The sequence below is a fragment of the Ammodytes marinus genome, assembly GCF_949987685.1.
Source record: "Ammodytes marinus genome assembly, chromosome: 7".
NCBI classification, from domain to species: domain Eukaryota; kingdom Metazoa; phylum Chordata; class Actinopteri; order Uranoscopiformes; family Ammodytidae; genus Ammodytes; species Ammodytes marinus.
This window is the reverse complement of record NC_137211.1, coordinates 16,477,020-16,598,915: the sequence shown is the minus strand read 5'-3', so window position 1 is coordinate 16,598,915 and position 121,896 is coordinate 16,477,020. Positions and strand designations below refer to the sequence as shown.

The window sequence follows — 121,896 nt, the reverse complement described above, 5'->3', positions numbered from 1 at the left end:
TGTGGAGGGTGCCTTGCTCTCGTTTCCTCCCTTTGATGTTTTCCCCTTTTGATTCTCCCAGGAAACAGCTGCCTACGGAACAGGTGTATACTGAGCAGGTGGGCCCTTACGTAGCAGCCTTTGGAGAGTTTGGGATCTGCAGTAAGTCATAATTGGAAAAAAAACAAAAAACATTCCTGAACTTGCCATGTTTCAAATTCTTTTTTTCTCTCTTTTTTTTGCATATTAAAGAACAAGTCTCTTGAAGATTTCGCTTTGTGTCAAGATCCAAAATGCCATTGCTTGAACGGTTTAGTGTTTCTTTTGTTTCTGCTGAGCTGCAAATCTAAACTCTGTACAGCCCCTACTGATTACTTCCACGCAGACACTGACACAGGCAATTAATTTGGTGGGGGGAGAGGCTAGTCTTAATTGGGCATAAGTGGGATTTTTCTTGGCTACGCGCAACAGAAAAATGACAGACTGTGCGTATGAGAAGTAAAGACCATCTGGTCCCACAGGAGCGGAGAGAGATGCCAGACAAACCGAAAGAGAAACAACAGAAAACCTGTGTGGGTAAGGATCTCATTCTGTCTCCATTTCCCCCTCTCCTCCTCTGTCTGTCACACACACCCACACATCAACAAAAAAAGGAATCAGTATGTCTTGGTCATATATCTTTTCCCCATGTAACTGCCTAAGGAGAGATGCTTACTGTTGGTGAAACAGAAGTCATTCATGCGTGGCCTATTCATGTTTTTATATGATAATCAATATTGAAAATAGTTACATTATGCCTGCAGGCAGGCCCAGGAATAAAGAGTGGTTAGCCCGTAAAGGCGCGGTCATCAGCAGGACAAATTGATCTGACAGGTTATATTATTCATGTAGGGCTGGGGGATCAGTGGCAACCCTTGGAAGGAGCAGCAGCGAGAGAGCGAGGAGAAGCAGCGGATGAGACAGAAAAAGGCAAAGGGTTGTTACAGGAGTGAGCTAGTGGACAACCTCTCCTCTCGCACGGTCTCATCTCTCTCCACTGCATGACAGCGCCTCAGTGAGCTCGCTAATGTGCCCCGTCATGGGGGGTGAGGTAGTAAAATGGGCACATGACATTTCCGTCAGTTTGCAGAAACCCGTGAACACCACAGCGATTAATTGTGCTTGAACTTGCCAGTATAACTCACACACATGCACGCACATTCGACAAAAATAACTATGATATGCTGACTGGTTTTGTTGTATAAAAGATAACAAAATGATTTTATTACATGTTCATAATTTGACATACATCACAACATACTTGCATGAATGCTCTGATATTAATGCTTCTCACACCATTATTAGGCATACTATACCCAGTACGAAACTATATAAAACAAACATGCTTGCAGATACGGGCAGGAGGGGGGTGGGCTCAATGGTCAATCCAACAACAGATTAAAGCCATATTCTGTCATTCAATGTAGTTCAGTTTTGCTAAAGGATAAACAAAGCGCAGAAGGATGCTGAAGTTCATTATCATTTTCAGAATTTATTTCTCTTTTTTGTTTTGTTTACATCAAATAGAACAGACATACATTGGCACATGCAAAGTGAACACTTTGTGGTGCTTTCCATTACCATTCAAATCCAACTGAACAAAGACTGGATATCTATTTTTTTTTTTGCTTTTTTTGTACTCCAAACATGAAAATACTCTCAAATATTTACAAAAAAATATATACTTACAATGCCCATCACCCTAACATAATAATCATCTTGGAGCGATTTGAGTTGGTTTGAGTCAAACAAAATACTGGATGTGGCAGAGCTTGCTGTTCAAGGTATTTAAATCAACTGCAAGAGAAAAAGAGGCACAGAAGAACAATCACTCATTGACAATACAAAACAGAAATCGGATAATGGGAACCCCAAGAGAATATGGCTTTAATGACATTTCAAATGAAAATATCTTGAAAGCAGATCCACTGTCTTTTTTTTTCTACACGGTGGTCGTCTTTCGTAGCAAACCCCTTTTAGCAGGCAAGTTGTTCTTCGTCAGAGAGAAGGGGGAGGGGAGTGGTGGGGGGGCACGACTCAAGTTTAAAACCTACAGTTCAGTGCGGGAGGCAGACCCAGCTTTGTCGGCCTACAGCTGTGCTTGTCTCTTGTCAGGACTGGTGTATCGTGTCTGGATGAAGGTTTGGATGCTATCCACAGTCCTGGAGTGCGCATATGTGCTGCTGTGATGCCTGTCTGTCTTTGTCTGTTTCTCTAAAGCTCCCTTACCTTTTCAATCACAGATAAAGGACAAACAGCATTCATTTTTTCAAGCAGATCAGATCCTGAGGTTGTTGTAACTCACGTATGTTTTCTTGGTTGCTTGACCTGGAAACAGAATTTAAAAAGAAGACGAAGAGAAAAAAAGATTAGTGTTTACTTTGAGTGTACACAGAACAAGAGCAGAAGAAAAAAGAAAGATCATCCACTTTTTAAAGAATAAAAACTCTTTCTACTGTTCTGTGCATTTTCTTTTTTTACTTTTATTTTAATGATTTTACAATTTTTCCACATACGGACAAAAAACAGAATAAGTAAACAAATACAATGCATACACAACCCCCACCCACCTCCCCCTCCCTCACATAAACAGACAAAAAAAATAAAAAATTATTAAGAAAATAGTTATGTGGATTCTTATCGACCAGTTGTGTACAATCAGAAACAATATTTTCTGGGTATATCTTTTCAAATCGCAATGCCCCTGTGCAAAACCTTTCTATTTTCAGATGTGTGATGTAGTGATAAAAAAACACAAACACCACACAAGTGAGCCTGGCAAAAAATGCTGGGGCATGCAATGTGATCCCAGTCGGTATTGCCATGGAAACATCAGAATGTGGCCAAGTGCCTAGGTGCTGCGTGTGTTTGTTTGTGTGTGTATACAGTATATATACAGGTATATATATATTTGGGAGTGAAGGCATTTTGTATGCACCTAGAGGTCATTCTGGCTTGTTTTTAGGGAAAAAAATGAAGTCTCAAGTTTCGGTAAGTATTTGCAATAGGGCGATGTGAGGGTATGCGTTGATGTTGCGGTGGTTAAGGGGTGAAGTGAATATGAATGTAGTCAGTGGAGCAACATCAAGTAAGTGTGAATCTGCAGGAGCGCTGTCCTTTATGTATCATAGAGAATGTCAATGTGAATTGTCTTAATCACCGATATTGCTTTACATTTTTATTCTCCTGCTTTAATGTTGCTATGGCAACCGACTCCCATGTGCTACGCAATTAAAGTCGCACCATTTCTTTACAGCTGCATTTTGTAGTCTTGGCCAGCAAGTACGATGAATAAAACATAAGGAAATCTACAACAGATTCTTGCTGTGAACCATAAACAGTCTTTAGGAGGATCTTCCTTTTTTTCTTTTAGCTATACTGTATGTAGGCTACACATTAGTGTTTACTTTTCTGGGATTGAGACCTCCACAATATCAATAGCTGATTTTTTAAATCTGATTCCATAACCTTTATTTCCCTTGCAAAGCAGTTTTTATTTAGGTTCTGGTTTCTTCCCATCTTATTAATTCTTCATGAAAATTGAACAGAAAAAAAGTCATCCAAACATCCCTGTTTTGGTTGATCTAACAGTAAAGCAGTGTAAAGCATTTTCACATCTACAATTTTTAGGGAAAATTCCCCCTGTCAGAGGTGTAATCATTAAGATATTATACCGTATCAATACTAATGTAATTCTGTAGAACTGCTAATGTCCTTGATCCTATAAATTACTTTGAGTCCTCTCATACGGGGTTGATGGGTCCCTGGAAGGGAGGTATTTGACGCTCTGATGGTTACAGGAATTGATGGACAGTCTCCAGGGATGGTCGAGGCAGAGTTCAGGTTTCGGGGCGGTCATGCACATAAATTCGCCATTAATAAATGTCACTTCTTCTGCCGCTAAAAAAGAAGGGCAAGAGTTGGAGAGGGTGTGTAGGAGGGGGAGATGAGGCGAGAAGACATTGATGTAGGAGAGACAGAAGGTGAGAGACACCCAGAGCAGATGACATGGTGCACTTTTGGGAGGGCCTATCAGAGGCCGCATGCCCTGCTTGGGGACTTCTGATGTGCTGCTATGACAGATGTTAAGGTTTCACCCTCAATGCAGAGTATTTGCTCGTCGAGCCACATGTGTGACTGGCAAATATATGCTCCCCATCCCATGGTGCACATGCATCAGCTCTCTGACTTAATATGTGCGTAACTCACACATTCACAGTCACACACCGATACACACAGTGAAAGCAGAACGCACAGATGCTCGCTCAAAGTTGTACGACTACACTCGTGCACAAGTTTATTCAGTTCATGACAGATGAGTGTGACAACAGATGGGTGTTTGGAGAAATTCCCAGGGAAATCTGTCATCTCATAGGCGTAATTCAAAGAGGGGCTGAGGGGCTGTTGCACCTGTGGGTGCCATGGTCGCTCTCGGTGATTAGACGCGTTGCGGGAGAGGAGGCCTTTGGAGGCTGTGAAGTGTGATTTGCATTAGCTGTCAATCATCCTGGCTTCATCCTGACGACGAGAGAGGTGCAAAGAGCTTCCATGGCAACGTTGGTCTAAAAATCCAATCAGTTTGCAGTTTCCTTTTTTAGGGCCATTCTTGTGTTTCTCAGCCAAACAAACACCTTATCACCTAACTAAGGAGGCATGCAGGCTTCCCCACTCACAAACTAATACCCAGTATTATCTTTGCTAACAGGATCATGCTTACTGTTTCAAATGAAGGGTGGTATGAGTAACACACAGCCACAGAGACAGATTATCTTCCTCCAAAGCCCTGCTTCTTCAAATCTCTTCACAGAGCAAGTCCCCCATCTTCTTTTATGCTCGCTGCCATTGACTCAGTTCTAAAGGTCTAACCAGTTATCAAGAAACAAGATGAGTGGGTCCTTTCAATCGGACATTATACACACGTTTTACCCAAGTAGCCATCCAGTTAAATGCAATGGGAGTTTCTAGTTCAAGAAAGGAAATATATGAAAGATATGAAGAAGAATAAAAATACATCTCTTTCGCTCTTCTTGGGAAAATAAGATTATAATTCAAGTGACGTAGAATATATATAGATTTTAACTCATAGATTTTTTGGGTCTGTATAACATCTTGATCTCTATAAGCTGTTTTAACTCATTGTAAACTAAATGGACAGTCACTGTGCATAATGTAACTCATAAATAATTGATATGAAATCCATGTGCGTGCATAATTAGGCTGTATTACTGCACAATGTACAGTGATAAATTTAGACTATGCGTGACCACACATTCATGTTTCGTTCTACAGACATCCTGAGATTAAAAGCAGTAGTCTACATATTGTGATAACCTGTGAAATTTGGTGCTTAAATGGTAAAAACCTAATACTAATAATATGAGGCTCAGAGGCTTCTTTCATTACTTACTCATGGGGTCAGCAGCAGGGTTCTCACACAGCTCTGTCTTAGCCTCTCCGTTGGGCCTCTCGTTGGGCTTCTGGGACAGACGGGATGACATTGTGGCAGCAGTGACCACGGCCTTGAAGCTACGTTTCCTCTTCTGTACGTTCATCTCAGGGTGGAAGATAATGATGTACACCTTGGGCATGTAGAGCATGCCCAGTGCTACTGAGGCACTGAGGTTCATGGAGATGGTCAAGGTGGTTGTCTGAATGTACAGCTGGAAGGAAGACAGAAAAAAAGGGTTTTAATACATTCTGGAATGGAAGCAAACACTTAAGTGAATGGACACTTCCTTCATATGAGGTATAAACTTTGATTTGGCAGCTCTGTGGGGGCGGACAAATAAGACGGAAGAAGCATTTAAACCCACACCCAGAGAAATGACAGAGAAGATGGCCAAACATCTTTTTCCAATTACAGAATTGTCACACTGTTGAGCACAGGGATCAGGCCAAACCTAATAATAACCACCCCCCTGATAACAAAATAGGAGCACCCAGCCAAAAAAAAAAAGTTCATTGGTTGTTGTCCTACTTTCAGTTGTCGAGTGTAGAGAAATCTCTTGACCACAGGACCTACTGTAGAGGACAATGTTTTTTTTGCATGCTCAAATAACACAAAACCCTCCTGACAAAAAACGATAATCCCATTCAGTGATAAAAAGGAAAGTCTAACATTATTATTATCAGATAATATGTGGGTGGTTTGGATATTTGCTGTATAAAGCTGTGGGGATCAGGAGCGGCCATGCGAAAGATAACATAATCCAGCAGCGCTTATTAGCAAGTCTGACCTGCAGCTACTCTAGTCCAGTCAAAGGCCACTCAAGCGTATTAATGACAATAGAGGAAGCATCTCCATGACTTTATCGGAATGTCCCTGCGTGGCCTCCTTCCCTTTCGAGCAGTCTGATGGACCCTTGACTAAATTTATAGACTTACACTTACGTTGAGTGAGCCTCTCTCCATGACATGTTGCAGTCACCTTTCCTTTCCATTCATGCCAGATTTATCAGACCACTCAAGCATTCTTCAGACCCGTGTAGTACAGCCTCTCGGAACCAATTCTTCTCCTTAGAGGTAATTTCTTCCAAGAGTACAATCAAAGACCCAACTCTGACTGGGAACACCGCATTTTGCAGCACACGGCAGGTCTACTCTTGTTTTCCTGCCATCATGCACGCAGTGAAGTGCAGCCCGTGAAAGGCTCTCGCTGCGTTAAGTGGTCAGAGCATTCATAAGCTTGCCATTCATCTGAGCCACACAGAGGTACTTTCTCTTCAACGCTTCCTTCCTTCCTTTTCAGTGGTTACATAATGCCTTTCACATTGTCAGGCTGTAATTTGCCAATTTACATAACCCCGGATCACGTTACAATTTAATGTATTGTATAAAGTGTCTTCATTAAATGGTAGTGTTAAGTGAGAGGTAGGGAAGTCAGTAATTTAGCAGACACGCAAGAGCCTCTTTTTTCATTTATAGGGGCTGGGAGAAGAAAGAATCACTGTCGAGAAGGGTCTGGGGAGCAGATCACCAAAGCCTCCTCACTAATCTACTGCACTTGAAAGCATCAGATGTCACTTATATGCTGCCTTCCAGTCAGCCACTGGTGATGTAGCTCGGAAGAGAATACAATTGTAAACACATTAGCCACCACCACAGTGTATCTGCAGAGCAGGGAAAGGCTCTTTCATTCAGCGGGAGGCAGAAATGTCAACATTTGCATACCGTTTTCTTGGCAAATAGCACGACTAATGGCAATTTCTTTCATACAAGAGACTCATTTACATGCCAGTCACACCTTTGTCTTTCAGTCTCCACCAATATTAATTCAGATGCCTGATATCATCAACATGCCAACACATTCAACTGCTTCTTTTTTTCGCTCTCCATCCCCTCCTTGTTTTCTCTGTGGAGCAGCATCAGAGGCAGTGATCTGGCTGGTGCACAATCCATGCATTAATGACTGTAAGAGTATTGCAATGCTACTCTGTCCTGCGTCAGCAGAAGCTGCTGGAGAACAGAAATGAAGCGTTTTCTCTTGCGTGAATCAGCAACGTGAATCAGCAGCGTTTAAGATTAGATATTTGGGCGGCCAATCAAAGTGGTGCATGGAGTACATATGGCGTCGAAAATATAATCACTGGAGAATCTCAGCCCTGTGCTTCCATGTTTTGTAGTTGGCTAACCCGTCTGGTATCCATAGCAACACTACTGGGTTCCGTGCAACTAAACACGGCGGGAATAAGCTTCTAATGAGATTCTGATACCTCAGACGCGGCAATGCTGACCCTATCAGGACTGATTTATTGGCCATACTGGAAGTTGATTCGGGAGCAGGCGCGCAACCAGCATTAGGTGCTTAGTCATACTCATCACACACAAGAAATCAAAAACACACAAACACACACACACACACACACACACATAATAAAAAAAACATGTGTAGGCCTCCACTCCCTCTAATACAGCTACACAAACATTAACACACTAAAACAAATCCTGTTTCCTACTGTCTCTAATCACTGAGACAGTTTTTTTTTATTGTGCCTCTCTGTGAGCTTGACCCAAATTCGTAGCCCCCTCTCACCCACCACTCGAATGTTTAGCTTGTCAAAGAACATTCATTATTAATTTTCTGTTGCTTTAACATAATAAATACATGAAGTCATTTCACAACTGCTTGGCAACTCTCTATTTATAGCAGCGGTAATGATTTATTAACGTCCTCATCAGGAATCAAACGGTTGCCTCTGAATTCTAAATCTCATTGACAAGCCAATAGCCAATACCCAGTCACTACAAACGGCTTCTCTTCCAGTTAGAAAAAAGATGCAGAGGGTAATACTCATAATTATACCCACCAGGGATATACTTACAGGAAAAGGCAATTTACTTGGCTATGGTTGAGTACTAAAGATCCACACAGCGATAAGGACTTGATTCAGTAAGTGACAATTGGAATGCTCTCTGCCACGTAAGAGAATGCTTTCGATAATGGATCCAGGGGATTTGCCGTCTCCTCTCAACTACCTGGGATGTCTCTTGTTGTTTCGGGTGGCCTACTTTCTCGCCCGGCTCTCTGTGATGAATAACTGGCTTTGCAAAGCCCTTTTGGAGAAGCCGCTTTCTCTGTTGATGGGTCTCCCTTTCATTTTGACTCTGTTCAGGGAGGTTCCCATTACTGGTAGACAAAGAACTTGTGAGACATATAACCTGCTCTTCATGCATTAGAGCAGGTCAAAGCAATCTGAGAAAGTCACTCTTGATTTTTCTTGGACAAAATTAGCTGGAATAAATGATTTACTCCGGTCTTTATGGTGATGATTGTTGCTCTAATCACGACCATATGTGTATCAACTAACTGTCTCTTGATTGGAAATCAGTACAAATACGCATGCATTCTAGGGGTGGTACCTTTTTGGTCCAAGCATAAGCGCTAGGAATGGAAGACTTTTTTTCTTAACTTGGGAAATGACACCTATCTTGGCCATTATTAGGGAGACGTCCAGAGGTGACCTAACTTTACCGCCTTTATTTTTTCCAGCTTTGCAGCAGTAATGATTCTGTCAGAAACAGTTATTTTGGCACATATGAATCAAACTTTGATGAGACTATCCTTCATCAGGAGAGATCATAAAGATGCAATAAAACTTGCACTTGAACACAATTATATTCCCCCTTTGATGCTTAATTGTCATGATGGAAATCTCAACGGATCTCGTGAATTATTTATAACTTTTATGTCTAAACTTATGGCAGAGCTACCGTTCTTGAGAGATGGGTTCATATTCTTACAGAGTAATTTCTGAGAAAGAGTCCTATGTGAAGATAGAAGAGTAGAAGATATCATGTCATATAATCCGTGAAGAGGAATGCCAAAGCCCACGTCATGTTTGCATTGTGCAATACCGATTAATTTATGCAAAAGGAGGCGTGCTTTGTAAAACTATCTGGTGTGATGGGGATTAAATGATAATTTTACAGCGCTACAGTAAGTCTAATTAACGACTATATTAATTTGCATATATTATACATATATTCAGGCAGGACAAGTGGCTTGCCAGTATAAACTTGCAATGGCGTATGGGTAAATATCATTATAATATTTAGGCTATTTATTACTCTTGGCATCATATTTTTGCATATATTACATTGGTAACTGGAGGTATTTGTTCATACTCATAAGAAAAGATTATCTGCATTTTTATTTTTACTCCCGTCTAATTCTCAAAACCACAACTGTCAGGAAAAGTACGATATGTCATCATAATTTCTACGGTGTGCCTCCAGCCTGGATCTTGGTATCCTGTCCATCCTGTGGAAGGTAAATTATCTATGATCAAAATAGAAGTTTAAACCTTGCCTTTTTTGCGCTACACTTGATGAGGGGACGCCCTACCAACTGAGCTAAGGGCGCCCCCATAATTACTGATGTTCACTGTATTTTACACATTCTTTTCAAAAGACATGTCTGCAATAAGTGCTGTTGTTAGCAGAGAAAAAGGAGGAGTGGAAGATTCAATTTTCATTTTACCTGCTCAAAGCTGGTGGGGAATTTGTTTTGCCAAGTACATCTAGTCGTTGCTAATGGCACTTGGCAGCACAGTATCCCTTTTAAGAGTGCTTGTGGGTGCAGGAGACATCTTACAAGCACCTAAGTGGTTTCAAGACATCTATTGAGGTATGTAAGTTTTTGACATCAAGTTCTCCTTTAAGCGTGCCGTGGCTGAATCCTGTGGGTGTTTAACAAGAAAGATCCTGTGCCTCAGGGTTTCATTATTCCATCATCCCACTCTTCTAAAATGTAAGAAAGAATCTGTTTCGTGACCAAAGCTCTCTATTTCAAGGACAGCATTCCTTAAATCTATGCCAGTTCTTCCATATCTGCCCGTTCCTTTACTCAAAAAGTAATCCGTTGCTTTCATGAAAAATACTGTTTTTTCAGGCCTGGAGTTTGTTTAAAAAAATATGTGGGCCTGGGGACAGCTGTATTTAGGTTCTGGAGACTCTCACAGTAATTAGATTGAGAGTGCTGAGTCGTTGACTGAGGACAGGCAGGTGCATGGGGGGCGGGGCAAAAGGGGAGGGGGTGTCGATGCTCTGTGATCTTTTGTTACTGTTTTCGCATGGCTTCACCCAACATGAGTTTGAATGGGCTAAACAGAGGGAGGGGGAGGGAGTCGCAGGTGTGGAAAATAAGGGCATTTAAATGGTGTTGAGCTGAAGAAAATCTACTCAGAGCAGTCACAATCCAGTACAACAATAAGTTAAACAATCATCAGAATTTTGTTGATTATCAACAGCAGTTGTCGTCATATGTTTCAGTGTTTTCATAAATCTTTTGATATTGTACACTGTAAGTAAGTAAGTCAATTTAGTAAATTTTACACTGGGCACGTAGAACATTTGTCTTTCTTTTCGCATATCCCCTCTCAAGTTTTCCACTTTGTAGGGGGTCATAGCGCAGGGTCACATACACACATGCAGGGCAATGTACTTATAAAACGAGGATATATTCAAACCCACCACATTGGATCACATTTAGACTCCTCATTCACATGCGGATCCACACACAAACAGATGCACATCAAGCTCATCTTTCACCTAATGTCACTATTTTAGTATTTTATACCAATATTTTTTGTTAAGTATTCATAACAGGCTCTTAGCAAAAGCAGATGAGGAAAGTGTGTTGATACTAGGAATAAGTGCACTGAAATGATGGATGGGATGGCATACTTCACCCTAGCAACATCACAGCTTTTGCAAAATATGTTATTAGGACGACATGCAAAGGCACTTCTCACTAGCAGTGGCTAGGGAGTAGGCGCCAGCACAGGCCATTACACCAGGACACTGTGGTGTGAACGGGAGGTGAGTGTGAGGCAGGAGCAGCTGTGAAGAAAGAGTTAACTGCATAAATGGGAACGATAAACACATTACTGCCTCACTAGTCGCCGCGAGTAGCATAATGAACTCCTAATCGCTGCTGAGGGTGTAATTCATCTATGAAATCAGTGGCAAATTGAGATGAGGAAAATCAGTTTCTGATCCATCTCATGTGGTAGCTTAGCAGGACGGATATTGAACAGCGCGCCTCTCAAAAGGTTAGGAGTAACACTTTCCTGTCTGCGTCGATATTCTGTCAGTGGAAAACTTCCACCCCGCCCGCTTTCATACACGCAGCCTGCCAAGCAGCACGCGCGGCTCGTGAGTCCATGCCGATGATGACTGCATCTGTATTCTGCCTAGCGTTGGCCAGATAAGCAATGAAGAGTGCATCAGGTCAAAATGTCAGGTTCTCAATCAACTCTGGTAGCACACAATGTCAAATGCTTTGTTGAGTAGAGCGTAGCTGTCAAGAGATGGAATGTGTTGAATCAAATGTCTTCCCCCCCATTTTTCCCTGCCTTCCTCCTCCTCTAGCTTTTCATCATCCCCCTCTTCACCCTGCTTGTCTGCCTCTCCAGAATAGAGAATAATAGTAGTGTATGTGGAGTTTCAGGCATGAGAGCTCAGATAATGGCATCTGGAGCAACTGGGACCCCCGTCCATATTACTCCTCGCTCATTGCAGGATTCTGGTGCTAAACACCAACCCTTGCTCCACCATTATGTGTCTATTTCTGTGTGCGGTTGGTAGTTACAGTGTGAATTTCCATGCACATCTGAGCTATGTGAATACGAAATCAACAAGAAATTGAACCCATAACTTACACTGTTGCTTAATGTTCGTGTATGTGCACTCCCTTTGTGTATTGTTTTGTATTTTCATTTTTGTGTTTGCACAAATATGCATGTGTGCATGTGTTTGGACAAGATAAAAACACGGCGGAATGAATCAAAGGGAAATTTGTGAGAGGAGGGAGCCAGACAGACAAGGGAAAAGGCGGTGAAAGACGGAGAGAGAGAGAGAGAGAGAGAGAGAGAGAGAGAGAGAAGGCAAAAGAGAAAGAAATTACTCACCTTCTCTGCCGACTGGGCTGTGCCAAAGAATATCGGGATGAAGGCCAGCCAGACTATGCAAGTGGTGTACATAGTGAAGCCAATGGGCTTGGCTTCGTTGAAGTCTTCTGGTACGTCTCTGGTCTTGATGGCGTAGATGGTGCAGGTAACCATCAACAGGATGCTGTAGCCCAGCGAGCAGATGATCTGGAGGTCTGTGATGTCACACTTCAGCACGCCCCGGGCCAGCATGGGGTTCATGGTCTTCTGCTCGTCGTAGTCCACGATGGTGTTGGGAGGGTCCACTGCGAACCACACCAGCACGCCCAGCAGCTGCATGCAGATCAGACTGGAGGTGATGGCGATCTGCGAGGTGGGACTGATGAAGCGCGGGGCCGTGACCGTCTGCTTGCCCTGCTCAAAGATCCGGTAGATGCGGTTGGTCTTGGTGAGTAGCGCGGCGTAGCTGATGCACATGCCCAGGCCAAGGAAGATCCTCCTGAAGGCGCACACGGCCACGTCGGGCTTGGCGATCATGAGGAAGGTGATGATGTAACACAGAAAGATGCCGGTCAGTAGCACGTAGCTCAGCTCTCGGCCGCACGCTCGCACGATGGGCGTGTCGTTGTACCGCACGAAGGTCGCCATGACGAAGCTGGTGGCGATGATACCGAGCATGGCCAGGAAGACGGGGAAGATGGCCCACGGGGAGTGCCACTCCAGCTTGACGATGGGGATGGGCTGGCAGGCGGTTCTGTTGGGGTTGGGCCTCATGTTGTAGGCACACAGTCTGCAGGAGGTCTCATCGTGCTGGTACTGGTAGCCATCGCACAGCTCACAGTGCCAGCAGCACGGCATGCCCTTTACCCTCTTCTTCCTCTCTCCAGTTTTGCAGGGCAGACTACACACAGAGATCGGCACCTCCTGTTCCCCATCTGGCCACTGAAGCTCTTCCAGCTGGGAGAGAGAGAGAGATGGTACACAGCACAGAAAGAAAAGGGTTAGCAACGGAGCGAAAAGCCTCTTTCCTCAACCTATTAATGGGCCACTAATTACTTGTTTACAGTATTATGATCCTTATTAAGTTACATTCTTCACAAGAATAAAGCACAATGCAATCTTAGCAAACAGCCCCAACGTTGTGAGAAAGAAAGATTAACCTTATACAGAAACATCTTTCTTGACAATTTCTTAGAGGGATTGCCTTTATTAATACTTGAAAGTAATTGAAATCACCATGGCAACAGATCGTGTCTTTGTTCAGTGAAATAAAAATATTGAAATGTGAAATGCAAAACACATTATGTTTTAATACAGGATCTAGTGGGGGATGACATATGTGGTGATAAGAAAGGAGAATGGGATTTGGGATTGCAAAATGCCTCTTTTAGACCTTGCAGAGCTATTTCTATTTATGATCTTGTCATCAAAATGAAAAGTGCAGGATACCAATCCAAAAAGTCCGGGAGGTGTTTCATGATTTAGGCTCGAACTATAGTCTCAACATATAGGCCTGCCTTAAGAAAGCCATGAAGAAATTGAATTTTTTAGGACTCTTACATATTTTGGTAGGGCGTTAAAAAAAGCTCTCACAATACTCTGAGCAGAGCTTTTGATTTATTATGAAAGTGGACTGATCCATGGCTTGGAAAGCTTCAGAAGATTAAAGATAGTGCAACCGGATTTAGGCAGTTTTACAGCAATATAGTCCAACAAAAAAAGAATGAACCCACAGAAATCTACACATTCCAGTGGCATGATTATTAAACTGATTTTTATTGTCTTATAAAACTGCTCGGATATGACAGATTTAAAAGGTGCTTTGAGACGATGAGTGTATAACAGGCCTCATTAAAACCAGAATGGCATAGCGTAAAACTATATTGGAAATGAACGTGAATTATTTTTAGTGCATTATGCCTTCATGTGAAGTGAATTCATGGCTCAAAGCCCTGTGCAGTTTTTGACCTCTAATAGCACTTTGAATCAGTTTTTTTATGAGTGTCTCATGTATGTTCACACGTACGCATTTGCACGCGTGTGACGTGACACAAAGTCTCGACAATGGTTTACACTATTCCACTGATTTACAGGTGGCAGTCGTCATGCACCAAGAAACACAGCAATGTGCAAGAAAAGGCAGGAAAAACGAAGACAGCAAGCTGGAAAGCACTGATCTAAAAAATACTTGCAATTAAAGAAAATCACAATGTGTGAATCACACTTAATGTGGAACACACATTTTGCCACAGGGCCACTTTAAAGAAATAGTTTGGCATTTTGGGAAATACACTTAATAATTTTTTGTGCATATTAAGCAAGATATTGTATACTAATAAAATTGCTTTAGAGGTGGTGGTTGGTTGTGTTTTTGTTAAGCTAAGCTAACAATATTGTGATTTAGTTTCATATTTTGCATTAAGTGCATGTGGGTGATATCAATCTAGCTCTTGGCAAGAAAGGGAATAAGGGATAATAGAAATACACACACACACACACACATATATATATATATATATATATATATATATATATATATATATACTGTATATATATATATATATATATATATATATAGAAGTATACAAACTAAATTCTTCCCTGCTCATCTTTCCATTTCTGTAGTGTGAAATGGAATTCCAACCAATGTAAGATTACATTAAACCGAGATGGAACATCTTAAAGAAGAATCACTGTCTCACCACTGGCTAGCTCAGAAAACTCTACAATATAAATATCAGCAGATAAAGAAAAAACTCCACCAAGCACACATATCATCACATACAACATGAGTCCAGCTGAGGTTACAAATGGCATCACCTTAAAGCACACAGTCACATCTACCATTTGTGTGTTTTGTGTGTGTGCACCTGTATGACAAATGTGTTGTTTCTGCGGTGTCTGGGTAGATTATCATCTGCCATTTATCTGGGGGCATGAAGGTGCCATTTGTTATTTGGACAATGAATGGTGCTCTCTGGAAAACCTCCGATTACACACAGTGTGGAAACAGTAATGAGACCAACTGCTCTGTTGCCATGGAGACCAGAAGCAAGATTTTTGACACCTAGCCTTGGACTCGTATGGCTGCAATAGTTTCCTCTTGGGTGTTTGCTGTAGTTGTTAATTTTACAGTTAATTTGAGCCGGAACAGCGTTACATTGTACTCTATCGATAATCGCAGAGTGTATCAGGATACTCATTAAAGGGAAACGTTTAGAATGTGATTGCTCTTTATGTGTTTCTGAACAAAGTAATAGCTAGTGCATCGAACTATAATTGCACTGTAACAGCATTTGGTTTGTAATTACACTAAAAAAACAGAGTGAAGCACAAATCTCCGGCAACGGACATTGTCCCACCTGTGCTATCAAATCCACTGGGTTGAGTTTAATTCTTGTGATCCAGAGAGTCATTATGCAAATGTTAACTCATCTGTATGTAAATCTCACGTATTTATTTTGTAATCTGAGTTACACAGAAATACCTAGGATTTTCAGTTCAGTTTTCCACCTCTCATACAGTATGGGCTATTTCAAACCATGTTTGCCTTGGGAAAAAAAGAAGAAGAAAAAATCAGTTTCTTTATTGTTCACATTAATCACCCTGGCCCATTCTTGTGTCGTGACAGTGAGATCTATTACAGTGGCTACAAACCAACACCTTGCACTTAAAGAAGCAGCACTATAGCTGTATCCAGCAGCTCTACCACCAAACACTGATATTAGACTATATTTTTTATTTGTTTCTTTTTTATTATTTTCTTAGGTGAATTAAAGTTATTCAAAGCTCCCATAAAATTGAAAAACGCCTTATCTATGTTGTCATCCCGCGGGTTCTACTATCTTATAGAAATGTCAAGTAAATGACCATCTCACATTTTTTAAACATTAAAATCTTTCAGTTTTCCTGCAAAGCACCAAGAGATTTCATAGGATTGATCTTGCACTCTCGGATGCACCTTGAATTAAACAAGGTGTGCATAGATTTAGGGTTTAATATCATGTACAATAAAACCTGCAGGAAAGCCAGCGAGGCACCGGGAGCCACATGGGAGGGGTGTGTATGTATGGTGTCGGTTTCCTACAACATCAACATCTTCAGCCGCTTTCTGCTGCCAACCGCTGAATATATGTGGCGTGACACCTGGGTTAAAAACATGTTCTCCCTCTTTCCTCCCACTCTCTTTCACCGTCAGTGCTCTATACTCTATGCAGTAAGAGGGAAATTATACAGCAACCATGTAACGGCATTGTCTGCCGTCTTCCTACTTTCTCCTTTTTTTAATAACCAACTCTAACCTACATAACGCCTCCTTAATTCGCATACAAAATGTGAAAATTACCATATTTTATTCCCTCGCTGTCACACACTGATTTTAAAATCCTGTTGATTGAATGTTTTTTTAATGTGTGTTTGTTTTCTCTTTTTAAAAGCAGTCGTTGGAAGATCTGATGAAACCATGTTTCAATTATGAATACTTAAATCTGACTTGAATTAAATACAGTCTAATGCCTAGAATATGTTTCACATTAGGCAAAACACATCAGCTGAAATGTGTGTTTGTGTGTGAAACTGTTATAGGAAAATATATTATGTGCATTTAGTTTCTGTGTGAAGGGTAACAATTCCTTGTTCTTGTTAAATTGCACAAACATTCTGTTTGCACTTAAAATACATCAATTAGCCTTAAAGTAAGACACCTCTGCACCTGAGCTCTCCACAGATTTTAGATGCCAATAAGGTTTGCCCATTTTTTTTTTGCACATATGAATTTCCAATTTTTTAAAACACAGAAAGTCTTCTGGCTTGTACATTTTAATCAACACCTCACCTAACCTAGACATGCTGTTTTTTCGATATAAGCACTTAAACAATATTTGACATTGTGTGTCTGTCGTCCGCGTTGCCGGTATGAGTAAATGGTCATACCCTGAGCTGGAGGGACTCCACCCACTGTCCTACGACTTTGTACTCTGGGGTTGAGGAATTGGTCATCTGGAACTGGAACAGGTCGTAGCGTCCTGGAGCATCACCATTCTTGTTAAACACAACAGAGGTGCCGGCACTGCCTGTATGGAGCGAGACAAAATGAAGCAAACGGACAGCAGAATAGAAAAGTGTTAGACGCTGGTGTGACAGGGTACAACACCTACTCCATTAAGAGGAAAGCATTCAAAATTAACCCCTTGCCTCTTGCTGAGTGGCGCCCTACATGGACCACATAGTGTTGGACTCTATTCATTCCAGTTAAAACCTCCTGTAAAACACTATGACATATCGGAAACATTTACGAAGCTCACGGACAGGCAAAGCAAACTCCCTGCTGACCAGTATAACATTTTCTCACCTGCTTCATATGCATCATTTCAGCTGCACAGCAGCCACTGGAGCAATACATTTTCACATTCTCAAAACACAGTTAGATATGTGCACTCTCAGCAGTGTAGCTCTAATATTACAAATGCCCTGCCATTTCAAATGAACGCAAACCTCCTCAGGTAGAAAGTAATGCATTTCGGTCACACAGTGGACAACAACGGGAGATATGGGGAGGACGTGCAGGTCAGCCAAAGCATCATATGGTCCCCATCTGCTCTCAGTGTGTAGCAAGCAGAGCCCTGAAGATTTCACTAATGAGCTCATACAAGACTGTGGACACATGTAACGTCACGCATGACGCAGTTCTTTTTATATATATTTTTTAAATGTACATGTCTTCAAGCTCTCAATACAGTCATTTGTGGCTGCACTAGTATAACTGAGCATATCGCTCAAATGTACAAGCCTCAAGACTGCAGAGTGCGTGCAAGGTATCGTGCTAATGCCGATGTCAGTCAACATCAGATCTCCCGCTCAGTAGTGAATGCTGAATGGCATTAATGGGGAAAAAAGGTTGTACTTTATTTTTTTTACACGAGGTCTGCATGGTAGATGAGGTCATTTCTGCCATCCCACAATCCCAAGACAAAATGAATAACTGCTGCATTTTACAAGTCTTTTCACCTTGGCATTACATACAGTAGCTCCAAAGCACAATCGGAGATGCCATTTTTGATATGGGACGGGGGGAGTCTGGTGACACTTGGCATGGGAATTAGTACTTTAATAGCTCTGGCTATTAAAAAAGTGTAAAAAAAAGGACCAAGAGCATGTGTCCCAAACACTTCTGGGAAAATGTTGTCTTTTGTATCTGGAACAGTGCTTGGGGCTTCTGGATTGGAGGCCGCTGCACCTTTCCCTTATTTTCCAGCCAGAAGGGAATTTCATCTTCCTCCAGTTTTTTTTCCAAGGACATTTGTCATTGAACATTCTACAAAGGTTTCGGGCCAAAACACTCTTGTAATAGGAGAATTAAAGGCAGAGGTAGCAAGAGAAAATGCCCATTTTCGGTGACCAGGCGGTAAAAGGGGGGTGACTTGTAAAATACTGTGAAAAAAGCTACTAACATCTGATTTGCGACACCATTGTGCATTACAAATGCCAGTTTATAAAGACATTAAGTGGCCATTTCTATGTTGATGGCGAGCAAGTGACAGCACATATATTCTAAATTGACACCACAGAAATGGCTCTGGAGTCAATCGAGCGAGGGGTTGTTTTATTCAAAAGCAGAACATTAATTCATAGGTAAGACATGTGTCGGCAGAGAAAATGAAGCAGGGTGAGCATTCGGAATAAATTAAACTACTTCTGAAGTCCAAAGTGAAATCCTTCTTTGTGACAAACATGTAATAACTGGGTGGGAGGCAGTCACCGTCCTGTCACTTCTGCCGCCACCAAACAGACTGAAGAATTGTTGACACATTGTATACAAGGTGTTGACAGAGTATTGACTCCTGTGAGCAAAAGCTGTGACAAGGCTACCATTCCTACTCCACTCCACACAAATAAACAAACATGCAAAGTTGTTTGGTAAAGCGACATGAGTGATTGGGCACTTGGCGCTCCACAGCTTTAGAGCAAATAATTAAGTGGTGTTTATGTATCTGCAGAGAAAAAGGCATTAGAAATTCACTTGTATTTTCCATTGCCTGATATTTTTTCAAGGGAACAAAATGGTCCGTGTGTAGAATCCTTAGTGAGAGCGCTGTCTAAGATGAAAGATTTATGCATTTGCATGTGGCTCTGAACTAAGACATGACAAAAGTGCAGTGCTACTTTGCGCTGCAGAGCAGTGTGGGTGGACTGGGGATCCACTGCTGTGTTTCTCTCGCATCATTATTCTTTCTCTCTTTCTTTTCTGCCTCTCACTCCTCAGCTCAGTGACTCCAGCAGCGCAGTGGGGAGATCAACAAAGGAGGCTTACACTCCTTCACTCTCAAACATACATTAGCAGTGGCACATACACAGGATAAATGCAATAAGGGGCAGTGAGATATGCCTGAGCCCACAACAGAACAACCTTTGCTTGGCAGCAAAAAGGTTTGAGAATATAATAGCCAGAGAGGGAGAGCTAGAGGAGATAGGGAAGGGGCAGATCGTATTTTTGGCTTAGGCGAAATAAACCTCTTTCTTTGTCAGTGCCATATGAGGTGAATGTTTCTTCGGAAGCTCAAAATTCAGAAGAGTCAGCGCAGGCGCAAATGGTTCTTGAGATTGGACGGCAAGATTCTCAATCCCATGCATGAATCTTCACTTCATTAAGGTCCCCTTGATATTTTAGCACTGCTCAGGCAATTGCTTTTTCATGTTCCACCTTAAAACCTGAGGGCTCATCGTCTGCTGAAACTCTGCACTGCTGCCATAGCGACAGTGTTAGAGAAAGCCAGGCAGCTTCTTTATTCACTGACAGAAGTTTGCTTTTGCAGGTTTTTGGGAATAAGTAATTATAAAGAGTCACCCTGTGAAACATGATCAATGTATTGCTTCCACTGACCATGAAAATACACAGGAACAACCTTTCCCTGGATTGATGTGATTTTTGAGCATCATGTTGCCCAGTATATTTACAATCTGTTAAAGATTAATTCTGATGATATTGTCCTTTTTTGTCATTTAGTCATTATGTCAACAAATGCCCCAAAAAGACCAACACCAGCAATTAATTGATCGTCACTATTCTCTGTGGAGCCAAAGCTTGATATTCCTCTATGGCGCAGACCTCTGTTGTAGTCCAGAAACTAATAAAAAACATACAAATTCACCTCAGTGCACTGGGTGGCCTGTTCCTTCATTATGATAAACAAAGTCTCTGTTGTTTAATTAGAATTGATCCCGCATACACTGACTATTCTGCTGCTGAAATACTCACTAGCCCACCAAATGTGTATCTATCCACAGCTAAAAATAGTGGCAAACAAATGCAAAATGTGCTCTTCTTTGAGTAATGTCTGCTAAAAACTAGAGTGCCATGCTGTTTTTCTAGAAAATTACTGAGCCTTGCAAAAAAAGTAAACCATACATTTGTGACCTGCTTCTAGAGATTTATGTCTTCAGTGGGAAGGAATGGGCTTGGGGAAGAGGGAGGAAAGTCACAATATATATATATATATATATACACATATACATATATATACACACACAGCCTCGGTAAAAATGGCATGGGCTGGTTTCAGACCTCTGAATCACTGGCCCACATCAAGCGATTCAAATAGGTCTGTGTTGTTGGTTGAAAAATAACTGAGCCACTCAGAGGTTTACGTGCAGGATGACTACTGAGTCATCCAGTGTGCCAGAGCCAGACGAATAGCTACAGCCACAAAGGAAAACAAGTGGAAAGACGATGCAAGTGTTGTAAAGTCGCCTTAGGGAAATAAAAGCTCTTAAATCTGTAAATGTTTTTAGATTGCTCGGAAAAACTATTTCACTCGCCTAAGATTAGTTTCGACTTAACACAACAAAACAAAACAAAAAACAAAACAACCATGCTTACCAAACTAAATCTGGGCTAACTTGACGGAATAACAATGTGAAATGAAAAGGCAATACTTATTGTATGGATACAAATTCAAATCCCTCTATACTGACACTAGAGATGTGCTGCAGTGGCATACAAAAATGATTTGAAAGGCTAAACAAAAGACAGCTTTTAAGACAGTGTTCATATTTTGTAGCAAAAGGGATTTTTAAGTATTAACAGACTATCAATTGTATGTCTATGTTATGTTTTCATTCATTAATTTAACCGGACAAGGAAGCAATATTTCCCCGCTGCCTGTTTCTTGCTTTCAGTCAAGAAATCTGTACAGGTTTTTTCAACTACTGAAACATTGTGAAATATATTGAAATTAATCAAAATATAATGAATGAAATGCAATAAAAAACTCTGTTAAGTATGTCTATCCCAGTGAAGTGCGTACATGTATATTGTTCCCCGCTGTATAAAACATCACAGTGAAGTGTTATTTTAATGAAAATGAGCTGGGTCCACCTCTAAAAGTGGGGCAGTTTTGTGAGAAGACGACGCTGATTCCTTACTGTAAACAGCCAAATCTTATCTAGTACATTCTGTGAGGACACATCATACTTCAGAAGAGCCTCTAATGATCACTGGGCTGACACACATACCAGCACATTTGTAATGACAAAGGTTTCTCTTGTTTTAACTCATCTCCCATTTGGCCCTCCTCCTCCAGTCACTGCATTTCAGAGCGGCTGTCATTAAAAGCTGTTTGCCATTAATTGTTAAGTATCTTCCACATTACTTTCTGCACAGTCCTGAATAATGTAGAAGTTCAAGTATAGGCAGATCCATAATATATACATACTTGCTAAAAAAAATATTTCACAAATCTAGAAATATTGTGGTGTTCTAAGCTATGAATGAAAGAGAATATAAATTCAAATTGTAGCCGAACCACAAGCACACGTACATGACGATGATTAAAATGGAGGATGTGGTTTCTGTTCATTATCTCTTTGACAAGTTTTTATAGTAAAACTGAGATGACACTGGCTCTTACTCTATAGCTTTGTTATTCTCTAAATTACATTTTAAATTGACACCACAGACTGCTGATGACAGCAGCTTTGAGTAAAATATTGGAGAATAAAGTAGTGGTCAAATGGAACCATTTGACATTCAAAGAAATACACTCTGTATGCCTGCAAATGTTTCAATATTTTTTGGGGAAAATGCACAATTAATTTATTGCCACATCCAGATGAGAAGACTGATACTATGCACAGGAAATACTGTATGCAGCTGTTGCCAGGAGACAGTAAACTTATCTTAGCATAAAGACTGGAAAAAGCTAGTCGGCACAGCCCTAGGATTTAAAAAATCCATCTCACAGCACTTATCAAGATAATGTATTAACACACAGTGTCTCCTTTGTTTAATCCATTCAAATACTAAATTGTGGAAATGACACTTCGCCATTTTAATGGGGGGTTAGGTCCGTATGCAATTGTGCAGGGCGAATGTAAATGCAGTAGGGTCGTTCACCTCAGTTAAACTAATATGCAGAGAGAAAATAGGAAGTCAGTTTTACCTCCTTAAATTTAAATTCAATTTAAATAGAAATGCATTAGTGATTAGGTTTAATTCATTATCACATTTAGCTCTAATCCACATTTTATTCTAAAATCTCATAGTGGACAAAATACATTTCTTGGTCCAAAGAAACAGAACAATTGAGTAAAGTTAATCATCTAATTTTAGCCTGCCTAACAAAGTCAGAACAGTGAAAGATGTCTGACTATAGTAATGACTAAACCAATCTGATTTTGCCTATGGACGCGATCTGATGCAGACCTCTACTGCTGCGTCACTCACCGTTGAAGCTGGTTTCACGTATGTACTTCAGCAGAGTCTTTCCTTCAGCAGACTCCATGATTGGACAAACGCCAGGATGATCAGGACATAGGTCCCTCTGCATGTTGTGGAGAGCGTGGGCCATGGTGTACACTGCGTCAATCACAAACTGCACCTTCCCCTCCTGCTCGTACTTGGAGTCGATCCCTATGCGCTCCTGGCCTGAGGGAACAGAAAAAAGGAGAAGGGGACTTACAGGCAAATAAACCATGAGCCATTAGACATTACATCCTCTCAGCACTGCCTACCATCACCGGCCTAGTTTTTTATTCCTCCATTTACCATTTGCTGTTTGTTTGGATTTTGTGGGAATTACACCCGAAGGGACAATGTGGCATAGGAAATAAGAAGACACATTTTAAGTCCCAAGTGGAAAGTATCCCGCTGAGCTATGAGACAACGTGACAAATACAGCAGCAGACTCAGATTGAATTACTGTGTTGTAATACAGAGTAATAGGCTGCTTAGATCAGACCGCGGTTGTGCCATCTGCAAGGTGATGAAGATCGCCATAAACTTTAGTAACACACTCTTGTACAGCGGCTTCCTTCTCCTTTATAACATCCTCCCAGTGTACTGCCCTTTTACTATGGGCTGCGGTGAAGGTTTTGCCTCATGCTGCGGTTATACTACTTGAATACGTAATGCTCAACCCCTGCTGGATTTAGTTTTTTGTTAAATTTAGTTTTTTTACACTCTTGGTGGATGAAAGCAAAACAAAAATGCTAAATTTACTTTGAATAAAAAAAAATTTCATCATCATCATCATCATCATCATAAAATATATTCGATTTAAATATTGAAACTCCCAGTAAACAAAAATGCAGAGAGTTTTTAACCCTCAGTGATAGGTGATCATAGTTCACACAGAGAGCCTGGTGGAGGAGCAGATGATGTTAATAGGACACATTTGAGAATGTGGGAGACTTGCACAAGCTGAAGCAGGTCAGAAGCAATCTTTGCTGACATGTCAGCCCATTTCTCAGGACTTAACATACATTTCTGCCCACACATAACCTTTTTGCTTTTTTGCTTCTTCGGAGCTGTGCACAGGGTGCCAAATGAACTCCCTCGGAATGCAAAAGCCTCCCGTTTGTATTCAACATTCATAAATATCAGCTAAGCTTGTGCTATAAAATAAAAAAAGAGAATGTAGAGACAGCTGTACAGCCATTCTTGTTAAAAAAAATAAAAGACATTTACAGCCATTATACAGAGGGTTTACGGGGCTCACTAAATGGAAGAGCATCCTCTGTCTTTGACGCGTGATAAATGACTCCCAATAGAAGATTATAAAGAAAACAAAATCCTTGAGCAAACAGTCATTTCTGTCACACTGCCGTTACCGTCATCATGTGCAAGCAAGATTAATACAGCATCCTGCATCACAGGCATGCTCCTCTTAGACAATAAAGCCGGTGCGATGCCTGTCTCACTGTTAGCAGGCAGACTTTGGATAACACCAGCATGCACCACTGCAAGCAACAACACTATCATTAATGCTAGCACAAAGATGGTAGTAGAGCAGAATGGGGGCACGAGAAGTATCTCCAACCTAATTAAGGTGTGCTCTGTCTCGGCGCCGTTAGTACACACGGCACGACTTGTGCTGAGCTGTCAAGGTGACTGGGTTAAGGAAGGAGTAGAGGGAATATAGGATTCAGGAGTTACAGGACATTAGCCACAGGAGCAGACGGCCTGTAACTGTAGTATGACTAAGTAAGACACGTGCTGCATTATTATTCTATTAATAAACTCTCTGCATGTCCTGCACCTGCTGGGTAGAAACACCTGGTGTTAGAATTTCAGGCTGCGCCGCAGACAAGGGAGGGGCGCGGGTTGTATCAGAACCCCCGACAGTCCATCTGCAGCTTCTAATTTGAACAAAAGGTCAAGTTCACATCAACCTGACAGGAGGATGAAAATATGTACTAGTGTATTATGGAAACGTGTCCACTTTGTTCATGTCAAAACCTCATGTTACCTGTGCATTTACGGCTGGTGTCCTCTCTCTTGGAGGCACTGAGGAGCCTGCAGTCAAAGTTTTCCTCCCAGAACTCGGCAAACCACACGTTCCTGCGATTGTTCTCCAGGGTGAGCGCAATAAAGTATTCATCAAACCCTGAGAATAGAGGAAAGGGGAGAATGGTTTAGTTCCGGACCAATTATCAAGCAATTCAAACCTAGAGGAAAGTAAGCGAAATGTGTGCTGCGGTGTTGTGGAGGTGTGGTGCTGGCCGCTAGCTAGCACACCAGCAAGCACTGCTTCATCAAAATTTGACCACGGTGGTTCCTCTTCCTCTCAAACCCCATGGAACTTTAATCACTTTCTTTCATCTAGGAAATAACATTAATTAAAAAACAGGATGCATAATAAATAACTCAGTGACTGTAAGTGGTGGCGCAGCCTGGTGCCTTAGGCTGTGAGGTCCTCCTGTAGGTAACAGGCAGGTTTTTTTTTTTATCAGAACATAGAATCCATTACAATGGCGATGGATGGAAATCATGATGCATTGATTAGCCTAACACTAATTTCAACAGGGCTTAGGACCCTGTATGAAGCATTGTGCTTGAGGAGAGATAACTTGCTGCAACAAAGGACAACGAAAGCATGCATGCTGAAATATGTTCTCCTGCTTGTGCAACTTCACCACCCAATGTGGGTCAGGAAAGTGAGCTGGGGCAAAGCTTGAGCTTCACTGTAAGACTTATGGCGCATGCAGTGTTTTTTCTTTGTACTTTTGTTGAGAGAAAAACACAATTTTCTGTCATGAAAATAATTTGAAATTCACTCTGTCTGTGTCTCCGCTCTTTGTTACTGAGTTATATCAGTTGAGCTGTGGGTAGAGGTGATAATGGCTAATTAGAGCTGAATGACTCACATGATTTTCTTTTCATGAGACCATCCATGATACATGGGGGATTAATAATAGTCTTGTGGCCTCCTGAGTGTACATTTGTCCTGGCTAGACCCTCCTAATTAAAGAAAGCTTCATACAACTCAGACTTTTAAATGACCGCGATTGTTATGATGAGTAGTAAGGTTGTACATATACAGAATCTAAAATATACGGTACATAAGCCACATATTCTACTCCTTTGGCAAATTTGTACATACAGTATTATTTCCTCGATTGCCTCTGCTTTTCTTGTGGGCGGACTTATTAAAGCCACAGCTTTGAAAAGAAATCCACCCTTAAGCACATAATGTGGAATCTGTTTTGGGTTTAATCACAGAAAATGTCTTAAATTATTAAAAAGAGTAAAATACCCATACTTTTGTGCCAATTTCTACAATGATACAGCAGGGACCAGCGATAACAATGTCTCTACAGCAGAAATTGGGCTGAAATTGATGATTTTTGCACGTTTTAAGCATATGAGTAAAACCACACTTTTTTAAAAATGATGTGATGATGGCAAACGACAACGTTTAAATGAAATGGCTTTAAGATAAAAAAATTAAATCTACAAAGTAGTCAATTTGTCCAAACTGACTTCAGTCTGGTCATGAACAACCCACGGCCAAACACAACAACAAGGTCATGCTTGTTCTCTGAGGATTGTGGAAAGTCTTTCTGAGAAATGACGCAAATTGCCACCTGAGGTAGAAAAAGATGAGGTAAGTGGGTTCAAGCTGCTTTATCCAACTTAACATTATCTACCAACAACAAACAGCAGACAATAAACATAATACAGCATTTAACATTAGCAGCAGGAGCTAACAATATTTATTTATAGATTTATTTTTCTTGGTATTGACCAAGAGAATGAATATTGAAAAAACATTTGCCATGTGGTCAGAAACATAATCCTAAATGTAATGCTAACATTATAGGACACTGTGTGCTAACGCATTCACAATATCAACTCTAAATCAATGTCCTATTGTTGTCTAGCCCCCAATAATCCAAGAAAAACTGTTGTAATTAATGCTGATGAAAAAAGACATTGGACTTACATTAGCCTGGTAGCAAAAAGAATGCCAATGTGCTCCACAACTGCTGGAAGACAATTGCTTTGAAGCAATTATTTGCTTATACATTCACCATATCAATTAGAAATATGATAATTTGTCAGTGTTGTGTTCACAGTTTTTAAATAGCCTACATAATTACATGTTTATTTATCTATTGTAAGTAATTACACATGCAATTAGGAAAATATCATAAAAGGCTATTTCTCCCCACAGTGCAGTGGAAAATTATACAATACAGTAACACAGCATGTGGTGAAGCATGCAGTGTGTGAATTATAGTGTGTGCATACCTTGAATGGAGGAGCGTTTGGGCAGAATAGTGACTGCTCCCACTGCTACATCTTCAAACTGGTGGATTGGACTGCTCTTGGCCCCCCAGCTGTCGGATCCAATCCACAGGAAATGGCCAACCTGATTGGCCCTCTTGGTGGCATTGAGAACTCCCCTGCAAGGACAGCAATATGTGAATTAGGAGAGGTGTGTGCAATCTAATATGTAGTACACAAAGGCATTGCTTGCTAGCTTTAAAGAGTAGTTTGATCAACAGTGTATACAGTGTTTCAGATAGAAAGAAGTGAAAATATTCTGTTCTGTTGTGTGCACTACTATATGTGTTTGATGTTGATCAAAGATGGTATTTTAATAATTTATTTAAGTAAATTCTCCATGTCCCTGCACTTCTTCACTAGCATATCCATATTCTATTCCGAAAATGCAGGTACTAAATGTTTGATTCTGTGTTCCTGTTCAACATTTCCCATTGGGGCATTGTGAATGTAACAATATCTTGCTTTGTTGAGATCTGTATTCCCACTTCTCCTTCGAGGCACGCTTGTGTGTGTGTTGTTTCGAGGTATGTTTGTGTAGCATGTATGGTAATCTGTGCCTTTAACCTGTCTTCAGGGGGTGCTATTCATGGCAAGTAATCCGCGCGCCTTAAGAACATGGATGTAGCCAGAATGTGCTGCGCTCCTCACCGTATGTCTTCTTCACTGGCAAAGATGATGACTGCCCGCGAGTGCTGAGTCTCCAGCAGCTGTTGGATGGCTTTGTCATAATCGTCCATCTTGGGGTTGTGGGGTATTTTCAAAGACTGGGCGATGCAGATTCCACCTTTTAATGGGAAAGGAGTAAAAAAAAACGATGAACGATGTGGAATAATATCACCCATTCACTCTGTCTCTCACACGCACGCACGCATGCACGCACGCACACACACACACACTCATGCACACACACACACACACACACACACACACACACACACACACACACACACACACACACACACACACACACACACACACACACACACACACACACACACACACACACACACACACACACACACACACACACACACACACACACACACGCCTGGGGTAGCTATATAGCTGAATTGTACCTTTGGAAATGGAAGAAATATGTTCACAATAGTGACACTTTGATGGTAATGTCATTCTTCCTATAAAGTCAAAATGATAATCTTACAGTGCATACATTTACATTTACATTTTGGCAACGATCTGAAAACCACAGCACAAAGCAATATAACACTCAAACTGACACTGAGCACCAGAATCATTTCACAGAGTTATAAACACATCTTCTAAAACAAATTCAGCGGCCCACTGCATATGAATTCATATAATGGATTTGGGAAAAATCCAACAGCTTGCCATTGACTTTTCATTTAAAGTCATTATCAAACATCGTTTGTTGGACTCTGAACCAATCAGATAGCAGAGCCAGCAATAACAAACAAAGAGGATATAAAATTAACAATAAATCATTCTCAGACAGGTCGCCACTAATGAGTTTGTACAGGAAGAAGGGTACTGATTGCTTCCGTGCGTTGCTAAATTGCTAGATATTTGGCATGGTATATAAGTACAATTGGCTCACGGCAGTTTGCTAGAAATTGTTGTTTTCTGGGATTATATTCACTAGTTCTCGGGTAGAGGAGCAAAATTCTATTTTTCATTAAAACAAAATTATTTAGAAAATACAGTGCTTCACTTTGCTTCACTTTGCATGGGTAATTATAGGTATGGAGGACAAGCTAACCTCTGAGGCACTAATAAGGAAGATAATATGATCACCTGTTAGAAGATCATTACTACTGTGGGCCTGGAATTGAGGCAGCAGCCTGTGTCCTGAGTCAACAGCCAGGTTCTACCCAGACCAATTAAAATGTTTTCCCACTCAAACATTTTAATAGCCTACCCAATAACCTTTCAGTTTGAGTTTCCCTGAGTAGACATAGAAATGGAAGGAATCTCTTAATTGCCGGTCTCCTCAGGCTCATTAATTTGATATACACAGTTTTTAGCTGCCAGATCACACATCTCCAGTAGCAGTTTACTGTGGCACTAAAGTCAGAAGACAACAAAATGACAACTGTTAAGCCTCTTCTTAGCTATCAATTTTTCAAGTATCAACGGGCAAAATTAGGAATATTTCTCCATGCGAGAAAACATCCTGCAATGAAGGCAAAAGACCTCTGGGATGGCTGCTCTTATCCTCCCAGAGTGGACCAAACATGAGAATGGAGATCCCGCAAATGGCCTCGCTGTTGCTTAAGGCTTCTTGGAATCCTGTTGAAGTGAAATGTGCTTGGTGGCATCTGTGCAGAGCAGCCAGCCTTGTATAGGTCTCAAAGGAATGACAGTAAGGCTCTGTTTCAGCGCAGAGATTTCAGCCAGAAAGTCACTGCACTTCCAGGTTTCTGCTTTAAGGAACTTATAATAATGTACAGTATAATATCTGTTTCTGGCATATTAGCAGCACCTTTCCGTTTAATGAGGAGCACTATGACTGCAGGTAAAGGAGGTATAGCACTTACAAAAAAAGTCTCATGAAAATGCATTAACTCCTTTGTGACAAAAAGACTGAAGAATTATGTTATATATCTTGAACAGAGATATATTATGGGTCACGACAGTCAATAATACAGACAGAGACCACAGGAGCCACTGAGCCAAGAGAGAGAGAGAGAGAGAGAGAGAGAGAGAGAGAGAGAGAGAGAGAGAGAGAGAGAGAGAGAGAGAGAGAGAGAGAGAGAGAGAGAGAGAGGGAGGGAGAGAGAGAGAGCATCAGAGAAGAACATGCTGCAGACTTAAGACTGCCCTAAAGGCTGCTGGCCAGCGGTGTGGCAGAGGTGGCTAAATTATTGAATGCCTGCAGAAAAACTCATGTGTCAGTCAGTCATGTGGTCAGTGAGTCCGGTAGTCGTGGATGCAGGCTTGCATTGTATCTGTGCGGCCAGAGCTCTGTGCATTGGGACGCATCGCCATCACCTGTCACTGGAAAGTACTGTGCGGACATGAAAGACCATCGATTCAGACAGTGAGTTTTAAGAGGAGCCCCGTTTATGTCTTGGCTGGAGAAGGGTGATGTGAGACAAATGCATGTCAGGCTTCGGGAGAAGAGAGTGTTTCACCTCAACTTGTTCTTTACGAGTTAGCTTTTCATATACCTAAATACCAAAAATTTTACATTTCTGCTCTCATTTGTAGTGAGATGTGCTGTTTGTGGCACTGAAATGTTTTCCAACGCACTTTATTCGTTTACCTATGATCCCACTCTATGATATCAAAACCAAACACACCATGAACTCCTAGCTTCTGCTGTGCACTTGATTAATATATAAAAGACAGCTTAATGATCATAATGGCCGAATTCATCAGGCTCTTGGAAGTTCCCCGCTTATCTGTCTGAGTGCCATAGGTCATGCACTGCATTAACTGCTTCAATTATTCATCCTCGATGCCCTCGAACTGAAAATGCACTCCGGGGCGAGGAATCCAGCTTCGCCATTTTGCTTAGTGAAATACAAATCCCTTTAAATTAGAGGCTCTTGATGGATTCAACCCCCCGCCTGCCAACTCAACATCCTCCAAACCCAAACCTCCAGGGGACCCATAATGCTGCAATTATATTTATCACCTCGACAGTCACAAGGCAGACCTGCTCCCTCTAGTCTCCCCGCATGAACACGCACATCAAAATTGGCTGACATGCGGCTGACATTCATATTCTTCATCTGTGTGCCCTTCCATATCTCGTGTGCTTTTTTCACCACCGCTCTGAGACTCGGCAATGTCAAAAGGGTTCATGAACAAGTGTTGTGGTCTATTTATGTTGTTTGCATATGCATCGGGCTTCCTCCACCAGCTCCTCTCCTACAGCTAAATATGAGGGCTTTTACTGGCAGACTTTCCCCCCTCACAGCTCAGACTAGATCTAAGAACGCATCCAGTTGGCAACTTGCTGCAATCAATTCCACAGTGATATCTTGTGGGTGGTTTTCCTCAAATGCTAGTCTTTTTTTCTTTTCCTTTTTTTTTAAATGGGAGAATTGAACTCAATCGCTCTGGCCTGAGTCCAGACAGACACAGAATAATACAAACAAGATTCCTCTCTGCCAGCAGCTTCACCTGGAGCCAGGAATAAGGTGAACAATGGAACAGAGCATAAACAGAAAAAGCTAAAAAAAAAAAAACCCAAAAGAGATCAATACGGGCTGACCATCAGTCCAGTCTGCGCCTGGTGTAATGGGCAGCCATATTGCATTAGTCGGCTAGATGGTTCTCCTTGAAGTGGCGGAGCGAGAATCCTACTAATGCATTTGACATTTCACTGCAACCAAACAGGGCAGCCACAGAAAACGTCTCATGGCCTCCGAGATCAACTCCCAGGGATGTTGCTACAACATTCGCCTTGCAATATTGTTGTTTCTCTGCAGTTTACCGGCCTGTGTTTGATGTATCTATTAACATCACACCATCATTTCCCATATTGTTTTCTTCTCATATTCTCATAGTAAGAGGTTTTCTTCTTATTCAATTCAATATAGATTCCAGTCATTGCTGGTGTGGAACCTTCGAATGAATCCTGTGAATGTACAATATGCTATTGCACAATAATGTGTTTTAAAAAAAGATAAGAAAATGCCTTGGGTACTGGATGCTTCTCCTTTGAGGAAGTAATTCCCATTTGTATATGAATACAACATATTGCAAAGCCACTGCAGCTCAGTTGCAACCGGATGAGTCAACAACCACAATGGGTTATAATTTCATACTCCTTGTGTAGCTGTTCAAGACTCATAATAATATCGAGGTGTGCTACTAATCTTTGCATAAGAAACATCAGTTGAAAATACATTTGAGGAAACCAGCAGTAAGAAACTGTGTTTATGGCAGGGTATATACTGTATAAGATCAATTGGAACCACTAAAGGAAGCCTTCAATCAGGAAGTTTTCTTACTGGTTCCTACACAGGCTGCTTTCTCTATCTGTCCCTGCATATTAGACGGCCACAAACAGCCTCTTAAAGTTTTAATGAGTGATCACACTGGACATGAATGCACACAGATAAAATATTCATGCACGCTGGACTTCTGATCGGTGCCTGTGGGATATCATTAGCTTTGCTCATTTCAGAGGTTTCCACACATTAGTCTATTGGAAGAGACAGAGATCACTCCCCGCGGATTTACAGGAAGTGGATGCGATCTGTAAAGCTTGAGATGAGAGGCAGCAAGAAAACTTGCTCCTGTTGGCGTTAGTTGCATGGATGTGCTATCGTGGTATTCGTGGATCACTGCGGGGGTAATTTGTCCAGCCCAGGTGACATTCTTCTTAAAGAGATTCTTTCACAAGATTGAAAAGGGATTGATTTACTTCATACAGCTATTGCCACCTTCTGCGCATCAAAAGCAGCCTTGCGATCGATCTCGGTTGGTTAAAACTGACTGTATTGTATGGTAAAAATCTATCCTTGTCCCGATCCTGCAGAAATACTGCAGCAGCGGGCTGTTGAAAGTGGCTGCAGACTTCCTAAAGCAGAGCACAGTAAAACAACATGATTTGACAAAGATAGCCAGTCTCATGTACCGTTTAGCAACTGAGCATCTCCAGGCTACAGCGATGACTGCTGATTCACATGTACCACCACATGCCAACATCAGCATCAGTGTGGAAAGAGCAGGTGAGTCAAGCATGTGCACAATTTTCAGCCCAGTTACAGGAAAAAACAACAACTCCTTGTCTGAATGCAAATTTATGTTGTACTCTCCAAATACAAATTAAATCTTAACTTAACGCTTAAAACGGAAAAAGGATCATTGCCACTTTAAACATTCACCATTAAAGTAACAAGAAAATAGCCTGGAAATCCAGGCCCACATCTAGAACGATGTAGGGTCTGGCGATAAGCAACAGACCTTCCCATATCCAGGGGCGGCACCAACGCATGCAAATACCATTGCACGCAATTGGATAGCACTACGACCAATCAGAGCAATGAACAAGGTGACGTATTCAGCCCTGTAAGAGATAAGCTGAGCTAACTGGTATATTAAACCTTTGCCGTGGTCGGTCGGAAAAATTGAGAATTCATCTTTCTTGCTAATGGAAGATTTGAGTGCTGTCTTCCAAATCGTTAAGTGTCGAGGCCAAAGCTGTTTCAAACAACTTATCCGCATCCATCTTTGTTGTTTACTATCACAACTTCGACGGCACATAAGCAGCACTTTCGTCATCCGGTTACGCCCGCCCATATCATATAGTACGATTTGATTGGTAGCTCAGAATTTTCCGACATTAATGAGCTCCAAAGGTTTGTGCCCAGACCAGTATGCTGAGCAAATATAACTTTGCCAGAGGCAAATCTGGATTTCCCGGGGAACAAGAACATCCAATGTGAGAACAAACAAGACTGATCTAATAGCTTCCTTTCTAGATGATTCAGTGGGTGGACACTTTGTTTAATCCTATGGTTTCTGAGAGAAATTCTAGAGGCTTTTCACAATTAGGGCAGGCTTCTATTCTAAAACAAGACTAAATATGCAAACCCCTACAGCTACACACAACCAGACCAGGGTCAATTGACTGACCACAAAGCTGGCTGACCATCATTACTATCCTCAGAGCTCGGCGCTCTCACTGCCAGGGATAAAGAATGAGGGTGAGTGAAACAGAAAAGGCAGAATGTAAAACAAAACTCATGTCTCCCAAAAGACCAGTTGCCAGACCGTTCTCTTTCCTCTCTGTTGGCTAAAGAGAACACATTAGACATTCTCTTCTGAATCTGCACGCAGCAAAAAGCTGAAACGGTTGCATTTAAAAATATGTGACATAGATACAGTACATGCTCATCGTCATGACGTGGTGTCATCTCTACAAGCCGAGTCTCTGTCTACATTTCCAGTAACACTCCACAACTCACTAAGGGGAGGGGGTGTGGTGGGACTAAAGCAGAAGTTTCCAAACAGATCAATAATGCATGCGCCCAAAACAGATTTTTAGACATAATTTGAAATGCAAAACGGATCTTCCTCTTTCTGAAAAATGCAAGGGATACAAGGGATAATAATGACAGAAATGCATTTTTGAAAATGTGATTATAATGCAGTTAGGTCCCTATCGTCACCTTTCCTTACCTGCTTCTTTGGAGAGTTGAGTGAAGGCCTCCACTCCCTTCTCACCGTAGCTGCCCTCTGAGGCGATGGTGGAGACGTAGGACCATCCCAGGGCTCGGATGATGTCCACCATGGCCTGGGCCTGGAAGGAGTCTGGAGGAACCACCCGCGAGAAGAAGTCGTAGCGCCTGTCGTCACTCAACTCCGGGGCTGTTGACGCATAGCTGATCTGTGGGATCTTTAAGAGAAGAAGTGGGTTTTGGGGAAGGGAAGGGAAAGTTTACTCCTGTGTTGGCAATATTCTGGTGCATCAGTATAGGTGGTTGCTATGGTGACTGCATTAGAGTAAAAGAAAAATCTATTTTTTTGGAATTTGCGTGTCAAAAATCATAATATGCCCTCAGATCAGTGCCCACAATGGATCAAAAAAATATGTATACCCCCCCGGGCCGGGCCCAGCAGCAGACCCGGGTTTGATTCCCGCCCGCGGTTGTACTCTGCATGTCACTCCCCTCTCTGCCCCATTTCACCTCTGTCTCTTCAAATCAATAAAGCATGAAAATTGCCAAAACAATATCTTTAAAAAAAAATATATATATAGGGGAGAACAGGGGAATCTGAGGCATCGGGTAATGTGAGCAACCCCCTGTATCTAGGCAACGGAAAACATTTGTGGTCATGTGAGATATATGTTTTCAAGCCCCTCTCATTTCCCCATGGCCCTGAAAGAGAGGACCTCATGGTGCTGTGCTAAGCATGTTTTTTTTCACCAAAATAGGTATTTTGCATGTAAAAGTAAAATTGTGGTGGTGGGGGAAAGTGAGCCAAATGCTGTGGGGGAAAGTGAGCCACTATCTCACTTTCCCCCACCATGAGGCACAAGTTAAGTTTAGTCTTAAACATATTTTAATGTAATATTACATAACATATGTTTTATTTTAATGTCATACACATTGTAGAAAAGCCATCATGCCAAGGAAATACACCAGGAAGACGACCTGGGGCAACCACACGGAAAGAGCACCTTCTCATCTTTCCCTGTAACCTTCAGGGCTGGAATGTAGAGTAGGCCTAGTTGTAGAGTATGACAGGCTGATGTTATAATCCAGTTGGGTCTTCTCATGTGTTCTGAGTCCCAGGCTGTTCTCGCTGGTTCTGATTTTCCTACGCTTTGACCCCCAGACACTAGCTGGCTCTAAGGGTCCTGTGTTCTGACCCCCAGACTGTGTTCTAATCTAACTGGTTCTATCTTTCATTTGAATCTTATTAAAACCTTTTGAATTATAATATGTTGTATTTGATTTTGTTCAGAGTTACTTTCAAGTGTTTAGAAAATTTGCTTTGCTTAATTGACCAAACTCCATCATTATTTTACTAGTCCGACATTAGTTCTGGAATGTGTGGCTAGCTTGCAGGATTCTAACTGTTACAATATGTGTTGTTATGGTAGTTTCAGAGTGGAAAAAGTAAGTGGATCAGTTTACCCCCTTGATTTTTCTGGTATGTCTCAGTTTACCCCACAGCTGGGGTAAAGTGAGCCACATGACAACTTTTTTTAAAACAATCATATTTTCACTGCCCTTTGTCTTGAAAAAATTCTGCTAATGCCCATTTCTAGGAAACATCCTGAATTAATGGGAAATGTGTAAATTTGAGTGATAAATCATTTTAGCTCGCTTAGAGTGGGGCACATGTAAAAAGTGGCTCAGATTACCCCGTTCTCCCCTACTGTATATGCATACATGCCATTTGAACAATGTTATTGCCATCAATCCAACAATGACCACAGATACAGTATATGATAGGTTTTGATATAAAGCTGGATAAGTTTACTATACAATATAAGTTTACAAAGGTTCAAATGCAGAAGGTGACGTAATTGTGTAAGATATGGGAGAGGGAATATTATTTGTCATTTACAGAAATATCCCATCACAAAGAGTTACAATGTAAGTAGATAATAGCAATTTCCCATATGGGTCTCACCCATAAAAACAATCATAACACATCCAATGATAATTGAAAGTTAGACAGTAAACACAAGCAGAGGCTGCACATCACTTTCATTCTCCTGCGCTAACACAGACAGGCTGACACAATGGCTTGCAAAACGAATGAGCGACCCATTTCTCATAAATTTTACATTATCGTGTCATTTGATCACGTAAGAGTACAGTCACATTATGTAATGCAATATTTTACACAGACTAAATTGGTTCTGTAACCAGGGAAACATGCTGTGCTGTCCCCTTTTTTTCTCTCTTAACATACCAATGAAGAAATGCAGAAAAAGCCTTGCATGAGTTCAGTTACATTTCCCTCCTGATGAGATATCGCCTATAGCATATCCAACTATAACACTTAGCTGGTAGGGGGACCTTGAGTTTAGATGTTTTTTTTGTCAAACTATACTGTTACAAAGGTCAGTCTTGTATGTGGATAATGTGTGAATGGAGGTTGTATTTGTTAACTATTACTTGTGTTTGCAAGCAACACATTCACGTTTAATTAACATCATCAACTAACAACTAGTCTGGCTGAACCGTTTCCGCCAGCGTCTATTGGCGCTGGCGTTGGCTAACAACGCTTCGCCTCCATTTCCTGTTGCTGGCGTTCCCGTATTGAGCTCCCCCTCAAACTAGGAAACAATTCGCTCACAGTCAACCTGTGTGCTTCTGTGAAGCCCTCTCCCTCTCTCTCTCTCTCTCTCTCTCTCTCTCACACACACACACACACACACACACACACACACACACACACACACACACACACACACACACACACACACACACACACAGAGTGTGAGAAGTCACATTACTGTAGACAGAAATAAAGTGTGGCGATACTTTGGGATAATAATATCGGCGGCGGCGGTCCGGGACGCTGCGCAGCCTAGCTTAGCCTAGCCTAGATGTCCAACTTCATTGTACAACTTCCCCCGGGCAGAAATACCCTCATAAACTCTGGAAAATGAAGCGTGGTGGTTTGGATTGAGCACCGGACCTTATAACCAGCTAGATTAAGATCCGCCGTTCCCTTTCTTTGGTGATTTACAGGACAACGGGCCGCTGATGATAATGTTACCAGAGATAACACTGCGTGACTACGTGGCTAGTTAATTCCGGTTAAGTTATCCCGTGAGCTCCTCGGGGGCTAAAGTGTATGGTGTCTTGACATGCTGTTTAGAAAGCAACACACTATGTGTATTCCTTTTGTCTTTAATAGTTTTTTTGTGGCGTTTGCGGGTTAGATTTAGCCATTTCTCTGACAGCCTCTGGACGTGAAGATGTTCCATCAGAATAAGTTCCCCCCCGGCACTATTTTGCATCGACGCCGCTGCTGTTTCCCGGGGTTAGCCCCGCCCTAGATGATTGTGATTGGTTTAAAGAAATAAAAACAGGCCAGCCCAGTTTCCCCCCCGAATAGACGGCTCTAAACGGTGTGCTTCCAGACCATACTACTTGCTGTAGTTTGGTCTGGCTTCGCGAGACTAACTAACAACTGACACATCCCATCAACTGACCAATGGAAAACTTAGAGAGCAGCAAAGACACACGTCCCATCCCATGTTGATATGAATCAGGCTATATCAATCAAGCTCCAGAAAGTGCAGGATGGTCACTTTTCCTAATGTTCAGGAAACTTGTTAATAGTCTGCAGGTGTCCATTTTACCCCCAAAGATTAAGGTTTTTAGCCAAACTAGCAGCATTGCTCAAGGGATGCAACTCAGTCAGTGAGTCTGTCTATCTGTCCAATCTGCAACCTTTTTCTTTTGTGTGTTTGTATTGTAGCTTTGCCGTGAGTTTGACATGTGTTGCTTTAAGGAGTTAAATGTCTATTTCATCCATTGGTGTGAACCATATTGGCAATTAACTTCTCTCTTCATGTTAAAATGTGTCAATTACTTTTCTGCTATGTAGGCTACTCAGTTGTACTTTGTATTTAGTGCTGACTAACCATTCTTAGCATACTAAGATCAAGGTAATTACATGCTTTGCATCAGCATGTTTGCAATGTCATAGGTAGCATGTTAGCATGCAGACATATGCATTTAGCTCAATGCACCATTCTGCCTGAGTACAGCCTTAGAGAGTCGCTGGAGTTTAGGCTCTTACCATGTGTTCGGACAGAAAGCAAAGGAAGTGAATGGAAAGTTTTGATGCACAGGATGGTGGTGAGTATTGTCAGCTAATCAATTCCAATGAGATAGTTTCAACTTGATCGAGAAAATACACAAGTCTCCCGGGGCTTCATGAGCCAGTTTCATAAGCAGACATTTGATGAAATGGGTAGAGACCCAGGGGAAATAACTGAAAGAAGTTTCCAGTGAGTTATGAGGCCAGTGTGCTGTTCAGTCGGTACAGTACATTTGCTGGAAACACATGGATCCGGTGGTCAAATTTGTGCAAATGCAAGTCTTTGTCTTCCGTCTGAAAACAAGTTTAGTCTTGTTTTATACAAGCTATAAATCTCTTGAAAGTAAAGTGGTATTAATCTACCCGACTGCATTCACATTTACCACCATAAAAACACCAGTATCAAATAAATACGGGACCTATTAGGTATTAGACGGTCCACGATGCAGCCTGATAAAAGTCCAAAATAGGAGATTAATGTTTTGAAACCGCAATCCCGCCTGGTGGCATGTCTGGGATCAAAATGGCTACCTCCCATTGGCAAGTGGATGCACAAACAGGGACAGACATCATTTTCTCTTGAACCCAGAGCTGTACCTCATCACACAGTCTAATCTAAGCACTGTGTGAATGCCATCCATTTATGTTAGAGTGATCAAAAGCGGCCGGACACTGGGGAAACAGGAATGAGGACACAGCAGCTAGCTGATGGGATTGCTTCAACTCACACAGTGTGAGTTATAGCTTTGACCCGCTACTCAAAGGGAGTCAACTGCACAAAGCTGACAAATTGAGGAGCGGAGGAGGAGGTCGAGTAAAAGACTACTCAATATGTTTGAGGACACCAAAAGAAATGCTAACTATAATATCAACCAACGCAAAATATGTGATGCAATTAAAGCAATTCACAGGTGGGAGCACTTCTGCAATGTCACACGCTAAATCACTTCAGGGCTGCCTAAATTGAGTGTGCTGGGTCAAAGAGAGAAAGAGAGAGAGAGAGAGAGAGAGAGAGAGAGAGAGAGAGAGAGAGAGAGAGAGAGAGAGAGAGCCCAGCAAAGTAATGGAAAGCAACAGCAACAGTGATTTGCATTTAAAAAAATACACTTTTTTTCAGAAAGTGAAGCAGCCATTTGGAGCATTTGATAGGAGATCTATCTCAACAGAGCTGCTGTAGTAATACAACAAAGTCAAAAGGTGTTATGGGTTTGTTGAATCACGTCCTATCTTCGCCCCAGCTGTGACAGAAAGCTGCTTGAACATTTGTCTCTCTGGAGCTTTTTTTGCTGCAGGGAACCATTACTTTATCCCAGGCTTGTACCCTGTTGATATAATTCTTCCACTCCTTGTTCCCAATCCCCAGGAATCGACAACTCCTTGCGGTACAAACATTAACATTTTCCGCCTGTGCTTTTTTAATTACCACTTTGACCTCCAGGTGAGAAAAGAGCCAAACCCTTATTGAGGAAATGCTGAGGCGTGAGGATTAAACCTGCTGGAATAAAGATACAAGGAGATGCTGACTAACTAATACTGATTAGAATCGAACACCTTTGTGTTTCTCTCTCATGGTAGCAAATGGGCTAGATTTAAAAAATAATACAAGTTAACAGGTAAATCTTTTCAATCCAATAAGTGAACCGGATTGAAATCTTCTGAAAGTTATCTCTTTTTAGTAATTTACAAGCAGCAAACGTCAATCCAATAATGGTTTCATCTAAATAAGCTCTTGTTGCAACACATTTCAGCCAATGCTTTGGTGAAGTTGATAATGGAAAGGTAATAAGGCGAGGAGAATCGATACGTTAACAACATTCTGAAATCCTTTTCTGTAAATAATTAGCTTGGAATGAGTTAAGGATTATTTCACCCTATTCCTTCATCTTTATTAGTGGTTTTCACATTTCACTCTACACTTGATTCTGCTCGCAATTATCTTCCTTTCATAAAGGCACATCACATTTTTAACATGTGAAAAATGGAATCACACACATCAGTTTGGTATATGCCGCAGTGGAAGAAGGTAAGAAGGAGATGGTGATGCCTGCAAGCATTCGGCATGGGCATAGGCTGCAATGAGCACAAAACCGATCATGAGCAAGTGAAAGCAAGCCATGGAGAATGATTAACGATGCCCGCTTTCAGTATCACAATTACCCATTGCTGAAGTCTGGCACCTGTCATCTGCAGTATAGATCAAAGTTTGGATTGTTGAGGGTAATCGTCTGGCTTGCTCTTAAATGTATCTGGACTGACAGGATCGATGGAAGGAAAACACAGAGGTCTGTTATAGGGGACACTGTTTTATTGATTTACCACCACAAAGTGCTGCGGCCGCCCTGAATAAAAATCTGTTGCTGAAGTCTGAGAAAAAAAGAGAGAGGTGGGAGGTGGTGTGTGTGTATATGTGTGTGGTGGGTGGGTGTGTGTGTGTGGGGGGGAGTGTGTTGTAATCTGCTTATTGACATTAAATTCAAGCCCGGGTGTTTAAGAGGAGAGGTGACTAAGCGAGGTTGTGTAAAGGTTAGACACGTTCACAGTAAGTGGGAATGCTAGGTGAAGTTAATTAGAGTGCCTTGGCCTTTCCGTCGCGTTTTCACATACAGCAGCCTGCGAGCACCACGGGCAACTCTGAAGAAAAGGTGAGAGACTTTAATGTTTGGGATTTAGCTCTCCTTCTTTGCTAATGTGAAGGTGATTAATCTGAAGAGCTGAGAGCAATACTTGCAGATGTGACTACGTGTGCGGTACAGCTCAGGGTTGTCTCTCCTATGCTCGATGCAAAAAAAAAGGAAATTTTATTTGAATCAAAATAGGCAGCATATGGCAAAACACCACTCTCAGTTAGGGGTAATGGCAAACATCTATCCCCGCCGTCTGAGAGGAGGATCTGTAGATATGACGAAACAGGTTGTCTCCACAGAAAACAGAAGGGTACAACAGTCCATGGGTTTCTTGAACAAAAAAACTTGAACCAAAAAAGACAAAGAACAAAGGCCATTTTTCACAAACAGCTTTCCCTACAAAAAGCAGCACTGAGTAGTCACCACCAGCAGTGCCAAAAATTAGGCAGAGAAAACGAGTGGGGTTGTTCAGACTTGGTTTGGTGTCCATTAATCCAAGAGAAACGCTGAGAAACCTTTAGCTGAAAAGGAACTGTGAGTGGCAGGGCTGAAATGTTTCCCATGAATGGCTTTAACTGGGGTGAGAGCGCCCAGGCAGTTTCTGTTGCAGGAATCCTTGCGCCTCTATTTGCTGCATGATTAGCTTCTAAGTATATCTTGACATCAGTCAGCTACACTCGGCTGTTTGCTACAATCTCCACGGTGATGGCGGAAATGACAGCGGGTTCTGACAGACCGGGCGCTAACCCCATGCTGTCTGTGGCCAGATGCCAATGAACAGAATGTCCTCGAGAAATCGGGACAGTGACATGCAAATACAAACGGTAAGAATGATACCATGACCCGGTCGAGAAAGACATTTTGCAAGCAATTTCACAACCCCACCCGTAATGGAATAAATATTTGCTCACAACAAAAAAAAAACCCAAGTCAGAAGATTTATTTGTTGCTCCACTGCCCAGCGTTGTAAACCAGCGATGGTCGATATCCTATAAACAGAATAATACGGTACAATAAACTGGCCTATAAAGATATTGAGCAGTTATCACGCTTTAGATCTGTCCTTCTAAATCAAGGCTCAACAGCTTTTGCGACTTTAAGGGGGAAGGGGGGACAGACAGCCCATTGGTTTGTATTCAGACAGCAGTGCCAATTGTTAGCTAGGGCAGAGGTAATGACTGTGTCCATACATGCAACCTCGGGCTGGGCTTTGGTAATCTCTCTTCACCAGAGCAAGCCACTGCCAACAAAGCCGAATGAAGGGCGGGGGGAAGACGACAGCTTTCCCTCCCGTTCCCTGTCACTCTCTTCCTGCCCATCTGTGTCTCTCACTCAAACTCTACTGTCATGCAGGCTGTGCCTCCTCGTCGTGCCCAAGCACAACCTGGGACTTTCGGGCCTCGCTCCTTCGTTCTCCGCCCCTCGGTATGTTTCAGTCCCGCCGGAGAGAGAGACAAGGGAGTCTCAACTTCCTGTTGGCCTCTCCCTCTCTCCCTCCCCGTCTTCTGTCTGCATGCAGACACGCCCACACAGATGATCAGCAGACACTTCCTGCCCAGAGAGGTCCTTGGGCCGCCAGTTTCCTCCCAGGCCAAGGCAATCTGCCATTATTTATTTGCTCCCGTGCCAGCCAACTTCCCCATTCTCGCTCTCCTTGGGCTCTCTCTTTTCTACCCCATTTTCTCACATTTTATTTTTCCTAATGAGACTCTGGTACGACTAAATTGTATAAGAAAATACTTGTCCGAAACTTCATGCCAAAGAGATTATGGTTTTAACCTTGAATGTATTTCTGCAAATGTATCAGCAAGCTGTTCACTGCCTACACAAAAACATCTGTAGAAGGGTTGATTTTTGTGTATTTCTTTGATTTGAAAGGTAGTCATTATTTTCATGATTATGTTATAAAGTTGGTTTGGCTAACAACATGTCAGCTAACACTTGCTTATCTAAATATTCAGCCGACACAGATCAACGTTCACATACATTTGAGTGTTTCTGGCCACCTTAAAAATGCAAGTCCAATATTTACCCTCTTTCAGCTCCATTTTGGCCTACACCTGCTCATTATGTTCACCAGTGGCTTACTTTGTCGTTCTGCAGTTTGGTGCTGGGCTAGTAGAGCACAGTGGGGTTCTAAAGCTTTATTGCTGGGAATAACTACCTGTCTGAAAATATTTAACAAGTCTGGATGTTTACTGTGTTTTGAAGGAGCATTTTCTACAAGAATCAAAACACCCCCTTTTCAGAATTGCCCACACCGCTGAACTAGCATTGATGTTACACGACAGAAAGTTAAGATTTCATAATCCTTTATCGAACATGACCTTGCACCATCTCCTTCTTTCCGCCCACTTCCCTTTCTCCCAGTCGATCCCCTAACCCTCTGTCTTTCCCGCTCGCTCCACGCCAGTCCCCTGGGTAGCTCCAGTGCTCTGGGCTGGGCCTGAGCTCTTGCTTGCCAGGGTGTATTTTAAGACAACCAGCATGTTTCTCCATGCAGGCTAGGTATGACTCACAAATCAGATATTTGACCAGTGGAGCTGCACAGTAGAGTAGAGTCGTGGCGTGGGAGGAAAGTGTGGATAGCTCACAAAGGGAACCTGGCTGACCCCCATCTTTCCATCAGGTAAACAGACTGCTATTTCAACTCTATTGGTATTTCAAATAAATAATCGTTTCCCAACACGAAATAGCTCTCAAATCCTCATCGGAGAGGATTCTGTATCGAGGAGAGGCTCAACATCTATGTTGTGCAGTGTAAAGGTGTGCTGCTACATTTTACAATAAATGGAGCTTAGTGACTTAATATATACAGTATATTGTAGTATTTATATATACATATTATTTTTTTTGCCTTTCAAACTGGCATGAGAGTCAAACTCTTATGCTGTCACTCAGCGACAGTTGTACAGAAACCGTATCGCTTCCAGTCATTTTGTAAAGCTCCTTTTGACTTAGGCTTCACTCAAAGCAAGGCCCTGCAGAACAGCCTTGATCATAGTGCCAGAGTTGTGTGCACTCTCCAGGTGCGACAGAAAGGCACAGAGTCACGGTAAGAATGAAATGTTGCCTGCAGGTTTATAACTATGTGTTATCAAATGTATTATTTTTTTATCGACACAGTCTCAAATTACAAATAGCTGCATTGATTTTTCCTGACTGTAAAGGCGGCTGCCTTGTTGATTTCTGTACTGTGTTCTTTACAGCCTGCACGCCATCTTTTCATTTACTCTGTGAATTATGAAATATCGATAAAACAATACTGAAAAATGCACAACTTGATGCCCTGGGTAAGAGAACAATAATATTATTTGATGAGAGATTTGGGAAAAACACACGTTTGTATCCTGGGGATTGTTGGTTTGTGCAACATATTTACATCTCAGCGCTCTGTCCAGCCCTGATCTGGCTTTGGCATATTATCAACCAAAGAGCGATCATAGGTGAATCTTTTTTCAGACCTAAATCCAGCCGGAGCTTGCAGGGTCTGACACATTCATTGTGAGTGCTGCACCTGCAACACTCTGACCTGCATCCCAATGATTCCCTCTGTTCTATCCCCCATCTCTCCCTGTACAGCTCTCTCTTCAGACTCGACAGAGCATCATCGCCAGGACCATTTCTCCCCTAATGGCGCAGGCAATGCGGGCAAGCTTCCTCAATTTTATCTCTCATCTCTGTCTGCTCCTCACAAAAAATATTAAATTCTTTAGCAGGGCCATATAATTACATACTGATCACAGCAGTAGTAAATATCACAGCTATACTGTTCCTTCTGTTAGTGTGTCCGATACCCTACTTGATGGCATGCACTTACATATAACATGTTTGTACCGGCAGAACAGAACAGAACGTATTAATAGGCAATCTGTGCACACTTAGCATCGCCTGCCGTGCTGCCTTGAACCTTCCCAAAGATTATTATAGTATCTTATCAGCAACACCTGCATTCACCACCCACGCCACATCCACTGTCAGCCCATTTGGATTTGTGTCAAAGAGGTTGCAAATGTAAAGTGCAGATTAATTCATTTTCCTGCAAGTATCACACACATTTTTCAATAGCTAAAGCTGACGTTTTGCCTGCTGTTTTATTTTCACAAACTGTACCCATACTGGTGGTAACTGAAATGATTTTTATGGTTTGTAAATGCAGAACTACTGTTATTCACGCAGAGCTGATATCCTTATGTTAAATAAAATGAAAACAATTTGCTTAGAGCCATTCGGAGTAAAACATCCACTCGAATCGACCAGGGCGATACAACTGGTATATCAATAAAGAATAATTTAAATCCAGACAGACACTAACAAAGAAAAGTAGTTAAAATAAGATGGAAAAATAAAGGACTAAATATTCCGAAACAGATAAAACCTTCAGCATTAAACTAAGAAGACTAGCCCAAACCAAAAACAACAGAGTAAAGCTGACAATCGAAGTGTTTTGAAAGACAACCTTGATTTTGGTTAAAAAGAAAGTCTTGAAGGAGTATTTCACATTCAGCTGTTTTATTGGCCGTAGTTTAGCTGCAGAGACAGACCTTCCTTCAAGGCTCCTTGCCTCCTTCGATGCGATTGGCGGACTCTGGCCCTCACGTTAACTATCTATTACCTGCAGCATCTGATTGGAAGACCTTGTTGGGTGGTAAGCACACAGCCAAAGCCCGGAAGGCTCCGATCAGGGCAATTTAGTCCCTTCTCTCCCACAGTCACCAGTCACCTTTCCACTGCTGTCAAGATAGGCGACAGTCAGAACAGCCTGAGGATCGTGGGCTGAATGTGTCTCATGAAGACATAAAAGTTCTGCTAGGAGTTAGACCACAGCTATACGTTTTCAATGTGATCAGGCGTCAACAAAAGATGAACCGTTAAACTTGTAGCCAATGAGTATTGGTACAATCATAATCAAGAATGTATGCTCTCTCAAAGCTTTCAAATTCTGACTGCCGCATTTAATGACTTTGATGCTTGAGGCAAGAACATATCTTGCTGCTACATTAATGTAGCAGCAAGATGTCTGACAAAAATATGGTCCGGTTCGCTTTTGTTTTAGCAACCGTTAAGCCATGCTGGCGAAATGGCTCTAAGGATGAAATATTGCAACAGTTATTGGCCGGATTATCTTGAAAATGTTGTGCAAACTGTCATGAATGCCCAGATGATGAATCCTACTGATTTTGATGATCCCCTGACTTTTCTCTTGTGCCGCCGGCACTAGAGCAAAGTCTTATCCTGTGAAATATCTCAAAATGTGCTTGATGGCTTGTGTTAGAATCTTGTACAGATAGCTATGGTCTGCAAAGAATGGATCCCAGTAGTAGGCTGTGAAATGTCTCACCAACAACTGGATGGATTGCCATTACATTTCCCCAGTACTGTTTAGCAAATTGAGTAAGCTAAGATGGAGAACTTGGTAAACACTGTATGCTAAACATCACCATGTTAGCATTGGGGTTGTGTTCATGTTATCATGCTGACAATAAGCATTAGGCTCAAAATTTTGCCAAAGTACGGCCTAGCTTAGCCGCTAACATGACTGTAGATTCTAAGCCTTGGTAGATAATTGCCTGGACTTTGAGGTTTTGATTTTTAACTGCTTGTTTTTGAATCGCTCTTTTGGGTTTCTGTCTGCCTTATTTTTTGTCTCACTACACTTCTACAATTTTTCAACAATATACTTTGTGCCATTGAGCACTGAGGCATAAAGAAATATAGCGATTGTATTATCTAAAAGTAAAACTTATTATATTCTCTGTATATCGGCTATCTTCCCACCCTGCAGCTCACTCGGATGAAAATGATCCTTAGTCCAGCAGTGACCTGGCCACCTGTGAGCTCTCCGCAGGTGTACTGCATCACTGAGGGCATCTGACCTGAAAGTCCTCTCAGCAGCACACTGCTACACAGACAGAACAATGGACAATTGTCTGCTGAGGGAGCACAAGAAGCCTTTTCTAGAGCTATACTGAATAACTTGTCAACTCTGGGAGAACTGGACACAGTCTTTTAGATAGAGCGCATCCTTGTAAACAGACTCTCATTCTCACTGAGATCATGATTCATCAGAGCAAGTGTCTTGACTAATGCACCGAGAAGATTTATGTGGAATGTGTTTTCGTGACGTGCAAATTTCACACAACTTCCACTCGCAGTGAGAAAATGTGTCAACAGGGTGCACAAACTGACATGTATTCCTGAGCCAGAATCAGAGATGCGCAACAGACGCCAGATCAGACAATTACCCTCAGACAAGTTAACCAGCTGAAACAGGAATGGTCCCAGTCGAATACAAAGGAACTGTCACACACCGCTACTGAGGGATTATCTTTATTTTTTCCAAAACAGCACAAATATGTGTCTTTCTCAAAACAACCTCTATGGATCTCATCTCAGCTAATAAGACAATCTGTCAAGTGTGCGGAAATAAGACAAATACAATTATTTCACTATATATTTAGGAGATGTATGAACCCAGACTTTTAAACTCATTCGTTAATTGATCATCCAAAATATAAAAAATTTAAAAATACATTGAATGTGATTATTTACTTTAGAAAGTATTTCATATTTTAATTAATATTACTACATATTGTATGCACATTGCGTATTTTCAAAAACGTCTAGGCTTCAAAAGCGTGTTCCAAACAACAACAATATCAAAATACAATGAGTTTTTTCCTGTTTAGTCGTATTACTAAGGCTTAATTTATGATTACAGTAGCTAGACGCTATTATGTGAGCTGCATATGGCCTGAACAGATTAAACATTATCATGGTAGTGTGAAATGGTACAGAAAACTGCATCAAAGTGTATTGGTAAACTAACCTGGTCTACAAACCACGTGTGCTACGACCAGCCAATTGAGTGCATTTAAGTGTTTATTTATCTTAAATTTATTAGAGCACATTCAATATAATTTTTATTTTTTTGTTTTTTTTCAAGGACATTGCACACTAATCAACAGTCGAACTGTCAGTGAGCCAGAGTTCACATAAGAGGCTAGTTTACATCTGTTGACCCCGGCCAGATATTCAAAAGGCAACCTAAAATTACAGAAATAAAATGCATGTACAAACAAAGATAAAAAAACAACATAGGTGACTCAGAAAATGCAGTAACACATAGTAAGAACGAATTGACAGACAATGGCAAACAAACAATAAAATAAGCAAACAATAAAACACAGCATACATTAAACATTTTATCATAACCTCTGTTTGGATGGTTTCTCATAAAAAAAAGGTGTGATGTGTTTCCGACTGTGCACGGGATGTGGAAAATTGTTTCAGCCTTCAGAGTACACAATTAGTGCCAGGCTAAAACACACACAAACAACACATTTTTTTAATACTAAGGGGGATATTGCACTGACATATGTTCGTACTCTGGAGCTTTGACCCCATCCTTAACCTTATTTTATGTGTTACTTTAACCGAAAACTGAATGCAATGTTTGACCTTGTGGAGTCGAGCTTATTGTCCCCAGAGAAGTGACATCTAGCAAAGACTGCAAACATTCTGCTCACTGCAACCCCCCCCCCCCCCCCACCCCCCGCTCTCTATCACGGTGATGGAAATAATGTATTGTGGCGACTGCATGGGGAGCAGTCTCCTGTTCAGTAATGAGACGAGGCAAAATAGGCATTTAACCTGGATGTAACTCCAGTTCTACCATATAACTATGTGCGTAGCCCTCCGTCTCTCTGTTTCACTAAGAGAATGAAAGAACGTAAACAACATTTTCTGGAAGGGGAATACAAATAAAGAAAGATGCAGCCTGAACACATACCCTTCATCCATTTATTTTTGCAGTGGTGCCATAAACAGATGAAATCTGACTACTACTCTGAATTACGCTGTACATATCTAGAGCAGGGCTCCTGATATTCTCTCTTTATGAAGCATACATTTGACCCAACCCTTACACTCATCTAGAACAGAAACCAAATCTTAGCCCGCCAATTTACTGGAATTACTTGTGAGGTCAATCTTTTTGGTCAGGATTGTACAACAATAGCATTCTTAAAACCAAAGATATTTTGCCCTCCTAAATAGTATACACATTTACAATACTACCCACTGCAGGGAGAAGGATGTTTGACTTGCTGTTGCATTATGCAGATGGTTTTATTTCCCCAATGCCTAAATGATTTATCTGGCTAGTATCCCAAAGGATTGGCATTTGACCTCCAGGTAGAGAGCACCTGACAGCTCAATGCATAATCCAATGATAAATGACACACTATTGATCCTCCTAGCCTCAGTGTGTGCCACATGTCAATTCTCCAACACTGAACACCATATTCTGTAATCGACATCTCCTATCCACAGTCAATTGTAGTTTAGGCAACCCCATCTGAAAAGAAAATTTAATTTGTAAAGCGTCAATGGTGATTGAGGTTTTTCTCCAAATCAATGCAGTCGTTTCAGAGGGGCACTTGAAATCCTACAGGATTTGTAGCTGAAAACAGTTATCCTGTCAACTGTTTTTTTTGTGTATGCTCTTGCTGCTGTGGCACTGTATACATTTCAAGCTTAAAAGAGCAGAGACACACAAATATGTTAAAACAGCACTCAGCCATAAACACACACACACACACACACACACACACACACACACACACACACACACACACACACACACTTCACTCTCATTCTCACAAATAAGATCAACAGGTCTTTTAGTGTAACTATTAGATGCCAATGCTGCAGAATAATATGGTCTCCCTATAAATGGTCCACACTGTACTTGCTGATATTATGGTTATACATTACAATCTGTTGTTTGCAACTGATGCACCCTAAGGCCCTGCTGTAATAACACAACTGAAGGACAAGGAATGAATCTCGGTGACAGTTTATTATGGATACTGTGAGAGAGCACACTGGGCCACCAGATCGCTGAGATATATAAAGGGTACCACACACACACACACACACACACACACACACACACACACACACACACACACACACACACACAAATGTATTTAAAATATTTGACATGGATCACCTATTTCACACAGCCATAAAGATAGTTATGGTCGAATTTTGTATTTCACTCATTCATTTATTTGGTAGTTTTTGTTTAGATTTTAAAGACAATTGACATATAATCAATAATATAAAATAGAAATGTTTAGTTACCATTAGCTGTACCTCCAAAAGTGAAAACTGTACATTTCTACATTAATTGATCACGCATTAAAATCCTAAATGATTTTTAGTTGTAATGGAAAATGAGGATTTATGCCTCAATCCCAACACAATGAACATGACCAAGACAATGAAAGTCAATGGGATTTGGATTGTGGTGCTGCTGAATGTGACAAGAAATTACTTGTTTATAACAAAAAATCAACAACAAAAATCTCTTTGTAAAAAAAAATGTTGAAAAGCGGATTGATGTAAAACTACTGCGGGTTCAATACCACTAGAGGTGACTGAGAAAATATAAACACGATCAATTGTGGTTTATCTTCCCTCTCCTGCAGCCGAAGCTGGCGTGCGGCGCTCCCTCATCTATTTCTTGCTGCTCTTCAGTGGCATGACTATCTACATTAGAGCCCTCACATGGATATGCAATCTAAACAGAGCCTCGTGCCACCAGCCTCCAGGGACAGCAAGACAGCCGTGCGAGCAGTTAACCTCCTGTCCCTTTTAAGTTTGCAGCACACTGCACCAAGTTTGTCTTTTAAGTGTAGTGATGCATTTGTCCTTTCACACTCATGTGGCTGTTACCCTTTACCGTGTGAACTTTGTGACTGAGACACGGAAAACGTGTGTGTCCATGTGCAGAGCCTGAGTATGAAGATGTTGATTATAGGTCAAGCTAGCGGTGTGGCTTTAGGAATGGAGATGTCGGTCTGTCGGTCATTTAGGGATTTTGATTAAATGTTATACAGACATTCATGGTCAGGCCCCCTTAGTTTGTCGATCCCCAGACTTTTTATCTGGTGCCACCATGAGGTAGATATTGGTGGTAATAATTGTGGTGAAATCTCTAGACAGTTAATGGACAGATAGATTCCCATGAAAATTGCTCCACACATTTGTGTTTCTGAGAGAAGAATTTAGGCAATCCCCAGACATTTCCTCTAGAACAATCATTATGTCAAATTTGTCCTAGTTTGTTTATGATGAAGAAATTCCCACTAGCCTCAGCTGTACTTGGTGTTTAGTGCTAATTAGAAAAATATTACCATGCTAACACGCATAACTAAGATGGTGAGCATCAACATTATGCCTTTTGGTAAATTGTGGTCACCCAGTTGTGTATTAAGGGCAATTACCAAACATTAGCATGATAACCTTGCCAAACCAAGATGGTAAGAATTAACATTATACCTCCTTCTAAATTGGGGTCACCCACTCATGTATTTAGCGCCAATTAGCGAGCATTAGCATGATAAAATGCTAAACTAAGAGGGTGAGCATGCACTGCCTCACAAAGCTGCTAACAGGCTGCAGACCCTCAGTCTTGTTTCTGTCGGATCTCTCGCTCTTTTCTTCAAATGTAGTATAATTTATGCGTTGAGAGGGGAATACTCCCATCCTTCATGAGCTAAAATAGATCTAAAGGATTAGTCTTAGGTGCAATACGATTTTTTATTTTTTTGTTAAGGAGTTGAATGAGGAAAGTGTTGAGAAAGCACTAAAATAGATAACACAGCACAAAAGCTACAGGGAACCACAACACATGCCACTGAAAATAGCCTTTTAACAAAATGTTCTGACTCATTTAGGATTTGAGGAATTTCAGGGGAGTAAAGAATTTGCCTCTGCAAAAAAGGCACAATTTTTTTTTGATCTATACAGAAAAGTTGTGCTTATACGAGTTTTTCACTGCTTAAAAATAGACTTAGATGTTGTTTAGCCATATAGCACAGACGTTTAGCCCACTATGGCTGAGTGACTGTGTTATTCAAGGCCTGTCCAAAATGCTGCCTGGATCACAGATCACTGCGGTGAAACAATCCAAAAAGACCCCCGTGGTTATGCCTCTCAGCCCATACTGGATCGTTTGCTGCTGAAGCAACGGGGACATTTTTCCTTTTGGAGGGATGAGTGCGAGGCCGACCAGCAGCCAGCACAGACCTCAACTTGCTCCTCCACTCGTCCCCGTAAGAGGATCGGACGTAATGGGGTTTTTCTCTTCTCTGGCTCCCTCTGCTCGTCAGATAAACTGCAGGAAACTTCCAACAAAGTCTAAGAGTGCTTTTCCCCTCACATTTACAGTCATGCCGACAATAGGTCTTGAAGGAGGACTGGTGCGACCTCGATGTGAAAAGAGCTAAGCTTTTAAGCAGGTGCCCTCTTCCCCCTCCCTCTGGTGCAGTGGGAGAAAAACGGGGTAATAGCCTGACAAGGAGAGTCAACCTCCAAACCCATGTATATATAAATGACGGATGACACCTCATTAAAAGACATTGAATCCATATACGCGGGATCATGACACAGAAACAAGCTTGAATATGTATGGAAACAAATCAAGTATGGAATGGGAACGTAATAGCCATGTTTTCATTGAGAACCAGTAAGTTATACAGCACACTGTTATGTATATAAAATATCGTCTACCAATCTCCTAAGGCCTGTGGGGACAACCCAGACACTAATATCAGGCATGCATGGTTGCTCATAATTCCCCTGTGGCAGGCTGCTGACCTAATGACCTTATGTCAGCAGCAGCAATGGATACTTGTGTAACACAGGGATATTTTATTCATTTTATAAATATTGCATCAGTTGCTCATGCTGTACCAAGTTTGTATGCGGGAATATGTACCTGCTCCACTGAAAAGCACCCCTTCACAACACTGTTCGAAATCAGGCTCTCAGGCAACATTTCTGCGCCTGGTTATCAGTTCAAATTTGGCAAAGCTGGAGTTTCCTGGATTACAGTCATGGCCCGCAAATGCAGAAAATAAATCAAATTCCAACATTGGCTTCATCCATGATGTTGCTGTGTCCTGCTGCTCAGACCCAAGAGCACTGCTGCCACTTTGCCCAGCCAGATATTTTAGTTTTTATCTGTAACCAAGGCCTTTTCAGCAACACAGACGAAATGCATTTGCTTCTTGTCACGCATTGATCTTGCCTTGTTCACTTGTCGCAGGGTTCAAACTGACTGAACCCTGACTTGCCAAATACCGAGACGCACCAATGTCGTGCCGATTCGAAAGAGCAAGTGATTGACCTCTCCTTAAGTAAGTATTGATTGTTTGTAGCCTTGTTTGTGTAAGAGCATGGCCATGCTGTGTGGCTGGCACAGGGCAAGGAACAGTGGAAAAAAGGTACTACGATAAAAAGTTGTTGAAAAAAAAGTATTTATTTTTCTATACTTGTGGAATGCCATACTTAACCTGCTAGCCATGCACATAACACACGCCATAACACACGCAGCTTATGCTCATAGCCGTGCCCACTTTGTATCCTGCCCCAGTTGCCCTTTCCAAAGAGTTTGAGTAAATATAATTTTGACAATTTTGGTCTGACGCTGTCATCATTTAGCATCTGATTAAATAGATGGAATGGAAACCAGCAGGGTTTTTTTCAGTTTCAAGGTCCAGAAGTAAGAATCACTCGACTTTATGCATTCTGTATATCCACACGTAATAACAAAATATACACCACATTTATTTTCAAAGTTATCATGTCGACTGATTTGATATTTTTCCCCTTACAATTCAGGCAGCAGTATAATGGTTATTTACACTATAACGAAAGATTAACTTATCCCATAAGTCAATGAAATATGCAACACTGTAGTTGTGTAGGTTTTGGTAGATGAGTGACAATATTAATATGTCACAATTGCCACCTTCAGGTGTTGTGTTTTTGTAATGTTATACTAATGCGATATTCACCTAGGTACCATGCAATCATTCCTACTGATTGAATAATTGGGCGTATTGTCCTCACGTGTGTTTTATCAACGGCCAAATTCACAGAGGATGAGTGACGCGTCATCACGGCTCAGCTATAAACAGGTGTGCTCACGACCTCAGTCAGTGCGTTTCCATGGCACAACTAGATTGGATTAAGACATATATCGAACTAGACACTCGAACGGACCGTGTCACTTACATGGGCTTTAAGAAATCGGATAAATGTCCAATGCATGGCTGTCTCCACTATGCTAGGTGGCGCTGTAGCCCTTTCAACAAGTGGTTATGAGCCACGTCCGGTTCCCTTCCGACAATAATTTTTAGAGATATATATTTATATTTATAAATTATTATATATATACAAATATTTATTTATATTTTTATATACTTTCTATGCAATAACCCTACTATTTTTTTTACGTCGTCTCCTTCCACTTCCTTGTGAAATCCTCCACAGGGATTCTCGAGCAGGCGCAGAAGCAAACTCCAATATGCGATGTCCGATCCCTGTATACATGCAGAGAGAATGCCGACAATGAACGAGTTATCAAGGTGTTCTTATCCGACTTCTCTTGTCCGTTATTGTGCCGATTTGTGTGCGAAGTAGATCGGATAAAGGTGTTTACATGCAGTTTAAAAGTCCTGTTGAAGTCTTATTCGTTTAGTTACCCGATTATGAGTCTGCATGTACACGGACTGACTGTAACCCTGAAGAAGACCAGTTATTGGCTAAACGATTTCAAAGTTTATGCAGAATTAAAGTGATATTGGGAACAAGAAAAGCAGAGTGTGGGTATTAGTTTTCATCACTGCAGATTATTGCTTCCAAGGAAGCTACTGCAAAACTTTTTGTCTGTATGTGCCTCCTGCACAAACACACTATGTAATTGTAACAGTTTGTCTTCCCTTCCGAGTATAGGGGTGTAATTTCGCCTTTAAGCAAATCCCCTGGGAAAGCCAGACAGTTTTGACTCCTATTCAAATATTAATAATTCTCTTGCTCTATTGTAAATATTTTATGAATTCAAAGAAAGGTGGAACATTATTAAGGTTTACTATCATCTTCCATATTCAGTCAAGTTTTCAATTTCACTCTATCGGGTGAATCCCACTAGCCTGGTTCTACCAGACCATCATACTTCAATTAATTTGAACAGTAGGTCTGGAATCGCTCAATTGACAAACGTAAAATCACTTGAAGGCGGGTGTCTGTTGAAGTTTAAAACTATTGGATCTGTCCAGTGCCACTCTGGATCTGCCAAGCAATCGCATAACGTTTGCTGCTACGGCTTCTGACTACAACTGAAACTGGCGCACGTCATTGTTCTCAGCCACTCCCTCTGTTCGCTGATTGGACAGGTAAAACTCTACCGGAGAAAACCCGCGAATATGCCGCAGACCCAGACTGACTACTGAAGGGAAATTACAATTGAGCGGAAGTAGGTAGTAGGCGGGCAGTGCCAGGCTAGAATCCCACTGAGTCTTTCTCAGAATAAAAATAAATAAATATCCAATTTATCTCTCTCCATTCTCAACCTTTGTTGTTCAACTTTGAGCTTAACTGACTCCCTGAAGTTTTTTTGCTCTACTCGAAACAGGAGTTTCTTCGAGAGTCTGGCTTGCTTCGTCAACAACGCCCGGCACCTATTCTGACACTGACTCTCCTCCTGCTCCATGGACACCACTGTGTCCATTTCAATTTATGATTCTTGGCTTTTGCAGTGCTTGTTACTTATTTTCTCATATTGTATTTTTTGTTATGCACCAAGATACTAAGGCAAACGCCTCATATTTGAAATAAACCTCAGTATGATTCTAATAATACAAAAATAAAACAAGTTAAAAATATGAACATAATATCCAAAATAAAGCTTAAGAGCTGTCATGACTATCCTAATTATTCACTGCCATGTCCTATGCATTCACATATTGCATAAAACTGAACTATTATTTATAGATTTTACATGTCCACTTTTTCCAGAGTTAAGCCATGAGTTAAGTAAGATGTTGAACCTTACTTTGGAGATAAATGTCAAGTTGGTGGAGAAATGAAATTACTTGCTCTATAATCCATGTGTCAGATGCTCGTTATGAAGTAACACTGTACTGAGAGAGGTTGCTGTGTCACAGTAGAAAAAAAGATGCCAATTAGCGAGGCATAGAGAGCCAAAAGCACTGGTGTGGATGGTGCAGTATATCCACGACACAGTTGCGTTCTCATTCTTTAAGCAATGGTAACGGAGCTCTTTGTGTGCCTTATGTTGCATACTTTACATACCATACTTTACATACCATCCATGTCTCCCATGAATGGGCTGTATGCACTGTACAAGAGGTGTGACTAATTGACCGCCAAGCTGCATGCATCATTGTACAAATGGCAACCGTGTTTGAAAAAAACAGACATAAATAACCTCTTAGGCCACTTTGTACCACTTGTTACGTAACATACACACGCGCGCGCAAACACACACACACACACCCTTCATATTCCTTTGGTGCCTGCCTTTACCATTGTCAACTGAATAGATCCACGGTGAGGCTTCAATCTCCCTCAAATCAATCACAGTGATGATTCTGTAAAAAAGGAGAGATAAAAAGCTGACCGGAGCCTGTCAGGGCTACGAGAGCAGAGGACATCAATGCCTCACTTAGACAGCTAGTCTGGAGGGGATGCTTCCACCACACAGGAGGACAAGACAGAGTTCACCTGGATTCAATAAAAAGTTTTTCCTCGGTCTTTGGTGGAAAGTGATGCGACAGAAAATAGGAGGATGCACTCCCTGACGTAAATGTCATGAGGGAAAAAAATCAATTTCATGATTCATTCAAGAGGCCAGGACTTACAAATGGAGTAAGTGGCCCTGTTTTTTCAAATGCAGTGTCGTGCTCCCTAAGACTCTCAGGGATATCACAAACAAGCATTGCGGCACGACATCATAGCTACTGGTAACCAGTCAGAAGTTTGCCTCATTAAGATTGGGGCGACTGTGGCTCAGGTGGTAGAGCGGGTCGGCCGATGATCAAAGGGTTGGAGGTTCAATCCCCACCCTGCCACCTGTGTCATAGTTGTTGTGTCCTTGGGCAAGACACTTCACTCACCTTGCCTCGTGTGAATGTCGATAGTTAGCCTGCTATCGGTGTACGAATGTGTGTGTGAATGGTAACGTGTAAATGGGAACAGGTGTCCCTTGCAAAAGAGTCTTCGGTCTCAATGGGATTTACCTGTATAAATAAAGGTTAAAGAAAAAAAAAATTAACCCCCCCTCCTGTGGCATTGTTGCCTCTCATATCCTACACAGCTTGAAAGCCAGTGAAATAAAAACATCTTAGAAGCAAAGCGGCCTTACCATGGCAACAGTATTGATCAACCCTCCTGGGTCCTCAGGAAAATCTATCCCTCATGTCAATTCCCATGCATTACTAGTTTGGCAGCTACTCATGTCCTGGACAGACCGTGCTGATATTTAGCCTCAATTAAAATGTGCAATCACTATTTAGCTTCCCTGATGTTTCATTTATCACAGCGGGTTGGACACAAACTCACCTGATGATAATCACTGGGAACAAAGTGGGAAGTGGGCTAGGAGGATAGCCCAGTGAGAGGTCATATAGTTTAAAGATTTAAGTCGGTTAGATTGCCTAATTATGGAGCTGTTCTTGTACTTAAACGTAATTTAGATCGACTAAGACAAGATATGGGAACCTAAAAAATGTGTTTTGCTTTCAGACAACACCTGTCTAGATCTAATTAAAGATTATTATATCTGGACAGGTGTTGTCTGAAATTTTGACTGGAATCATTTGACACTTGATGGATTGCAGCTGTAAACAAGTTCAGAAGCTTGGAATTGCTGCCAGGCGCCACTCAGTTTCCGTAAAACTAATGAGGCTAAATGGGCAGGGAGCTCTCACTTCTGGCATGTATTGATTATACAGCATCGTGTGGCCTCACATTTAATCTATTATCGTCTATCATCAGTACTATCCTCACCATAGATATATTAAAACAAGTGGGCTTAAGGGCAAAGATGAGGACTGAATTTCTCGTGTGCAGATTCGACTCATGTGATTGGAATCCCCCAAAAACTATTTTAAACAACGGACGGAGCCGCATGACGCTAGCTGTCCATCCACGGATTCCTCACGCTCTATTACGACATCCCACATTGACTACACCTACACTCCCACAGCTTTGCACTTAAGAGAAGTGTCAGAAGACCTGGTGTGAGGAGGAGGTAGGTGAGGGAATACAGAAATCATCCCACTCTCATCAGAAAAAAAAAACCCTTGACATTACACAAATTACCACATATTCGTGTCACAAAGTTTGCATGGGGTGGGGAGAATCTTACAATCCTGGAATTCTGCAACAAATGACGGGCGTATTAAGGAAGCTTAATAGTATAACTACATGGTTTTCACCAACTTGGAATGCTATACATTTCATTAGTTAACTCAGCCTACAACGAGGGAAGAAGAACTGAAGCCGGAATCAAGGTTGTGGTGGGCATCATCAGTCTAATTGTACAGACAATGGAGCAAAAAACTAAATGAAAAACCCAGGGGATGATTGTCGTATGAAAAACAAGAGTATTGCGTTTGCTTGTGTGAAAACAAAAGGAAATGGGGGGGGGGGGGGGGTGTCTAAAAGCATGTTAGGCGCTTTGATGGTCTTACAGTTGCAGTTTAACAGCTACTTAGAGTCAGACCATGGTCTGACTAATTGAACTGAAACAAAACACAAAATGGCAAGACTGTGAGTTACAATCTGCAACAACAAATCATTAGTAAGCTACCAACACTATACAGCTCTGAAGATCCTCCTCGACTTTAAGGCCGCCATCCTCGCACGAGAAAAACGGTTAAAGGCTTCTTCACATTTTGTAAAAAAAAATAATAAAAAGCATCTATGTGGTATTTCAAGTAATTCGATATTTTGCTAGGGAGATGTGTTTCAATAATTCATCTGCTGTATTGGTGCCCTGCCTTCTTTCTCATTCCGCTGCAGCACCAGCAGTGGGTCAACACACATCAGTTGACACACCGCCAACATGAATAGAGATGTGTTTCCCATAATCCCAAGCTCCCTCCTTTTGAAACATTAGTGGTGCAAATACATTCAATTTACTAGCAGCTATCGGGCTCAATTATGGTGCAAATAGTTTGAAACAAGCTGCGATCAAAGAGGGCTCCCCTGCAGATGAAAGCAAAGCAACTAAATCACAAATCGAGGCTTTCAGGGTTCAAAAAAATCCATAAAATATCGCCCGCAGTCTTCCCATACAAGAGGCTCATATAATCATGTGCAATCACATGAAGCGGGCCTGCTATTTTCAGGAGGGGGGTTGTTGAGTTGGGGTGTGATTGTGTCAGGCTGTCAGTGCCCACTCATCCAGATTCTGGAGTGAGACTGGAACAGACGGGAGCTGTTCTTTCAGCACCACCGGGGACAAGCAACAGCACACTCCGCTGTCTCCTCTACACCTATACAGTGGAGGGGAAAGCCACCCAAACTCCCCTTTACCTTCCTTTTGGTACACATTTTAAGGAAAGAGTGAAACTATGAAAATGAGTCATAACATACATGGATTTATAATGGAGAAAATGCAGAGATATATGAAAAAAATCACCCGGAAATGGCAGATTTGTTAATAAGTGTATATTTTCCTTTTGAGATACAAGGTTATTTGTTATGGCACTCCTGTTCTCCCACTGGGTGTGTGGCAATGAACAGCACTACTTTCATTCTTCACTAAAAAAGAGGATTTTACCAGAAGCTTGCACATGCAGTGAAAACACAATTTTAAAAGCCAAACAACTATCGCACACGCTCAAAGACTTGCCTGAAAGAGGCGTAGGATGTTGGCAACCATGATCGATACTGAACTCGCCGAGGCGCCGATGACTCCCACCACTTTTTCAGGCTTGACAAACACCGGTGGCTCCCCATTAGTGCACCTCACGTCGGAGGTGTCCTTCGTGATCAGAGCTTGGACGAAAGTTAACGATTGTTCCAGCGCGTAGGTATCCCTCGAACAAGTGTCCAGCACCCGGGCGCCTAAGGTGATGTTGGGTAAGAGTTGGTCGTCCTGGTTGATTTGGTCCAAAGCGTACATCATGGCCTCGAGCCGTTGGATGCCATTCTCCTTTTTGAGATCCCCGCACGGCGTGCCATCGGCCCCTCTTGAATGAACCGGGAACAGTCCGCCGAGGGTCAGGTGCCCCTCTGTCCGTATTGAATGGGGCGCATAAATTTCCTGAGGCAGCGCGAAATCTACCACAGTCCTCATGAGCCAGAACAATCTCCATATAGAGCCCAGCCTTATAGCGCACAGACCCGGACGAGCCATGATCAACTTTGAGGAAGGATGCTGAGTGTGCAATCCGCCAAAAGAAAGAACCAAAAAGGCGAATAAGTTTGTTAAAATAAACCCATTCTCTGACACCGGGGGGACAAGATTCAACAAGCTGGGCTGGAGAATTTAAGACGCAGTAGATGGCTCAGGCGAACTGCGCCCATCGCTTTGCTGCCACGAGTGAGCGGTGCAGCTTGTTGAATAGCGAAGCCCCCCTGATGGTAATTCGGTTCTCTCAGAAAGGGAAGCTACATCTATAAGTCATACAAATATCAGTCAAAGAAGATGAACACCCGCCGCAGAAGAACTGGCCTAATTGTTGTCCATTTATGCTAAATCCAATAAAGCGCGAGTGGGAAACACAATGAATCTGCTGCTGCTGCTGGGAAAAACAGACATTTCTTCACAAGCTAAAGCGGCAATTCTAGCGAGCAACAAATGCAGTTTTTAGGAATGTAGGCTATCTCTCAAAAGCAATACTTAGATGTTACGACCGGCAGAAGTGGGTGACATTCTTCTTGCGCAAACCAACTCCACGGGAGCGCAGGGATGGCTCGTTCCGCTGTGGCATTTGTCTCCCAGGGGTGCATACCATCTCCACAGTCTCCCAAAAAAAACAAGTAAGAAAAAAAAGAAAGACGAAAAACGACCAGTAGTAGCCTACACGAGCTCAAATGTGGCGTTCGCTGAGCGGAGAGACAATGGGGGAAAAAATCCAGCTAATTAAAGCCCCGACTCTTTCTCTGTCTCCGGTCGCATTTCCTCACAATGAATGAGTCACAGCGAAGGATTCACTGTGCGCGCCGAATTTTCAGCCCCCTTTCCTTTGCGAGACGTCATCCAGGATAGGAGAGGGGAGAAAAGAAAAAAGAGTAACATCACTTCATGCCAAGGTTTTCAGGAAGTTGTCGCTCGGTGTCTTCATAAAGCAGCCCGACGAGAAGGTAAACAATGCACTTACAGACTGAATTGGTAAGACAATTGTTCCTCTGAGTGCATCTCGCTGCGCTGCATCTCAGCATCCATAATCTCTCTCTACTCCCCCTCCCTCACATAAACACACAAAAAGTGTTTTCTCGTGTCTCTTTTGATGTTGATGGTGGCGGGCTTGAAAAGGAGATCTGTGGCATTATGAAAAGAAGGCTGCAGGTATGAAGCTGGCAATTCTCCCGCTGACTAAAAAGGGTCGTTCCTGAAATAGTTTTGAATTCATTACGGATGCACCTTTAAAACAGATGGGGGTGGTGGAGGGAGGAGGCAAAAAGGAGAACAGACACGTTTGGAGGGACCCAGGCTGGTCTCCCAGGCAACCCTCCTTCAGAAGACACTCCTGATTCATCCTGTGCACGTGGTGCGGGGTGCACACAGCATGATGGCACGCACACTGGCATACAGACTGGTGATAATTAACCACACCTTCGTTAACAAGAAGCCCTCATCACATGTTCCTAACAAACAAAACACTGAACTATTTAATTGCACAGATGGCCCTCTTACAAACAAGCAGATTATGATCATTTGCTTTCCTGGGCAAGTATTAGACAGGGACACGCTCTGCAATTAGGGGCAATAATTTAAAACAAAGGTAGTTTGTGTGATTCAAAATCTTCTATTTGAAAATAAATAAATGTTTATAGGCTCTTCTAATGACTGCTGCTGTGTTCATTCCGAGGGGTGACAGTGTGAGAAAAGATGCAGACTGAACACTCTGTAGATACATAATTCATGTGTTCAACAATTACATGGAACGGGGCTGCTCTTGTTGATTATTACAGCAGCAACCTGGGAAACGGTCACACAGCAAAAGGTGAATGGATTATAGGATAAATTAGCTAAATGGCTTGATCTGGGAGTAATGAAAAAACAGCTTCTGAGAGGTGCATTGTTATGACAATGATTATGAGGCATAGAATCCCATTTTATGAACATGTTCGTTCTATTAATTTCTGTTCAATTAAAAGATTAGAAAAGGCAATGCAGCTCTAATTGAAACATGTCCTATTGACATTACAGGCTTGGATGGACACATTTCTAATTAATTGAGCTGAATAAAGATTAATTCAAGCCTAATCCGGCCATGTAGTGTATTTATCTCCATTAGCCGCACTGATTGCGTGAATTTCTTTCGAGGGGCAAATCATTCACGTCCGAGTCAGAGCATGATGAGGTGGTTTCGGCCTAAATTCATGAGATGCACCAAAAATACATTTGAGGAAAGTGTGTGGGAACTGCTGAGAAGAGACTTGCTGAGGAGAGAAATGAGGGATGCGAGAAGGGAGGGAGGCAGATGGCCTCCTCCACAGTGAGCAACACTGAGACAGGCAGGCAGAACTGGAGAAAATGCAGCAACAGCCCCTACAAATGACACCCGGAGAGACTGGTGTCGCAATGCCAGACACTAATTCCACTGCCTCGGACTCTTCGGTGAGAGCCTGACTCCCACTTACACTGTCAACGGAAAGGTTACTTTTGAAAAATGGGGCCCTCACTGTGATTTAATTCACTGACTAACCCCAGGAAGATGGGCCTTTTCCTTGGGGGAGGCGGTGTGATTTAGACTGAGATTACACTTCTGTTTGGATCTTCTCCCTTTCTCCTTCCTCACTTTCACACAGTCACATGGGCGAAATCACACACACACATACAGACAAACAGACAAACACACACACACACATAAACAGACACACTCGGATAAATTTCATTTCAATTTCATCATGGGATGAATAGGCAAAATGTATGGAGGGAATATATCTTGAAAGAGGTTTATGTTTGTTATGGCTCAACAAACAAACAAAAACAGCCGACATTTCCATATGCCAGGGGATGCACTACATTTCAATGAATCCCACTCCATAAATGATGGGCTCCAATGAGGGAACAGCGCTTTTGTTTTTCGAGCATTCAATAACACGTCTGCTGGATGCAGTCTTCCTCAAGTCAATAACGGTGCAGGCACCGTGAATTCCTTTAACGAACGACATAAGAAAGAACAATAAAAAGTCAACCTTGAGGACAAGAGGCAATAAGGTTTCCTTTTGGGTTGACACTAGGCACAATGGGGTCTGTCCGTCAAATTAATTAACCTGGAAATGTCTTTAATTCCCAGACTCGAATGAAAGGGCCGTCGTATCCACAGGAAAGAAACGACTCCGGCGCAGGAGGTAATTGCATGTCGAGGTGATTTGTTGGAAAGCATGCAGGCCACCAGCCTGTCTGGAGTCATGCATACTCTGTGAGAGGTGAGGATCAATGTTGGGCCAATGTTAGATCCGCAATGTGAAGGTCACTTAGCTGCGAGGCCTCCATGTCTCATGTACCATCTGCTTTGGAAATAATAAAATCAGGCTATCTTTTGCTTTTTTCCATCACTGTAAGCAGAAGCAGTGCCTGTGAGGAAAAAAAAAAAATTCCACAGGCACGTAGCATGGAAGACAAATGCATACCTCTTCAGCTGTTTATGCCACAGACGAAGCAGGTGCACTGCTGCTAGGACGATAGACTCTCCACACTCTCAGTTATGATTGTAATCCATCTGTCATACCTGCTCCCTTCTAATTATGTCTCTGTAAAGGTGCTGCTGTGAGCTCCGTGGCCATTCACTCCCTGAGATGTGAAAGATAGACAGACAATGCACAAGTGACCACTGGAATACATAACTGCAGCACAAAGCTTGATAACGAGGTTTCTCTACCCCAGACTATCCTTGTAACTCATGGGTTATGAGTATGACAACAAGTCTGCCTAGATGGTTATGTAGAGACGTGACCTTTAAGACAAGTGAGAAAAGGAAAATACAAATGAATAGTAACCTACTATTGCTTCTGTTTTTCATCTTACTGATGACAAGGTGACAAGTACCTGCTCCTGATTGGGAGCAAACTGGGAGCGGTCATGATCAGTGGTATTATGTGTGGCAGTCACTGGGGCCCAAAGGTACTGACCTCCTATCCATGTAGTCCTGGAATCTACCAGAAGCATTATTAGTGGGGGACTGCGCCTCTGTTGTGATGGCTAACCTCATGGTCCAATGGACCTGCGTGATAAGTAGGTGCAGCTGTGTTAGTTAGCTGGGAGGACTTCAGCCACAAATTTGATTGTGATAGCAAATGTCTCCCGCCTTGTGTCTTTTAATTAGCCGACCTTATGAGCAGCTCTGGACGGCTGTGACTTATTTGATCATAAGTGTCTTCATGGAGGGAGTAAGGGAGGAGATGTTATCCTCTGTGAATGACTCATAACAATCAGTCTCAGTGTATGTTTATGTGTGGGTGGGGGATGCGTGAGGATAGAGAGGCAGGTACAGATGAGCAGAGTAACTGTCATAGCTATTTATGTACGACCAAATAAATAGAAACTTATACAAAAAAAAAACTGGATTATGCTCAATGATAAATGACTTGAGAGATCAAGCTCCTATGTTAAATAAATAGATAAAATAGGTAGGCCTATATTTACTTTCTTGCTTAGAACTATAATTGATACCACTCCCATGTCTTTATAGTTATAGCTACAGCCAGCAGCTGTTAGCTTAACTAAGCATAAAAACAGGGTGAAACAGCAAGCTTGACTTAGACAAAAAAGTAACAAAATCTACCTTACTGCACCAATGACATCTTGTTTGTTTAATTTGTATAATTTGAGTGTGTTCTATATATATCTATGGTTATGACTATTTCTTGGCTGGGTGCAGTAACTTCCTGGAGTCTTGTCGTGACTGTGTGGTTGCCAGGCAACCAGCAGAGTTGAGAGTGGTTTTCTTAACCTACCTCTTGTCCGTCAAACTTTTCCTTTTAAAGTCGACCCCTGATCACTGACTGCTGTCGTTTGCTATCTACAATCTCTAAAGGGGGCACAATATGATGAGTCTGGGAAGCACTGAGCACCAATGTTTCACATCGAAATCAAATAAAATCCCCAGAATATCAAACTATCAGTACAATGTGTGCAGCTCAACTGCTTTGATTTATGATTACCATTTTTATTCAACAATGGCTTGTTCTAGTTGCAATTCAATTTCCATATCTTGGGTAAACATTGTCCAGTGGTATTGGCATTTTGTAAAAGTACATACTCTGGTTCCAAATGCATTGTAGCTCTGCACTCGTGATGTGACTCGAGAGAGTAACACTGAATTCGAAAAGAGGCAATTTCAGCATGTTTAAACCGACCGCTTTCTGACAATTAAAACAATTTTCATGTTGATGCAGATGGACACTTTAACCTCATCACTACTTTGGCACACAGGCTTTACAGTTTGTTACACATTTCAATTTAGGTACTGGCAGCTGGTGTCGTACCACTACAGTGACAATAGTGTCTGACGTATTCAGAGTACACAAGCCTTCAAACTCTTTTATCCTATACACTTCTCGTTGTACCATAGCAAAACAAATGAGCTCAAGCATGCCATTTTTCATGTGAACTTTACTCTTGGAAAATTGTTATCGTTGAGACTGTGTTTTATGCCTGTGCTGCTTGAATTAACTGCAGTGCTGTTTGTGTTGCAAATAACATATTTTCTTCATCTTACAAAGCTCATTACCATATGAAGCTGCTAGCAAGGACTGTGGTGGAGGGCAGGCCTACTTATTTCAGATAAGTGCCCCTGCAGTCTTTACCAGAGTTCCAAAAGCATTCACAAAAGGTAGACTAGACACACTCACATTTTGAACAAGAATTTGCTTAGCCTGACTGCATGCTGCTGCGCAATTCATCATGCGCATGAATTAATCCCTCTCACTCATTAGGTGGAAATTAACTCTGTTAGAAATTACCACACATAGTAATCACATAAGGTGCAACAATAAATCACTACCTTTATGTATTAAAGCCATCCACTTGAATCGACACGTGGTCGCTGCCTCATACACTGTATACTACACTACCTCCTTTAGCTGGCAAGCACTTAATTAAGAAGAGGTTGAAGTTAAACCGCTCAACATTTTGACCATGTGCAAGTCTGAGGAGCGGTCTGACAGTAATCCCCATAGAGTTTATCTGTTCTGTGAGCTCATTGCCTCCACAGTCCCCCGAGTATCCCTCCCGTCTTTCAGTCCTGGTCTATCACCATGGGACTATGAAACTATGGGTCACAAAAGCTGCATTTTCCCCAGGGCCTCGCCACTGTCGGCACACTGAGTGCCTTTTTCAGCCACCCCAGCTGATCTCTTGCATATATTGGGTTAGTCAATGTTGGAAAATAAATATATTCATATCTTCTTGGTTACAATAGTCATGGCTTGTTTGGGTTGCACAATGGAGTCACGGTCAAGTACTCTATTCCTAAGTGAGATCTCCTGCTAAGAAATCCCTGCTCAAAGTGAGAGAGAGTAGCAGGGAGCACACAGTGTTTACAGAGTTTGGAGAGAGCAATGATTGTGTATTGTAGCATTTAATGGGTGCCCGACAGTGTCGAGGGGAAAGCGAGTCCTGTCGGCACAGGGCACAGCACAATACAGACAGAGCAGAATGAGACTTCTTATGGCTGCTCGGGGATTGAACAGAGCCAAGTTCATTTGCTACATATCACGTTTTGTTACATGCTTTCCGACAATTCCTCATATTTCATCCATGGCGCTGGCATTGGCCTTTTATATCCCTCCTATTTCCCCCTACTTTCAGCTCGCTTTAAGATCCTCCATGCCATGATGGTGTTTTTTCACCTTTTGGAATTTCTCCCTTTTTGCTCAAGCTGAAAATCAAATCTATAAATCCAAGGCAATGGGAGACAGACACAGAGACTGAAGGGCATTTAAATCCTTTCACAATTCCCAAAGCTTCAGACAGTGAAATAAACAGGAAATTAAAATGGAGCTTGAAATGGTAGCAATTCCTCTTTTCAGGGGAATGAAACCAGGTGCATTTCTTAACGGTCGTCCCTGCTTTATATTCTGTTCTGTTGGGAGTAGAATGTGTCTCCTTTATCCATTTCCATTATGTCTTTGAGAAAAGTGAGAAATGCCAACAATTCCAAACTCATCCTTTTTTGTTAAATTTAGATTTCTTTTTGCATTCTGATTCACCAAAATGAAAATTTAAAAAAAAATGTCCTTATTATTGTGAATAATTCTTAAATTCTATCCCAGATGGGCACAGACTTTTCACTGTATGTCATCAGACCTAACAAGCCCTACAACTGTGCCTGCTCACCTGGCTGTGTAATAACACTGAAATATCCCTGCTTAACAAAACTGTTGGCTGACCTTCATCTTAAACCGATTTTGCATAAAAGCATACGATTAGACAAGGTGCAGCCACTGCTGAAAAAAAGTAGTTTATTCACACTTGACATGCGCTGACCACATCCATGATGAATACCTGAGTGACCACATTTTACCAAAGTGAGCTTAAACATATGGCGATAATGTACTTGGATAAAGCTCTGCTTTTAACTAAATGCATACTCATAATATTAACGTACTGATCTTTTTACATGTGTACGATCATTTTAAGCATGCTAACATTAGCTAATTAGCATAGTGTTTTATTAATTAGTGCACTATATAATATTTCAATCCATCCAATAGTTTAGCTAAAAGCGCAAATGTCAACCTCATGGTGGCAAGAAAAGTCAGAAGATAACCAAAGTAAACAGAGTGAATTTTCTGGGAACCATAAATGTCCAGATGAAACTTCTTGGTGATCCATCCATAGTTGTTGAGATATTAAAGCTATGGACTGACTGACTGACTGAAGTTGCCATTGTGTCTCATGGCTAAAATGTCACAACTGAATGCCCTGTTGTGTTATGACTTTGCACTTCTATCAAAGAATCTGGATCATATGAGTCCAGAGTCCTATGTATTCTATGTTTCCTCTCATGTCTCCTGTCGCTGAGACATTTAGTGGAATGACTCATTCAAATGAAATACATAACTCTCGCTCCTACATCTCGGTAGAGACGGAGAAGCCATCACTGGCACACATTATGGAGATACAGTATGTAATTCTTAACAGCCTCTTTGCAGAATTCTAATAAAAGCCTTCAAAGCTTCACATCACACCTTCCTTGATCATCTGAGTTATAATATTGATTAACATCCTATAGACCATTTTGCGTAATGTCAAAACTAATGTTGATATTTAACATTCATTTCAGGCAACATTTCTTGATCAACGTAGAGCCGGGAGCTCAGTGCTGCACAAATACAAATAGATTTACTGCTTGTGGTGCATAGATCAATATTTTGTTCTGCATTGTCTTCTGTTGATGTGTGAATGAGAAACTCGAAACCCAAACATAATCACATCAAAATGACTGTTGAAATGAAAAATTATACGTCTGATGCTTTTCGTCTAAAGACTCCCATACAATAAATTGCACGCCATCAAAGTGAAGTTATAAATCACAGCACTTCAAGGCTACGGCAGGAATGAGAGGCATGCTTTCTTTTTAAGTGGAGGCTTAGAATTGAACCTCAGGCACTAGAGTCCATAAATCGCAGCATCAATTATTAACCCAAATCTGTTTTAATGTGCCAAAAGAAATCCCAGTGGGCAGGCTAATGCAAGTAGCAGGAAACGAGGAGAACAGATAAAATGACCAGTGTGGCCAGTCGGGCCATTTTTACGTGGGAGCTGGTTTAGAGTGCAGGAAAGCATCAAACTCCTCCTGTCAGACTTAAGGGGCCATCAAAAGTCATCTGAGCTAAATAATAGAGAAGTCCATTCATTTGAGAATGGAAATATGCTGGTAGATTGAGCCTTGAGGATACTTGATGAATGCCTCAGAGACAGTGGCAGTGCACAATGGAGAAAACCAGGGTCAGCAAGTCAAAAACATCCCCTGTTCGCTGTCAGAAGGCTTTTAGAATACGCACATGTCGAAGTTCACAAGGTGATACAAGTTATTTGAAAGTGCACTGCAAGTAAACATCAAGCCATTAGGAGACGACCACAGCAATCACAACATAGCTGCTTGGATGTGTGTACAGAATATGATGATCACAGGCTGACACCAAAAGCAAATTCATTCCCTTCAGGGTCAGTCATTTTCTGAGCAGTTCATTCCGCAGTAAAGGTTTTTCACCATTTCATTAAAGTGTTCAAGACAACTCACGTCAAGGTATGTAGCAGAATACTGAACCCAAAACACCTTAAGAACACTTGGAGGACACAGATGGGGGAAATGTAGATAAGAATTAACGGGTTAGTGAAGCATGTTTAATTCTCAAAATGGACAAATTGTACAACTTCAATACTGCAAGAAATTTTTCTGCTTTTTCCCCTCTAGGAAGAATATACGTATAAATCAAGTTGAGGCACTGATGACATTTTCCTTGCTTCCACACTACTTATCATTTAATTATTCAGCATGTTTTCTGTGGAAAGGAAGGCAAGCTGACACGAGTGCAAGTCCTAATTTAAAAAAAGCGTGTGCTTGCCAGCATACCGCTGCTGCAACCAAATTGCCTTCGTTCTTTTCACATGACGTATAAACTATAACTTTGTTTTTCTTCTTCACACGTTTAAAACATTGATTGTGCCAAATATACCGCAGCAATACTTCTAAACAGTCAGTCGGTTGTACTTGTTCTTACTTATTTAGGCAATCGACTTTATTTCCACCCCATGATCACTGGGGAGGCTCTTCAGTACTCGCTCAGATCTCTTCCTTGATCTGACAGAGGAGAGGAGGGGAGCGAGCGAGATGAACACAGAAGCTGTCTTATTAGCGCTCAACTCTCCTGCTTAGGCTTTTAGATTGACACGGTGGAGTGAAAAAAGAAAAAGTGTTCATGCAGGCGGCGCCATAAACAGTGGCAGTGATAAATATCTGCTGTCACTTCCAACATGACTCACTTGTCTGAGTCTCGGCTTTACTGCACACAAAGGAAGCTGGAGTGGAGCAACCATCCATTGCTGCTAAATCTTTATCAGATTACAGATAATAGATGCACTCTATAAAATAGCTTATATTACCAGCAGGGAGTGAGTTGAAGCGGAACCCAGTTCTGCACCAAATAGTGAATAATGAGCATAATTCTATAAAAACGCGCACACAAGCATTGATACAGGTAAAAAGCTATACGAGCCCCCATCACTCTTCATGTGGAAGGCCCATTCGTGTCGTTTTATGTAGGCTCCAGTTGCTTACTCCTGTCCTTGTCTTAAAGAGGCCACTTCAGATAACCTCAGCCACTTGAGACATAGCTGAGTCAGATGAGGTGAGTTTCAGCAGGGAAGGAGTTGGAAGGTGTCAGTCAGTGAATGGACCAGAGACAAAAGCTGCAGGATAATTCATATGGTCCCAGGAATGATTTTACGAAACCCATATTTGCATAGATTTCCTGCGAGGCAACTGGCTTTGTTACACGGCCATTCTGATTCAACAGTGGAAGAGGAACTAGGCTGTAATACAATCCTCCAGAAACCTTCTGTGAAATAGTAAAACATCAATATATGATATCAAAGTTGGGTGTCTCAATAATATTTTACAAAACTATGATTGAAAAGAAATGTTCATAAATATTATAAAACTCAATTTAAAAAAATAAGTCTGGAACATTTGATAGAACTGTGTGGGGGCAGCTGTCTCAAATGGTCCCCATGGCAACAGTCATTATTGTTAAAGAACGTTTGGGCATCTAACAGAAAAAAAGTTTAGCTAACTTTAGTGAGAAAATATTCAATTTGGATATGCCTAACTCTTTTCAGATGGTTACTATCACACAACTAACTCCCCAATCAGAAGGATTTTGTGGATATGGGTTGAGAGGAGCTTTAGCTAAGTATGAGTAACAAATATTCAATAAATTCTTTGAGACTACAATTCCCGACCTGGCTAAGTCATTCACTAGTGTCTTTGCAGTACCGTTATTCTGGGATATTAAGACACATTTCTAACTAGTTTTCTTTCCGGAGTCTTTGAAATCTTGCGCTTCTTACCTCTGCCAGTCTTGTTCTGTACTGTGTGGCTCTCTTTTAATTTTTTGATGATTCTTCTCACTCTAGTTCTTGACACTGGGATAACATTGTATATCCATCTCCTGCTTTGTGAGCATCAGCAATTATTTTTCTCAAGTCTAATCTAAACTGATTTATTTTGTTTTTGGCATGATGCTGTCGAATGTGACAGCTCAAACCCTTGCTGACGTTGTTATACTCAGTCAATTGGAAGAAATCCAATTGGTTTTACAAGCTTTGAACATTACAAAGTTAAGGCACATCATTGTGCAGCAGTGGTTTGTGCTATGGCTCAACACAAAGAACAATTCTTCAGGGGGCTAATCATTTTGACTTTGGTAGTTTTTGGTTTTTGTGAAATAACTTTGTTTCTGTGTGCAAAGTAAAATTATGTAATCATACAAAATAAAAGTAGGATGCTTAGAAAAGCTGTGTTAAAAATGTGTTTCTCTGTTTGAGAGCAAAAAAATGAAAAATATTAAAAAAGTGAAATTTTCATATGGCTTATAATTTTGGCCTCAGTTGTACACAGGGGTGGACTGGCCATCTGGCATACCGGGCATCGTCCCGGTGGGCCGGCAGGCATTTTGGGCCGGGCCGGGTCCATTTATAAAAAAAAAAAAAAAAAAAAATTATAAATCTTTTTTTTTTTTTTTTTTTTTAAGGACCCTCGGCTGTGTGACTCGGCCCGGCCCGGCCAAGTCACACAGCCGAGGGCCGAGGGCCCTTCCCTCTCGGGAGTGCCATGGACATATAATTGTGCGTGCAGGCTGTCAACTTCACCTGAAAGTTAAATAAAACTTTGTCCCAGGCCATTACTCATTATGATTGGTTCTAGGCTGGGCCTGGCCCAATCACACACACAGCAGAGGGCCGCCCATTCAGAGGCTGCATTAAATTGTATTATCATGCATTCAACTTCTACTCCGTAATTATGAGCATCTGACGATGGTCAGTTACGTTCAGGGCCGTCGGACTGCGGACAGGCTTGGGGGGCCCAAGGCAGAGGGGGGCTGCACCCAAAAAAATATATATATATATATTTTTTTTTTACTGGCTCAATATAGGCCCCTGATCTTTGAAGGCCCAGAAAAACGTTATTTAGGGGAAAAAAAAGATTTCATGGGCCTTTCATTCGTCAGTACATTTATGTTATTTTTTAAATAACATTGTTCGGGGCTACGAAGATCAGGGGCCTATATTGGGCCATTAAAAAATACAAACAAAGGAAAAAAATTCCCAAAGCTGACTGGATTTTTTAAACATGTACATTTCTTCTTTCTGCTTTTTGGTCATCTGTGTCTATACATTATTCCAGCAAATAATAGCCTACTAAATAGCTTACATAGGAAACAGTTGATTTATCCTTAGTTTTCTCTTCAAAGTGCACCAGATTGATGAATTTTACTTTAACATTTGAAAAAAAATCTTCCGGGGGAGCATTCCCCCGGACCCCTCTAGAACAGTGGTTCTCAACCGGTGGGGGGCGGACACTCTACCGGGGGGGCGCGAGGGGGATGAAAAAAATAAATAAAAAAATCTTAATCTTAATTTTTTTTGTAATTTAAATTTTATTCCTGATATGTAGCCTAGTTCAGAGATGATATGTATTTTTTTTCTTTCTTAACTTTTTTTGATAGGTAGTTGCCAAGTTCATCACACAAACACTCCAATCCACTGATATGAGATCAGGGGCCTGTTTCAGGTAGCTGGTTTTACATACTCTGGGTTTAACCCTGCGCTCTGAGTTGGTAAACTCAGAGCGCAGGGTTGATAAGCAACTCTGGGTTTTCGGTTTCAGAACAGTGGATCAGCGTTGGGTTAATCAACTCTGAGCGTGTTCACTCTGGGTGGAGCGTGTGCATAAAAGCCATCGTCAATGGATCGCTGATAACATGATTCACCATGGAAACAGAAGAAACAAATGATTGATCCTCCCACTTCTCCACTTCTCAAAAAAGAAAAAAAGAAATCTCCGCTCCTCCCACTAGAGTTAGAAATATTAACGAATGAGCTTATGGTAGCCTATGGAGAAGAATTAACGGGATATTGTCTCATAACTCTGATCTAATCTCCTCGGCAATTCAGAAAAAAACAGAGCAAACATTTTTTGTCAAGATAATCATTTCGCTTCCGTATGAGAAGCCATAGTCTATCTTAAAAAGTTACGCATATCAGCTGTAAAGTAATAAAGCTGGCGCGGCACTGCATTACTGACAGTGCCTAAAGCCTACTGTGCAGTAAACAGAACAGACTGTCGCTTCTTTTAAATGGGGAGTGAAATACATTAACGTCAAGACACATTAGGTGACAGTTTCCATTGAAGAGCCTGATTGATTTATTACCAGATCCATTTTCCTCAAGTGATCACAGTTTAAATTATTATATCATTTTTATATTCATATTAGGCTATTTAACGAGGCTTGTCTGTGACTTTAGGATCGCACAAGTGAACTAGCCTACAACGATCGCGTGCAGCCGCAGCGTTACATGAATCCACCTGACATAAATCTGTTCAGTGGCACAGACGTTAAAAAACATACAATAGGCTACAAATAGGTTTATTAATCTGAATGTAGAGCATGTCACGATGTGTAAGGTGGCCGCCTATATGAACGGACCGAGGGCTGAGAACAAGGCTACTGATCAGATAAATGATTGGTCAAACGTAAAATCATCAGGAAATGATAAAAACATCCCGATGGAGATTTCTATAGAGTGATTTTGCTTCAAACTGTACAGGGACGCGTGTGACAGTGACACTCTTTCTTCAGTCGGAGCTGCAGCGTAAAGTGAAAACAAACTCAGGGTAGGTCTAACCACCTATCCAGCAGGTTAGACCCACGGCGTATGTTGCCGCAGTAACTGACTCTCGGTTGCACTGAACCTGCTACCTGAAACGGAAAACCCAGAGTTTCCACCAACTCAGAGCGAACAAACTCTGGGTTGCCTCAAAACCAGCTACCTGAAACAGGCCCCAGTTTGCAATTTTCAAGTACTGAATTAATGGTAGGACTGTGGCCACTAGAACTGGTCTCTGGTCAGCAAAGGTCTTGAAAACAGCATAAGTGTGCTTGTGACATGCGTGCCACCCATGCATGTGTATGGGCACGTGTCCCAGCAGATTTTTTAAATCTGAATAAAAAAATTTAAGTTTGTAGTTAGCAAGTGTAACATGTTCTTAGGGCAGAATTTCATAAATAAAGGTTTATTTTTTTAGCAAGATATTTGGTCAAAATCTAGTTGTCATCCGTCCCTCTGTCCAGTTGTTAGGCATCTGGCTGCTAGCAAGTTATGTTGTCTTGCTAATTTTACTATTCATCTGAACTGAAATGAATATTGACTTTTTCCTTTATTATCTTCGCCAGAATGCACCAGAATGCTTAGATTACATGTTAAAAACACAAAAAAAATATTCTGGGGGGGATGCCCCCAGACCCCCCTTCAGGGGTTTAGTTTTCTGACAAACATTACAATGGATACTAACATGATTTGGGTATTTGGGATTATAAATCATCTTTGAATTGGTTGTACAGCATATCACATGCTATTCATTCAGGGGTGTGATGGCCACCCCACTCTAGCTCTGTGGCCCACCTTGGCCACCCCCAGTCAAAATTTCCTGGAATCGCCACTGAGACACACACAACTCCGCGTTCAGGCTGCACAGCACATTAATCGCAGGTAGCATTTTGAGCTAAATCTGGCCACTTTCCAAATCCAAGACTCAATAGTTGAAACATTCTCTGAACTGGGTTGTCAGACAGCAGTGTTTCCCATTGATCATAGACTTTGTTTTGTGAAGCTTTTTCACAACAGGTATACCTATTGTAGAATTTATTCTGTGTGTGTTCTATTTAGGCTACTATTTTCTTCTCTTCTAAGGAGATTTTTAAAAAAAAACATTTCCTCAGTGTCACATAAAAGTGCACCAGAATTTAACGTTAAATTATAAGAAATTTCCGGACCCCAACCCTAAACCCAATGTTCAACTCAAAGGTGCGCCACTGGCCTAGCCCTTGTGATAATAACAATAATAGAGTATCTATCTATCTATCTATCTATCTATCTATCTATCTATCTATCTATCTATCTATCTATCTATCTATCTATCTATCTATCTATCTATCTATCTATCTATCTATCTATCTATCTATCTATCTATCTGTGTAGGGTGGTGTGTGTGTGTGTGTGGGGGGGGGGGGGGGTGTCAGGGTCGGTGGGGGGGCCCAACTGCAATGACCCAGCTTTGGGGGGGCCCAGCTTGCAGAAGGTTGAGAACCCCTGCTCTAGAAGGTCCAGGGTCCACGACACAGTCTCCCAAATTCCTGTGAGAAACACTGTGTGTGTGCATGATTATTAAGAGTCATTAGACCAGGGGTTGTGTTCAAGTACGCGTAATGATTTGGTCATTCATCAATAGAAACATTGTGTTGTTATCTGGCTCAGAGAGTGACCAGTCACTCATACGTTTTGGACTATAGACAAACATAGCTTTTACATGTTTGTATTGTAAGACTGCCTCTCAGAGGGCCCATCAGGACTTCCTGTATAGGGGCCCAGAATTTGGAGCAACGCCCCTGCCTCCACATATCGTATAAATAATCATGGTGGGCTGCCATGGCCAAAAATGCCAGGGCTGAATTTTTGTCCCAGTCCACCCCTGGTTGTACACAACTCCTTTCAAGCTCCATCATATGTCCCAAAATATTCCAGATGTGTTCTAAATGTGTAAATGAGAAAGGAACTCCATTCCATTGCTTATGGGAATGTTCAAAGATCAAGGATTTCTGAAAGGAAGTTATAAAATGTTTGTCAGAAATATTTAAAATCAGGGTGCCTTTGGATCCCAAATTGTGTGAGCTTGGAATATATCCCAAAGACTTTTCCACGAAAAAAAACAATCTGATTACTGGACTTTGGACTACTTCAGGTAAGGAGAGCCATTGCACTTTGCTGGAAGAACGTGGATCCACCAACACTGGCAATGTGGATTGGGGAACTGTTGAAGTGTATTGGACTTGAAAAATGTACACATCTTGCTAGGGGCATTAATTAAATAAAATGTACCACAAAGTTGTACTTGAATAAATGTAAATTACATTCCAACACTGCACTTTAAAAGCACATAAGCAAGACAATGCAAAGGGTAGTTTTGCAGTCTGGTAAGAGCATTTTGGTTGGATAAGAAATTTGTTTATACCCTTAAAAAGTGCTTTAAAAATGTGCACGACCTGCTTATGTTTGTCACCTGTTGCTGTTGATAATTGATACATCAGTTTTAATTATACATTTGTTCTGTAAATGCCCATGAGCCTTTCCACCCACAGACTAAACACATGCAAATCAGGCATATTAATGACTCTAAATTACCCATAGGTGATAGGGTGAGTCATTCTGTGAATCTGTGATTGCTCTGTGCTAAACAAGCTGTCTGTCCGGGCTGTTTACTGCCATTATATCCAGTGTAGGCTGTGAAAGCCTTCTCGGGCTCCTCAATTAAAATGAAAAGTTGAATTAATACAATGAATGAATTCTGTGAATTTCGCTTTCAATTCATGTAGCAGAATGAAAATGCCAGCCTCCATACTTTCATAAATAACAGATAAGCTATGATCGGTACAATAAGAACAAAGTCTTCTTTATAGTTCTGTATGTTAACATTCTGTATGTTAACATTCAACATTAGCAACAAGATACTTTCTTTAAAGGTGGGGCTCATAAGCGTTGATATTTCTTCATCCTCTATTCTTTGGGGGTTTATAGATCAGTAATAGACCAAGAAAATTAATTAAAGCAAACAAACACATAGGTTGCCAAGATGTAAAAAAAGAAAAAAAAAGTTAAAAAAAACTTTGCACCTCCCAATGGCTTTGTTTTTATCTAATTTTAAAATAAATAGGCAAGAACCCTTCAATGGACCATTTTACCATTTACCCTCTGGAAAAAGTGCTGCGTTATCAAAAAATCACAACAATTTTTTTTAACATATAGGGGAGAACGGGGGAATCTGAGGCATCGGGTAATGTGAGCCACCCCCTGTATCTAGGCAACGGAAAACATTTGTGGTCATGTGAGATATATGTTTTCAAGCCCCTCTCATTTCCCCATGGCCCTGACAGAGAGGACCTCATGGTGCTGTGGTAAGCATGTTTTTTTCACCAAAATAGGTATTTTGCATGTAAAAGTAAATTTTCTTGCTGTCTGTCAACTTAATCAACTGTTGTGCCAAAGCAAATGTATTCACGTAGAAAAACTTCTATCATACGTGTTGATGAACTACCAACATATGAAACCATGTGATGCTGATAACTGAAGATTAGCCTGAAATGCTAAGAGAGGTAGTTTTTTCTCAAATTGTGGTGGTGGGGGAAAGTGAGCCAAATGCTGTGGGGGAAAGTGAGCCACTGTCTCACTTTCCCCCACCATGAGGCACAAGTTAAATTTAGTCTTAAACATATTTTAATCTAACTGGTTCTATCTTTCATTTGAATCTTATTAAAACCTTTTTGAATTATAATATGTTGTATTTGATTTTGTTCAGAGTTACTTTCAAGTGTTTAGAAAATTTGCTTTGCTTAATTGACCAAACCCCATCATTCTTTTACTAGTCCGACATTAGTCCGACATTGACCAAACCCCATCATTCTTTTACTAGTCCGACATTAGTTCTGGAATGTGTGGCTAGCTTTCAGGATTCTTACTGTTACAATTTGTGTTGTTATGGTAATTTCAGAGTGGAAAAAGTAAGTGGATCAATTTACCCCACAGCTGGGGTAAAGTGAGCCACATGACAACTTTTTTTAAAACAATCATATTTTCACTGCCCTTTGTCTTGAAAAAATTCTGCTAATGCCCATTTCTAGGAAACATCCTGAATTATTGGGAAATGTGTAAATTTGAGTGATAAATAATTTTAGCTCCCTTAGAGGGGAGCAAATGTAAAAAGTGGCTCAGATTACCCCGTTCTCCCCTACAGCTCCATATTTGATCGCTTATAATAGTGGACACTTAACTCCAGACATACGGTGGCGCTGAGCATTCACCAAATAAAAAAAAGTTTCACACCTTATCTAGCTGTTAGCACACCAGGATCTCGTAATTATGACATCAGTATCTCATAATTACGACATCAGTATCTCGTAATTATGAGAAAAGATCTAGTAAATACGAGATAAGGATCGCCCTCTCATTCATCAGTAACGTGGCTGGCTGGCTGCAGGACGGCAACGATGATGCTATCCGACGTTATCGATTATTGTTATCGACACACACACATACACACACTAGCCTACCTGGGCTAAGTTTGGCACGACACCTATACCCCAACCACTAAATAGCTAAATCAACATTTAGGCCATTATTCTCATATCCTGGTCATGAATTGTGTGTAAAAAATTGAGAATGTGTGCGTTAAGAACAGGAATAAAAGACGATTGTCATGACTCACGGCACGGCAGCCTCTCCTTCTCCTCTGTATGTGTTGTATGTTTTCCCTTGTCTGTCTGTCCCTCTTGTTTTCCCATTTGTCTGTCTCCCTGTTGGCGTGGCGGCACTCCTGGGCAGACTGCTCCAGGTGAGGATCGTTGGCTAATCAGACCCCTCTACTTAAGCCTGTGGACTCCAGTCATTCGGCGCCAGAGTATACTATGTACCAGAGCGGTAAATTACCCGAGATCAGGATTTCCATGTTTGTTATTTTCTTTCACGTCTCCAGTTGGAGTTAGTTGTTAACTCCGCTCCTCTTTTCTTCCGTGCCAGTTGCCTCCTCTGTTCACCTTTCCTGCTCGCCTGCCTGCGGGTTTCCGGATGTCCACCTGCCTCAGTCAACTCGCTACGCCATTCAGCTGTCCAGTGTCCTGCCAGTCTGTTGCTGATCCCAGCCAGAAATAAACATTGTTCTAAACTGACTACCTGGGTATCTGTTTTGCTTTTGGGTCAATCCCGAGCTATCACAACAACGATAACGTCGAATAGTGTCATCGTTGCCGTCCTGCAGCCAGCCAGCCACGTTACTGATGAATGAGAGGGGCGATCCCGATGTCGTAAATACGAGATCCTTATCTTGTAATTACGAGATCTTTTCTGATAATTACAAGATATACTCGTGTGCTAACGGCTAGATAAGACATGAAACTTTTTTTTATTTGGTGAATGGTCAGCACCACCGTACAGACATCTGGTAACATATTAAATCATAAACTCATGACCGTGCACAGTATGAACAACTTATTCCCTTTCGCTTTTCCAAGAAACTACCCAGGGTGTAGCAGCATGGATCCACTTATATACCAATTCTACCAGATAAAAGGAAAACAACATCCTGCCAGTCGTGTACTCTTGTAAACCTGGATTTATGGAGAATAAGTTGGCGCTTTTTGGCAATATAAGAAAATGAAGTATAATCAATGTGCTTTAATTAAATTCTGCTTACCAACAGCCATAAGCGTGAATAATCAATAATTCTTTCAAAGATGATTTGTGTGTTTTACCCCATAGGATATGGCACCTAAAGTTTACCTGTGACTAATTCCGACTGACCCACTCTGATTAATGCGAGACCTTGTCATTGAAAGATTGGCAGCCCTTTCCTACAATTCCTACACCTTTATTTCCTAGTATAGCTGCATCATGCAGAGCACATATACTGCCAAAATACCTTTGCAACGATAAGAAAACGGGAATCCTTCAACCTGCTCACATATATTTTCTCTATTTGAATGCATCAAGAGACTGTGGAAAACACACAACAGCCCTATAATCTTACGGCTTTTAAAAAGCTAATGTGAGCACGCTCTCCCGTATGCAATAAGCCACTTTGTTTGTTGAAAACTCGCCAAGTGGCAAAAAAGCAGCTGCTATCTCTGCAGTCTCAAGGGGCTTGTTAATTTTAGAAAGATAATCTCCAGCAATATGCTGCGGGATTAAGACGTTAAAAATCCCAGCATGGGAAGGCGATAAGGCTGCATACTCACGGACTGTAACACGCATCCATTTTAGGAAGAGAGAAGTGTGTTACTTATCATGCTAATCAGCATACAGATCAGGAAAAGCAAACACCAGTTGTTCAATGACATGTCTATGTAATTTGCCACTACCCCTCTGTCTGAGCCGCGAATGATGATCATGATGACGGCAGTTCATCTTTGGCTATTAGCGTTGTCTCCCAAGGCTATATCGAAGTGCTTTTTCTCATGAGATTTCCTACAGGAGAGGGATGCCACCCTGACGCAAGGGGAGAACTCTCTCTGGCTTAATCAATGTCATTTGCATATTCAGGATAAAACTAATCCTCATCAGAGGGAGGTTCTCCACCTGAGGCCCTTTCTTGTCCTTTCCATGCAATCCTTCTCTTATAAAATGATCCCTTGATGATATTCACCTTGCCAGAGAGAACAAAGCACGTTATCACGCTGTGTGTAGAGCGAGGGAATTCTACAGGGAGGTTTGGACTCAGTATGAAAGTGTGATGTGACGCAGAGTATAAAAGACCCCGACTAGGCGAAGCTGAAGACTGGTGATGTGTGTGTGTGGAGCAGACCTGCTACTATACTGCTGTTGGGGTCTGGAAGTCAACCAAACAAACAAGTCTTAGGTTGAATAACAATGTGTGGATTCGCAGGAATCAGGTTCAAAGTCTACTGGGGCACAGCGAGCTTGGCCTGGCCACCCGCTTGCTTCTTGGACTGCTGCCAAGGTTTTTTAAACACCCAGTCAGGGGTAACAGTTGGGGTTCCCCTGCTGTGCTTGAATGCAACACATAACATACAGGGCAGGAAAAATACAATAAATGTACCTGAAGCAACCAGGGGATGGAAAAGCCATTCCTCTGTCGGGGGGATTTGTGTCACGTTAGAGGGATGCTGAGCTGAAAAAGAGCTGGCTTTCAAAAGATCCCTCAAGGCCCCGTTTTGTGGAGTCAACCTTTTCCCTCTTGTTGGCTCCTTTATGGTTAAGATAAGCAAATTCACACTGGCAGACAAATGTGACATTTCCCTCCGTGAAGGAGATGCTTAAGAGGAGGTTCCATAGGTTGGGCAACGCTGATAAGGCGTCAGCTTGGATTGGATACACTGTAAAACCAGAATGAAAGGGAAATGACAGGGATCCGCAAGAGGGGGATTTACCCAACCCTTTCATTTTTCACATTTCTTACGCAAACATCCACCAACCAGGGTGAAGTTTGGAGCATGGGGATCCGCCCGCACTAGACTGCTGCTCCTTATCATGCTTATTTCTTTATGGTAATGTCTACCTCAGGGTGCTGTTTGGCTTCTATTTTCTAGATGAAGCTCATAAGAATCTAACCCCCTTTACAGGCTATCAAATGGATTACAGGCTCATTATCAACAGTGCCGTGTGGCCACAGAGGACTGACGCGTATACCATATTTATACTCTGTGTGTAGGCCACAACACCAAATTCCATGACAGGAAAGGGTTGTGGATTTTTTATGTGAATGTGTACGTGTGTGCAGAACACAGTGTGCCGAGAAAAATGGCTGCACTAAAGGCATGGCTGATCCGGTTTTACAGCGTGGCCCAATTCTGAAGTTGGGGCAGGCACAGTGTTTTTGGCCCTTGGGTTTACCAACAAATTTAAAGTTCATGACCAAGGCAGGGAATTACTATCCAATACATAGCAGCAGTATATTCACCAGTATATGAAAAAATAATAAGTGTAACTAGTTTATTTTTCTGCTCCATTTTTCTTTTTACATGCCCTGACTGCAGTGTTACACTTAATCTAGACACCCATGGTGGCTGTAGAGTGCAGCGGTGTGGCATGTTGGCGTGATGTAATGTGATGTGAATCTCTGTGAAGGTCTGGGCTCAGTGACGCCATATACATGAGACAGTTTAACATCACTAGCCATTATGAATTTTACCTGTGAGAGGTGAAGGGAGAAGAAACTGTGTTATTCTGCTTCGAAATGACAGCAATGGCCAGAGTCTCTCTAAATCAGATTGATGATCCATTTTCCCTGCCCTGGGGCCAGCGTAATGTAAGGGTCTGGGATCCACCGAGGCTGCACAGAGACAGATGGGACCTTGTCTGCTATGACCTTGCTGAGCTAATATTTCTCCCAGGCCTTGTCCGTTGCCTCATCATTAAAGGTGCCATGGCTATTAACATTGGGGGAATACTTCAAAGACACTGTTTACTTGGACAGGACACAATCCGGACAAAGAAAAATCGCAGCGGCAGAGTAACAAGGCAAAGAGTGATGGTTTGGCAAATGGTGAGAGCGATGTGTGTGTGCAATGTGTTTGGAAATTGGTGAGTGTCTTGTGTGTGTGCAAAGTGTTTCAGAGAACGTTTGTGCAGGCCATGTGATGCCAAAATTTCACTGGTTCAAGCCTCTCAAATAATAGAAATAGTGAAGCGACATCAAACTGAATATCTTTGGGGGTTTTGGACTGTTTGTCTGATACAACAAGCAATAAGAATATAATTTTGACTGTAGGAAATTATGCTTTGCTATGGTTTGTTTATGGTTATACTAACCGTGTAAATATTTCGATCTGGGTGGCGGTTAGTATAAACATTAAAGGTCCAATATTATGCTAAATGCACTTTTTAAATGTGTTCCAACATATCCATGCGTCCACGGTGTGCCTAGAGACTGCCAAAATATCAAAAAAAATAACAATCTCTCCTTTTCTGAAACCCCCACCCCTCCCCCTCAATATACTCCAGTCAGAATTCTCCCAGTTTCTGACCTCACAAACTGGAAAGCCAGAAGCTTCCACTGTGCAGCCCACACCCCTATTTCTTATTGGTCCACGGCCCTGACAGACAGAGGGCGAGGCACATCTGGCTTCGCTTCCGGACAGGGGGCGGGGGCAGCTCAAAGATTGTATATTTACGAGGGGAGCTGCATCTCTTTTTAAAAAATAGGCCATTGTGAGATTAGCTGAACATCAGCATAGTACAATAAATCATCTGAAAGTTTTTTTCAGCAAACAATTAAAGAAAAACGTATTAGGGACCACTAAGACCATATAATATGGTGTATAATAGTACCGAAAAGTGTATAATATGGGAGCTTTAACAGCTGCTGGCTCTGAGCCATGCTTTCTAGATCGCTGCTAGCGGAGCCGCTGCTGTGTCTGAACAACACATGACTTTTTTTCAGCACACACGATTGTCAGGTAGCGGATGGTGCGTAGATATTAGCTGATTTTGACAAAAAAAATTCTAGATTACCAATGCCTTTAATCCTTTAAGTGACTATGAGGAACTTTCGGTTTTTCTTGATTCAAGCGACACCTTTGGACAAAAGTGGTAGTGTTTTTACAACAACTACAGTGCCTGCTGTAGTAAATATAAGTAAGATTAATAATGGTAACATGATGAAAATGAAGCAAGATAAATGTTGATTTATTTGGTTGGGGACACACAAGATGTTTTAGTCTGCATGCTGTTTTGTTAAAGTTTGTCACTTATTATTTTTGTTGGTATTATTTTGTGTGTGAAAATGGCACCCTTCAATTTATTCTCATTGCATATTCTAGGGTTTTAGTAAAATGAGACACATAGTGGCCAGTGTAACAAAGACATTAGCCGGCCAATATTAACTTTGCTCTTAGTCAACTAAAGGTTAGACTGGTTAAAAAAATAAAGTCAGACATATTTCATGCCTAAAAAGTACAAATCTGGGACTTCTGAACTGTGGCACTAAGTGAAAGAAGAACAAAAAGGAAAACAGGAGTAACATATTTACAGCAGGGAGGACATCATCAGTCGTTTTCTTTCGCCAACACTGAATGTGACTGACAGGTTATCAGGAATACTTTTATTCTAATGGGTTTTTATTTGTAGTGCAACACTCTTTTTGAATTAATTACTTAATTAATTTTCCATCTTTGTGAAATAGGCCTCAGGTGCCAAAAGTTGTGTCGTGTCATTTCAGTTTTCGTAACAGAAGAAAAGAGTACAGAACTTAAGTTTGAACCATTACACCCGTACACACCGCTAGCTATATATTCAGCTCACCTTTTTTTTGTTTGTTTTATTTATTAGTGAGTCGTTCTTTTTCTTCTTTGTGAGGTTTTAATCCTCAGAATAAATCCACTGACATTAGTAATAGATTGCGATGTCGGAGTCAGAGCAGGAAATATGGTCTAGGAAGCAATCCAGCAGGTCACTGTTATTCACAGCCAGCCAGTAAGAGAGAGATAAGGAAATAATCAAAACAGAGAGGCGAGGGACAACTTCAGCCAGCCTGCACTGACAGATGGGCTTCCACTTTTATTCCTTACCCCTTTCTCTCTTATTTTATCCAAACCAACCAACACTCTCTCTGTTGATACGCGCTGGCTTATGGAGACTATTTTGTGTTTTATAACCTTTTTGGGACTTTAGTGCTTAGTCTACAATAAAGCAAAAGAACACCGTGAAAGCCAAACCCAAAGTCCCTTATCTCCAGTTTGTTATCTCTCATTAGCTTTTGCCTGCGATGAGTGTTGCAGCTTTGCTTTGGGGGGGAATAATCTATTGAAATGTGGTTTCATTTTGGATACACTTTATCAGCAAAGCTATTTAAATGTGATAACGAAGAACACAGTAAATCCCTCAAGTGCCCTTGTACCACGGCATACACATAGCACAACAGTACGCAGCGGGTGGTAATCATTGTGTAATCACTCACACAACAGTGCAAATCCAGCCTCCAGCCACACCCCAGGCCCATGATATTTGCCGGGCTTATGATTTGTTCTGGGATCTAAGCAATAAGTAAACCCTCCTTATGGCCTTGTAGCCAGATTGAATTGCAAAAACATGTTGCACCTGGTGCAGCTAGAGTGTGCAGCGTGTAGTATAGGTGAAGCAGCAGCACTGTCTGCCTTGGCTGCAATCTTATTGAAAATCTCATAATGATATTTGGTGAGCTTAATGGTTACCCTCTGCAGGCTACGATCAGTCTCACTCAATCCTGTTTTTGTAGCCCATGCCCCCGTTCCCTCTTCTTTTTCATCTTCTGCTTCACTTTCACAGCATGCGGCTGACAAGAGCCAGGCATGATTTACAGCTGCTATGCTTAGATTTTAGATCCGGCGGCAGCACATAATTTTTTTGCAGTTGCATTTTGTTCTCTAGTAGAATTACCATCTGCATTAGTGAATAATCAATGAATATCACTGCAGGTGATCAACACACGCCGGCCCGCTTGTTGTGTTTTTCCTTCGGCTCCATTATCCTCAGGTTGAGCTGAACAGCAGCGATGGCAGGTATTCAGTGATCTGCTCAAGGACACTTCAGCAAGAATGTGATGAGAGTCCTGAACCTATAGACTTCATCATTAAATGATTTTCTTTGCCCTCATTACACCACCAGATCATTCACAGTGAATGTAGGATGCCAATAAGTGCTATATGTTCAGTTTCCCCTCTAACATAAAGATCTAACGACCCAATTTGCCCACAGGGAACATTAAAGTTTCATGTAATGTGTTCTAATGGAGTCATACGGACTTTACCGAAAGACAGTGTGCTACATCTTAAGCCATATCTATCTGCTTTTGTGGCTTACTTTAAGTAGAGACATTTTATTAGGAGATCTTCCAGAAGTGTGAACAATACATCACTTCTGCCGGAACACCTAGAGGCTTTAAAGTCACATTGGCATTTTCATTGTAACACATTTGCAATAATTAACAGAGATAACTTTTTTATTGTGTTTAATAATGGAGTAGTAGATAGCATTATTGGGCCACATATTAAATTGCACTCATTAAAACTGACTTTCCTGAATGCACCAACTCGGACTGCTAAGCAGGGTTGTGGAAGGTCAATGGGATCATTATATAATTTAGCTGGAGAACAATTATGAAATGGTCTAATAAGAGTGATTTCTAATGTGCAGTGTGAGTGACACCTTCTTCTCTGTGGATTAATCCAATTTTCAAAATGTGATGATTCATTTCAGAGCTTTATTGTGGTCCAAAATAACTTTTTGAAACATGTTTACTCCAGTATTTCCATTTTTCTTTGATATTAATTACTCCTATTCACCTACATTTCAGAGGAAACCCTTGTTTTTTGCTTCACTACATAGGATATAGCTTTAGTAAACAAGTCATTCAACTGTCTAACCCTACATTTCTCTTTCTGTGACATCACAGAAAGAGAAGTGTAGGGTTAGACAGTGAGACCATAAAACACTCTTTCTGCCTTTTCTCAGGCTAGGATGATCCGATTTCAATTTTTTTTGCACATTTATACATCATAGGATCTCCGAGTTCAATACACCTTCATATTCCAACCGGTGAAGTAGGCCTTTAACTTCTAAGATGGTCACATTTAAATAACTGCTTGAGGCACAATATAATGTATGTATAATGATCCAATATTTTGCAAATTAGCAAAGATTAAAGAAATTTCCAAGAAAATCCGAATATGTGCAGCAAAATGTCAAATTTCCTTAACACCATTAATCATCTCACAACCTTCCATGGTAAATCATATTACACTATGGAGGGGGCCCAACCCCATTGGGAATCACTGCTGGATTTCATTACTCAACTGTATAAGAACGAGTTTTAAAATTAAATAAATAAATTAGCTGGCTGCAGCATCGAAATGTTTCTTATATATGGATTTAAACAATATAAAAAAAACATTTACAGAGGCCTCTTTTCTGCATAACGAGTACCTTTTCTACTTTAAGTATCCTATCTTTATAACACTTTTACTGAAGTAAAATTTTTTGAGTGTGTAATTTGCATTGCTGATTTGCTACTTTGACTGAGTATTTCATCCACCATGGGCTAAAAGCAAAACTGGCTCACATTATGTACACTTTTTTAGGAAACCTTTTTAAAAAGAAGCCAGTCACTTCCATGTGTGGAGCACAAAGTGGAATTGAAAAGTACATCTTGAAGACTTTGGCGCCGCATCAGCTTTGCAAAAATTCCATCAAAAACAGCAAATTCCCTCCTGTGCAGGCAGATGCCTTTAAAGCGGGGGCACGGTTTGGAATGGTTCCACAAGACCAACTCTAGATTTTGCTAGCTTCAGCACTCAATAGCTCCATTATTAAAGCCAGTCTATTTTATTGATTGAAAAGGAAGGAGAGAAAAACCCAGAACCTTTTTACTCTTCTCTCTCCGTTTTTCCATCTGTAAAAATGGTAGAAAAGCCTCCTTTGACCATGTACAGGCAATTTGGGTTGGAGCGGGCCTCTCCTGTTGCACTCAGTGACTGCGGCCATGCTCTGTTACCTCATCTCATCAGCTGGGAAAGTATTTGTGCTTGTAGCTCCAGAGAAGGCGGCCACCAGTTAAATTGAGTTACCTGTTCAGAGATGGTTTCATTTTCCACGGATGGCCCAGGAGATCCTTGATGGAACTGCTAACTGCTCATCACCCCCCGTGTCCCCGAGGGTCTGTCTGAACGGAGAGCAGCAGCGACACAGTGACAGCGACGTGGCGCAGGTGGCCGAGACAGCTGGCTGCAGGATCCATCACACTATCGCAACTGTGGAGTGCTTTCAGATAAACCTGCTCCGCATAAGACATTGTTGCTTCTTGAGGCGACATTCTGCTTCTCTATATGCCATCTCTTTCTTCACCAAACACAAGCTACTTGTTGTCGTATTTTAGGGCCGACCAATATGGATCTTTTGGGGACTGATGCCGATTCCCATATTAGGGATTAACAATTCAGATAACTGATAAATCAGCTGATTCAATTTTAAATAAAAAATAAAACATGGAGTAGTATATATATATATATATATATATATATATATATATATATATATATATATATATATACATATACACACTGTATATAAACAGTTTATAAATAAATAACTTTGTTTCATCCCTTATATAGTTTCAACACTTGTGACAAAGATATGATTGAAGGAATACAATATTACTGTTTTAGAATTTTTACCTTACAACATTATAGTGCAGGAAAGTTTCTTTATTGTAATATGAATTGGCAAAAAAGAAAATATAGTGTAGCAAAAACTGGCCAAGGTTACGTGTGGCATTTTTGGTCGGGCTCTATCCTATTCACCAAATAAGTTTCACACATTCTTTGCAGAACAGCACAGCAGAGGTTGAACCAATGGTCTGCATTCATGGCCATGCACAAGGACACACACACACACGCACACACGTGCAATCAGGCACTCCAGGAGGATATATGGGCAATAGATTCTCTGAGTAACAAGATAATGATTCATTTTTATGGATGTGGTTTGTATGAAATCCCTATAACGTGTACATTAATAATCTGTATTGATTAGGACATAATAGATTTTCTAAGATATGTCAATCAACCATAGGCGATTGGGAAGAGGCAAAAGGCTAGGGGCTTGGCTTGTGTCCTTTCTGTCTGTGTTGAGAACCACAGGGCAGGAGATGAAAGGCAGAGAGGAGAGGTGTAAAGAAAGGATGTGGCGAGATAAGAATTGAGAGGATAAACCAAAGGAGTGAAGTAGAGGATCAGAGCAGGGGGGGAAAAGAGGCAAAGGGTGGGAGAAAGCTTTAGTGGTCGAGGAGAGAGGAGGGACGGGAAGGTATTAGAGCAGGGGAGAGAATCGAGAGATGACTAAACTGTAGAAAGGAAGAGGAAGAAGATGAGAGAACAGATAAAAGAGAAATGGGGGAATAACAGACAGCCTGCCACCCCACAGTCACGTCACACAATTTACAATGTTCTGGCCCATAATGTTTTATAGCACAATTGCTGATAGCACACAGTAGTCAGTAGTGATCTCATTTCACAAGCCATATCCTTCAGTAATGTGAACACAAAGGGAGAGGCAGAGCCATTAGCAGCGTCCAGTATACTCATCTTCTAGCTACTCGTGCATAATTGGCTTCCATGGAAGGAAGCAAGAAAAGAGTAAACAGCAAGCAATCATATTAACTCCTGTGAGTCCTAATTGAAATCCGTTTACAATCAAAACGCAGACTATAGAGGCTGAGGAGACGTGGGGCTTTTCATACCCCGAGCCCTCTTTCCTACACGCAGCTCCCGGCGTATTGACATGCGCCAAGGCGTGGGTTTGCATTATAATCAAGAGTTATGCTTGATTCCTGCGATCATGGGTTCAAGAAACACAGCAGTTTAACAACACCTGCACATGTGAGCATCTGGCTGGGATGTGTTTTTTGTTCTTCAAATTTAAATCAATGCTGGTGTCTGCTACGCCGTACACAGTATGAATCAGGTGGATTTGAAATAGAAAAACATCAAGGACAATTGTCAATGTTATCATGAATGCAATCGATGAAAAAATTAAGGAATCAATCTTGAAGGTTGATATTTTAGGGAATACTTTTTTTAGCTTCCTGCCGAGAGTTGAGAAGATTGATATCATTCTCTCATATTTGTAAAAGGCAAAAAATCCATCATTAACTCCTCTATTGCACACAAAAATCTTGTTTGTTTAATCCGTACAAGATCAGAAGTAAGAAAATGGCTGTGCTCCCAGATAAAAAAATCTCTTGTTTTTTTACACTTTGGTTTACGGATTTTTTAAACAAGACACTAAGTTATATTAGCGAATATTTTCACCTATTATATAATACCGGAGAAGTAGGTTTGAGGTGATTGAGAAATTGAGTCTGCGCTACATATATTATCATATATCATTATCATCATACGTTTTTCAGTCACAAAAAAAAATAAAGATCTGTATCAAGATTGTTCGTTGATATTTTTTTAATTAAAAAAAATATATATATATGCGGGCTGTTTCAGTGTTGTGTATACTATAATTTGTCAGTGTGTATGTATTTATTTTCTATTTTTCTTTAAGTTTCACGAGTCAGATTGAAAGGGTCAAGACAAAGAGTTAATTGTGTTTCTCCAGTTAAGTGCTAAACCACTAGATGGAGGCCTTGTCTCTTCCCACTTAACATACAGCAACATCGACCAGATGGGTTGAACTGAAAAAAGCTCTGAAATGGAGAAGATAGCCGTTTCGTCTTTGAGCATTCTGTGTATGCGACTCCCATTGTGCAACATATACAACCAATATCTCACTGTGTTTTTTTTTCTTTCCGTAAGACATTGTCAAATAATGCACTGCAATCACTATGAATACAGAGCGTATGGAGTAGCTGAGCGCCTCCTCGTGACAAGCAAACACTCTCATCCAACAACAAGCTCAGCCAGACTGCAAATCCAACCGGTTAGAGAAAAGAAATAAAAGTCAATCCGCCCAATCTTTATCCAGCCATTAGCTCATTCATATCCGAGAGTCTGGCTGTCAGCCATGCAAACAAAAAGCAGATGATGTGTGTGTGAGTGTGTTTGCTATGGTTCAAGTTAAGGTTTTGGTGTATTTATATGGGAGATGGGACTTACTACTGTGACTCATCCTTCACTGTCACTGCATCTATCCTTTCAATGTTTATTCATAATTTAATTGTTTCTTTCAAATCACATTACAGTATGTTATTGAAGGCAGCAGCTAGTTGCTATTACGTATTTATGAAGAGTAAACATAATTTCAAACCTTCTTTGTGAGCCAAGCATTATTTTTAAGTGTAGCGAAGGAACAAAAACAGAATAAGTCCTAAATACTTGTCTGAATTCCTGCATTACTGTGCTTCAATGTACAACAAAAATATTACTCTCTCATCTAAGACTATAAGGCTTTTATAATATCGAGCCTTTGTGAGCTGAGCTACTTCTCAAGGGCAAGATACGAGCAGAAATGTCCCTGTACTGTTGTGCATTTCTGTTTTTCTTCCCTTCTTCTCCTCTGCAGCAGCTGGATAAGAGAAAATCACTCTCAGCTAGGGGCATGACACATCAGGGTCAGGGTTTAATCTTTTTGAGGTCCACTCTGAACCTGGTCGGTAGGACAGGACGATTTTACATACACAGAGTCTCATCAAATATATTGGGAAAAAGAAGGTCGGATTTGCAAAGTACTGTTGATACATAGATACCGATTAGAGCAGGGATTTTACAGAACAGCAGGCTGGGGCCACAGTATTCTTTCAGACAGCAGACTCATACAGGAAGATGTGGAAACAAATAGAAATTCACAGACTGATTTTCAATCCAGAATGATAAGGGAAAAGGAGGGAGAGATGACGAAGGCGTTAATATTGACATTGCAGAGGACCCCATCCTGTTGAAACTACCCAGATAATTACTGTATAATGAAAGGCAATCAGCAAAAATGATTGCAATTTGTGTGGACAGGTCTACATAGAAACCCGACTACCTTTTAATTTTATTTACCTGTTCACGCTTTGATTGAATTGTTCTCCGAGGACAATGGCAAATGATTGCACTCGAAACTGACAGACCCTTTACAGAAGGAAAGTCAATACTGAAAATAATGAGGCACTGAAATGTTGGAGTTTGTCACAAGCGGCAAAACAACAGGCTCTCTGAGAAAAAAACATGTTCCCCACACAATTATACAGTAGCTAAAAAAAAATGCAGCCAACGGCATTACACTGGCACACTGATACACCTTATTCAAATGCCTTATATGCTCATATTCTTCTGAGCGCACCGAACCATGAATCATTACCAGCTTATGCAGATGAACATGCAGGTTTATAGGTCTTATGTGATCCATTTGCAATTAGGGATTTACACTGCACACATGACTGAGCAAACAAGAATGTCATGAAATATCTTAAAACAATCAATAAAACTGTCAAAAAAGAAATTCAGAAAATGGTTTTCTTTACAAAGTTCAATTTGCAGGAAAACAAATGACTGCAAGGCAATTTAATCCACAAATATATGCCCACATAAACATAACACCTACAAGGTGTTTAGAATCCTATTCAAACATATCTCCTATGTACGTACATGTGGGCGTACATATCTCTTACATGTTGCAGCCAAGATGATGACTTGCCTTGGGACAAGATTGTGTGTAATTCGACACTGCCAAAGAGGGTGATAGCGTGTTCATTTTAACAAAAATGTATTTCCTTACCCTTAATCCTATCTTTGAACACTGAGGATGAATTTTCTAAACTGATCTCAGAGCGAAGCCTCTGCCTTACACGTTAAATTTCCTTTTATGCATCCGTATTTCTGTGGACTCTAGGACACATCTGCTCCTATCACTTTTTTGAAAAGTGAGTGAGTGAGTGAGTGAGTGAGTGAGTGAGTGAGTGAGTGAGTGAGTGAGTGAGTGAGTGAGTGAGTGAGTGAGTGAGTGAGTGAGTGAGTGAGTGAGTGAGTGAGTGAGTGAGTGAGTGAGTGAGTGAGTGGGTGAGTGGGAGTCAGTCAAAGCCCTAAGCACTTATCGGGAAGGGATGAGTGAGGAGGTGGCTGCTGGGAGGCAAAGCTAATTCACTGTGACAGAAATCAGAGCTGTCAGGACCACCATGACCAAGCAACATGGACAGCATATATCAACCGTAAGCAAAGGGGAAGGAGGGATGTTGTGGGCTCAGAAAAGAAAGGGGGGATGTACTGATTAAGGCGCTAAGAGAGAAAGGGTGAGATTAGGAGTGGGTGTGTGTGTTAGTGTTAGAGGGTGTCTGGGGGCAGGCGACATCTATCCAACCAAAAGCGCTGAAATAAAAACGACAAAGTGGGCTACACTGGTAAGAAGAGACTATCACGGTCAGAATGGCTTGCACAATTCAAGAACTCACAAACAGAGGTGAAACTGACATCCAGACAGAAGAAAAAAAATCAAACTGTACCGTTAGGCATTGCTGAATTTTAGTCATCTGGCATTGTCGGTGAAAGGTTATAACATGTCATATTGAAGACCCCTCTTAGGTTTATTCTAATCTGTTAGCAAGAAATTGATTGAGTATTGTGAGAAAACTGATATTGTTGAGCGAGGGAGACAGAAAGCTAGAGAGTGAGATGGGCAGCCATCAGCATCATTACCTAATGAGGAGAAAGGGAGACACAAGGCTGGTCTCTAAATGACACAGAGGAGGAGGAGGAGGAGGAGGAGGAGGAGGAGGAGGAGGAGGGGATTGTGGGAGATTAAGCGAGCACAGTGCTATTTGCTGTACACTGCAAAGCACTGCAGGATGTTTGTTGAGCGCCACTCTCATTTGGGACGAGGAGGGAGCCGGTAGGGGGACCTTAAACTTGGCTGAGGAGAAAGGCGAAAGCTTTGTTCCTCAAGTGCCGCGGGAGGAGGATCTAAGAAGAAAACAAGGATTAAAAACATTTTGTGGGTATTTAATATTGGGGAACAACTTTGAAAGAGGAAATAGCACATGAAAGTCTCATGCTGTCGCTGAGCCGGTGGAAAGTAATGGTATGAACATTTCCACTTCTTTGACAAATTCAAACTACTCCAAACTTAGAAGTCAGCAGCGGGAAATCTGTTGGAACTGATCTCTGATCATGTTTGAATTCATGTCAACTGATTTATAAGGTAAAGTATGTCGCTCTGTGTGTGTAAAAAAAGGAAACCATTTTCAGGCGCCACTTTCGGCTTTAGGGAAAATGTAAGGGGACTTTTTTCAATTTTTAGTCACAAATCTTTTATAGATCAATAGAGAAATACAATAAATTGATCGTACAAATTATCCTTATTTACAGCCTTACAATGATTACTGCATTGTTGTTTGTATTATTTTTTTATACATAAAATCATCTCTAAATAGTCTGAAGTGAGTAAATGGGATTTAAAACATTTTTTTATTTGTTTGGGGCAAAAGGGATTTGTGGCTACCTACTTCATCTAAACCATTTTTCATCTTTATCATGAATGTTCCTATGGCATGAAAGCCTGTAGTCATACTATGGGATTTTTTTTCAGTACAGCTCAAAGCAGCATGTGGGTTGGGGAAAATTTGCTTTTGATATAACATGCCGTTTCTCATTTGGATCTTATCTGACCAGGTAGAGTCACAGGAATTAGAAATCTTGGAGGACCTGACTTCCAGAACCATGACCTCTAGACTGTATCCAGGCCGCCTCCTGCTGCTCCTCTGTCTCCTCCACGGCTCTAAGGAGACCTGTCCGTCCGTATGCCTCTGCGTATCTGACAGAGTGAGCTGTAGCTCCAGCGGTGTGACAAAGCTCCCGCCGTCCCTGCCCTCCTTCTCTGTCACGCTCGACCTCAGCCACAACCATCTGTCCTGGCTCGGTACTGGAAGCTTCAACGGGATGCCCAGACTGGAGAACCTCCGGATGGCCCACAATCAGCTTGGCTCCCTGGGCCATGGCGTGTTTCACAATGCCTCCAGCCTCAGGCACCTTGACCTGTCCTCCAACAAGCTGAATATGGTGGAGCAACACTACTTCCAGGGGCTGTGGAGGCTGGAGGAGCTCCTACTCTTCGACAATAAGATCGCACAGGTGGAGGCCGGCACGCTGAGCGGCCTGAGCAGCTTGAAGAAGGCCTACTTCAGCCTCAACCAAATCACACACTTTCCGTTCTTCTCCATCCAAGACCACAGTCATCCTTTCCTGACCATGCTGGACCTCTCGTCCAACCGGATGTCTCATCTGCCGTGGGAGGACGTGAAAGCTTTGCCCGGGTTGGTGCAGCGGGGGTTGTACCTCCACAACAACTCCCTTATCTGTGACTGCTCCATGTACAGTGTGTTCTGGCACTGGGATCTGAGGGGCTATGACTCGCTGAGGGACTTTGTGGACGAACACACCTGCACCATTTACGGTGACCCGCGGGCGGCTATAAGGTTCCTTCGACACACACGCTTCTTCCACAACTGCACCGTGGAAAAAGCTTTGTCACAGCCGGTGACCGTGCTCCTCTCCAACGTGTTGGTTTCAGATGGCGAGAGGGTGCGTCTCGACTGCTTGACGGGCCTGAGTGGCACAGATCTCTCATTTACGTGGCTTTCCCCCAGCAAGGGTTACATCACCACTGCCAGCGTTAATGACACACTAATGAGCCTGTTTCCTAATGGCACCTTGGAGATTGAGGAAGCCAAGGTCAATGACTCAGGTCTGTACGTGTGCACCGCCGTGGATATGAAACAGGCACTGAACGCCACACGGGAGGTGAACGTGACGGTGTTGCTGCCTTCAGCGGAGTCGTTTAACACCGGATACACAACGTTGCTGGGCTGTGTGGTAACCATGGTCTGTATCCTCATATACCTCTACCTGACCCCGTGTCGCTGCAGCTGCTGTCAACCTAAACCTCCAGCTATCCCCATTGAGAACTACAACCCCAGCACCCTAACATCGGTTTTTTCCCCATCCTTAAGAGACCACCCCAAAATCCAAGCTAACAGACATGTAGCATTCATGGAGCCAATGCTAAGTGGAGGAGGAACAGAGTGGACAACTGAAAGTTGATGCAGTATTTTTCCTTTTCTTTTTTTCTGAGGCGGAGACTGGAGATATCTGGTCAAAGAAAAAAACTCCTGACTCAGGAATTAGCTGTGAGATGCAATCAGAAATAAGTTTTCAAGCTGCAAGGGAAGACATCATGTTGTTGTTTACACGACTGACTGCCAGCTGCACTTAAAAAGCCTCCTGAACCACAAAAAGCAACATCTCCCGTTCCAGATCTGCTCTTCTCCCGTCATCTGGCCCGGTAGTCGAAATTAAAGTTTCAACTTTGGTTTATTACCCTCAGTGTACTGACATTGCTAAATCACAGCAGGGCCATTATCAGCCCTGAAATTCAGCTAATAACTTCTCGGTGTACTCAGGTATGGTAGGGGGGAACTTTCTCACAGGATCAGGGAATGTATCCTGCCAACTTTTCCCCGAAAGTGTTTGAATAGGATTAAAAGCCCTGGGACAAAACACTGCAAGTTTATGACACAGACTGCAGAAAGTAAGTTCAGCCATCTGTATCTTAGTCGAGTTCTTCCATATTTAGTGTGGCAAAAAAAGGAAGTAGCACTAGAGCTGCACCAGCTCAAAATAACTTCAAATATGCAACGCATATATGTTAATATGTACAGAAGCATAAAAACAAAGCAACTCAAACTCCAACTCCTGGAAACTTTTGGTCCCTGTGTCCATAATAAAGGATTCAGTCCTTTTGGATCAGTTTATATTATTTTGGTTTTAAAGGCAATTTTAGCAAATCCATCGTAATCATATTTTTTTTTAAATAGATGGAGAAAGAAAGCATTGCATGTGTTTTGTGCAGAACCCATAGCTTTCTGGTAAAAAACGGAAATAAATCGTATCTAGCAGAAAACAGAGGTGTAAATAGGGTTGAATACATACAGTCCCCTCCAATAGTATTGGAACGGTGAGGCCAATTCCTTTATTTTTGCTGTAGACTGGAAACATTTGGGTTTGACACCAAACGATGAATATGAGACAATAGCTCAACATTTCAGCCTTCATTTCCAGGTATTAACATCTGGATCTGATACACAACTTAGAAGATAGCATTTTTTGAAAAGGAACATCACATTTTTAGGTTAGCAAAAGTATTGGAACAGATAGACTTTAAATAAATTAAAGTGAATAAACCGTAATATTTTGTCGCAAATCCTTTGCTTGCAATAACCGCATCAAGCCTGTGAACCATTGACATTACCAAACTTTTGCATTCTTCTTTTGTGATGCTTTTCCAGGCTTTCACCGCAGCCTCATTCAGTTGCTGTTTGTTTAGGGGGGTTACTCTCTTCAGTCTCCTCTTTAGCAGGTAAAATGAATGCTCTATAGGGTTTAAGTCTGCAGATTGACTTGGCCAGTCTGAAACCTTCCACTTCTTGCTCCTGATGAACTCCTTTGTTGTTTTTGCAGTTTTTTTGGATCATTATCTTGCTGCATGATGAAGGATCTTCCAATCAGTTTGGTTGCATCTTTCTTTAAATTGGCAGACAAAATGTTTCTGTAGACTTCTGAGTTCATTTTGCTGTTGCCATCATGTGTTACTGTGTTGTTGTCAAGATGCACCTTTACCAAAGTGATGGAAAGGCTAAAGTTTTGAGAAAGAAAGGATCTGCTCATGATCCCAAAAATACAAGCTCATCTGTGAAACACGGTGGAGGCAATGTCATGGCTTGGGCTTGCATGGCTTCTTCTGGGACGGGCTCATTAATCTTCATTGATGATGTAACACATGATGGCAACAGCAAAATTAACTCTGTCTGCCAATCTAAGGAAAGATGCAACCAAACTGATTGGAAGATCCTCCATCATGGAGCAAGATAATGACCCAAAACACAACAAAGGAGATAATCAGGGGCAAGAAGTGGAAGGTTATAGACTGGCCAAGTCAATCTCCAGACTTAAACCCTATAGAGCATGAATTTTACCTGCCAAAGAGGAGAGTAACCCCCTAACACAAACAGCAACTGAATCAGGCTGGAAGCCTGGAAAAGCATCACAAAAGAAGAATGCAAAAGTTTGGTGATGTCAATGGGTCACAGGCTTGATGCGGTTATTGCAAGCAAAGGATTTGCGACAAAATATTACGTTTTATTCACTTTAATTTATTTAAAGTCTATTTGTTCCAATACTTTTGCTCGCCTAAAAATGTGGCGTTCCTTTTCAAAAAATGCTATCTTCTAAGTTGTGTATCGGATCCAGATGTTAATACCTGGAAATGAAGGCTGAAATGTCTCATATTCATCTTTTGGTGTCAAACCCAAATGTTTCCAGTCTACAGCAAAAATAAATGAATTGGCCTCACCGTTAAAATACTATTGGAGGGGACTGTATATTCAAACATGTTGCATTAATCTGGCAGCGGAAAACAATGACTGTCTATCTGCATACTGCTTATCTGGAAAATAGAGAAGTACTGAGTGTCAACAAACCAAAAACAAACAGCCATTGGACTGCTCTTCAAAGACAGAATCTCTTTGATCAAACAGAGCAGAGCACTTTGAACACTGGGGAACTGACACAACCCACAAAATTTGAACTGAAGTGACAAAAATACCTCAAGCAGCTCTGATGGAAATCCCGACGAGAGCACTACTTTGCATGGCTTTATTGTTTTCTTTTATTGAGAGTAACATGCTTTGAATGACAGAATTACACACTTCATCGCCAGAGATGATGGGCCATGTTGAAGAGGGACCTGCATGCACTGCCATGGAATAGCATACGTGTGTGTGTGATGAGAACATTAAGTTAATGACATGACAGACCAAAGAGAGCCTATGGGTGGCAGGGGATGAAGGGATATTTAAAACCTGAACAGGCAAACCGGTGCCTATAAGGAAATTAAATCCATTTCTTTAAGTCCATGCCTTCATAATGTTTCAGGATTGTACTTTAATCTTAATGCAAACACTGGGTCGGACTAAGGATCGCATCCAGATTGAAAAGGATTAGATGTAATCCTTCATATAATGTCGAGGAGGAGTTGACAGTTACCATGTTGTAAAAGCAGGGTCCTTTGATTATTTCTAAATCCTTAATTAAAACTTGACTCCCTCCAAGCCAGGGGAGACTTATATTTTGTGCAACTTGAATGTAAATTCACAGACAAAAAAAAAATGGTTGAAAGCTAAACTCAAATAGGCAGCCGAGCACCTAACTGGGACAGACGCGCCGAGTTTCATCACATTTAAACGCTCAGGGATTAAGCAAAAATCCCTTTGGCTAAGCGAGCACTGTATTGTCATGCAGCATTTTAATCACACTACTACTGACTTTAGCAAAGTTTGAAATTTTTTCACAAAGGCAAACAACTTCACATTTTTTTGGGAACAAAGATTACGTACCATGTGTCTCTGTGATGTAACATCTTGTTGTATCTGGGGCTGGCATGACGTTGTTCTTCATTGACAGTGTAGTAGAGACATTACATGGTGTGATGAGTTGGGTTTTGGTTTAAGGAGATTACTTTGAGGATAAAAACCAGGTGCTTTATCAATTTCAGTGTTTTTAAATCCCTTTAATCTGGTTCTGCTCTCTGACGCAGCACACGCAGCTGGGTTGGGATTTATTGTTTTCTGATATGATTAGCAGATGGGTTCAAACATGGAGGACACGCTGTGTGCATTTCATTAATTGCTTTCTATTTCACAGAGGGCCCACAGGTGACCCTGGTTATGTAAGCTCACTGCTGATTTAGGGAACCAACCATTGTGTAGGCTTTATGTCAGAGTTAGTGTGACCGAAGTTAGTATCCTAATGCCATGTGGTTTCCAGCATTTCATTTTAAGCCTCTGACGGCAAGTACTTTGCTGGTTATTTGCGGCCTCTCAGCAGTGCATTTTGGAAAGAAAGAAAAAATCTGGATGAAAAGCACAACATGAATCATAATTCTTTTATCAAAATGCTGCACATATTCATGCTTATTTTTAAACACATGGAGGAATATGCTCAAATCAGGACAATTCAGTTATTCTAAAAATTCAATTATTCTAAATAGACAGTCCTAACAATTACGCGGTAAGGTGCAAGTTTCTATGGCTCAGTCTGCCTGCAAATGATCCTGAACTACTACAAATTACACAGATGTAAAAGGAAGGACATTTTGCCCTTTTCCGAATCAAAACACTCCATCTGGGCTTCAATTAAAGCATGCGATTAATTGTTTTCCCTGGTTTGGCTGGGCTTCGAGGGATTCAAAATCATCTTATTCAAGAATCTAATTACTGTGAAAGGGGAGTTTCATTCTGAATAGCACAAGTTGAATTGCTTTCACTGGCGGAGGGCTGCCTTGACTGTCAACAGGGGCTATTACAGAACTGTCAAAACAGTCATCAGGCAGGAGTGGAGGCATCCAGCTGTGGCAGATACGTACACATCTTCCAGACGCTGCCCGCCCACACACACACACACACACACACACACACACACACACACACACACACAGGCTCAGTGGAGGCCCAATGTCACCAAACCGACTTCAACCCTGATATCATTTTAATTGGACATTTTGCTTGGGAAATGTGCTCAAGAGACACACACAGCATTAGTTTCATAACAGTCCACCAATACTGTAGATCTTTTTTTAGGGGGTAGGATGGATGCTTACCAAAAAAGAGAAAAAAAACAAATGTAGACAACGGGCTGTTTATCATACCTGTGCACTGAATATGACAAAGGCCAAGTCTGGTGTTTTCAAAGTCGTATGAAGCAGCTGGATGTCTGACTTATTCAGGCCTCAGTTAGATCACTAAAGGGCACAATAAAGACAAATGGCTCATTAATCAAATGTATAGAACCGTCACATTTCAGACACACACACACACACACACACACACACACACACACACACACACACACAAACAAACAAATAAACAAAAAGCATATGCAATGATTAATTGCATACATTTCTCAGCATGTACAAGCAGCATCCAGGCTATATGTTTCTCTGGGGCTGTTAAATGCTTCACTGATTGTTTTTTGTTTTGTTTTTAAACCTTTATTTATACAGGTATATCCCATTGAGACTGGAGACTCTTTTACAAGGGAGAACTGTTGCCATTTACACGTTACCATTCACATACACATTCACACCGATAGCAGGTTAACTATCGACATTCACAACACTGGAATTTAGCTGGATAAAATAAGATTTGACAAGCAAAATCTGTCAAAGTATTTTAAGTTAATATTGTGGCTCACTCTGCAACATCCTTGTCTTTTCATTTTTCCTGTGTGTTCAGCTTGTGTTCTCTGTCCTGCCGGCTGTATTGTATCATGTTGTAAATGGTGCCTCCCTTGTTATTATCTGTCACACTTGTCCACTAAAAGACAGCAATGAACTCTGATGAAATATGGCTTTATTATTTCCATTAAAAATAGGCCTTTACTGTCAGAAACAGTACAGGTACCCTATACACAATGTCTTATCCTGACACTGATGCTCAATAATGGACCTTATGATGCTTTTTCCACCATTCTAGTCTAGCTTTGTGACTCAAGGGAGGATGAGTCGGTCGATCCAACACAGGCTGAAATATCAACAACTAAAGGATGGATAGCCATGAACTTAGAAGCCATTCATGTTCCACATAGGATGGCACTTACTGACTTCTGAAATCCACTGACTTTCCATCAAGTGGCCCCAGCAGGACGACATTCATGGCTTTTAGTAAAATAATATCTTCACTTATCTAACTGTTTTCGTCGAGTGGTGTCCAGTGATTGCGCCCCAAATGTTAAAGATGGAGTCAGCGATTCTGGAGAATGATTGTTGACAAAATCGCTCTGTCAAAATCAGTGAATATCCTCACGATCCGATTACCTGTCGGTACTGTGTGTGTGCTGAAAGAAAATCAGGTCTTATTACAGAGCCTAGGCTCTGTAAACTGGTAAGTAAACAATTAAACAAAGGGGGCCAACCGGAGCAACATGCCTATTTACAGAGCTTAGGCTGTGTTTTAACAGTGATTCTTTTTTCAGTGCACAGACAGTACGCTAGCATACAGGAAGCGAATGGTGAAGAGATATCAGATTTTGACAAAGAAAACAATGTAGCCTACAACAAGCAGGCTACAACATCGCTGACTACTTTCTACTCGAAAACTCGGAGCAAAGCCTATCCATCTTCTCCCACTTTTAGGTCCGAAATCAAATTGACAACTGTACGATTTCCCACATCATTAGATATCCTCCTTTCCTTAGACATCTGGGACATGATTAATTTGCTAGTGGAAAACAATAGCCAAAGCCTATAAGTTTCTTAGCCTAAGCCATCTTGGACTTTTCTGGATTTTTTTGTGTTTTTTTGTTGTAGGCTACCTCTGTGACTTGAACAGTTGTAAGAAGTTTAGATGGGGAATGTCTCTTTAGTGGAAATCTAAAAACAACTCAGACAACTGAAACAAGATAAAGGTCAGACACTGTTTTGCTGTAGGCTAAAGGGTTCCAAAAAAGAAAATACTTAGCCTAATAATTCTCACCCAAGTCTATGGTTCCCTTTAATGAGCTTTATAACACTCTAAATGCCAACTATGTTTGATTCTTTTTTCACTTTCACCCTTAAATCAATCTCCAGCAGAGAAAACCAACTGTTAACTTTGTACCAGCAAACCCAACTACAAATGGCAAAAGGATAGAAATGAAAAAGTTAGCATAGTTAACAAGTAATAGCCTATTTAGCTTGAGCTACTATCCAGATATTTCCTTGAGGAGTTGGTGGAAAATATAACATATAAGGAGAGAGAGTGAATATTGGACTTACATTCATCACGTGGCACGGACATCAACTCCAAATAGGTCTTGGTCCTCTGGACTCTGGACTGGTGGATATTTGAACAGTCAACATTTTGCTAACAGGTTAGCCTAGTAGTCATAATGTTGTGTTTGGAGCATGGACGGTGTATAGATAGTAGGCTATATAAAAGGTTTGGAGCGGTTTGCAGTTGGACTCTGCTGCCCTCATGTGGCCATAAAAACAATGTTCTGGGGAAGGCTTGTTGTCAAAATCACCGTGGAATTCATTCAGTGAATCTCCTCGCTACCTCGCTAGCCCTATCTCAGTCTGTAAACAAGTTAGTTAAGGTGGTAGGTCTACATGTACTGTATGACTGTACTGTATTTGTTCCCCAATAGCACACACAGTAAGCTAATTAAAGGCCTTTATAAATCACTCTATAAACATATACCTATTTAAAATGCACTAAATAGGCTGTATTTTTGCAGAATTATTTGTATAGGCCTATTGTATATTCACTATATTGCATTGAATTTTATAAATGTATATAGCCTAGTTAGTTATGTGCTGTAATTGGATCAATTACTCTGTGTTTTTCATTTCAAAATTAATATCTTTAAGGATTCCCCGGATGATGATTCATCATTAGGACACAGTATTTGTGGTAGGTAGGTTATTCCAGGTATACAAACTGTGTGGAGGAGAGTGATGGGGAAACAATTGTGGGAAAATACATATCTCGCTCAGTTCTGTGCGATGGGTCTTAGCTGCAATTGATTTCATGGAATGAAATATTCTCACAGTCTCCACAGTTACTCTGGAACATCTTTTGAACAACTGGAATGGGCCTCTGGAGATAAAGTGGTAACCTATTTTCCACATTAAGAGGAGATGGCGCCCTCTAGTGTTTCTCTCCACCAGATACTCCACAAAGTAAATGAGACAACCCACTGAAAGGACATCAAGCCTCTAATGATCCTTTCAGTGGTGGTAGAGTTGAGGGGCCAATGGCACTCAGTCAGCGTGGAGTCTGAAAATGATTTTAAGTGCTGCATTTCCGCCAAGCTGCTTTCGGCACACAGCTTCCCCACATGAAAAATAGATCCAGTTTATTTCTACTGTGATGCCTTGAGACTTCTCTTATGGTCATCAAATCCATATTTTTTTCTGTAGGTTTTAAACCTTTAAAAATGTTGTATGTGCACCAACATAGCTGAGGTTTTTGTCATAGAAATCCAACTTATTGATTTGTGATATTGTTTATTTAATCAGTTTACTCTGGGCATGTTTCAATTATTTCATATTACACTTAATTTGATTTACTGATATTTGAGGTGAGATCATCCCAAATGTATTCTGTAAAAGTAAAAAAAGCACACAAATTGTTGGCGGCTGAATGAAATATGGCAGTGGAGTGAAAGGACAGTAAGACAGCGATGATTTACATTTTTTAATAGTTTGCTTGACACTGTCATCAAACTGGTCACACAAACAAGATTTGAAATGTTTTATTTAATAGAATTTAGGACAACCAAATAAAAAAAGAAAACCAACAGCAAAAGTGAAATTGTATTCACAAATTTTTTTTTCCTTAAAAAAATATCAGCCTTTCCCCTTGTTCACAAACCATTTCAAAACCGGACAAACAGAAACAGCATGGTAAATTCCGAGAAGCTGGAAGGCCATTGACATTTGTTGGCAAATATAAATATAGTGGTTTGAACAGGGTCTCAAATAGATCACATGGAAAAAGTGTACATATAGTTTACACAACAGTAGGACACTCGGCACTGCCTGTATCAGTTTTTATTATTGTAGAAAACCAGGATCCTTATTTACTGATTCAAATCAATGTGTTTATGACAAGGAAATATATACATTCAGCCAGCTCAAATAGTCTCTGGAGTATGGCGTTTCTGTTGCCCCGTAAATCATGTTGATTGTCTATTCAGGTGCATAATTGTGTGAGTATGTGTAGTCCGAGTAGTAATCCTGTGCCCCACCCCTGCCTCCTCCTGGGTAACCCCAAGAGCCGGGACCACCTCCAGTCCCGCCACCCCGATCATGTCCTCGTCCTGGCCTCGGCCAATGGCCTACTGGTGGGACTCCTCTCCCTCGATAGTTCCCTAAAGAACCAGGACCCATACCACCACGCATAGGCCCCTGATCCATCTGTCCAGGGATGCCACCTATACTACCATAGCCCGCACCACACATTGGATGTGGAGGCAGCTTGGGTCTGACTCCCAAGCCCCCCCTAGTGGCCACTGAGGGAATGCCCACAGCAGCTCCAAGGTTGTCAGCGCAATTCATCGGAGTCCTGCATCCCTGACTAGCAGGGGTGCTGCCTCCAAAGGTGTCCCCAGTCTTAGGGGGCACACTGGAGTCCACTGGGCCAGATGTGACCACACCTTGGCTGCTAGCAGTCTCACAAGTGCTGGTTCCTGCTGTCCCCCATACCCCGTCCACAGCTCCACTTAGTGTCCTGTCGTGTTGCGTGGGGGGCCCGCTGGCATTTGTAGGAATGCCAGACATGTAAACTGGCTGGGCTGAGTCACTATGGTCTGTGTAGGGGAGGGAGGTGGTGAGCGGAGAGATCCCAGCAGCCATAGCGACTCCAGTGTCCGAACCGTACGTATGGCCCAGCATCATGAGGTGAGGTGGGGGAGGAGGTTTGACCGCCAGGGGGAGGGAAGCCATGTTGGCTAGAGGTCCTGCTTGGGACATAGCAGGTGGGGTTGGGACTGTGGAGCGGTATTCCTGCTCATGGGTGCTGCTGCAAGGCGAGGCAGGGTAGGCCGGGGACGCCGCATAGCTAGAAGAGCCAGTGAAGGATGACCACAGGAAGCTTTGGTGGGGATTCACAGGAAAACCTCCTGGTGACAAGCTGCCACTGTCTGAAGAGCCTATGCCCATCTGGTTGGTGGCTTTGAACTGAGAGATGGCTGTTTTGAAAGCGCTGAAGTCAGAAAGGGTTGGAGTTCTGTCAGGGGTGCCCTGCTGGTCTGGGAGTGGAGGACGAAACTCGTCCATATCTGGTGGGGGCGGCTGTGGAGGCTTCCCCTTCTCAACTGCATGCTGCTTCTCTGAGGGATCTGATGGGGTGGACAGTTCACCATCATCAGAGTCTAATGACATGTCCTCCTCCTCCACACACTCATCATTCACTACTGGGAGAGCAGGAGAGACAAAAGGAAAAGTGGAATGGAAGATATTATCAAAAATGTGTTCCAGATGCGTAAACAACATCCAGCTCAGCTGGGTAGTACAGACATTTCACACTGACCAGATAACTGTACAGAACAAAAAGGCAATTTAGCAAACCAATTAAACTACAGCAAAATGGCATTAAATCCTGAGGGTTTCTCAGTTTAGTCCTGCTATTAACGTTACCCACCAGTAGAGGGCGGCGTTGGCAGATCACTCTGATTAATAGAACCAATCAGACTGTGGAAACCGCTCATCACATCATCAATACTCCCAATCACTATTCCATTTCTGGAATACTGTAGGAACATTTCAAATGGCCTCTCTGTAAAAACACATTCAGGGAACATTATAAATTAGTCAAAAGCAGTGAAAATAGTAAATACTTTTATATATATTTCTAATAATGTATTTAATTAATTAGGAGTTAGGAGTGATGAGGATGAAGATACCCGTTAGGAAGATAAGGTGCCGCTGCTGCGTGTGCTGAGCTTGAAGCTTGACCAGGCAATCCAGGTCTGGAGCCTGACGTGACTGGGTGTCACACTCGTGATAAGGGAGGAACTCCACTAGGTGCTTCTTCTGATAGGCTGTAAGAAGGTTCAGCAGCCCCATGGCGTTGGTGTTTAACCTTAAAAAGAGAGTGGCGAAAATAGATCCATACAGTGTCAAAATATTTACTCACAGCTTAAGCCCGGCTTAAGATGCTAAAGATCATTTTCATTTGATAACTACTGTTTTGGGTTACACAGCTACTGAGATGCATACCTCCCCAGCTCCTTAAGCTTCTTCTGGGACTTGCAGTGCACCTTCCACTGCCAGGGGTGTTCGGGTGTGCTCTGCTCCTCCAAGAAAGTCAGCAGCCCCTGCAAACGATCTGGACACAAAGGAAAAATGAAAAACTATTGTCCAATAGGTCTGTCCGTGAACCTGCACAACTCCCACCAAGAGAAGTCAAACTTACCCTGCGTGATGAGGTCAGGGTTGAGGACAAACTCATCTGACACCATGAAACCTCCTGACACAAACAGCTCGTTATACGTGTGATTCTTGACATCATCCAGAGAGTCCACTCCAGCAAAACTCACTGAAGGCAACTTCTTCAAAGACACCAGAGCTGGGATCTACATGGTGAAAAGATGAGACTTTTAACAAATGGAATTCTTCTTGTACCTTTTCTAATACAACTTTGGTCATATAATACAAATAAACTTAACATCTCTTTAAGTCTTTCTAAACCCAAATCCATAAAATCCTTCCAAGTCACCTTGGGATTCCATGATAGTAAGCATCTAAAAAGAGTTTGAAATCAAATATATTGAATTAATGTTATCAAACTTTACAGAATTTAGTGTTTTGAACCAATCACGGCAGTTCTCTGCCCCAACATTATACAAAAACAATGACTTGCCATGGAGACCTTTTCTTATGGCCACGCCCACAGTCCTGTCAAAAGGACACAGTGGTAAGGGCGTTTTTTTTTAACCTTAGACACACAACTCATAATGATTTCTACTCATTTACACCAGGTTTCCAGAGGCTTTAATGGAATATCTTATAGTTTAATATAATACAGGTATAGAATAAACAATACAACAATGCAGCAGATGTATACATTTAATTAGGATGCTGTTTGATCACTGTATGGATCAGCTGTCCTCTGGGCTACAGACTGGAGGTGAAACCGTGACTGACTGATTGTACCTTGTGCACATGTGCAGCGATGTCCTCGTTCTGAATGATGATGAGCAGCTTATCCAAACTGCTGCTGTTTTCCAGAAAGGTCTGTGGGCTGCACTCGCTGTTTCCCAGGCTTTTCAAGTACTCCTTTTTTACAGACAGGAGAGACGTAACTGTTAGGAATAGATGAATGTGTCCTTCTCTCACACTGACTGACTGACGGATACAGAAAGAGCTGAGCACTGAGACATGGAACACCGTGTGACAACTAAGATTAAGACATTTCCACTGCAGACGTGGATTTTCACGTGTGTATGCCTATCCCTACTGCAGAACACTCTGCAGGCTCTTTGTGTCCAATACAAATAAATAATGTGTCAACGATGAACATGAAAGAAAATTGATGAATGATTTTAGTGGTATCAATCTGTGAATGATTCACAGAAAACCCTTACAGTGATTTGATCCTTAGTTTCAGCCCCAGCTCAAATGTCAGAAAGTAGATCTTTTGGGGAGATTTCTTTAGAATGGATAAAACAAGTAATGCTGGGCTTACACTAGAGGACTTTTAAAATACTTTGAAAAGACTGAAACCCTCTTACATCTTAAGACAATCATCTCACACCTGAAGACAACTAGTCATTAGTTTTCAGTCACAGAGTGAGATTTTGAAAAGACAGGGGACTCATATTGCAAGACTACAACTAGATTCCTTTTGAGATTAATATTATTTCCGCAAACGCGATTGTGATTATTTAATTAAAAACAAGTTAATTCAATATTCCGAGAGGGGGACTTCCTTTAGTTATTTGACCAGCTTTATTTGCTGATCTCATCCCCCAATAGCTTTAACTCCTAACCCTGTATTTGACGGTAGAGTCTTCAGGTTGCGCGGCTGTCAAGCTGGTTCTCCACCGAGGCTTCTATGAAAAAGTATCCGAAATAAGTGCCTCACCAGGCGGACACAGGTCGCAACTAATGCCGCTCCTCCTGTGTCATGCTTGGTGCATGCGAGAGTGTGACAGTGTTTACATAATTTCGCTTGAGCCAACCCCCTAAGACTAGCGATAATATCAAACATGTTTGATAATGTGTATACTTCTCCCTGCTCCTTTTCAGGCATATCACATCAATACAGATAATTTTTTTCTTTTTGTGAAGTAATTTAAACATACATTTTGTTTATTGTATTTTTATGCTTTTCATTTTGTTTTGTATTGTTTTTGATATGTCTGAAAAAACATAATAAAATGTCGGAACGTCAAGACGGGAAGAAGACTGGCTGAAATCGGGTCAGAAGACCACCACACACACCACACACTAAGGTGGTTTTTTACTGATCACGCACTGCGCTCCCATAAGGAACGTAGCTCGAGATTGGCATTATTTTTTTACCTGTCTTTCCCTGTTCTCCTTTTTCTTCTAAGAAATAGGAGCGCGGCGTATGCTAGACGAACCTACAGTTACACTCTCTCCTGTCCACCCATGTTATTGTCACTGTCTTCTATGTTTCTTGGTGGGGTGTGAACTGAAATTAAATTTCGTTGCTCTGTAATGGTGCAATGACAAATAAATCTGATTCTGATTCTGAAAAGACTGAGATTATGTGCGCGCGCCACAACTCCAGCACGACTCCCGTGATTTCAGTCCGACATTGGAAGATTGACTGCGACTGTCAAATCGCGTGAAAAGTTGTGTAGTGTAAGCCCAGCATAAGTTGAAAACATCACCAAGGGTCTAAGATCATTTGTGAAATTTTCAGGATCACATTGGAAGCTTGTATTGTACCTTGATCTCCTTGCAGACGCTGCTCTCCTCCCTCTCTTCACCGGAGTAGATGTAGAATTTGACTGTGTTCTTGGTAACGTCCTTAAAGATCTCCACCAGGCTGCTGAAAACCTCTGGCTTTAGCTGACCAATGAGGCTGCCAGCCAGCAGGCCAGGTCCACTCCCGGGGCCCGCCCCTTGGGTCTTGGAGTTCTGCGGTGGAGAGCCTGGTGTGACGTGAGAGGGAGAATACATCTCTCCCCCCAACTCTGTGGACGGTGGGGGTTCTGTTTTAATCTTAACGGATGCCGGGTCTTTGACAGTAACTGCTTTACCGCTCTGAGAAGAGGTGGTGCTCTTTGATAGGGAGGGCTCTGTTTTAATTTTGGAAGGGTGGATGGGGAGGGGCAGTGGCGGTGTAAGGAGAGATGTTGTCGCTGCGGGGGGTGGAGAAGTGACCTTGGGGGGAGCAGGTGGGGATGGGATCAACCTGTCCATCTTGTCACACAGTGCTTTGACGTGCCCCTGAACGGAGACAGGGGAGACGTAGGGTAGGACAAAGTCTGAGAAGCAGCGATTGGGCAGCCAGCAGTGGCGTGGGGGCAACCGCGCGGGTAGCTTCGACGTGTAGCAAATGCGGTGAGTCTGCATGATGTTTTTGATGTTAGAGGTAAGACTGTGAACTTCCTGGTTGAGGATGGTGTCCAAGCTGATGGAGGGCCTGAAGGGAATCTCCTCTACCACCGGTAACGTGGGAGGCACAGCTTCCTTTTTCACTGCCACGACTGCAGGCGTCTTGGGCTCTGGGTGGCTGTCTGCCATCGCCGCAGGCCGCGACTCCGGCTGGGTTACAGGCACAGGCTCGGGCTTTGGCTCAGGGAAATGCTGCGCTTTGTCTGAAGAAAAGCAGAAAGGAAACATGTCACAGGGATGTCTTGTAAACCAGATCTAGACATGCCTACAAGGGAAGAGGGGTTATGTGCGTGCTGACTGCTTTGAAGTACCTTCATTTGGGGGGTTAACCCAGGTCGGGTTGTCTGAGGCGTGAGCGTGTTCAGGTGGGGAGCCTGCGCTGAATGGACTACAGTCCATGTCCTCCTAAACAAACAGAACACCAGCATTTATTTATGTTTAGGTCTAAGGACACATTTAATGCACACTGAACCATTCCATCTACTGTAATCATCCTCACCTCTGTGTAGTTTGTATGTGATACTGGCTCATTTAATTTCCTATGGTCGGGGTCGGTGAATGTGGGATCCACGCTCCCGGGACCCGTTGATGGCTCGCCGTGGTTTGGCAGTACAGACATGGACCCCTGAGCCACGGCTTTGTTGAGAGTAGCCAGCAGGATCTTGAGAAGGCGCTGGGTCTCGTTAGCGTCGGTGTTACCTCGCGCTCTGAGATCAGTGTCGTAAATGCCCATGCTTTCCATCACTGCCGTCAAATTGTCTCTCTGTCCGTCTCTGTCGTCTCCCGTCTCATCTGCTTGGGCTCCTAGCAAGATACACACCGTTGATTAAAGGCATTTGCTACATTTCAGGTGCCTCAGTGTACTAGAATAAACTGAGCCCTTTAAAAACAATAGCTGACATAACCAATGTCCCGCCCGGGCCAGTAACGGCCAATCATAGCTCAGTATCTTTTTATAGACTACATCATGGTTCATTGAAATGCGCGTTGAGAGTCGCAATGAAAGCAGTTTTTATTTAAGACTCAATATAATAAAAAACAATATAAAATATATTTTTAATGAAAGGCAACGATGCGTGGGCATTTTGACAGGCGGAGCAACAAGCGGGCGCACTCTCGCTCCGTTGGCAGAGCTGCCTATCGTCCGCCTGCGAGTCGACAAATCAATCGACTTATTTTCCTTATTTTCTTCCCACAGCAGAGGTTGAGGTGCAGAAAATGAAGTGAAAACTGCGCTTTTCCTTTAGCTGCCGCTGTAATGTTACAGTATTTGCATCCAAGCCCCAATGGTAATACAAATGAGAGGCTTTATTTAACCGCTGTGAATGCGTCTCCGGTGATTTAATTGTGTCGGTTGTAGACAGAAACGAACGGAGGGACTCGGCTCACTGGACAGTTCCTATAGTCACGCAGTTTGTCTGCCGACATGGCTCTGTGTTTTCAGGCTCGAGGCATACAATCAGATCGCGGAAGTCTTTCCCATTGACATCGCTAACTGGGGGAATATCCCAGTTATTATTTTAGCCATAAACCACAGTTCTTCTGTGCGGCGGCTCACTCGCTTACTGTCGAGATCTCACGGTGAAACGCTGCTTTGCTCGGACGAAGGCTTTGTGTGTTTCTAAGGTGATTTAACATCATAGTCTTAGACGAGCTTTTAACTTATGCTGCATATTTTGCACTGCATTGTTTTTTATCAATAGTTTGAAAAAATGGTCCCACACCGGACTCTTAATGTGAAGCTGACACTTCCTGCAGCGCGCTCACGACCAGACGTGAACGCGCATACACGGTGAAATCTCCCATTAAAAAAAAAGGCATAACCTTCCGATTTTCGTATTTCTATTTTTAAAGTCAACTTGAGTGCAAGTGGAAAACCTGGTTTGACACATTCACATCCCTAATGCATAGAGAAAGTGATCAACACTACCACACCACAAAGACCATGACTTCTGCAGGTGAACTATCCATTTAACTGCCCAAATTCAAGAATAAAAACAATCATCAAACTTCTGGACTTTAAAATACTGGCCCACTCCTTCCACATACTTTCAGTTGTAGACTTCAAATTCAATATGTTTGCCTGTTTTTATATTTATGTGTATGAGCAATATCAACATTTCATATAATTTACTAAAAGAAAAATAACCAAATCTAAAGGGAATATATATACTGTTACAGTATTGATATTCCCTTTAGATTTGGTTATTTTTCTAATACAGGTATCATAATTATTGACACTAAATTATGAAGAAAAAAAAAGTGTGTGCAGGGCCAGTGAAAATATACAAGGGGCCAGTAAAACTCGGATCCACTGGCCCGGCTGGCCAGTAGGAAAAAAAAGTTATGTTGAACCCTGGCTGACGATGCTAATAGGGATGTCAGAGGATACACGTTAGTTTTTTCTTTTTAAAAGTTAAAATTTAATTTGAAGGTGGAGACAAACCATCCTAATTGCATATTTTTTCAGGTTATAGCGCACTTAACTGTTTTAGCTAAATAGAAAGTATGCATTTTGACATTTAAGAGTGACGATCATAAATCATACATTTATTTTGATGTGGACCAATACAGTAGCTGCTTGTACTGTAGTGCCAATAGGCAGCAATGTTTGTAGTTCACAAATCAAACACTGAGAACTAATCAGACTGTGTTGCGGAGCAGTACAAGTAAGTTGGTGGAAATTCTGGAAAAAGACAAAAATGAAATGACACCTTTTGATTATAAACTACATAGACAGCTGCAGCTCTGCTCACCTCGACTGCTCTCCCCATTGCTGAGCGAATCCGTGCGCTGGTGTTTGTTCCCGCTCCCCCTCTCGTCTCCCTCAAACTTCCTCTTCAGACTGTTGACGTCCCACGTGCCGTCCTCTGCCCGCTCCTTCCCCGGCTCCTTCACGATGGCTTTCTTATGGAGGTGGATCAGCTTGAGCAACTCTTTCATCTTGTCCTTATCGTACTCGTTCTGGGACAGCCGTAGCCTCTGAGCGGCCAGAGGCGTGGGCTCCACGTGTGCTGCCTTGTTGTGCTGCGACTGGGCCCCATTTGAATGGGCCGACGCTGTCCTCCGCCTGCTGCTGCTGCTGCTGTCTGGGGCCGGCTTCTCCAGCTCCAGCCTCTCTGGGGGAGGCCTCTCCTGGGGCAGCCTTTCAGGGGCTCTCTCCGGCCTGTCTGAGCCCCTGTCCGAGCCACCCCAGTCAGAAACAGGGCTGTATTCCACAGGCGCTGGAGCAGGCGAGGGTACAACTACGGGTACGGGTATGGGGTTCCTTATTCTTTCAAAGATGTCCTTTGCTTTGTTCAGAGGTAAAATGTGGTTGGCGGGGTTGTGGACGTAAGCACGCAGCACAGTGTCCATGTTAAACTTAGGCCGGGGCGCCGGGAACGGGTTGGTCCTATCGTCGATGTTATGCTTGTAGTCGGGCAGGGTGAAGGGCCGCACCATGCCCGTGTCTATGCGGGTTAGGTAGTCGGCAGCCTGACGCTCCACCCCGGAGCTCAGGTCCTTGCCCGGGTTCGGCCGCAGCTTGAACAAGGCGTAGTGCAGAGCGGGGAGGAAGGGCTCGACGGAGGACAGGATGGCGCGCTGTGGCTCGGCCGTCAGCGTCTCTGGCTCCGACAGTCTGGATGCTGTGATGGGAGGACACAAACATATGTCAGCGCAGCGTATATGATGACAGATGTCTGTCTGAGCTATTCAAGTGGAAGGAAGTCCCTTTTCTTAATCGAATCCCTCTTTCTTAATGCATTTTATCTCTGTTGATGTTATTTTCACAACGTTTCACCCGGTGTTCTGTATTTTGGCTGATGTTCGCATTTACAGAACTGTCTGCTGCTCTATTCTTTTATTCATGTTTTTAGTATTTGTTGTGAAGCATTTAGTGAGATCTGCTCTTGAAAGGTGCTACACAAATATATTATTATTTGGAGACAGGAGCTGAGTAAAGGCCAAAAACAGGAGTCCTAAATGGTAACATGGAAGGCTGTACATTATTTGTTTTTGAATGAGAAACATTCATCTTTTTCTTTTTTGTATGCAAACGCCGAGTCAGAAAAAGAGATGCAAGAGATTGGAATATGAGTGAACAATACTTACAATACTTGACAACCGTCCTTGACTCCTGAAAGATGAATAATGCTTGCAGGTTCTTTTCAACCCGACCTCGCCTCTCTGGAAAACAAACAGCAACTTCTGTTATTTTAAAAGCTGAACCCTTACCGAAAGGGAGTAAGTGGGAGTTCAATGAAGGACACAACAGAAAAGCTTTATGGCACCTTTGGATTCAACCATCTGAGCCGAGGAAAGCAGGAAGAGGAAGCCCCTGTCAAACAAGGACAGCACCAGCACCTGAGTGAGGAGAGCAGAATACCACAGTCAGAAACAGCAGGGTGTTACCTTTATCAGATAATGCCATAATGCCAGTCTGTTGCTGGACAGCTCCGCATCTTGTGTCCACTTGTACTACACTGACAGGTCTATTGTATTCGTCAATTCAGAAATAAAGCAACAACAGCATGAGAGTTTGACAGATATTTCCCTTCATCCTCTACTTGTTTAAAATGAAACAAACGGTTCATGCAACAAACTGGACCTTCATTACATCAAACAACGATGCAAAGTACAACAAAATCCTGGACTGAATAATAATTTTTTCGCAAGCTGAGATTTGGTCATGTATCTTTGTGGATTTGTCTAGCACAAAGAACCTGGTAGGATTCACAGTGGGACTCACCATCCTGTCCCTTTCCAGTTTGTTGACCAGCCCTGCCAAGCTGCCACTGGTTGGTTTGCCTTTTCCATCCACCACCTCAAACAGGCTGCAGGACATACCATACCTCATCACTGTGGACACAGAAAAGCAAATTGGCACGCAAAGCAGACCCATAACTGACTAATGCAGTTGTTTATTATCTACAGTTTGTTTATAACTTCAATGGAGTTAGTTGGGCAGCAATTTTTAATACAATGCAGCATATGCTTTTGGTTCGGCTTTAGAAATCATTTCTAGTAATGCACTTTTGGCTAACATCACTAGGGGCAACTTTGATATCATTTAATTATGAAATATACAGACGTGTGGGGTCCAGACTGACCTTCCCGTGACGGGCTGTAGGTGTCCCAAGAAAAAAGCACAGATGGAATCTTTCGCTTCACCTGATCCAGCTGCATGCCTCGATTGACCTCCAGCTTCTCAGGCCTGCAGGGGAACGCATGGCGATTTATAGAAAAGCAATTCATAAAAATAAAATAAATGTCCTGGTCCCCACCCCGAGAAAACTAGCATCTGTATATTGCACGAGTGAATTCTAACTACCTCTTACCTCCAAAAGAAATGTCTTAAATGATTAACAGAGGGGAATACTACTAGCATCTTGGATGTTTTTTTTTTTTTTTTACAGAATTTTATGAGAGACTAAAGGTTTACTCACAGTTTGAAAGGAAGGTAGGGGCGCACGGAGGATCGTAAACAGATTGGGAATAACTCCTGGCCCTTATTCACTAGTGGACCGCTCCACACAGTGTAGCAGCTCTTCCCTGCAATAGCATGAACAGCACAAGTCAAAGGTCAAGATTCAAGAAAACTGTATTTGTCCCCGTTGAAAAGGGAAAACAACAGGAACGTTAAGACAGGGAGAAAGCAAGGCTCATAGTCCTGTCACTGAGAAGGCAAATATTTTCAGCATGCACATCAAAGTATTTTATGTTGAAAGTAACATTCCAAATACTGATCATCATGAAAAAAAGCTATTGACCAATTCTGTGTTGAGTGTTTTCCTCTCCTGGATTGCAATTGCCTTTGAATGGCCTTGTGTCTGAATTGTGCTTTATAAATAAACTTGCCTTGCCTTTGTACATATCCCAGTTTACACAGAGAAGACTTGAATAAGTTTCATAACATATTATGTATAAATAAATATGATTAAAAAAGTATTTACCTCTACTTCCTTCAGGGGAAATGGTGTTAAACCTGTTAAGGAAAAAAAGAGGCATATTTAGAATCCCAGAACAGCATGGAGATGTTACTCTTTCAGTTTCCCCTCATGAATACATACCTGTGTGCAGTCAAAGGAGTAGCTGCAGCCTCCTTGCCTTTGTAATTAAAGGAAACCACAGCGTAGGGACACACATGCCTGGGTCGAGCCTTGATTTCATCAAATGCAAACTCGAAGAAATATTGCTAAAAAGACATAAAATAATGTAAATCATTACCTAGATACATAACATAATGGATGCAATAAGTGAATGCAAGAGAAGCCACGCTTACCTGTGTAAGCTCAAAAGCCCTGTAAGACAGCAAAGACGTAACCCTGTTGGCACTTTTGGACAAGTGACAGTCAAACTTGGGTGTAGGTTCGATTGTGTTCTTAGGCATGTTCTCGTGGATGTGCTTTATTCGACCCTGAGAAACAAAACATGAGGGTGAGCTGGAAGCCCCACATGGATGAGAAATCTGTCAAGGGACAACAAACTGGTAGCACTCACCCTCATAACTTTAAAAACGATAATGTCTCCAAACGAGCCCACTTCAAAGGGATTTATTTGTAGCAAATCAGAATATTTGGAGAGATAAACACCTACAATGACAAGAGAATGGAATTAGAGGGGGAAAGCATCATATTCATGCTCTGTCAAAAACGCATTTGAGCATCATCTACATTCTACAAAAGTAGGGCTGCAACTAACGATTATTTTGATAATCGATTAATCTGTCGATTATTTTCTCGATTAATCGATTAGTGTTTTGGTCCGTAAAATGTCAGAAAATGGTGAAAAATGTTGATCAATTTTCCAAAGCCCATGTTGACGTCCTCAAATGTATTGTTATGTCCAAAACACACAGATATTTCAGTTTACTGTCATAATAGGATTAAAGAAACCAGAAAATATTCACATTTGAGAAGCTGAAATCAGAGAATTTGGAAAAAATTTATTAAAAAATTACTCAAAACGATTAATCGATTATCAAAATAGTTGGCTATTATTTTAATAATCGATTTGTCGATTAATCGTTGCAGCTCTATACAAACGTATAGTAAAAGTAAAGTAAGGCCAGTATTACCCGTCTTCAGTTGTAACTCTAATAAGGACAAAATGCTTATCAAGCTGTTTCAGATGCTAGAGAATAACAAATATGTTAAGTGTCAAAATCCAGCCAAAATAAAGGGGCGGGGGGAGAACTAATTGGGCTAGCAACCCTGGAAATAGAATCCTCAGAGCAACAATCCAATGTTCTATAATAGAGTACCGGTACCTGAAATGAACAGCAACATTCAAGAGACTAACTTACCAACGGATGGATTTCCAAGGTTAGTAAGCCTGGAGTGTCCCACTGACAAACCCTTCTCGCAGATCCACTGGAGCTAGAAATACAAGAGAACATGCAAAGTTTAGAATCATGTAAAAAACAACAAAAAAACAACCACACCAATACCAATAAAAAGCTTTCATGCTTTATTGATTGTCCATCAACAGTACCTTGGATTTGTCAGGAAAAAGGAAACAGTACGACTCGGCCAGTTCTGGTTCTGTCCGACCTTCGTGCTTCATCTTTGTCCGCTTCTCGATGAACTGGCGACAGCGGATGAGATACAGCAGCATTTCAGAACCTCACAAACTCTTACAGACATCATGACAGAGCTGAGTCAGGTACTTCAAGGAATGTAAACCCCCAGCGCCATGTGTGTAGAATGTGTTACCTACTGGCAACATTGTATTAATGCCTGACTCCAGCAGGTGCTCTCTGCTGTTGAGTGAGCTACAAGAACATTTTTGGAATTCTAGCACTGCCGAGTTTGTTTCAACCTACAAGAAAAAAAGAACGCTACACTGAAACACAGACCCGAGGGAGTTACAGACAATGACCCACCTCCTTCTCCAGCAGCTCGTTGTGAATGAGCCGGGCCTTGCAGTAGGAGAAGGTCCCTCGCGACGACGAGTCTCGGTAGAACGAGGAGATGAGCTTCACCAGGTCCTCAAACTCCCGGCTGTCTGGAGGCAGGAACATGTACAAGCCTGCACACACACACAGAAGTGGATCAGTGAATTAGCATTAGACAAGAGTGCAGCTTCATCATCAAATTATTCTCTTCTTTCATATATAGGGTAACGTGACATGAATGCATAATGCCTACAATTTGGGGGTTTTCTTCCACAAGGATGATACACAGGGTCTGTCTTCTGACTGCAGTTGAATATTTAAGTCACATGCTCTCAAATAAAGAGACAAAAGTACAGGATGAAGTGATTGTAAACTAAGTGCTATAGGGCAATAGTTCTTTGTGTATGTTTAATACAGCTCATTGGGTTTACAAATGAACCAGTAGCATCCTGAGCTGACTTATTTCTCATGTGCTAAAAGCCAGCTCATCGCAACAGGTTACTGAAATGTGCTTTGGGAGTTATTGTGATTGGAAAAGCACTGATCTACAACAGTGACTAGCTATTGCTAACAACAATACCCTGAATGGGGAGACCAAGCCTCGCATCGGAGCAGAATATTTACATAATGCCTATTATGTAAATTCAAATGCATGCAAAGAAGTTAAACCATGACAAGCTGACTACAGACAACCCGAAGGGAGCCCCACCAGCCTACAGCTGCAGGCTAACAGGTAGTCAACAACCTCAGTGTGTGGCAAAAGTATGAAAGACTGGAGACGGGCAAACGGAGTGCTCACATAGCAAAGTCTCTCTCACAGTTGTTAAGTTTCCATCTTGGGCAAAAAGACTACATTACATATGCAACTTGCTGCAGGAAACTTGAACAAATACTGCAAGCATGGCTGCTTATAAAGGGGCACAAAATGCTAAGTCTGACAACTTCAGTTCAACTTTGCATGTACACAAGTAACTGATGTTTAACAGCTGGGTTTGTAACAACCACTATTCATCTGTCACTGTGCTAAAGGGAACAGCATACTTTTATAAACATGATGGGGTTGGGTGGGGACTTCTGTGCTTAGAGGGGCATTGAGGTAATGTGTCAAAGGGATGCTCTGAAATGCCAGTGACATAAAGCTAGGACAAGGGGTGGCCAGCTCTGCAAAGACTTCACTTTAAGTGTCATAGTGCTGTGAAAACATTTAAAATAGACGGGTGAGGAGTACTAATCCATGCCCTTCACTGAGGTCAATGAGACACCCACATGTCAGTCAGGTGATGACTGCAACACACCAACAGGATGATTCAAACAGAGTATGGTCCCATGAAAAAGGTGAAGGGGCCAAACAAGGTGGTCTTTCAGACGGACAGTCCCTAAAGTACAGGCGTTGGGCGCCTTCACAGGGACGTAGCTGCCTGCTGCTCGCTGGTAACTTGGATACCTGAGCCTAGCTGCCAAAGCTATGTCTTCTAAAACAACTCGCGCTGCATCAACCGACACTATCCATGTGCTTAGATCGCATGACGTCGGGTTAGGATTAAAACCTTAAAATATCGGCGGACATTTTCGTTAAACTCGTTACACTAGCCAGCTAGCTAGCAGGTTAGCAACATGCAGCAGCGGAATTACGAAAGACAGTACAGGCTCTGTTCAAAATTGCAGCGATATGGCACAACCTTTCCGTTCTCGTATCTTCCTCGGGATTTGGAAATTTCTCCGTGGCAGCTCTTCGCTCGGTCTCCCGCCTGGCAAGGGAGAGCTGCTAAAGCTCCGGGAGTCCGCCTGCACACTCCTCCGCCGCTCAGGGGCTTCATGTTCGGGCATTACTCTGTCTCCACATCCAGTCTGATCGCCATTTTGGTTGGCTGTGGCCGAGGTGGCGGCTGAATTCTTCTTGGGTATTCCACCCTCCGGCTCGGCACATTCTGAGTCCCTTTTCCCCACTGAGTTGGGGTTCAGGGCCATTTTCGGGCACCGTTCACGTAGTACGGCAATGTGGCTCTGACGATTATGGCGCCGCTTCACACACACACACTCTGCTCCTCACCCAGACTCCGCCATTGTGAAAATGACGTACACGTTCTTCTCCACCACTGCAAAACGCTGCCGTCACTATGTTTACATTCTAGACAATCCGCGCCCCCCAGCGGTGGATATATGAACTGCGACAAGTGATAATAGCCACGGGATGGAGTAATGTGTGGTCCATAGATAGTATATAAAAGGTGTGGTCGTGAAATAGTGCACATTTAACAATACACCAGAAGAAGAATATGTAGCATACAGCCAGATATGCCACATGAAGCAATACATAAGCCATAATTTTTATTTCAGCTTTTTTTAATTGAATTATTTCACCCTTTAGTTTTTATAAGAGATTTTCCACACGTTTAACCCATACACTGAGGTGGCTGGTAGGCAACTTTAGCCTATACTGTATATTAAAATACTTAGTGTAAATCCTTTAGTTTAATGAAGTCGACTGAACAATCCTCTCTTGTAATACTGAAGTCTACCACCAGGTTGTGACAAGGAGCCACTTCAGCTCACAAGAAACATCTAAACTTGTGCCATTTCAGATGTGTTTGATTACATTGGAGCCTACAACTCTCCTCGTGATTTTATTGACATTTTCTGAGTACTCAAAATTACAGTAAGAGTCTTGAGTGTGACTTAACAAAAATAACAATACCACATTACTGCACTTTCGTTAGGACTCATTTAACCACCATAGTAAAAGAGAAAAGTTTGAACAGTTTTGTACAATAACATTGCGAGGCATTAGGTACATAAAACATGTATTTGGGAAAAAAACACAATTACCAAACCACTTAATAAAAGGCAAACAGATAAAAGATACAGCAAATATCTCTGTCCTTTAAATACAGTGGTAGCCTATCTGTTACAGCTAAATGTTTTTTCATGATGGGTTAACCATGCTGCCCCTGCTGTAGACGTCAAACTCTTTGAAGTGCAGGTAACCTTTCAGCCTGGGAGGAAGAGGAAGGAAGTTGATGAAAACTGAGGCTTTCAAGCGCAGGCGACTGAGATGCTCCCTTATCCGCAACCGACACAGGTGCTTCAGGCTCCGTGCATTACCTGTGTGAAAATATAGTAATTTAAGTCAACGAATGCACATGAGGTCATCAATAAACTTTGGCTCATGGTTGAAGTATATCTAAAGTGGGATAATGGAAGTTCTTACTTTGAATGTGACAGATCTCCGGCCACTGTTTCTGCTCCTTCAGGGTGTCCTTCAGTTTGGTGCAGAAAGAGACATGGTCGGTGTAGTCTAGCATGATCCGCACCACTTGAGCAGATAAGTGACTAAGCCAGGTCACTGTTATCACCTCACAGAACTAGAACGAGACAAACAAAGATATATATGGCAGTCAAAGTGAAACTTTGAAAGAAAGTGTTGCACCGCTGGCTGCCCTGTGGAATTCATTCATATCTTTTTCTTTTCTTTAAACCACTTTCTCTCCGACAAGCTTCGCCTCACCACCATGTCTTTGATGACAGAGGTTGTCCAAGGAGCGTAGTCATGGGAACTGTCCCCATAGGGACAGTCAAAGCAACGCTTCACATCATATCCATGGTTAAGAATCATTCTCAGCATGACCTCATCTTTTAAGGCGTACTGCAACGCTGAGGGGAAGTGAGTGGTGTTGACACGGGAGTAGTAGTTTACATTTGCCCCAGACTTCAGCAATGTGTTAATCAGTTCATAGTTGCCCTGTCTCAGAGCCACCTGCAAACAGTTCATAGGATCCTGGTTCACCATTGCCCCAGCCTTTAAAAGCAAGCGGGTGCACTGAAGATCATTGTTGGACACTGCAAAGAATAGGGCAGACCGCCGGTCATCATCGTAGGTATGGCGCACCCTTTGGTGCAGCATGAAGTTTGGATCATAGCCAGCTTTGAGCAGCATCTCCACACAATGGGAATGTCCCCCGGCAGCTGCTGAGTGGAGAGGACTCATCCCACTTTCCTTCACGGCGGCCAGCTCCGTCACAGGGATGAGGCGCTCCAGGGCCCTGTCAAAGAGGAGTCCTCGTTAAGTGACATGACAGTGGTTAAAACTCTCTGGGAAAAGTGTGAACACTAGATGTTGTAACATATAGATGTTCCTCACAGTATATGACCATGGTAGGCCACACGGTGAATTGGCAGGTGCTTGCTGTACA

The 121,896-nt window shown here is 41.9% G+C and overlaps 4 protein-coding genes across 5 annotated transcripts in view; 1 reads left to right on the top strand and 3 right to left on the bottom strand.

Annotated features, from left to right (window-relative positions):
* Positions 1–2,296: 2,296 nt before the first annotated feature.
* On the bottom strand, positions 2,297–60,579 carry LOC307252632 (metabotropic glutamate receptor 7-like; the record flags this gene model as incomplete). The annotated part of the gene is made up of 10 exons (XM_080030352.1): positions 2,297–2,346; positions 5,426–5,678; positions 12,429–13,364; positions 17,340–17,475; positions 23,124–23,328; positions 25,151–25,288; positions 27,436–27,590; positions 28,123–28,258; positions 34,594–34,810; positions 60,073–60,579. The coding sequence occupies 10 exons, from the start codon at positions 60,577–60,579 to the stop codon at positions 2,297–2,299; spliced, it is 2,733 nt and encodes a 910-aa protein (XP_079886478.1).
* Positions 60,580–94,361: 33,782 nt separating this feature from the next.
* On the top strand, positions 94,362–95,741 carry LOC307252635 (amphoterin-induced protein 3; the record flags this gene model as incomplete). Its single annotated transcript, XM_080030358.1, has 1 exon — positions 94,362–95,741. The coding sequence occupies one exon, from the start codon at positions 94,362–94,364 to the stop codon at positions 95,739–95,741; it is 1,380 nt and encodes a 459-aa protein (XP_079886484.1).
* Positions 95,742–103,973: 8,232 nt separating this feature from the next.
* On the bottom strand, positions 103,974–119,756 carry tasorb (transcription activation suppressor b). 2 transcript variants are annotated; one of them, XM_080030350.1, is made up of 23 exons: positions 119,386–119,756; positions 117,695–117,840; positions 117,304–117,396; positions 117,116–117,188; positions 116,311–116,402; positions 116,093–116,227; positions 115,881–116,005; positions 115,764–115,795; positions 115,257–115,362; positions 114,921–115,024; positions 114,560–114,669; positions 114,102–114,174; positions 113,923–113,997; positions 112,584–113,456; positions 110,327–110,631; positions 110,139–110,232; positions 109,156–110,030; positions 107,392–107,514; positions 106,652–106,811; positions 106,456–106,564; positions 106,140–106,318; positions 105,878–106,012; positions 103,974–105,650 (listed from the first exon to the last, which is right to left on the bottom strand). In XM_080030350.1, exons 1-23 carry the CDS (start codon positions 119,672–119,674, stop codon positions 104,425–104,427), a joined length of 5,532 nt encoding a protein of 1,843 aa, XP_079886476.1. In that variant the 5' UTR covers positions 119,675–119,756; the 3' UTR covers positions 103,974–104,424. The 2 variants fall into 2 exon arrangements, with proteins under 2 accessions (XP_079886476.1, XP_079886477.1); XM_080030351.1 differs by having other exon boundaries at positions 103,974–105,647.
* Positions 119,757–120,629: 873 nt separating this feature from the next.
* Positions 120,630–121,896, bottom strand: part of asb14b (ankyrin repeat and SOCS box containing 14b) — a gene marked incomplete at both ends in the record, with an annotated part of 4,199 nt that continues 2,932 nt past the window's right edge. The window contains 4 exons of the mRNA XM_080030706.1: positions 120,630–120,808; positions 120,915–121,068; positions 121,212–121,746; positions 121,845–121,896. The exon at positions 121,845–121,896 is cut by the window's right edge and continues 117 nt beyond it. Of these exons, the coding sequence (XP_079886832.1) occupies positions 120,630–120,808; positions 120,915–121,068; positions 121,212–121,746; positions 121,845–121,896 (920 nt within the window). The remainder of the gene's footprint in view (positions 120,809–120,914; positions 121,069–121,211; positions 121,747–121,844) is intronic.

Coding starts and splice junctions, on each gene's coding strand:
- tasorb (XM_080030350.1), bottom strand. CDS start 119,674: ATGGCCCTGAACCCCAACTCAGTGGGGAAAAGGGACTCAGAATGTGCC. Junction 117,189..117,303: donor TTTTTCCTGACAAATCCAAG/GTACTGTTGATG, acceptor TTGTATTTCTAG/CTCCAGTGGATCTGCGAGAA. Junction 113,998..114,101: donor TCAGATGGTTGAATCCAAAG/GTGCCATAAAGC, acceptor TTTGTTTTCCAG/AGAGGCGAGGTCGGGTTGAA.